This window comes from Scyliorhinus torazame, chromosome 12 (genome assembly GCF_047496885.1).
Source record: "Scyliorhinus torazame isolate Kashiwa2021f chromosome 12, sScyTor2.1, whole genome shotgun sequence".
NCBI classification, from domain to species: domain Eukaryota; kingdom Metazoa; phylum Chordata; class Chondrichthyes; order Carcharhiniformes; family Scyliorhinidae; genus Scyliorhinus; species Scyliorhinus torazame.
The window spans coordinates 125,136,024-125,280,202 of NC_092718.1; positions in this window are offsets into that span (position 1 = coordinate 125,136,024).

Sequence of the window (144,179 nt, forward strand, 5' to 3'; positions counted from 1 at the left end):
GTGGATAATACGCGTCGAGAGGTGGTCACACCGCAGGATTATACTCCACAGACAAGAAGGGACTGGATAATCATCAGGGAGAGCAAGGGCATTAGTAAGTCAGTGCAGGAGACTCCTGTGGCTTTTCACCTGGAAAACAGAAATACTGTTTCAATACTGTTGAGAGGAATTGCCTCTCGGGGGATGACATCAGCAGGCAAATTAGTAGCTCCACAATTGTTTCTGCCGCACATGGGAAAAGCAAAAGGCGCATAAATGCGATCGTCTTTGGGGATTCAATTCTCTGGGAAATTGATGGACTTTAATAACAGCGGAAAGGAGATGCCAGGTCTTTACGTTTCCTCACTGGTAGGATAAAGGATAACAAAGAACAATATTGCACAGCAACAGGACCGTTGGCCCTCCCTGCCTCAGCCGACCATGGAATCTGCCTGAGGTAAAACCGTATGCACTTACGGAGGCCGTATCCTTCCATCCCCACTCCATTCATATTTTTGTCTACATGTCCCCTTAATGCCACTATCGGTACTGCTACCACCACCTTCCAAGGCAGCGCCTTCCATATATTTACCTCCCTCTGTGTAAAAACCTTGTCTCACACATCTGTGCTAAACTTTACCCCGTGCACATTCAACCTATGTCCCGTAGTACTTGACTCTCCTACCCGCTGAAACAGCATTGTACTTTCCACTCTGTACACGCCACTCACAATCTTGTGGACCTCCATCAGGTCGCCTCTCAACTTCAGACTTTCCACTGAGAACAGGCCGAGGGTAACTCATCTCTCCTCATAGCTAAAGCCCTCCATACCAGGCAACATCCTTGTAAACAGCGGTTTTGCCTTTCCAAAGCATTCACATCCTTCTTGTAAAATGGCGACCAGAAGTGAACACAATATTCTAAATGAAGCCTAACTAAGGCCCTGCACAGCAGCAACATGATTGCCAATTTTTATGTTCAATACACCGACCGATATAGGCCAGCATGTCCTATGCCTTCTTGACCAACTTATCAACAAGTGTTGCCAGGTTCAGTGATCGGTGGACATGCATGCCCAGATCTCTCTGCCGGTGTTACTCGCAAGTGTTCTACCATTTACTGGATAATTCCTGCATGCATTGGATCTTCCAAGGTCCATTACCTCACACCTGTCCGGATTAAACTCCATCTGCCATTTCTCTGTCCAAGACACCTACCAGTTTATATCTTGCTGTATCCTCTGACGATCCTTTTCATTATCCACAACTCGTTCAATTTGTATGTGGTCTGCGAACTTACTAATCAGACTAGCTCCATTTTCTTCCAAATACTTTATACACACTACGAACAACAAAGGCCCCAGAATTGATTCCTGTTGAACACCGCTATTTGCAGCCTTCCATTCAGCAAAGAACCCTTCTACTCCTACCGCCTGTCCTCTTTGCAAAATGCAGCTCAGTATCCAACTTGCAATCTCTTCTCTGATCCCATGTGATTTCGCCGTTTGTACCAGTTTATCATGAGGTACCTTTTCAAATGTGGTTAAAGTTGTATCAGAGCGGTTGCAAAACATTCTGAAGGAGGGGAATGAACAGCCAGTAACGAGGGAAACAATGGAAAAAAACGACATAGGTTAATAAAATTGATAAGGTCCGAAAAGCAGAATATAGACAGCTTTCAGAACGCTAGAAAGTATTTCGCAAAGACAGTTATCTCAGGATTACTACCAGAGTTACGTACGGAGTAGAAAGAGCAGGATATACTGTGAAAGAGCGCGAGAAGAGCGGCAGGGACACAGGATAAAAGAGCGCGAGGAGACCGACGGAGACACAGGATAAAATAGCGCGAGGGGAGCGGTGGGGCACAGTGAAATAGCGCGAGGGGAACGGCAGGGACACAGAGGAAAAGAGCGCGAGGAGAGGGAGGAATATAGGCTAAAAGAACAGGAGGAGAGCAGCGGGTGCACAGTGAATGAGCGAGAGGAGAGCGGCGCTGACACTGGATAAAAGAGCACGAGGAGAGTAGCGGGGACACAGTGAAAGAACTCGAGGAAAGCGACGTCCATTCAGGATAAAAGAGGGCGAGTGTCGCTCGGGAACCTGCCTTTACAGAAACCCCAGGAGCAAGCGGGAATCGCGGAAGAAGTGTCCGGAGGGCTCAGCCTAGTTTTCAGTTCACAGGGTAGTATCTCAGCTACATTCTATTCAGGTGAGAAATTATATTTAGGTCTTAACGGGTGTTTGATCTTATTTTATTTCCTTTTAAATCTTTTTGGGAATTTAGCTGAGACGGGATGAAGTTAAGGCCCTTGTATGCTCCTCCTGTAGGATGTGGGAGGTAATTGCATAGTGTCCCCACTGACTAAACCTGTGGGAAGTGCACCCAAACCCAGCTCCTCGGAGACAGCCTTAGGGAACTGGAGCTGAAGCAACGTCGGATCAACTAGGGGGCAGAGGGGCTGACAGAGAGGAGTTGCAGGGAGGCAGCCAGACCCAAGGTTCAGAACAAGGATAGCTGGGTTAAAGTCAGGAAAAGGAAAGGGGACAAGCAGACACTGCAGGGATTCCCCATGGCCGTTCCTCTTCAATACAAGTATACTGCTTTGGTTGCTGCTGGGAGGGGGTGCTACAAGGGAATGGCTATAGTGGCCAGGTGCCTGGTGCTGAGCCTCGTTCTGTAGCTCAGAAGGGAAAGAGAGAACACAAAAGCGATAGCGTTATGAGACTCAATGTTGAGAAGAACGAATAGGAGATTCTGTGGTCGCGAGCGAGACTCCCGGAAGGTATGTTGCCTCCCGGGTGCCAGGGTCAGTGATGTCTCGGATCGAGTTTACAGGATTCTTAAGGGGGGTGGGGTCATCCAGAAATCGTGCCGCACATTCGCACCAATTGCAATCGCTAACAAAATGGGTGAGGATCTAAAAAGTGATTTTAGGGAGTTAGGTTGGAAGCTAAAGAGCAGGACGAGCAGAGTAGTAATCTCAGGATTGCTACCGGTGCCACGTGCTACTGAGGTAAGGGACAGAGAGCGAGTGCAGATGAACACGTGATTACAGGGTTGGTGCAGGAGGGAAGGCTTCAGATATGTAGATCATTGGGATGCCTTCTGGGGAAGGTGGGACCTGTATATGAGGGACAAGTTGCATCTAAACTAGAAGGGCACCAATATCCTGGGCGGGAGGTTTGCTATAGCTCCTCTGAGAGTTTATACTCGTTTGACAGGTGGATGGGAACCAGAGCTACTGATCACAGGATAGCGTAGCTGTTGAACGGGCAGGTATAGTATGCAGCGAGACTGTACGGAAGGATAGACAGTTGACAGTCGATAGGGCAACCTTGCACTCAGTGGGATGGGTTAAACTGTGTCTTTTGCAATGCAAGAAGTATCAGGAATAAGAGAGATTAACTTACAGCATGGAACTTATTTGGAACCACGATGTTGTGGTCATTACGAAGAGATGGCTTTCACAGGAGAAGAAATGGTTGTTAGATGTTCCAGCGTTTAAATGTTTTCGAAAGACTTGGGAGGGAGGTGCAAGAGGATGGGCTGTGGCACTGTTAATTAGAGAGTGCATCACAGCTGCACAAAAGAAGGCAGTCCAGGATGGGTTATCTGCTTGGTCAGTATGGGTGGTAGTCGAGTGATGGTCATGAGGCGCATCACCTCCATACGCCCAGAATGCACTGCAATTCGCATACTGCCACAACCGGTCCACTGCAGTGGCCATCTCCCTGGCCCTACGCTCATTCCTAGGGGATCTCGACAACAAGGTCTCCGACATCAGAGTCAGACTATTTATTGACTACAGCTCCGCCTTCAACACCAGAGTCCCAGCCAAGCTCTTATCAAAGCTCCAAAATCTAGGACTTTGCCCCTCACTCTGCAACTGGATCCTCGACTTTCTGACCCACAGATCACAATCAGTAAGAATAAACAAAAACGCCTCCTCCACAATAGTCCTCAAGACCGGGGGCCCGGAAAGCTGCGTACTTAGCGCCCTATTATATTCCCTGTACACACACGACTGCGTCGCGAAATTTGGTTCCAACTCCATCTACAAGTTTGCTGATGATCGACTATCGTGGGCCGGATCTCGAATAACGACGAGTCAGAATACAGGAGGGAGATAGAGAAACTAGTAGAGTGGTGCAGCGACAACAATCTATCCCTCAATGCCAGCAAAACTAAAGAGCTGGTCATTGACTTCAGGAAGCAAATTGCTGTACACACTCCAGTCGACATCAACGGGGCCGAGTTTGAAATAGTTAGAGGATTCAAATTCCTAGGTGTATACATCTCCCAAAATCGGTCCTGCTCCACCCGCGATGGCGTAACCACCAAGAAAGCATAGCATCGCCTATACCTCCTGAGCGAACGGAGGAAATTTGGCATGTACACATCAATTCTTACCAGCTTTTACAAATGCACCATAGAAAACATCCTAGCTAGATGCATCACAGCCTTATATGGCAACTGTTCGACCCAAGACCAGAAGAAATTCCAGAGAGTCATGAACACAGCCCAGTCCATCACACAAACCTGTCTCCCGTCCATTCATTCCATGCGTACCTTCCGCTGCCTGGAGAAAGCGGGCAACATAATCAATGACACCCTCCCACCCAGCTTACTCATTCTTCCAACTCCTTCCATCGAGTAGGAGATGCAAAAGTCTGATTACACGCACAAACAGACTCAAAAACACCTTCATCCCGCAGCTACCAGACTCCAAGTGACCCTCTTATGGACTGACTACATTAACACTCCACCCCTGTATGCTTCGCCCGATGCCGGTGTTATGTAGGTGCATTGAGTCCCTTGTGTTGCCGATTATATATCTTCTTTTATTTCCTTTTCTTTTCATGCCCTTAATGATTCTGTTGAGCTGCCCTCAGAAAAAATAGATTCCACTGTACCTGGGTAGACATGAAAATAAACAAAATAAAATCCAGAGGGAAAAAGGAGCAGTCACTTTATTGGGAGTTTTCTATAGACCGCCCAATAGCAGCAGAGAGATGGAGGAACAGATTGGACGGCAGATCTTGGAAAGGTGCAGAGTAACAGAGTTGTCATGGGTGACATCAACTTCCATAATATGGATTGGAACATCCTTAGTGCAAATGGTTTAGGTGGAGCAGATTTTGTCAGGTGTGTCCAGGAAGGATTCCAACTCAATATGTAGATAGACCGACGAGGGGGGAGGCCATATATGATTTTGTGCTTGGCAAGATGTCAAATGTCTCGGTGGGACAGCATTTCGGTGACAGTGCCCACACCTCCTTGACCTTTACTCCAGGCATACAGAGGGATAGGAACAGACGATATGGGAAGGTATTTAATTGCAGACGGGAAAATTGTACTGCTATTAGACAGGCACTAGGGAGCATAAATTGGGAACAGACGTTCTCAGGGAAATGTAAAACTGTAATGAGGGGGTCGTTAAAGGAGTACTTGCTACGAGAACTGGATAGTTTTGTCCCACTGAGACAAGGAAGGACTCGGAAGGCGTTAGAGTCTTGGATGACAAGAGAAGTGGAACTTCGAGTCAAGAAAAAGAAGGAAGCTTATGTAAGGTTGAGGAAGCAACGACCTGGCACGACTCTTGAGGATTACAAGACAGCCAGGAAGAAAATCAAAAATGCATTTAGGAGAGAACATAGAACATAGAACATAGAACAATACAGCGCAGTACAGGCCCTTCGGCCCACGATGTTGCACCGAAACAAAAGCCATCTAACCTACACTATGCCATTATCATCCATATGTATAGAACATAGAGAGCTAGAAGGGTGCATGAAAAAAGCCCTGACGGGAATGATTAGGGATAACCTCAAGGCGTTCTACACATATGTGAGAAATAAGAGGATGATAAGAGTGAGAAGTGGGCCGATCAGGAATAGTGGAGGGAAATTGTGCCTAGAGTTTGAGGACGGAGGGGACACCCTAATGAATAATTTGCTTCAGTCTTGACTAGAGAGAGGGACCTTGTTGCAGGACATAACAGCGCAAACCAGGTTAATATGCTCGAACATTTTGATATTAAGCAGGAGGATGTGCTGGGCATTTTGAAAAGCATCAGGATAGATAAGTCCCTTGGACAAGTCAGGAAAGAAACAATGTTTCTACGTTTAGCCAGAGAGGAGATTGATGCGCCATTGGCGATGATCTTTGCGTCCTTACTCTTCACTGGAGTAGTACTGGATAATTGCAGGGAAGTGAAAGTTGTACGCTTGTTCAAGAAAGGGAATAGAGAAATCCCTGGGACCACTGACCAGTCAGCCTTACGCTTGTGTTGAGCAAAATACGGGAAATGATTCTGAGAGTTAGAATTGACGATTATTTAGATTAACATAGTTGGATGAAAGGTAGTCAGCATGGCTTTGAGGGGAGGAAGTCATTGCTCACAAGTCTCCTTGAAATCTTGGAGGATGTGACGGGACACATTGATGAAGGTCGGGCAGTGGATGTGGTGTATATGTATTTCAGTAAGGCATTTGATAATGTTCTCCATGGAAGTCTCATTCAGAAAGTAAGCGGGAATGGAATACAGAGACATTTGTCTGTCTGGTTACAGAATTGACTGGCCAAAAAATGACAGCGAGTGGTAGTGGATGGAAAGTATTTCGGCTGGCGCTCGATGACCAGTGGTTTCCGCAGGGGTCTGTTCTGGGACCTCGTCTCTTTGAGGTTTATATAAATGACTTGAATGAGGAAGTGGAACGGTGGGCTAGTAAGTTTGCCGATCACACGAAGGTTGGTGAAGTTGTAGATAGTGTCGAGTGTTGTTGTAGGTTACAACAGGCTATTGACTGGGTGTAGAGGTGCGCTGAGAAGTGGCAGATGGAATTCATCTGAGATAAATATCAAGTGATTCATTTTCAACGGTCGAATTTGAATGCTGAGTACAGCGTGAAAGGCAGAATTATTGGAAGTGTGGAGGAACAGACGGACCTTGGGGGTCACGTACATATATCCCTCAAAGTTTCCATCCAGGTTGATGGGGTTGTGAGGAAGTGGCATGCTGTGTCGGCGTGTATTAAAGGGGATTGAGTTTTAGGACCGCGATGTTTGCTGCTGCTTTATAAACCCTAGTTAGACCATACTTGGAATATTGTGTCCAGTTTTGGTCGCCTCATTACAGGAAGGATGTTAATGCTTTGGAAAGGGTGCAGAGGAGATTTACCAGGATGCTGCCTGGGCTCGAGGGCACGTTTTGCAAAGAAATATTGAGGGAGCTAGAGGTTTTCTCACCGGAGCGAAGAAGGAAGAGTGGTGACTTGATAGAGGTGTACAACGCGATGAGCGGCTTGGATAGAGAGGATAGACAGACATTTTTCCCCAGGGTGGAATTGGCTGTCACGAGCGGACATAATATTAAGGTGACTGGAGGAAGGTACAGGGGCGATGTCTGAGGTTGATTCTTTACATCGGGAGAGTTACCTGCTTGGAATGCACTGCCAGCGGAGGCAGTGTAGTGAGTCGTTATAGACATCAAAGCGACTCTTTGACAGGCACATGCCGGCAGTAAATTGAAGGTACGCATGTGTCTGTATATACGAGAGCAGAATTGACAAATTATGCATTATTGTAGAATATCGTGAAGGCACCAGAAACACTGATGCATTCAAATATGGGATAAATGCCAGAGCAGAGCACTTACGTATAGATGTGCAGAAAGGGTCATGTCTCGAATGATCGCTTTAGAATTACCTGTTAAATCTGAGTAGTCCATGCAGCTATAAATGTAGCACAACGTGTAAGAAAGATAGGGGGCCACTTACACAAAACACGGATTTTTCCCTCACTTGTGTATCGTGTCAATTACTGAGGGTTTTAAGAAAAGGTTGACATGTTAGAGATGGTCCTTAAACAAAACGCGCTGAGAAGTATTCAGGGATCAGTTATTCATGATCTCGATTGCATTGTTGAAGTGGAACTCTTCTCTCGAGCTTGTACAGCTGATGTTTTTATTATTGTTTGTAGAATCACTGCACTGCAGAACAAAGACAGTCACCACATCATTTCTGCACTGACACTCCGAAAGAGCACGACACTGCGCTATCCCTGCAACCCAACCTAACTTTTCGTCATTATATATTTTTTAATTTAGCAAGGCTAATCCATCGAAACTGCATATCCTTGGACTGTGGTAGGAAACCGAAGCCACCGTTGGTAACTTTGGCGTCACCGTTGAAAGTGGTTCATCCTGCTACCTCCCAGAGCGAGGGATACGGGTTCAATTCCAGCCGTGGGTGATTGACTGTGTGGACTTTTTACGTTTCTCCCATTTCTGCGTGGGTACCCTACGGGCGCGCTTGTGTCCACCACAATGCAAAGAAATGCAGCTTCCGTGGATTGACCATGCTAGGTTGCCTCTCAGTCGATTGTGGGATGTGCAGATTATGTTCTGGGAATAGCGCGGGAGATTGTACATAGGGAGGGTACTCTTTCAGAGGGTCCGCGAAGACATGGTGGGCTCAATTGCTTCCTTTTGCACTTTTGGAATTCTATGGTCCAATGTTATGGTTCCTGGTAACTTCTGCAGACAGGGGGGAATGTGCAAACGCCACGCAGTCACTAACCCAGGGTGCAAATAGAACACTGGTTCCTGGTGTTGCGAGTCAGTATTGCTAACTTGTACATCACCGTGTTACCTGTGTGATATATGTTCAATTGTCTAATTGATTTTTATTTATATCAATTAATTTTTGTATTCTGACCTTTCAGGAAGATATTTTTAGACGCTTGTAATATAAACAGACGTTAACAGCAATACATTTGTAAGGACAAAACATTGAAACCTGTAAACATTTAACTTTACATTTAACTTTATCAGCTGAATAGTGACATAAAGGTACCTCAACATATAAAAATTATTGCAACAAGACATATTTTCCGAATTAAACACAACAGTTCCGTTAGGGGGAGGGGAGGCGGTACGGGAGAGAGGGAAGAGGTAGGCAAGTGGGAAGATGCGACAGAGGGGAACGAGGCAACGGGAGGGACGGAAGAGAGGGGGGGCAGAGGAAAGCGGAGGCTTTTTACAATTGTTAATTGAGAAGCTCAACGTCGGAAAGTAGCAGCTGCTAAAGCAGTGTCCTCGCACACACCTCCCGTGACATCATTTTGGGATGCCCTTTGGCAGTGCACTCTAATGGTGGGTGATTGATTGGCTGTTATACCTGTGAGATGGATAATTCACATTCAAGTACCAGAGGCTTGAAAATATGAAGTAAGGCAATGAAGTTCGTTAACCCATTTGAAGTAATCAGTGAGGCTTTCAAGAATTAATGTTACATCAAAATGCACTTTGGCTCTGAATCAGCTTGGAGGGCAGTCGTGCTAACATTAGTGTTCTTGATTGAGTCATAGTGCCCGTTTTGACGTCACGGTCATCCGGCAGAAATCCACTGCCCACCCATATTCTGAGGATGTCACAGCCCCGCTGCCAAACCAATTCATCTTCACCGAGCTCCAGGAAGGTTCCTGGACAAGAGGAGAACAAATAAATATCTTCAAAGACATCTTGACAGTTCGCCTAAATGAATCGACCATAAACATCAATGCATGGGAGACGTGAGCCAGAAGGGAGCTCCTTGGAGGAACCTCCTGACAGAAGGATCACAATTCTTCACGAACACTCGGAGCAAGAAGAGGCCTGGTGAAAAAGCCTGGGAAAACGATAGCAGCCACGTAGCCTCCAAGGACCGATGCCATCTTTTCGAAAGCCCTGCCAACTAAGTGAATGAAGAATCGGCGTTAGGATCAGTCTAATCAGCCACGCATCAAAATGATATCAGTTGGCAACTGATCATCGAATTCTATCCATTATTGTTACTTGAATGGCATTAACCGCCACATGAAACACGAGAGAAAAATAAAACATTTATCTTGTTTCAATTCAGTTGCATTGCATTTCAAACATTTTCTTAAACGCTAAGCACTACTACTATAAGACATTCTCGTCCCAAAAAAGATGTCTCCTGCTTCTGCCAGACGGAAAAATGTCCGTGTAAATTAAAAAGTGTAAAAACTCACGAAATATTGAGGTAAATGGCCCAAGTCAGATCTGTGTCTGGAGGTTTTATGCATCAGATAGGGCACTGTCGTGTTCACGCAGTCACAAAATAGGGGTAGTTTAAACGGCCTGCGCTTCCAGTGCGCATATCTGAACGTCCGCACTTCCGGGTTGTCTGTCCGCGCATCTGCAGCACACGAGCGAATCTTTCAGCAAGTATGGGGTTGTGCCGAACAGTGCCTCAAGTTGGCAGGATACATAGAGCGACAGGAAATGATCTGTTAATCTCGACATGAAACCAATCCTCCGTTACCCATTGTCTTGTTGAAATCCACGTCTATATTTGGACAATTGAAATAGCCCTTTAGAAAGAATAAAGAACAAAGAAAAGTACAGCACAGGAACAGGCCCTTCGGCCCTCCAAGCATGCGCCGATCATGCTGCCCGTCTAAAGTAAAATCTTCAACACTTCCGGGGTCCGTATCTCTCTTTTCCCATCCTATTCACGTATTTGTCAAGATTCCCCTTAAACGTCAATATCGTCCCTACTTCCACCACCTCCTCCGGCAGAGAGTTCCAGTCAACTACGACCCTCTGTGTATGAAACATACCTGGCATATATCTTCTCTAAATCTTGTCCCTCGCACCTTAAACCTATGCACCCGAGTAATTGACCCCTCTGACTTAAAAAAGGTCTCTGACTATCACTCTGTCTATGCCCTCATAATTTTGTAGACCTCTACTAGGTCGCCCCTCAACCTCCTTCGTTCCAGTGAGAACGGACCAAGTTTATTCAACCTCTCCTCATAACTAATGCATTCTATACCAGGCAGCATCCTGGTAAATCTCTTCTGCACCCTCTCTGAAACCTTCACATTCTCTGGTAGTGTGGCGACCAGAATTGAACACCATACTCAAAGTGTGGCCTAACTAAGGTTCTATAAATCTGCAACATGCCATGCCAATTTTTATACTCAATGCCCGGGCCAATGAAGGCAAGCGTGCCTTCTTGACTACCTTCGCCACCTGTGTTGCCCCTTTCACCTGTGGACCTGTACACCAAGATCGCTCTGACTGCCAATACTCTTGAGGGTTCCACCATTCACTGTATATTCCCTAATTGTATTAGACTTTCCAAAATGCATTACCTCGCATTTGTCTGGATTAAACTCCACCTGTCATCTCACCACCCAAGTATACAAACTGTCTAAATCATGCTGTATCCTTTGACAGTCCTCATCACTATCTGCAATTCCGCAAACCTTTGTGTCGTCCGCAAACTTACTAATCAGACCAGTTACATTTTCCTCCAAATCATTTATATATACTACGAACCGCAAAGGTCCCAGCACTGATCCTTGTGGAACACAACTAGTCACAGCCCTCCAATCAGAAAAGAACAATTCCATTGTTACTCACTGCCTTCTATGACCTAGCCAGTTCTGCATCTATCTTGCCAGCTCACCTCTGATCCCTTGTGACTTCACCTTTTGTACCAGTCTGCCTGAAGGGACCTTGTCAAATGCCTTACTGAAGTCCATATAGACAACATGCACTGTCCTACCTGCATCAATCATCTTTGTGGCCTACTAAAAAAACTCGATAAAGTTCGTGAGGCACGACCTCCCGTTCACAAAACCGTGCTGCCTCTCGTTAATACTACCACTTGCTTCCAACTGGGAGTAGACCCTGTCTCGAAAAATTATCTCCAGCAATTTCCCGACCACTGCCGTAAGACTCCACGGCCTTATTTTGTTATCCAGGTTTTTACCAAGTTTATATAATTAACTTAAACATCCATGCACTTCTGCGATACGTACTTACTTTTTGTTCACTTTCCTGCCACCAATTTGTAGTCCTTTTACAACATGTAGTTATATGAGAGGTTAGCAAACGTTTTCTCACAATCCATATGCATCAAGCTTTCCGAGCGCTGCTCCTTCATCAGGCGCAGCCCTCGGAAAGCATGTATATTCAAATAAACTTGGTGGACCTGAAGCTGATATTGTGCGACTACTTACTATTCCCATCCCACAGCAGCGCTGGCATCTTCATATCTTGCTTTGTTTTTCATATCTTGCTTCGTTGTAATCATTCGTTATTTTCGCCAAAGCTTGAATTATACGCAGACGTGTTCTTCACTATTGTCATGAAGTCAAATCTCAACCTTCCAAATTTTTCCCAAGTCTGGAGTTACATGTAGACCATACAAGGTAAGGACGGAAAGTATCCTTCCCTGTGAAACTCATCGAAGGTCAAACTAACTTGCACACCTTCAATTTACTGTTGTCACTGTGCCTGCCCAAGAGTTGCGTAAATGTCCATAAGGACTCTGACTCCACCACCTCTTCTGGCAGTGCATTCCAAACAGCCACAACTCTCTGTGTAAAGAATCTACCCCTGACGTCTCCCCTATACCTTACTTCAATCACCTTAAAATGATGTTCCCTCGTGGCAGCCAGTTCCTCCCTGGGGAATAGTCTCTGGATATCTACTCTATCTATGCTCTCATCACATTGTGCACCTCTATCAAGTCACATTTCTGCCTTATTCGCTCCAGTGAGAAAAGCCCTAGCTCCCTCAACCTTTCTTCATAAGACATACCCTCCAGTCCAGGCAGCATTCTGGTAAATCGCCTCTGTACCCTCTCAGAAACATCCACTTCCTTCCTATAATGAGGTTACATAGAACATAGAACAGTACAGCACAGAACAGGCCCTTCGGCCCTTGATGTTGTGCCGAGCATTGTCCGAAACCAAGATCAAGCTATCCCACTCCGTCTCATTCTGGTGTGCTCCATGTGCCTATCCAATAACTGCTGGAAAGTTCCTAAAGTGTCCGACTCCACTATCACAGCAGGCAGTCCATTCCACATCCTAACCACTCTCTGAGTAAATAACCTGCCTCTCACATCCCTCCTATATCCCCCACACTGAACCATATAGTTATGCCACCTTGTAACAGAAACATCCACCCGAGGAAATAGTCTCTGAACGTCCACTCTATCTATCCCCCTCATTTTCTTATAAACCTCTATTAAATCACCTCTCATCCTCCTTCGCTCCAAAGAGAAAAGCCCTACCTCCCTCAACCTTTCCTCATAAGATCTATCCTGCAAACCAGGCAGCATCCTGGTAAATCTCGTTTGCACCCTTTCCAATGCTTCTACATCCTTCCTATGGTAAGGTGACCAGAACTGCACACAATACTCCAAATGTGGTCTCACCAGGGTCATGTACAGTTGAAGCATAACCCCGCGGCTCTTAAACTCAAGCCCCCTGTTAATAAATGCTAACACACTATAGGCCTTCTCCACGGCTCTATTCACTTGAGTGGCAGCCTTCAGAGATCTGTGAACATGAACCCCAAGATCTCTGTTTTTCTCCACATTCCTCAGAACCCTGCCGTTGATCTTGTAATCCGCATTCAAATTTCTTCTACCAAAATGAATCACCTCGCATTTATCAGTGTTAAACTCCATCTGACATTTTTCGGCCCAGCTCTGCATCCGATCAATGTCTCTTTGCAGCCTAGAACAGCCCTTCACCTCATCCACTACTCCACCAATCTTGGTGTCATCAGAACATTTACTGGCCACACTTCAGCCCCTTCCTCCAAGTCATTGATAATAATCACAAATAGCAGAGGGCACAGCACTGATCCCTGCGGTACACCGCTGGTAACTGGTCTCCAGTCTGAACAATTTTCATCCACCACCACTCTCTGTCTTCTATGTGATAGCCAGTTACTTATGTAAGTGGCCAAATTTCCATCTATCCCACACCTCCTTACTTTCTTCATAAGCCGTTCATGGAAAGTCTTCATTCACTTGCAACTTAACATCTCTTTCTATATTTTTAGTCTTGTTATTTTGTAGCAAATATTTTTCATGATTTCTCACCATGCTTCACGGTGCTTGCAGAACCTCTAAGTGAATGAGGAGTGCAAGTAATTGTTTTCCGGTAAAAAGACAGAGAAATCGAACGAACGCAGTTTCAATTCCTATTTTAATTAGCGCATTACGTGGAACACAGTTGAACTTTAGGAGACTCGGCGTGCTCCCTGCAGCCGTGGGATTAAATATAATCAGAATCTGCAGCACAGTGGCGAGGCATTGCGCCACCTTCTCATTAGCATGAATCAGGAGAAGCAACAGAGAACTACTGATGAGTGCAGGAGGCTTCTGCATTACAGCAGAACCATAGGCAATGCCGCAATAATGAATTGTTAGTTGTGTCAGGCAAGCACACATAACTACTATGAGCATTGCAGCGTTGTTGCTGCATTATTGATGGACACAACAAGTATTGGCACATCTGAATATCAGAATTCAGATCTGCTGTTCTGCCATATCTGTTAGTGAATGTCCTCACGCCATCTAAGTAAAACATGTGCGAGTAGGCTCTGCAGTGCTGAGTATGGAAGGTGGCTACGGTCGTGCATTGAGGCATGATGGTAAAAGCGGACAATGCCCACAATTGTGCCGTGTGGTATGATATAAAAGAGGGCAAAAGACGGGTATGTGTGAAGCCTGCAGCTCTTTACAGAATAAATTTCGGCGAAACCATTACTTCAAACTGAACACTCTAAACACTTAGTTCTATAAGAGAGGAAGCAGGGGTCTCTGAGGAATGCTGACTATGTGCTTGCTCAATGATTGCCAAACTGAATGAAGTATAAACTAATAACGAAAACGAAAACTTATATAAAAACCAAGGAATTCCAGATTAAGCAGCAATAACCCTGGGATCAACATCCACCGGACAAGGCCGTGAGTTTGGAAACTCACAGCGCACACATACCACAGCAAGCCTCACAAAGTACCCTCCGTCGGGAAGTAATTTTAATTCATTTTCTCAGTAGTGAAATTTGTGTAACTGTCTAAATGAGCTCAGTGAGTTAATTGAAGGCTGCATGATTAGAAACCGTGTTACTGTGACTGATTTGTCGGTTTTGCCAGCTGCCGCCAGTACAGGGCAGCTAACCAGTGATCCAGATCTACAGTGATGGGTATCCAACACAGGATTGTAAAATGCAACATTGTAAGATGCTCCATGCCGGCCTCCTACTGAGTTCCTGAGCATCCTTGGCGCCAAATATCTGCCGATTTCTTTTGCTAAACGCGATGACTAGAAAGGGCGACAAACGTTGTATATTAGAAAGGATTGCATTTCGGCAACAGTACAGAACTATGCTATAAAATTAGCTAGACGCAGAGCAAGGCCGCATGTATTTACATGTACCCGGGAATGTAGAATATTGCACACGTATGGACTGTCCTCAGAAAGCACGATATTTAACTCGGCCCATAAGCACTGCCGCAGTCCACTCAAGGTTATCGGTCAAGTGATGAAAAAAAAGATTGCAGTGAACAAAAATTATTACCAACCAAAGGAGGGTTGCTCACTGTCCCTCGCGTCCTGCTCATCTAGGCCGAATAAAGCATCTGTCATCATAGTCACTTTTGTTACAACATGTATAAAAGTGTTAAACTGAAGAACCGAGGTGATAGTGATTGCCATTGTGACCAATTGAACTTTCGCAGAGTGTGACATCAAGGAACACAGTCAAATTAAGCGCAATGGGAATGAAGCAACACTGCCTCTGCATGGCAGAATCAAACGTGGTATAAATGGGTCGAAAGGTGGACAATTTTCTGTGTTTGAATACAAATATTAATGCACCGTGGTAATGCTGCAACAGCTCCTCTGTGTCGTGTGTTGCGGTGAAAATGATTCCATTAATTTATCAGTTACTTTCAGACTATCATAAGATCAAACAACGATAATGCTCTCTTAAGATTGAACATGGTTGCGCACCATTCGTGACTCCTCAGACAATGAAGATGTTCAATGGCATGAGCATTACTGAATCGACCTGTATGGATTTGTCTGGTGGTTATTGCTCACAAAAAACGAAATTAATTGTCATCTGCGATATCAAAACTATCGCTCCAAAGGTATGCCTGTTGCCGGAGTTTGTCTGCTAGTACCTCGCTGCCCGAATTCCCACAACCTATACACGTCTAGTAAGTCTGAACTCCAATGGGAACTTGTCTCGATGTCTGCAGCTTCAAAAAAATTTAGAATTGATACACAAACTAGGAAGGGAATCTCGTTTAATTCGCCGTTCACCAACATAAAAGTGTATTGCTTCCAGAGCAAGACAATGTAACCACGCAGTGAACTGTACACGGCTGCAATGAAGGAATTCGCGAAGACTGGTTACGCAGCACTTTGAAAACAAGGGACTGCTACCAAGTGACCGTATAACAGCAGCACATCTATGAATGAACGATATCCGGTAAGATCACATCTGACACAACATACCTTTGGAGCTTTATGTCTACTTATTCAGTGTTGCTTTGAGAATGCCCTGGTAATCACGTCCATTACAGCATTGTGTCTCCACATGCACAACATTGTCAGCAGTGTTTCAAAATAAAGACTGACCGCAACACATTCAAGTTTAATTAAAACGAGCAAACGGCGTTGACCTTATCCTATGAGGTTATAATTAATCAATTTTCTTCCGAGGAACATTTTGGAACAAAACTGGACAACATGCACCATAAGACATATTGGAAGAGGCCAATAAATACTTGCATGGAAATGTAGGACTTCAAGAACATTGCAACATAGATGAAAACTATTCGACGGAATTGACGTTTAGCTGTAAATTGTCAGAGTTCTGGGCGTATGGAAGAAGGCGCAGATGACCAAAGGCAGATTTAAATAACTGGTTGATTAGAAAATGCCCTTGATCATACAACGTAGATTTGTTGCCGGATGGTAAGGCTCTAGATTTTGAGAAGTAATAATGGGCGAGGGAACACGGTTAATGCGATGCAGGCATGAAAATGTGTAATGTAGTATGAACGGAAAATACAAGGAATGCCATTCTAGCTGTTGTGCATTTCTACCTGACCTGCCCATTGATTATATAGAGATCCACTTACGTTTCTTCAGTTCCGCTGTGAAAGAAATCAAGAAAGATTAATAATATCAATGTTTTTAAGCTCTCCAGCTCAAAGGTTATCATTCATCTACATGCTAATTTGCATTTGACAAAGCTACAGAACAAAAAAAAAATATTTGAGGTAGAAGGTAGCAAACATTATGCAGGATGTGAAACAAGATATATGACAACTCGTTCATTACTTTCATACCTTGGCAATATTTTGCAAATGAAACTAAATAGAATGTTAATTTATTTTTCATTTTTATCTCACAATGTCTGCATTAACCAACCGAACACATAATCATGAAAAAGAGAGGCCGCATGAGTGAACTTTGAAGAAGTATCGCCCGCACATGAGCAATTTAGATGAAATGCTGCATGTGTGTCTTCGACTGCCCACATTGTTTTCCAGTAGAGTGCTGGAGTTGTTATATTATTGTACTTTGAATCCAGTGAAAACACATTTCAGTAAAGTGTTGCCTCTGTGATATATTTGGGGCCAGTCTCACATGGCATGGTAAAAGCCCAATAATATCAATTATGGATTATTGTGTGAAAACAACCATAACCAGAGTAGATGAAAGTGAAATGTCTACATAAGCATTCAATTGTTTTTGTTGCAACGATTAAAACTGAATATAGATTTAAGGTACTTTCAGTTGGATGACTGGCTGCAACTTTTCATGTTAGTGGCATAATTGTTGGCAGTGCTGCCTCACAGCGCCTTGGAATCGAGTTCGATTCCGGCCTTCGCAGACGATGTGGCGTTTGCACTTTTGCCACGTGTCTGCATGGGCTTCCTCCGGGTGCCACTGTTTCCTCCCTCAGTCCAAGGATTTGCGCGTTAGGTGGATTTGCCATTCTTAATTATCCCCCATTGCCTAAATATATGCAGCTTATATGGGGCTACAGGGATCGACAGGAGTAGTAGAACGAGTGAGGGTGCAATTTCAGATGGTCGGTACACACGCGGTGCATGTAGCAGCATCCTTCTGCACAGTAGCAAATCAAAATTCTCCTTGTTCTGGTACCTCCGTCTTTTGAGCAACGTTCTCTATTCATCAAAATTAATAATTTATCGAAAGACTTGTGAAATATTGCTTGGAGTGCGCGCAGCTGTTTAACATCTTCACAAATGGAACAAATATCCAGTTACTTGAGAGGTCAGCACTACTCGTAATTAATAGTATTCTGTTGTTTCCCCTCTGTGGTTCGTAACAATGCTTGGAAAACGTTTGTTCATTGAATATAAAATAAATGCTGGTAATTTATGCACATGTCTTAAAGCTTTATTCACCAATCTCTTTTAGAGCATATTTGCAGTCGCTGAGCTCTGCAATGGAGAAAGTAACAATTTCAATGTTTGCGTTTCAACATATATTTTTTTTCAAACCAGGACTCTCAATTTATTAACAGCGTTTAGTTTTACCTTTGGACGAAGTCGTTTCTATCACAGTATTCGCTTCAGTGAAATAACTTCTTCAGAATCTTGACGCAATCAGTTGCTCCTCGTATCTAGCTCAGTGCGTAATATTTTAATATGAAAGGTACACAAAGTAAAAGCAAAACTAGTGTACTTATTTTTAACGTTAACTATGACATGTGGGTGGCACACTCATCAGCACTGCTGCTCACAGTTCCAGAAACCCGGATGAATTACAACCTTGGGTTGTACACAGTCTTTTGATCCACAGTCTTTGTGGACAGTGCCCTTTCTCCCCATGTCCACGTGCATTTCTTCTCTGGGTGATCCGGTTTCCTTCCACAGTCCAAAGATGTCCGGCTTAAATAGATTGGTCATGCTGAATTGCTCTTTAGTTTCCAGACGGTCAGGTCGGCCTACCGGGTTTATAGGGCCAGGGTAGAGGTGCGCGGTTACGCAGGGTGCTTTTTCAGGATGCCTGTGCATCCTTCTGCACTGTAAATTATAAGGACGTTCTGAGAAACATGTGGATGAAGCGTCATATCTTAGAAATGTGCTTTCTGTGGCCTGTTGTTATAGTGTTTATGGAGGAAGGACAAGTACAACATTGTACGGTAGCACAGTGGTTAGCACTGTTGCTTCAGTGCGCCAGGGGCCCAATTTCCTTTCCGGGTACTGTTCTCTCTGTGCAGAGTTTGTACATTATCCGCGTGTCTGTGAATGTTTACTCCGGGTGCTCCAGTTTCCTCCCACATGTCCCCCAGAGATGATTTTGTTAGGTGAATTGCACATTCCAACTTCTCCCTCAGTGTACCGGAACAGTCGCTAGATTGTGGCGATGGGAGTATTTTCACAGTAACTTCATGGCAGTACTAATGTAAGCCTACTTGTAAATACTCTAATAAAGCTTATTATTATTAGTTTACGGTAGATAATAGCGGCAACCAGGCTGCCGCTCTCCTTCGTGCACTCATAATTGGGTGGGAGATTGAACAGGATACACTTTTATTGACGGGGGGGGGGGGAGGCGGTGGATTTTTATAAATGTGCTTTTTGAGTTCTCCATCCACAGTATGACACAAATAGCTGAAAAACAACTCGTTGGTGCAATTTCGTTATTTTATGTACTATATTATTGCTCTGTTTACTTCCCACTTACGTGGTTTCATTACGAAATATGCACTTGCTTACCATTCTTTGTGTTTTCTGTTAATCCGTCAAGAAATAAAACAGTGTGCATCAGATGTATGTCGTCGAGTACAACACGAACTGCCAATATGGTATGAGACATTTTATGAAAGGTTTCCACTGTGTTGTCATTTCACCATTTGCTATTGCCCAGTGCTCTCCATTTAATACCTATCTCACTGTAAAAATGCTCAGAAGATACCATTATCTAGAGGCTGTATAATCTGAATGGTGTGTAAAGCCATCTTTCTGGGAATACATCTGGTTCTCTGCACGTGTACATATATTGGCTTTGGGGCTTATGCATACGTTATGCGAATTTGTCAGGAGGGTGGATGCGAGAACATCAGAAATGAACTGAAGCAATATGTGCATTAGTTGACAATTTGGTCCGATAGGGCAGTCTACTATTCAAAATATCATGCCTGATCTGCTTGTGATTTCACGAAATCACAAAATTTCATTCCCCTGAAGGTCAAACGTTTTCGTATTTTACCCTCATTTTGTGCCATTGGTTATCCTCAATGATTAACCTCAAACGACAGTGAAATGAGCAAAACAAAACGAATCATTAAGAACCGGAATTCAGCCTGAACAACACTTAATTGAAATTTGGCTCCCGGTTCCAAACTTTATCATCAGTGGAAAGTACATACTTTTCAGAATATATCCTGTACTCAGTGAAGAACAATCAGATCAATTCTGCCGCAATAAGGCCACAAATCATTCGCTTAAACATCAAGACATGTATTTGGATCCACTAAACTGCAGCACAATTGACGAACTCAGGGGGATTCTCTGTTCCTGAGTCTAAATGTTGACGCTATTCACTATTCGTGCCGTTCCGCGACAGCAGAACTACTGCCGCACAGAGGGTTGGATTCTTCGGTTGCCAACGACAAAATTGCTTCGGGGAACGGCGAGGGAAATCACATTTCCCGACCGATCCGGGCGTGGCGCCGCTTTCGCGATGCTGTGCCACTCCAAAGAGGAGTACGGCCGGCTACGTATGGACGGCCTCAGGCCATTGCCTGAAACACGTCTCCCAATGCTCCGCCCCCCAACCGTCCAAGTTGCCGACTGCATGGGGCACGTGTGGTCTCACTCGTCAGGAACTCGGTGTCGCAGCTGCGGACTCAGTGCAGCGCCACCAGAGTAGGGGGAGGGCCGATCCCTGGGAAGCGGTGGACATTGTTAGGGACTGGTGGCACTGTTGTGGGGCGGTCCGGGGTGTGCAAGGCGGCCGAAAAATGGGACTAATTTTCCGGCCGTGCCCGCACGCTGCGTCCACCATGAACCATGGCACGGCCGCTGCAGGCCGCCGCCATGCCCATGTGCGGTCACGGATTGGTCATTCACCCGGGAGTATCGGCAGCGAAATTCGGCTGCTGTACGCTACCGTCCTGCCAGCCAAAGCAAAACAGGAAATCGGTGGCCATTTTGCACCATGGGGGCTGCATTCTCCTATTTGGAGGCTGTGTCCCTACACAGAATTTAAAACGGTGATGTATTACTCCAGGAAAACTGGCGCAAAAGGGTCAATGACTCCACGTCTTGCTGGGTGCGACTCGTTACACGGCCCGCAAAATAGTCCCCCCCCCCCCACTTCGGACGGTTTGCGTACCTCGGAACGCTACGCTACATTGCCCCCGCCCCCCCCCCCCCCCCCCAGGCACTAATATGTCTCGCCAGTGGATCCGCCCTGGCCAGGCGAGGCAGTGCTGGACTAAGACCGCAGCTGACATGATGAGTTCCCGTCGGGTGAGTCCACAGGTGTCCCACGATGTCGGGAACTCGACCAGTCAGCGATGGTGCATCACGGGGTGGGACTCCGCCAACGTACCGAGGCCCTGGATAGTAAGGAGAGTACGCCACAGCCAGGGCGTATCATCCCACAGGAGACTGCTGCTCACAACCCGGGTGTCAGAGAACACTGGAGTGGGACCGTCGGTCCCCTGGCCCCTCACCGTGGCAGAGCAGACACCCCTGGACATAGCCGGTGGCCCGCAGGGAAGGGCGAACGCCACGGTAGAGGCCGGAGGCAGGCAAGGAATTGAGACGCTGCTGAGTTGCATTCCCAACGACACGTGTATCAGGCCATCCCCAACACCACCACGAACCTCGCCCTTACCCTCATCCTTACCTGCAGACACAGACAACCCTCACCCTCAGTTTCACCATCATCCTCACTCCACACTCACCACCACCACCCCCCAAACACACACCCTTAATCTCACGCAGACACCCACACAATCCGCACCCGCACACCGCCCCCCCCCCCCCCTCACTCTCCCCTGGACCGTAGTCTAATCCTGCGTCTTGCCTTATGTCTTGCAGGACTTGATCGTGATGGTCAGGTCCATCCACTGCCCACGCCCCCACCCAATGCAAAATCGGAAGAGCCCACCATTCCCCATGAGCCGATAGTGACGAGCAGAGCAGGTCGGCGGTTACCCGTCGATTCGAGACTCAGGCACCCCGGACCTCGAGTCCAATGTTGACACAGATTTCCCGATACAGCTGTCTACAACACCCATTCCAGAGACAATCACCTCGGTTAGGCACTTTAGTAAAGAGGCTCCTGAGACACTCTGGTGTGCACAACACACCTACGCGAGTACATCAGGTAGATAACGGAAGTCTTGAGGGGGCAGATAGTCGGAGGGCTGGCCGACCCGTGGAACTAGCTGCTGTCGAGATGGGTTTCAAACTTCTTGAACGGAAAGTCCCATCGATTGTGCAACTGCACTTGAAGAGCCAGTAATTTCATGACGGGATGTTAGCGAACGTCCAGCACCTGCAGGTGCAGCTGGAGGAGTCCAACAGCGTGCAGGAGCAGGACGTGGCGCCGGCATGCGTGCAACCCAGACCAAAACAGCTCGGGTCGTATCCAGTGTGGAGCTATTGGGGGCACGAGTTTTCGCTATGGATCAGCGTGTCAAACACCTGGGGCATTCTGTGCAGGCTCTGTCCGAGGCCCTGGACACGTCGCCCCTCTGCTGTGCATTGTTGTGGAGGACACAGCAGGCCGCAACGACAGCATGCCCCCCCCCCCATGAGAAGCCCCCCCCCCGCCGACCCACAGCCAAGGGGGTATCTCAAACATGTCAGGAATCATTGAGTGTCTTAGGATGAAACTGTTGTGCATTGTTCCCTGGTTCCAGGCACATCTGGTAGTCAAAATTCAGCTGCACGTTTATTGAGTGGAACTCCTTTCAGTTTGTGAATAACAGCTGTCACCTGCACGTACTCACAGTGGAACATGTATTCCATCCATCAACTCCTGGAACCGTGATATGTTGGCGATGGCAGCGAACCCCACTTTCAAGCATATTGTGGGCTCAGTCGACGTTGCAGTGGATGTATTGTGCCGACTGTTATGGTTCCGGCTTTAACAACCCCAAAGTATATTCTGGAGTTCACCTGACCTATAACTGTTCATTGATTTTGTTTACAATCAGTACACGAGCCTGTCTTTCAGGTGATGTTCAATAGAGTTCTTAGGCGCTTTCTGTAAACAAAACAGCTTTATTGTACGAATTTAGTTAACATTTGTATAAAAACACACAGTAAGCATTGTTATCAACTACAAACACAGCGAAAGTAATCAATGTATAACCCTTAATGAATTCGCTCTTTAACTGTTCCAATTCGAATAGCAAAATCCAAGTAAAACCAGAAACCCTTTTTCAAATCTGTGGCCCATCATTTGGCATTCTGACGGTTATCAGACTTGTTATTGATACTCTTGTTCCCCTTTCCAACAGCAGGTTTGAATTCTTTTCAGAAAATAATTATCTCTTTTAAGTTATCAAATAGTCTGGAAACAGCTTTTAAAATAAAGATAGAGAAACACTTCTTTCAACCTGTGCAGTTCAAGAGCAGTCCAAACTCAAAGCGAATGTAAAACCCACAGAGTCACAGACCTAGTCAAAACTCAAAACGAAAGCAAACACTCACAGAGCCACAGCCCAGCTCCATCCACAAAAAGGCATCTCTGAAGCCATGTGATCAGACAAAACATTTCTTAAAGGGACACTTCCATGACACCTCCCCCAAGAAAAACAACATCAGCCTCAAAGATGTTTTCATTTTTCACCTTTATAATTGCACATTAATATCAAGTGATAATAAATATACATTTTTTAAACAAAAACAAAACAGTCAAGCGTTGATAATAATACAGTCTATTGTGTTTCTTCTTCCACCAACCGAATCTGCTACTCTCACAGATTCGTGACGAAGCATCCACTATCACATACTCTCATCCTGCCACATGTATAATCTTTAAATGGAATGACTGTGGTAATAAACTCCATCAAAACAGCCTTGCATTTTAATTCCTGAATCGCTCCAAAAACGTCATTGGAGTATTGTCAGTATATATAATTGTTTCAGACGAATTGCCTGGAACGTGAATGTTAAAATGTTGCAAAGCCAGTACCGAGCTCAAAACCTCTTTTTCAATTGTTGAATACTTCCTCTGGTGATCATTTAGTTTCTTGGGAAAATATTTAAATGGCCCCTCTTTCCTTCGTCGTCTTCTTGCAAGAGAACAGCACCTATGCCCACTGCCACTTTGAATGGTTTTGTGTAATTTGGGATGGACAACACAGCAGTAGTGGTTACCACACCTTCAAGCCATCAAATGCCTGCTGACAATCCTCTGCCCATTGAAATTTGCTATGCATGTTCAGCAAGTCCATCAGTGGACCAACCACGCTGCTAAAATTCGGCATATATTTACGGTAAAAAAAAACACTCATGCCAAGAAACCGAATTATTTCCCTTCGTGTCGGGGATATTGGAAACTCCCCCATAACTTTTGTTTTCACAGCCATTGGGGCCATTGTCCTTGTCCCAATTGTATTGCCACGCAACGTGTCTTGGGCTTTTCCAAACTCTCATTTGGCTAGGTTTACCACCAAACCCGCCTCCTGATGTCGATCGAATAACTCCACAAGATGCTTCAAATGTTCATTCCATGTCTGACTAAAAAATACCAGGTCGTCGATGAAACCGCACAATTGGGTAATCCAGAAAAACCTGTAAGTTCACCGTTCATATGTCTCTGGGGCGTTTTCATGCCAAATGACTTTGAATTGTTTTTTTTAACCATCTGGAGTCGCAAAAGCTCAAATCTCCTTCGTCCTTTCGGATAAAGTTACCTGCCAGTAACTTTTAAGTAAATTCCGTTTGGAGATAAAAGCTGATTGTGGCACCTTCTCAATGCATCCTCCAAGCGTGGATAGGAAAGGAGTCTGTTCTTGTAACTGCATTAACCTTTCTATAGTCCCCGTACAATCGTTGCGTACCGTCCGGGTTCGGTACCATCACTATTGGTGAGTTCCCTTGGCTGAACCTGTGCCAATTTTGAAAGGTTATGTCAATATGGATGTTGTTTAAACATCGTTTCTCACATCTACATCATGTATAGCCATGTTAGTACTTCGCAACTTATCTCCACAAACCTGCCCATGTGGTATTAATAGCTCTTTCAGGTCAGTTCGTCCTTCCTCTGGAAAGTAACACAATAAATTATCCCAATTTTTAAGAACATCCTCGTTATCCAATTTAATTGAGAAATGTCATATCCAGAGTCTTCTGGGTCCGGTTCTTCACTTTTGAGTTAAATTCACTAAAACCTGCTCCTTTTGCTCTCTTTCCCTTTCAAAGTACCTTTCAAGCATTTTCACATGACACACTCGGTGAGATTTTCTTCTATCTGGCGTTCTTGCCAAGTAATTCACCTCACTCAATTTCCTTTCAATCTGATGAGTTCCACAAAACAAAGGTTTTAAAGATTCACCTACAGCATGCTCTACTTAATTGTTCCCTAAAATTCGATACGTAATCTAATAATATAATTTCCGACTGCTCACTCACTAATTTCTCCTTTATCTATTTAAGTGGTTCTCCTACCTCATGACCAACAATCAGTTTAAAAGGACTGAATTTGGTGCATCCTAATTGCAAACCGTCCGAATAGAATTCGTTTTATCCCAATCCTCTGGATAATATTGACAATAAGCCCTCAATATTGTCTTTAATGTCTGATGCCACCGTTATGACGTTGCCTGAGATTCTGGGTTGTACGCAGTTGATTTTATTTGTTTTACTCCTGAGGAATCCATAACCTGCTTGAATATCCTCGAGGTATAATTCGGTCCTTCGTCCGATTGTGCTTCTGTGGGTTGTAATATTGCGTCTTGGAATGGCTTCTGGAAACCTAGTAGACACACCCATTCTAGACGAAATATATTGATTCCTACTTTTCGTTTTAGGAAGCGGTCCTACGCAATCAATGAATACCCTTTTAAACGGTTCCTCAAATGCCGTAATGGTTGTTGAGGGCACTGGTTTTAACACCGCTTTAGGTTTCCCGATCACTTGGTATGTGTGACATGCCGACAAAATGTAACTACATTTTGTTTTGTCCAGGGCCATAAATTTTTTTTTTTATTTTAGCTTGAACTTTCCTTATTCCCAAATGACGTCCTATTGGTACCTTATGTGCTATTCACAACACCTCCCTTCCCTGCCCTACCCGCAATGTCACTTGATGAATTCATGCCCACTTTTCAACCGCCTATACATGTCAAGGTCTGCATTCTATTATTAAGACACCATTTTTAAGTTAATAACATTCTGGTTTCCACTCACATTATTTTTCCGTGTCTGCTTTCCGATACATCCGTTTCATATCTGGATCTTTATTTTTAACTCCGCCAACATCCCTGAATAAAAAAAATCCGCCGAATCCTCCACCTGTTCTTGTGCTTTTCCAACCATCTGATCAACAATCGTTTCTGATTATTCAACTTCAACTGCATCTTCACTCTTTGATTTCTTCTCTTGCCTCAACCTGTGACTTTGCGACTTTGTCACTACAATTAGGAAAAATCCCAGGATATTGTTCCTTTAACAATTAAGTTGTTTGATTTTCCACTGGCTTATCATCCACAGTATGCATCACTTCCACCGGGGATGCAGTTAAATAATTCCCCAAACAAACTGTATTCCTGGACGCGATAGGTTATCTCATACTCCGACTACCACTTCATCAATCTTCACTGAACTTTCCGACCTCAACTTATATAATAGAACACTTCCCCTTCTCATCTTGAATTCCACATATTAGCACCTTCTCTAGCTGTATTTCTCCAAAACTACATCCTCCTCATCCTTTACATCAAAGGTATGACTACCCCCCGTATCTCAAAAGATACTGACTGCGTTACCTACTCGTCCTGGTATACATGAATAAATTCTCCCAACTCAAGTAAATTCTTTAAAGAGATCTTGCACCTTCTGAGCAATCACCTCTTGATAGGGCAGCACGGTGGTCGAGCGGTTAGGACAGCTGCCTCACGGCGCTGAGGTCCCAGGTTCGATCCCGGCTCTGGGTCACTTTCTGTGTGGAGTTTGCAAATTCTCCCCGTGTCTGCGTGGGTTTCGCCCAAACAGCCGAAACATGTACAGAGTAGGTGGTTTGACCACACTAAATTGCTCCTTAACTGTAAAAAATAATTTGGTAATCTAAATTTAAAACAAGTAAATACATTTTAAAAATCGCCTCTTGAACAGGCTGCACATTATTTTGCACCTTATCCGCTTCAATGACGTATTTCCTTTACCGCTTTAACAAAACCCACTGGCGTATCCTGTTTTACCACATCAGACTTCTCAGTGCTTTTGTTCAACCCCTAACGCTGCGTCTTTACATGACCGAGTTTATTTCAGTAAACACATTTGAAAATGTCAATTTCTCTTCCGCCATCCTGGATTTCCTTTTTAATCTGAGGTACAGAATCCTTATTGTCTCCCATCAGATCCCCGTTACCTTTACCTCCTGAGTAGTTCTCCTTTCCCCAGTTGCTGTCTCGCAATGGCTGATACTGATGTCGGAAGCCAAACTTTGATTTATGTGATAAGTCCTAATCATCTGCCAGTTCTGCTGCTAATCTCGCAGTTTTCAACCTCTGCTCTTCCATATTCATAGATTGATAGAATTTACAGTGCAGAAGGAGGCCATTCGGCCCATCGAGTCTGCACCGGCTCTTGGAAAGAGCACCCTACCCAAGGTCAACACCTCCAACCTATCCCCATAACCCAGTAACCCCACCCAACACTAAGGGCAATTTTGGACACTATGGGCAATTTATCATGGCCAACCCACCTAACCTGCACATCTTTGGACTGTGGGAGGAAACCGGAGCACCCGGAGGAAACCCACGCACACACGGGGAGGATGTGCAGACTCCGCACAGACAGTGACCCAAGCCGGAATCGAACCTGGGACCCTGGAGCTGTGAAGCAATTGTGCTATCCACAATGCTACCGTGCTGCCATGTGAGTTCTCATTACATCAGAAATTGAAAATTTAAGCTCCTTCAAAATTATAATTTCTCTTAGAGCTTGATACGTTTGGTCCATTTTCAAAGCCCTTATCCACCTATCAAAATTACTCTGCTTGATCCTTTCAAACTCTACATATGTTTGACCAGCTTATTTCCTTAAATTTCTGAACCTGTATCTCTAGGCTTCAGGCACTAGTTCATATGCAGCTAAGATGGACTTTTTCACCTCCTCATCCCTCCCAGATACCTCCTCTGATAGTGATGCAAACACGTCAAAATCTCTACCTACCAACTTTGTTTGAATCAGTAATACCCACATAGTATGTTGCCATTCCATTTGTTTAGCTAATTTCTGAAATGAAATGAAAACGGCTTCTACATCCTTCTCACCAATCATTGGCAATGCTTGGACATATTGAAACACATCCCCGCCAAGCCTTCGACTGTGATGCTCTTTCCCACTGTCCTCATCACTATCCTCAGTGACATTGCTAGTGACATTGAAACAAACCTGTTGGACTTTAACCTGGTGTTGTAAGACTTTGTACTGTGCTCACCCCAGTCCAACGCCGGCATCTCCACATCATATCCTCAGATTGTACGTTTCTCTTTATCTCCGCCAACTTTAACTGACTTTTACGTTTCATGGCCACTTTCTGAAGTTCAAAGTCTCTTTACTGTTATTTTTTCCTGAACTCTACCTTCCTTTCTCTCTCTTTGTGTTCTGCTGTTCTGCCAGGGCTACTATTTCTCTTTCCCTTTCTTCTTTCTCCTTTTCTTTTCCCTCATTTCGTATTCAAGCTGCTTTAATTCATTTTCATATACGCGTTTCTTGATCTGTAATTGAATTCGTGCCATTTCCAATGATTATGATTGTGTCTCAAGTAATCTTATGTGCTCAGCTACCGCCGCAATTACCTTTTCGTATTTTTTTCCAGGAAATGTTAACTGCAATGTTTCTGCCAAATTTAAATCCATTTTTTGGCCTCTGTTTGGAAGTTATAGAGTACGGCCTTCCCAAACCCCCCAAAACTCTGAGGCTCTGAAAGAGCCATTGTCCATCACACACTCCGTAATTCAATGTGAATTCACCACCTGAAAAGCAAACACCAATATGCTCACCCCTCACTATATTTAAGTATCCTAAGCGAACTCAATCACGAAAGATAGACTTTGATCCCACGAACTCCCAATTTGTTATGGGCCAGAGTTTAACAACTCCAAAGAATACTATGGAATTCACCTGGCCTATAACTGTTTATTGATATTGTTACGATGAGTACCAGAGCGTGCCTTCAGATGTTATTTAACAGAGTTCTTAGGAGCTCTTAATCAAACAAAAGCTTTATTCTCCGAATCTAGTTAACATTTGTATAAGTACACAGAATAAGCACTTTTATCAACTAAAAAAATAAAGACCCGACACAGCTACAGTAATCTATGTAAAGCGCTTCATCTATTCCCCCTTTAAATGTTTCACTTCAACAACACAATCCAAGTAAAACCGAAAACCGATTTTCAAAGGTGTGGCCCAGAATTTGTCTTCCTTACTGGTATCAGACTTGTTATTGATACCTTGTCCCTCTTTCCAACAGCAGGTTTGAATTCCTTCTAGAAAGCAAGTGCCCCTTGGCGTAAAGGTTCAGGGTGACCGTCACCTTGGCGGCCACGAGGAGCGGAGGCTCTCCCCAATACCCGCACTGCTGCAGGTGTGCCATGATAAGACAGATATGTTGCGCTGTCTCCCTGCCCAGTCAATTCTCCGAATGCATGTAGATCCGGCTGGCTCTTGAATGACATGTGCTGCCGGTACACTTCATTTGCATCTTCACCTCCTCCATGGCCCATTGGGCAACCTGCTCTCCATCCTGGGCGACTGCCTCCTCTTACACAGTCTGCTACTTCACGATTTGCTGCTGCACGCTCCTCTGCTGCATGGTCCGGTGCTGTAGTTCCCTCTTTCTCGAGCAGCGGCAGCTGCTGCAGACCCAGGGCATCCCAAAGGGCTCCTGCAACCAGCAGGAAGTCCACGATTGCCGTTTGAATTCCAATATCCATTGTCTGTGAGCCGGGTAACGCTGACATATTCACATGGTATGTACTGCCATGCAACCAGGTCCAACAGGCTATTTGGTGCCCCATGTCAGCACTTCAGGGTCTGCCCCCGCGACTCCTCCCCTATCGGCGCACCTCTGACCCCGTCGGTTCTCGGCTCCATGTAGTCTCTGGTCCTAGAGACTGAACCTGATGCCAGGGGTACCGTCGGGTGGAACTGTCATTACCTGTGGTACACTCTGTGGCACCCTCGCGGCGAATTGTAGGGTCTACCTTGGGTGTTCCACTTGAGAACGTGATGCCCCGCCGGTGGGTGATGGTGGGGTGGGGAGGTATAGCACATTGTAGTGTGCGGGGTGGTGGGGATTCGGGCACACATACGGCCAGAGTGAATGTGCAGGACCAGTGGTCAAAGAGGGTCGTCAATGGCGTTCGCAACATGTTGGCTGACTTGTAGGCCGCGAAAGGTGTTCAGTGACAGGATATCACTCCAGTACAGTGCGGTATCACCCCAGCCGCTCGGCTGGTTGCCTCACACCCTCATGCCCCCAGTTCCAGGTAGGTACCCGCCACCCCAGCCAGCCTGACCTGTGTCCGTCACGGCAGCCCACAGTCACACTTCTCTGTGTCCTACCTCCTGTCTCTCCCTCATCAGCCACGACGCCGGATTCACGATTTCTCAAAGCACAAATGAATTCGGTCCATTGGACGCAGAGAATGGCGGAAGCCCCGGAGAATAACGGGTCGGGGCCCCAAATGGCATGCCCACTGTCTTTCCTGTACGTGCATTCCGGAACCCGTCGTTGGAACGCGTGTTGAAGTGACGGAGACCTGCAATTTCTCGTCAAATGCGTGCCAACCAGAATTTCGGTGTCGGATACGATTGTCCGCCCAATCGCCTTTCCCGATTTCGGCATCCGGAAAAGGATGATCCCGCTATTAATTCTCATTGATGCAGCCAGTGAATCACCTGTGAAAAGGCCAAAGGGAGTTTATTTGTTGATACTTCCCTCACTTACAGTGCACTGAAGATTAGTTAATAAATCTCGGCAACTGTTTCTATTTTATTTCACGAACACCACTTTGTTACTATTAATCCAGTTCACACACTATTGCGGTTGCAGAGTTTTATTCAATCACAATCGCAATCACATGGCAGAACATATACGCTACCCTACATATTACCATCAGGTCAGAAGTTCAACCCTAGCTCAGGGTCTATTGCGGGACGCCATACCAGTAGCAACACCAAGTATAATTAGAAATCAGGGCTCAACTTGAGGAAACGAGAACAAGGAAAACTGGCAGCATGAGTAGCACATAATAGGCAGCGCTCATAAATGCTCCAACCAAAGGACCAGGTGCATGCTTTGCAATCCAGATGAACGCTCCGCTCTCGTGGCACATCCAGCCAGGAATGGTGGTGGGCAATTAAACAAAACACTGGACGAGAATACCGCAGACGTGTTCCCTGCTTCAGCGAAGGAGTAGCCCAGGCTACTATTTTAATATATAAGGTTGAATCATTCGTAATCACTTCAGGTCCACAGCATCACGGAGATAAGTCGACATAATTTCTCTTAATTCCATTTTATATCATGGAAGCACTATTGGCATTCGATGCTGCAAATGCAATGGGACCTGTCAATATGTATCGAAAATGCCCTTTTAACCACCCGGTGTCCATGTCCAACGGCGTTCAGGGACCAGTGCAGATGCACTACAATTTCCTTCTGGCCCTCGGATAGTCCAGGATTCATTATGAATTCCATGCCTCTCGTTCTCCCAGACTTCATCATCACGTAACTTTCAGGGCTAAATTCCCGTTCCACTCTTCTGCTCATCTGTCCTGTCTGTTAAGTTCGCCACGTAAACTTCGGCATACTTCCTTACTATTAACCACACGAGAGATATGTGTGTCATCTGTAACCTCACTAAATATGCCCCCACATTACCATGAGATTATTAATGTACAATACAAACAGCACGGGACGCAGCATCGGTCCCTTCGGTACTCTGCTTTACGTAGGCCTGAAGTCGCAAAGAGAATATTCGAACGTCACTCTAAGCATTCTTCAATTTTCGATCTTTTTTTTCAAACTGCCCTCGATTCCATGGAATGCGATTTTTTCAACAGTTTCCCATGCGTGACCTTACCAAAAGCCTTTCTGAAGTCCACATAAACGACATCAGCTGTAGTACCCTCATGTAAACCTTCGTTTCCCATTCATCCCTATGAGACAGGTCAGCATTATAGTCACAACACGGAATAATTTCTCCCGCGTTTCTGGTTCATATCATATTGGCAATCCTCCATCAACTCGTGCAAACTGTTTGGAACTGTGCCAACATATCTGCCGCCTTTCCTTTGGACATGAAAATACTTTGTATCTGCATAAAATTCTCAAAAAAGCTTTCGAGGGGGCATGTGGTGTGAAGTCTGTTCTGTCGTAATTTGCCAAGTACTTATTTCACTAATCATGTAATTAAACATTTCTGGAATACATGTGTTAGGCTGTTTGACCTTTAATCTCCTGCGTGCTGTCTGGTTTCGTTCTTTAAAAAAGCTGTGTCATTGTATTTGTACCACACACAGAAGTCATGTGCCCCAGAATTTCCCGGCCCCAGGCTAAGCTGGTACAGTAAACCTACAACATTGGCATGAAAGAAAAATGAGGGATATTGCACAGGTATGCCATCTGCATACCAAATTGCAAACTGGACAAATATATTTTAACGTAGTTCCAATAATCACAAAGAAGATAGAAAATGTAATTAATAACGCGTTCTAGCTGTTGTTGATCAGCAATAACCGGGTCAGTGTCATGGGAGTGTACGTTTTAGAGATGTTTTTATTTTATCACATGACTACAGTGTGACCATTGTTTGGGTTGATCTGGGATGTGGCTCTGTGTGTTTTTATTTCTGTTTTTGATTTGCGAGATGGCTGTGGCACTGAGTTTTATTTTCGCGTCGAGTTTACACTGGTTCTGTACTGCACAGGTTGAAAAGAAGTGTCTTTCTATCTTCAGTTTAAAATCTGTTTCCAAACTACGTGATAACTTAAAACAGCTAACTCCTTTCCCAACGTACTGTTTTGGAAAGGAAACACGAGTATCAATACCAAGTCTTAAAGTCAGGAAGAATTCCTTGTGCTGGGCCACACCATTGAAAAGGGGTTCTAATCGTTACTTGGACCTTGTCATTAAACATGAACACGAAAGGGGTATTCATTAAGAGTCATACATACATTACTGTAGTTGTGTGAGGTATTTATGTATGTAGTTGATAAAAATGCTTACTGTGTCTGTTTATAAATTGTGAACTAAATTAATAGATTTAATAAATTAATAATAAATTAATAAATTAATAGAATTGTTGATTAAAAGAGCATAAGACCTCTATTGAATAACTGCTGAAAGGCAGGCGAATGTGCTCATCGTAACCAAAATCAATAAACAGTTGTAGGTAAGGTGAACTACATGGTATACCTTGGAGTTTTCTAAATCCTGCCCAATAACATCAGTGAAGGTCAATTTGTTGTCCGCCTGTGTCTGTCGGTTCCTGATTTTATTACTGCCCTATTTGAAAGATCGACATAAATAAATCCGGAGGTGACGTGAGAGTGACTGCCCCTGATAGCGGAGCAGCATGGCATCAACGAACATACGGAAAGGAAGACTTTTTTTGTGGTGCTCGGTCAATCATCTCAGCTCCAGACATCTCTGCAGGGATTCCTCAGGATAGTGTCCGTGTCCAAAGAATTTTCAGCGGCTTCAGCAATGATCTTTATACAATTAAGTTAGAATTGAGCATTATTGCCGATGACTTCATAATGTTGCGTCCATTCAAATTCATTAGACATTAAATGCCTACAAATTCAAATTTAGAAAACCTGGACAATATCCATGCGTGGGTTTATAAGTGACACATAATATTCACACCATACAATTTCCCGGCAATGGACATTTTCAAGAAGAAAAAATCTATCCAACGTCAGGATACCTCACTATCAATGTCCTGGGGCACAACTTTAACTAGAATCTGAACTGGATGATCCTTACAGATATGGCGGCTGTAAAGAGAGGTAGAAATCAAGACGATTTCCACCACTGGCGAGGCATAAAAAGGACGACAAGAGATCCTTCCGTCTAACGTGCTGCCCCAGCCACCAATTATCGACTTCTTCCGACCCAATTTTCCAATGCAGATGCACCTCAAGTTCCCTCTGGCCCTCCCAATGGTCCAGCATTCATTATGTATACCATTTTCTTGCTCGTTCTCTCAGACTACATCATCACATAACTTTCATGGTTAAATTCCTTTTCCAATCTTCTGCCGACCTGATTTGCGTGTTACGATCGCCACGTAATCTTAGGCATATTTCCTTACTATTAACCACACGACATACCCGTGTGTCATCTGTGAACTCACTAAATATAGCCACACATTACCGTTAGATTATTAGTGTACAATACAAATAGCAAAGGACCCAGCATCGGTCCCTACGATACTCTGATTTACGCAGGCGTGAAGTCGCAAAGGCAATATTCGACTGTTACTCAAAGCATTCTCCCACCAGTTCAATTTTGGATCTTTTTTTCCAAACTGCCCTGGATCCCATGGACTACTGCCTTTTCTAACAGTTTCCCATGCGTGAACTTACCAAAAGCCTTTCTGAAGTCCATGTGGACTACATCAGCTGCAGTGGCCTAATGTAAACGTGCCCCATTGATGCCTGAGAGAGAGGTCACCCTTATAATCATAACATGGAATAATTTCTCCCGACTTTCTAGTTCATATCATATTATCAATCCTCCAGAACCTCGTGCATACTGTTTCCAATTGTGGCAACATATCTGCTGCCTTTCTTTTGGACATGAAAATACTTTACACCTGCATAAAATTCTCTAAAAGCTTTTGAGAGGGCATGTCGTTTTAAATCTCTTCTGTCGTAATTTGCAAAGTATTTATTTTACTAAACATGTAATTGAACATTTCTGGAATACGTGTGTTAGGCTATTTGTTCTTTAATTCCCTGTTTGCTCTCTCGTTTCGTTCTTAAAAAAGAGCTGTGGGATTGCATTTTGCTTTCAATTTTGAATTATTTTAATGAGATTACGATCTGTTAGATTACAGTTTAATTTAAAACATATATGTCAAATGACCGTAAGTAATCCAATGGAATTTTTAGCCACCTTCTGCCGCAATAAACGTCTTCATCAATACAAATTTCCCGATTCAAGTCATCATTAAAATTACTCGTAATTCCCGTTCCCGCGACCTGACAAGGTACTCAAAAGTTTATTTGAACGCACAGTTTTAAAACATATAGAACGTATAAATATGAAGTAAAAGCTTTTTTCACCAAATTCCTTTCGGAGTTCCTGACAGCCTCTTAGCTCTGCAATGTCAACAGGAAAATGACATCGCTTAAATTTCTATCCAAGGGCGTTCGTTTACCATATTTCTGCATAACGTAAACACTGTGTAGACTGTTTAGACTAGTTCGTCTGTCGTTTTCCACAGATGTCGTGTTACTCAGTAAACCCATCAACATTTCAGAAGCGATTGCACTGGCTCAAAATCACATTTCTTTCAAGTATGTCCCTCTGCGAATGTGACGCCACTTTTCAAAAAAGGAGATAGACAAAAGGCGGGTAACAGTAGATCGTTTAGCTTAACTTTTGCAGTGGATAACATTTTTGAATCTATCATCAAGGAAGAAAATGTGGTACATATGGCTAAAATGTCCCATATGGCAGACGCAGCATGGATTCGTGAATGCCAGGTCATGATTAATTAGTTTGCGGGAATGTTTTGATGACATTACAAGCGTAGTGAACAATGGGAATAGATACCTGGATTTCCAGAAAGTAGTTGACAAGGTGCCACACAAAAGGTTTCTGCGTAAGGTAATGGTGCACAGCGTTATGTGTAATGTATTGGCATGGATAGATGATTCTTTGGCGAACAGAAATCAAAGAGAAGGGATAAATTGATGTTTCTGTTGGGCGATCAGTGGCTATAGGTGTGCCTCAGGGCTTAGTTTTGGGACTGCAAGTGTTTACAATTTACAAACCTGTTTTGGAGTTGGGGACCAGGTGTAATGTGTCAAAGTTCGCAGATGACACTGCAGTGAATGAAAGAGCAAAGTGTGCAGAGGAAATTGAACGTATGCAGCCGAAGATAGTTTAAGTGAATGAGTAAATGTCTGACAGATGGAGTACAAAGTTAGTAAATGTGAGTTCATCCATTTTGAGAGGAATGACACAAACATGGGCTATTATAATCACTGATAATAAAGAAAATGAGCATGCTGCTGTGCAGAGGGCCTGGGGTGTTTTTGGTCACCAATCCCAATGCGTTGATTTGCAGGTGCAGCATGTAATTACGAAGACAAATACATTGCCATCCTTCATTGCGAGAGGGATGACGTTTTTAAACAGGGCGGTAATGCTACAGCTGTGCAGGGTGCTGGTTAGGCAACACCTGGAGCTCTGTGTACAGTTGTGTTAACTTTACACGGGGAAGGATCTGCTGGCACAGGAGAGGGTCCAGAGGAGATCTGCCAGGTTGACCCCGGAGTTGAGTAGATTTACCTATGAGGAGAGAGTGAGTAGATTTGGTCTATACTCATTGGAATTTAGAATAATGAGGGCCAATCTTATAGAAAAGTATCAATTTATGAAGGGAATAGATAAGGTAGTGGCAGGGCGGTTGGGTCCACTGGCGGGAGAAAATAAAACTTGCATGAAAATAAATGGGAGTAGATTTGGGACTGAGTAGAGGAGGAACTTCTTCACATACAAGGTTGGGAATCTGTGGAATTGCCTGCCCACTGAAACGCTTGAGGCTCCCTCGTTGAATGTTTTTAAGACAAAGATCCATAGATTTTTCAACAGTAAACTAATTAATAGCAGGCGGTAAATGGAGCTGAGTCCAGAAAAAAATCAGCCATGATCTTATTAAATGGCGGAGCAGGCCCAAGGGGCCAGATGGCCCACTCCTGCTCCTACTTCTTACGTTCATACGTAATCAACTTGATTATAGAAAGTTGAGATGCATCTGTTTTCATGATTACAATTAGCACAGCGCAAAATGTCCGAATATCCTATTCCTCTGCAGCAAATACCACGTGGCACTTAAAGATATGGAGATATAATCAAAGACGTGGAAGACATTAACTTACTACAGCGCATTGCAGCGGATGAATATGCTAAATACTTATGAGGCGAAAATGACATATGCTTGGTGGCACTGCAAGATCGTGATTGCCTCATTCGCCAATTAATCATATCGACATCAGTGTATTCGGTATCCTTGTTTTTTTCAAATTTAGAATCCCCAAATTATAAGACATTATAAAATGATGATTACTTTGTTTAAACTGCAGCTTGCTTAGTATAAAGCAAGTGCTGTCCAACGATCTAACACATTCACCTCATGTGTAAACTGCGTTTCATTTAAAGTAATGGAAGACAATTGCTGACCAGCGGAAATGGGTCTTTCCATTTTCCCAAGATTACCTCACTGCATATCATGGCATAAATTAAGAACTGAACTGAATTGAAAAAAAAAATCCTTACCATTTGATCGACCTTCCCATCTTGATATTCATGTTCGAAAGTGACGCCGAGCACATGCGCCCCCAATCTCCGCACCTCCGAAAAATATTTGGCCAGCCAGTTAACTTCTACATGCATTCACCTGTCATTTAATTGACTAAACGCTCCAGAAATGTTCCTTTATTCTATTCGGCACACAAAATTCGATGTCTTGACGTTCTTCACATTCTCGCCGAGGTCCCTATTCAGTAGTACTCGTTGGATGTTTAGTAACTACGTTATCTCTCTATTTTTGAAGCTACATATTTCGTTTCTATCATCCATGAAATTTGATTTGTACCTCAAATAAAGAAAAGTAAAGAAAATAGGCGTTTTATACAAATCCCTTAGCATTATAGACATTTATTTCGCAAATCAGCTTTTAATCCATCTTACAAATGGATTTAACAAACGTCGGCTCCATCATCATTTGTTCACCTTTCTCTTTGGCTTTATTTTTTTCAACTGTTGACGTGCAAATAGACAAACGACAATAACAATTAAAGGGAAGTAGGCTGCGCGTGTTTAAACTCTGATGCTGTGACATTCTATTTTAACTATTAGTTTCAAAATTATGTCATTTGATGTCAAAATGATTCAAACCATTTTAAAGCGGCCCGCAAAATTAAAACTCTACTGAAAGTGTGCAGCAACATTTGTGCTTGCAATTTCAAAGATAATTATACAGGAAAAGGGCAGTGACGTACGTTTCCGCACCTAGATCGTTTAGAGTTGAGTGGCAGACACTCAGTTCTGCAACGAAAGGGAAGTCATTTCGTTCGTGAAATGAACAGGACAATTAATGAACCATCTGATGGCCCTCAATGCACACGTCTCCAAATTCACACTGTAAAAGCAATGCAATGCACTTGGGGTACTGATACGTAGATGGGTATGCATGTGGTAAGTAGCTTGGTAGGGAGGGAGACATCTGGCTGTAAAGGCAGGTAGGTAGACAGATAGGTTGGTAGTTAGGTAGGTAGGTTGACAGGCATGTAGATTAGGATATAAGCCGCTAACTCAATAATACGACATAAATAGCTATATTACTAAACAATCCATTCTCAGCAGCCTTCAAAGATAACTGGACACGATGCTTCAAAACGCCATATTGGAACAGGTGAGTACTGCTGTTGGAAAAATAGCGTTTCCAAACCATATCAGAACAGGGAACGTTGGAGGGAATGAACGATTTGGAGGATACCTTCAAGAGCTTCCGGGCTGAGAGAAGATAACACGGCCACCAAGATAAGTTCAATTATCCCTTGAATCTCAAAAAGGCGAGAGTTGCTTTATTTCAGAGTTTAATGACGTATTGCAAGGCTGCAGATGTAGCAGAAAAAACACTGGCGATGCCATAGAGGTAGTCCAAAGCAAGGGCTAATTTTGGAATATGTTTTCCCGTGTTTTGTTTTATATGTTCATGGCAATGTGATTGCATGTGAAATTAGATTTAAATTTAACATCGAATTGATCAATTTTGTGAAAATGTTTTTGGACACTTACGTTGCTTTAGTTCTTCTGTGATAGGAAACATATAAATAGAAAATACGTTTTGTTCGCAAGATGTACTCGCAAGATGTACTCGCGCAACTGAACATTTAAATACTTTTCATTGAATTAATATTTCTGAATAAGTATCAATCTGCAAAAGTGTAGAACACTGAGAAAAACCTGAAACCTTTCATGGGGACGTCTTACCACAGGCGTATTGAATCCGGTCATCTTTCAAACATATAAACATAGAATATTGGAGCAGGAGGAGACAATTATGCCCCACGGGCCTGCTCCGCCATTCATTTTGATCTTGGTTGAAATGCCAATAAAATAGGCTAATTCCACATTCCAACAGTATCCTTTGATTCCCTGAGGCCGAACTGCTATTTCTCACTACTTCTGGAAAACGGGCTCTGTTTTGGCCTCAGATACTTCCTGTGGTAACGATTTCCTCAAGCCGGTCAATGTCTGGGTGATGAAAGTTCTCCTCCTCTCTATTCTTAATGGTCTATCCCCTATCCTTACGCTGTGACTCCTGGTTCTGGACACACACACCGTCGGGAAATTCTTCCCGCATCTACCCTGTCTCGTCCTGTTAGAATTTTATAGGTTTCCCCTAATTTTTCGAACTCCAGAAAATACAATACGAATCCATTCATTCACTCCCCATAGGTCAGCTCCGCCTTCCCTGGAATCAGTCTGGTAAACCTCTGCTGCACTCCCTCTAGAGCAAGAATATCCTTCCACAGATAAGATCACCAAAACTGCATCCAATATTGCAGTTGTGGCCTCAACTAGGCCCTATATATCTGTAGCAAGCCATCGCTGCTCCTGTACTCGATTCCTCTCGCTATCAAGACAGCATACTGTGGCCCTTCTTCACAACTTGCTTTACACGCATCGTTACATTTCTTCCTACTTTGGCGATCAATTACTAACAATAATCAATGTCCACCTAACAAATTCAGTGCCACTAGTCATATGTACTGAGGGCCCTTGCCTGGCTGATGATTTACTGCTGGGACCGTTGCTGTTCGTAGTAAATTTAATAGATTTGGAGAAACATGTAACTGGTTTGATTAGTAAATTCGCAGACGACACAAACGTTGGTGGAATTGCGGATGGCGATGAGGTCTGTCAGCGGATACAAGATGATATAGAACGTTTGGAGAGTGGGGAGGAGAGATGGCAGATGGAGTTTATTCTGGACAAATGTAAGGTAATGCATTTTGGAAGGTCTAATGCAGGTAGGGAATATATAGTGAAGGTAGAACCCTCAACAATATTGACAGCCAGGGAGATCTAGGTGTATAGGTCCACAGGTCACTGAAAGGGGCAACACGGGTGGAGAAGGTAGTCAAGACGGCATACGTCATGCTTGCCTTTATTAGCCGGGGCATTGAGTATAAAAATTGGGAAGACATTTCGCAACTGTATAGAACCTGAGTTAGGCCAAATTTGGAGAATAGTGTTCAATTCTCTTCGCCATATTACCAGAAGGATGTGGAGGCTTTAGAGAGGGTGCAGAAGAGATTTGCCAGGATGTTGCCTGGTATGGAGGGCATTAGCTATGAGGAGAGGTTGAATAAACTTGTTTTGTTCTCACTGGATTACGAGGGGCATAGACAGAGTGGATAGTCAGAGGCTTTTTCCAAGGTTAGAGGGATCAATTACAAGGCGGCATAGGTTTAAGGTGCGAGGGGCAAGGTTAAGAGGAGATGTACGCGGCAAGTTTTTTACACAGAGGGCAAGGGTCACTGGAACTCGCAGCCGGAGGAGGTGGTGGAAGCAGCGACGATAGTGGTGTTTATGTGGCATCTTGACAAATACATGAATAGGATGGGAATAGAAGGATACGGACCACGGAAGTGCAGAACATTTTAGTTTAGACCGGCAGCATGGTCGGCACAGGCTTGGAGGACAGAAGGTCCTGTTCCTATGCTGTACTTTTCTTTGTTCTTTGTTCTTTAAATCCGACCCTAGGGCCGCATCGCTGGCCGTGCGCATGGTACGTCTGTCCCTGAGGAGACAGTCATTGGGCTCGAACTCGTTCGTTTTCCGCAGCTCCTCTTGCCGTCCTGTGTTCTCGAGGAATTCACCGTTAATTCAGGAATTTCATCCAAGTAGGTTTTCTCTGAGGAAGGGATACCCAGGCTATGATGCTTTTTATTCCGCACCAGTTCGATGTATGTTTTAATCACCACTTGTTCACCACCTGCTCTGGAGCCTTCATTGAGATGGGCGCTAATGATTGTTTCGGCAGTCCGGCCTCTAGCTGAGTAAGCAATTGAACAGCCTTACATACCTGATTTCGGATTATCATGGCCTCGATGCTCGTGCTCTTGGCTCCTTCAAGTTGTATGATGTTAATACGCCTGTGAAATAATCCTATGCACCGAATCAGTCTCTTATAGTGTATATTATACGTCTTCAGAACTTTGACGTGGCGCCTTGATGTAACCCAGGTTTCTGAGCGTTATGAAGAGTTGGATGGACTGGTGTCTTGTTCACGAGGAAATTGGTATCTGCACAGATGTCGCGGTGGTAGAATACTTTCGTTCTCAGGCTCTAGCTACAAACACACTTTAGTGCTTCCATAAGAAGTACATAGATCACAAGGTGCCAGAATATTCTGTAGACTCTCGAAACATAATGTATGTTCTATCTTTCCGTTATCCAGGACAACGTTTACTGCAAAACATACACTGCAATGAATTCACTGCGGAAATCCCCTTGTCGCCGCACTCCGGCGCCTGTTCGGGTCCACTGAGCGAGAATTCAGAGTGCCCAATTCCACTAACAGGACGTCTTTCGGGACTTGTTGTGGAGAAACCGGAGCAACCGGAGGAAGCACTTGCAGGCATGGGGAGAACGTGCAAACTCCGCACATGCAGTGACCCAAGATTGGAAACGGTGGAACCTTGGACCGCGACGCTGTGCATCAGCAGAGCTACCGTGCGGCACATAGAACATCAGCTTTAAACAAACGATAACAGGACAACCATCCACTGAATGCCGCGTCAATGTAATGATTTCTTTAAAATAAATTTAGAGTATAAAATTCATTTTTCCAATTAAGGGGCTATTTAGTCTGGCCAATCTACCTACCCTGAACACATTTGGGTTTTGGGGGCGAAACCCATGCAAACACGGGGAGAATGTGCAAACTCCACGCGGAATTGAACCTGGGACCTCGACGCCGTGAGGCAGCAGTGCTACCCACTGCGCCACCGTGCTGTTATACATCAATATATTCTGGCGAAAATGTTGGAAACAAATGGATCTTTATGCAGATAACAGATTTCTGAAACAAGACCGGCAATTATGGGGTACAGGGAATCACATCATTTATAATTTCCTACAGACACAAATGAAGCCGTCCAAATAAATGATAACAGAATAGGTCAGGCTTCAGGATGTTCGATTTAGAATTTTCTCCCACACCAAAACACGAAGAAGGAACATGAGTAGGTCATCAGATTCTCACGCCTGATTCGTCATTTAACAAAATGATGGCCGATGGAATAATGACCTCAGATGTGCACCTCGTCTACTCCGTAACACACCATGCTCTTTCGAAAAAAGAATCCACCCACCTGTGCCTTAGAAATATTCAAATAGTCTTCTTCCAACGTTTTGGAAGGAAGAGTTACAATTGCATTCGATGGTCTCAAAGGTCAATGCTGTATCAAGTACTTGGGATGGAATATTATGAGTTGTCGGTGTAACTGAAGCATGGCCTCCTAATTTGTCTTCAGATCCACTCGCAATTCAATACTATCAATTTGCCTAATTACATGATATACCTACATGCTATCCATTTACGCCTCAGCCTCGAGGACATCCAGCTTTATGTACATATCATAGAATTTTTTCATAGAATTTACAGTGCAGAAGGAGGCCATTCAGCCCATCAAATCTGCACCGGCTCTTGGAAAGAGCACCCTACCCAAGTCCACACCTCCACTCTATCCCCATAACCCAGTAACCCTACCCAACACTAAGGGCAATTTTGGACACTCAGGGCAATTTAGCATGGCCAATCGACCTAACCTGCACATCTTTGACCTGTGGGAGGAAAACGGAGCACCCGGAGAAAACCCACGCAAACACGGGGAGGATGTGCAGACTCCGATCAGAGTTCTCTGATCCCTCGCCATTTAGATAATGCACTTCGTCTTTTATTTTTCCTTCTAAACTGGACAATTTCACATTTTCCACATTATATTCAACTTGATAGATACGTTCCCACTCCTTACCTTCTTACCGGCAATGTGATACAGTGGGTATCACTCCAGCCTCAAAGCTCTAGGGAACGATTTTCAATTAGAGCCTTGGCTGATTGCCTGAGTGGAGTTTCGACTTTATCCCCGTTTGCGTGGGTTACCTCCGATTGCTTCATCTGCCCCCACAGTCCAAACATTGCAGCTTAGGTAAATAGACCATGATAAAATTACCGTTTTGTTCAGGAATGTGGAGGTTTGGTGGAGCTACGGGGAGTGGGCCGCGTTATGGAGCCCATTCAGAGGATCGGTGCAAACTCAATGGGTCGACATATATCATTAAGCTCTGTAGCTGTTCTCTGTTAATACCCTGAAATGTTTGTTACAATTTTATTTTCTTCCTCTGCGTCGTTTGCAAAAGTTACAACCATTTCATCCACCTATTCATCACTGTCATTTATATATTCATTTTATCATTGATGTCGCAATAAGACAACAACTATTTCATCTTGCAACTTGAAACAGTAACATCTATTCCTCAGCACTGTCAAACCTTCAGTCGGGCATGAGATTATTGAGTTGCCCAGCAACTCATTTTAATAATATGTTTCACCATTTTCCAGGTGATATATTTAATCGAACTGGCATGTTTTTTTTCTTGTTCTGTCTCACTACTTTTCTAAATAATTGGGAAACATTTTCTACATTCCAATATAATTTGATATGCAGGAATCTAGGATGTTTCTGAAAATTCTGATTTCAGTAGGTTATTTTTGCACGTTTGATTCTTCCAGAAGAAATTACATACACCTCCTCTTAAATGCGTCCATTATTTTATGCATTAACGTTCCATGTAGGGTGACCTGTGTTTGCCTTTGGTGACAGGTACAACATGTTTTTAAGTGTCATCTTATTATTCAAGTGTCATATTACTTTTTCAATTTCCTATCTCTACACAAACTATTTCCACATCCTGTTTTCCAATACTTAATCTGTGCTCAAACCATTGTTGAAAAATTGAGCCACATTTCATATTATACTCGCTTCCGGTCTTGCCTGAATATCAGCTCCATATAAATGTGTTACTGAGGGTATCAAGGAACGGTGTAGGCACTGGGTCCTGCAAAGACTGTGGTTCTGACAATATTCCGGAAATAGTACTGACGGCTCGAGCTCCAGAACAGTCCCCACACCTAACCAAGCTGTACAATACTGGCATCTAGCTGGAAAAGTATAACATTGGCTAGGTGTGTCCTGTACACAATGGACAGATAAATGCAACCCAAACAATCGCGCCCTATCAGTGTACTCTCCATTATCAACAAAGTGATGGGAGTCTTCATTATCAGTGCAATCAGGCTGCACGGAGTCAGCAAAACAACCTGCTCACGGACCACGTGTTTGTGTTCCGCAAGTGTCGCTCAGCTGCTGACCTCATTGCAGCATTAGTTAAAACATGAACAAAAGAGCTGAATGCCAGACAGAGTTGTGAATGTCTGCCCTTGACAATAGGGCATCATTTAACAGAGTACGGCATCAGGGAGCACCAGCATAAAATGGAGTCAATAGAAATCAAGGCAACAAAACAACTGTTCAAGGGTGAGAGTGATAACTTGCACAAAGGAAGATTGTTGTGGTGGATGGAGGTCAATCACCTCGGCTCGAAAACATCATTGCAGTAATTCCTCAGGGAAGTGTCCTTGGGCGAAACATATTTAACTGCTTCATCAATGACCACCTTTCCATCATAAGGTCATAATTGGGGATGTTTGTTTATGGCTGCACTATGATGAACACCATTCCTGACTTCTCTACTAATGAAACAGTCCTTGTACAAGTGCAGCAAAACAAGGATAATACCCAGGCGTGGGCTGACAAATGGAAAGTTAAACTGGCGCCACACAGGTGGCAGGCAATGACATTCTGCTACAAGAGAGAATCAAACCATCGGCCAATGACGTCCACTGGCATTTACATTGCTGAATCCCCCATAATCAACATCTTGGAGGTTACCATCGACCAGAAACTGAATCGGACCAGCCAGAATGATACTGCGGCTAGCAGGGTAAGTCAACGGCGAGCAATCTAACGGCGAGTAACTCATGACCTGACCTCCAATGCTTGCCCATCATCTACAGGAGTGCAATGCAATATTATCACTTTTTTTATTTTTTTAAATTTAGAGTACTCAATTCATTTTTTCCAATTAAGGGGCAACTTAGGGCGGCCCTGCGCGTCTTTGGGTTGTGAGGGCGAAACCTACGCAAAAAGGGGTAGAGAAAGTGCAAACTCTACACGGACAGTGACCCAGAGCCGGCATCGAACCTGGGATCTCGGCGCCGCGAAGCAGCTGTGCTACTGTACTGCTTCCCACTTGTCTGGCTGTGTGCCGCTCCAACAGCACTCAAAAAGGACACCGCCCGGAGTCAAAACATCCGCCTTGATTTCTGCCCCTTCCACAATCATTCAAACCCTTCACAACCGATGAACAGTGGCAACCGCATGTACAATCTAAACGATGCCCTGCAGTAACTCGCTAATTTGCCTCAGACAGCATCTTCCAAACCCGCGAACATTACCATTTAGAAGGCCATGAGCATCAGATACGTGGGAACTCCACCAGCTGGCGGTCACCACCCTGAGTGGGAAATCTATCGCCGTTCTTTCACGGTCTCTAGGGCAAAATCCTGGAATGCCCTGTCTAGCAGCAGAGTAGATGTATTTTCACCTCCAAGACAGCCCCGGTTCAAGAAAGCAACTCACCACCATCTTCTGAAGGGCAGATATGGATGGATAATAAATGCTGGCCTTACGAACGACTCTCACATTTCTTAAACTAATTTTAAAAGAACAGCGACAACAGTCTACTCAGTACAATTTATCTGGTGTTGCATTTGCAATTCCCTGATACAGAACATGTCCTGAGTTTACTTGCATTCTTCATTGAGAATTCAAATGCAAAAAACGTGTTCAATTGGTCAGTCATTTTATATTATCACTTCTCCACACTCACCTTCCATGGTGCAAAGGCTCTCGTTGTTAATTGGTTGTTTTAACATTCGCACAATCTCTTTCTATCTGGTTAAATACATCAGGCCAGCTTTCTAAGTACACGTATACAGTATAATTTGATGATGGATTCCACCATTTTGCTTAACAAGAGACTAACGTTGCCTTAACTTTTTTTTTTTGTTCCAGTGTTTCAATTGTGAACATTACCTTATTTATGTTCCAGTGTATATCCACTGTTCTAACCATTAGCATATTTCGCCAAATCCATTTCGGAAGCCCGGCTTCCATGCCTTCAAAGTAAGCAAATATTTATCTTTGAACCACAGTATCGGTACTAGACGTCTCACTCTGAAACTAAATAAGAAATGCAATCGTGTTATGCGCGTTGCTGCCTCGGGGAGCGTTCACCGTGTGAATCGCACGTCTTGAAATAGTACACGTTCATTATTGCACGATATCTGGTCGGCTGCAGAACATGCTGTTCTCAGAAATAATCGAGAAAATATTCTTTGAACTCAGTCGGTTATTTTTGCCCATTTGACTCTTCCAGGCGAAATTAGATTATGTACACCCAAGATTTGGACTTGCTTCTCTGTCAACCCCCATGCTTTTATGCATCCCCGTTCTAGGTGGGGTGACTTGTGTTTGCTTTTGGTGATGTGTACATCATTCTATCAAGTGTGATCTTGAATTTGCAATTTCCCCTCTCAACACAAACTATTTCCACATTCTGTTTTCCGGAGCCAACCCTCTTCTGTGCTCAAACCATTGTTAAAATATTGAGCCACGCTTCATATGTTACTCGCTTCCAGTCTTGTCTGAATACCTGCCTCATTTAAAAGTCAAACACAATTCCAACTCGCGCTGCCATCATCTAATTCTCATAGATACCAACTCGTTCTCATATATCAACTCTCAGTTCGTGGATTTTGTTTCAAAGACTTTTTTTAAACCAGGTACTGTGCGTTTACTTACTTTCATTGTCTTACTATTTTCATAACTTTTATCTCAACTGTTCAGTTATTGTTAGATTTGCATACCCTCTCCCTTCATATCGTGGGTTTATTTGTATTTACAATGATTCTCATCATTCAGTTGACATATTTGTACTCTTTTATATAGAACTTAATACCAAATGTATCTCTTACCAGTACTACGATTTACATACTCCCTTGTGATGTTCCTCGCAATAACACCAATGCCAACACGATACATATGTGGAATGCCACAACAGAACATACCCCACTTACCCCTGGATTGGTGCCACTGCCTTAAAAAACAGAATGCCCCTGTGCCATATAAATATTTGAACCATGCATTCATCCCTCACATCTGATTATCCATGTGACAATTTGCAAGTGGCTCCTTTTATTAATCAAGAGATTATATATTTTGAGGTTCTTCAACTTTATTTTGTGTCAATATCTTCGCACTGACTGATCTATATTATTCGTATTACCACCCATTAGTAGAAAATGTGCTTACTCTTATGTCTACGCACTCTAAATTTAGAATTGCAAATTGACATTAGACTTCCAAAATCATCCATGCTTCTTAAGTGATTTTCGACTACAATATTTCGAATATCTTTTGACAGACTTACAACAGAGGGCAGAAAGATAATTTGGTTTACCTAAATCTTGTAGAGATTCTTGGCAGGTGCTTAGATCTGCAGTGCAGAAAAAAAAATCAATTAAGCTGTCAATGATAGTGCACAATGATGCAATGCAGCAGATTCATTGGACGCTATATTGAACGGTCAAGCAATGCTAAACCAAATGCTGTTTTCAATGTTAAAACGATTATATGAATCGATGAACGTCTTAGGCTACCTTTAACCTCCTGCCCAATCTGTGGAGACAGGGGCGCAAATGTATAGTCAATAGTTTAATAATGAGAGCATCCAGGTTGATTGTTTGGCTGCCTGAGCATTACGGCACCAGGGCAGAGGGTAAATCCATATTTAAGAAAATAAAATGCTGCCAACAATTATTCTGAAAAAAGGTGTTCTTCAGGAAAGGCAATCTGACTGTCCGGGTGCCGCTATGCAGAGCTAGGTCGCATGTTCGGTAGCTCCCGCTTGGAACGGACGTTTGGACTTTTTACAGGGCCCCCACGGCATTTGTTCGACATTTCCCGGTGTGGGAAGAAGACTGCAAAATTCCCCCGACTGTCCCCCAGGAATGGTATGTCTCTTGGTTACCAGACCCGGCAGGAACAGTAAAATATTTGGCTCTAACTGCAGGATAAACGAAGCCTCTTCCAGCATGCAGGCGGGGGAAGGGCAAGCTTAAGGCTTCAAGCTGCCGTGAGGGCCTTTATTAAAGGTGAATTCTAGCAGCAGAGGGAACAACCGTGAAAAGATCTACCAAGGCCATTGAAGAAGCGGGGACCAGGCTTCCGATGGCGGCCATGGAGGAGTAGGTCGCGCATTCGGCAGCTCCCATCTGGAACGGAGTCTCAGTCATTTTACAGGCGTTTCCACAGACTATTGGGGGCTGATTTGTGAAGCGAACACTGCCAAAAGGATTCCCTCTCGAGACCTCCGGTTGCGGCTATGCGGAGCTAAGTCGCACATTCGGCGGCTCCCGCAAAAACGGACTTTTGGGCTCTTTTCAGGGCCCCCAAGGACACTTTTTCGACGTTTCCCGGTGTGGGAAAGAGTTCAAAAGAGCTCCCCGTCAGTATATGGCTTTCACTAGGAGCGGGGCGACAGAAAAGGTGGTGGTGGACCTGAAGAAGGGAGGGAAGAAGGTCAGAATGGCAGCGGGCGGAGACCAGGCAGCGTGGAGGCAGTGGGCGGAGGAGCAACAGGAGGGTTGCCTCAGATAGATTAAAACGGACCTGCTAGAGCCGATGAAGGCTTCTATTGATAAGCTGTTGGAGACACAGACGGCCCACGGGGTGGCGATCCGAGTGGCTCGACAAAAGATCTCTGACAATGAGGACGAAATCTTAGGCCTGGCGGAAAAGGTGGAGGCACACGAGGCTCTCCACAGGAAATGGCAGGAGCGGTTCGAGGAGATGGAGAATCGGTCGAAGCGGAATAATCTGCGAATTCTGGGCCTCCAGGAGGGGCTAGAGTTGCCGGATGTGGGGGCCTATGTGGTCACCATGTTGAACTCGCTGATGGGAGCAGGGTCCTTCCAGGGTCCCCTGGAGCTGGAAGGGGCCCATAGAGTGTTGGCGAGGAGGCCAAAGGCTAACGAGCCTCCGCAGGCGGTGCTGGTGCGGTTCCATTGGTTCATCGATCGGGAGTGTGTGCTCAGGTGGGCCAAGAAGTAGAGGAGCAGCAGGTGGGAGAACGCGGAGGTTCAGATATACCAGGACTGGAGTGCGGTGGTGGAGAAGAGGAGGGCCGGGTACAATCGAGCAAAAGCGGTGCTGCACAGGAAGGGGGTGAAGTATGGCATGTTGCAGCCGGCGCGACTGTGGGTTACCTACAAAAACCAGCACCATTATTTTGACTCTCCGGTGGAGGCGTGGGCCAATGTTCAGGCCGAGTAGCTGGACACAGACTGAGGGTCGGGATGGGCGATTGGGGACTGCGGTGGATATGTTATGCCTATTTTTGGTTCGGGGGGGGGGGGGGGGGCTTTGCATTGTTTTGAGTTTCTTTTTCTCTGTGTTTTTCTCTTTCGGGTTGGGGAGGGTGGATGGGGCGGGTTGGGCACTGTTTTGGTTGGTGGCGGGGCCTGGTAGGTGGAGAGCGCAGGCTTTTTTCCCGCGACGAAGATTGGGGGGGGGGGGGCGGGCCAGGGTAGGGGAAGCAAGGATTGTTGCCGCGCTTAGAACGGAGAGGGAGCGGGAGAGCCTGTGGATTGGGAGCGGGAGAGGAGGGTGTGCCACACAATGGGAGGAGTCAAAGGGGAGACGGGTGTGGCCGGGGTCAGCAGGAGTCAGCTGACTTGTGGAAGTGCAATGGGGGAGTAAACTAGCTAGGATGGGTCCTCGCCGGGGGTGGGCGGGGGGGGGGGGGGTCGAATTGCTGCTGCTGAGGTCAAGGAGGAGCTGGAGCGAGTGGGGGGGTGTCGAGACGGGTGTATGCCGCTGTGGGGAACGGGCCAGATGTGGGGTGCCGGCGCGTGGCTGGCCGAGGAGGGGGTCGTGGCTAGTCGGCGGGGAGGGGTGCGGGTAGCCCCCCGATCCGGCTGATAATCGGGAATGTAAGGGGACTGAATGGGCCGGTTAAGCGGGCCTGCATGTTTGCACACCTGAAGTAGCTCAAGGCGGAGGTGGTTCTGCTCCAGGAGACATACCTGAAGGTGACAGACCAGGTAAGACTGAGGAAAGGGTGGGTAGGTCAGGTGTTTCACTCGGGGCTAGATGTCAAAAATCGAGGGATGGCGATCTTGGTGGGAAAGAAGGTGTCATTCGAGGCGTCGAGCATTGTGGCAGATAATGGCGGTAGGTACATAATGGTAAGTGGTAAGTTGCAGGGAGAGAGGGTGGTACTGTTCAATGTGTATGCTCTGAACTGGGATGATGCGGGTTTTATGCGGCGTATGTTGGGTCGGATCCCAGACATGGAAGTGGGGGGCCTGATAATGGGGGGAGGCTTTAACACGGTGTTGGATTCGGCACTGGATCGCTCCAGGTCTAGGACGGGTAGTAAGCCAGCGGCAGCCAGAGTGTTGAGGGGATTTATGGACAAATGGGAGGGGTGGCCCCTTGGAGGTTTGAAAGGCCGGGGGCTAGGGAATTTTCATTCTTCTCACATGTCCATGAGGCTTATTCTCGAATCAACATTTTCATTTTGAGTAGGGCGCTGATAGCGAGAGTAGAGGATACCGAGTATTTGGCAATAGCCATTTCGGACCACGCCCCGCATTGGGTGGACTTGGAGATGGGGAGGAGAGGGTCCAGCGCCCGCTGTGGCACTTGGAGGTGGGGTTGTTGGCGGACGAGGAGGTGAGCGACCGGGTCCGAGGAAGTATAGAGAGGTACTTGGAGACCAACGACAACTGGGAGGTCCGAGTGGGGATGGTATGGGAGGCACTGAAGGCGGTGGTGAGGAGAGAGCTGATCTCAATTAGGACCCACAAGGAGCGGAGGGAGCCGGGGGGGGGGGGAGAGGCTGGTGGCGGAGATGGTGAGGGTTGACAGGGGGTATGCAGAAGAGCCTGAGGAAGGATTGTTGAGGAAGAGGAGCAGCCTCCAGGCCGAATTCGACCTGGTCACTACCAAGAAGGCGGAGGTGCAGTGGAGGAAGGCCCAGGGGGCAGTCTACGAGTATGGGGAAAAGGCAACCCGGATGCTGGCACATCAGCTTCGGAAGCGGGCCGCAGCTAGGGAGATCAGGGGAGTTAAGGACAGGGCAGGGAGCGGAGTGGGGTTGGCATCAATGGGGTCTTCAGGGACTTCTACGAGGAATTGTACTGATCCGAGCCTCCACGTGAGGAGGGAGGTATGGGCCGTTTCCTGCACCAATTGAGATTTCCAAAGGTGGAAGAGGGACTGGTGACGGGACTGGGGGCCCCGATTGGGCTAGAGGAGCTGATCAAAGGGATAGGAAGCATGCAGGCAGGGAAGGCACTGGGGCCGGACGGTTTCCCGGTCGAGTTCCATAAAAAAATATATGGACCTGTGGGGACCGCTGTTAGTTCGGATCTTTAATGAGGCAATGGAGGCGGGTGGGGGGGGGGGGGGGGGGGGTGGTGCTTTACCCCCGACGATGTCCCGGGCACTGATCTCCATGATCCTGAAGCAGAACAAGGATCCCCTGCAATGTGGGTCTTACAGACCGATTTCCTTGCTAAATGTATATGCCAAGGTGCTGGCGAAGGTCTTAGCCATGAGGATAGAGGATTGTGTGCCACAGATTATCCATGAAGACCAGACCGGGTTTGTGAAGGTGAGACAGTTGAACGCGAATGTGTGGAGGCTTTTGAACGTTATCATGATGCTGGCGCGGGAGGGGGAGGCGGAGCTCGTGGTGGCGATGGACGCTGAGAAAGCCTTCGTTAGGGTAGAGTGTGGGTACTTGTGGGAGGTGCTGATGACGTTCGGGTTTGGGTAGGGGTTTTTCAGGTGTGTTAGGCTGTTATATGAGGTCCAGATGGCGAATGTGACCACAAATAGGAGGAGGTCCGAGTACTTTTGGTTGCACCGAGGGACGAGACATGGGTGTGCCCTGTCCCCGCTGCTCGTCGCACTGGCGATTGAACCCCTGGCTGTGCCACTGAGAGAGTCGAGGAACTGGAGGGGGTTGGTGCGGGGTGGGAGGATCATAGGGTGTCGCTTTATGTGGACGACCTTCTACTGTATGTGGCGGACACGGTGGGAGGAATGCAAGAGGTAATGAGGATCCTTAGGGAATTCGGGGACTTTTCGGGGTACAAGCTCACTATGGGGAAGAGCGAGCTGTTCGTAGTTCAGCTAGGGGACCAGGAGAGGGGGATTGCCGAGCTCCCACTAAAAAAGGGCGGAGAAGAGCTTGAGATGTTTGGAGGTCCAGGTGGCCAGGAGCTATGGGCCCTGCATAGGCTTATCTTTACAAGGCTGTTGGAGCAAATGGAGGAGGAGTTCAAGAGGTGGGACGCGTTGCCACTGTCCTTGGCGGATAGGGTGCAGTCAATCAAAATGACGCTGCTCATAAGGTTTTTGTTCCTGTTCCATTGCTTCCCCGTGTTTATCCCGAAGGGTTTTTTCAGGCGGGTAAACAGGAGTATAATGCGGTTTGTGTGGGCCCGAGGAACTCCGAGGGTGAGAAGTTGTTTTCCTGGAGCGGAGTAGAGGTGGGGGGGGGGGGGGCTAGCGCTGCCCAGCCTCTATGGGTACTACTGGGCCGCCAATGCGACGATTGTGCGCAAGTGGGTGATGGAGGGGGAGGGGGCTGCATGGAAGAGGCTGGAGACTGCATCCTGTGTGGGTACGAATCTGGGAGTGCTGGCAACGGCGCCGCTGTCGCTCCCTCCAAGGAGGTATACCATGAGCCCGTTGGTCGTGGCGGGCCTCAAAATTTGGGATAGGGGGAAGTTGGGACCTCGGCGTGGACCCCATTACGGGGGAACCACCGGTTCGCCCCAGGAAGAACAAGTGGAGGGTTCTCGGTGTGGCACAGGGCAGGGATACGAAAGTTGGGGAACCTGTTTGTTGATGGGAAGTTCGCGAGCTTGGGTGAGCTGGAGGAGAAGTACGGGATCCCCCGGGGAACACCTTCAGGTCCTTACAGGTAAGGGCGTTTGCCGGACGGCAGGTGGTGGAATTCCCGCAGCTACTGCCACACACAGTACATGACAGGGTGCTCTCGGGGGGCGGGATGGGGAGTGGGGAAAATCTCGGAAAATTACCAGGTGATGCAGGAGGAGAAGGAGGCCTCGGTGGTGGAGTTGAAAGGTAAGTGGGAGGAGGAGTTGGGAGAGGAGATCGAAGAGGAGAAGTGGGCAGATGCCCTAGGGAGGGTGAATTCTTCCTCTTCGTGCGCGAGACTCAGCCTCATACAGTTTAAGGTGCTGCACAGGGCACACATGACCGGGACAACGATGAGCGGTTTTTTTGGGTGTGAGGACAGGTGTTTTAGGTGCTCAGGGTGCCCAGCAAATCACGCCCATATGTTCTGGGCATGCCCAGCGCTGGAAGAATTTTGGAAGGGCGTAGCGAGGCCTGTGTCGAGGGTGGTAGGATCCAGGGTCAGACCGGGCTGGGCGCTCGCAATATTTGGGATGGCAGAGGAGCCGGGAGTGCAGGAGGCGAAGGAGGCCGGCATTCTGGCCTTTGCGTCCCTGGTAGCCCGGCAAAGGATTCACCTTCAGTGGAAAGATGCGAGGCCCCCAAGCGTGGAATCCTGGATCAGCGATATGGCAGAGTTCATTAAATTGGAGTGGGTGAAATTCGCCTTGAGACGGTCGGTACAAGGGTTCTTTGGGTGGTGGCAACCGTCCTTAGACTTTCTGGCAGAACCATAGACATTGGTCAATGGCAGCAGCAGTTCGAGGGGGGGGGGTTACTTTATTTCTGTTTATGTTATTTACACTGGAGGGTCTGAGGGGGTGTATATACCTGCTTTGTTAAGTCGGGGTGTTAATGTTAATTTATTATTGATATAGAGAGGGGAGGGGTTTGGGGGGGGGGGGGGGTTGCTTTTTTAGATTGTGTTTTGTACTTAACCCTGTTGGGTTCTTTTTTCTTTCTCATTTTGTTATTGATATTTTATGAAAACGTTTAATGAAAAATATTTTATTTAAAAAAGGAAACGCAATCTGAACTCCATGGTAAGTTTGGCCTACAGCTGGCAAACCACCTGGTTGGTTTTGAAATGTCAATCAGTTGAAGGTCAAGTCTGGCTGGGGAGTAAAAGTTGACCAAGTGGGCGATGCCCAGACTCCACGAAATAATTTTTTTAAACTATTGACTGCCTGTAAATATGCTGTCCTTAACATACCCATCACAGGTGACAATCAAGGATCTGTTCCTGGAATTGTATTGTGGGTTCGACTGCAACGGAACTAATACACCTTTCAAGGTTACAGCTTAGCAATAAAAGTTCTGATCGGAATTCCTCTCTGTTTTTCCAGTGAGATTCAGTCTGGAAGATAGTTATATTTCCATTTGGTAATGTATATGTGCCTGTTTTACGTTTCATTTTTTTTAGTTATCTACCTGTTGGGCAGGTATCCTTTACATATTCGCTACCGATGTGAATATGGGACTTTGCTTGATCCGTTTCTTTCGAATTACTGTTGAATGGACAGCACAGATGTCAGGGAGTCGAGACCCTCAGACATCAATCGAGTGGCTTGTAAACTGACACCCTGCAGAGAGTGGTTAAAATGCACTCCGTCGCGATACAATTAGGTCATCGTGGTAAAGAATACTAAGGTCCTGATCAAGCGTGATGTCTTCAAATGTGCCAATCAGAAAATAATCAACATATTCGCACAAGCGATCAGAAGTTTATTCAAACATTTGTTGACAGAGGGAAAAATCTCAGGAGCCTATTCCATAAATTTGACCGGGACAGTTCAGCCAAAGTCGATTAATGTGGGTTGATTTCCATAGAGACGCAAAATGGGCTAATTTGGAGGAATTCAGTTCTGGCTGAGAATTTATGTATGGACGTGTATACAAAAACACTGTATTCCAGAGATTCTCAATCTGAGTTTCTAGCAGCAGAATTCTCCTGCTGATTCTTTTCTTTCTTTCCCCGCCGGAAGCGCAGACAGCCCAAGAGATTCCCAGCGACATGGTGTGGCTTCAGTTGGAAATACTATTGACAAGGGCAACGAATAGAGATTACCGCCCCGAGTGAACGGCACGCCATTGCGTACACGCGGCTGGCGGACCGACGAATGCAGCCCAGTATCTTATAATTCGTATCGGTATTCTGCACAGCATGTAACATTTTAGATCATAATATGTGATCATTGTGTGACATTTCTTTTTTGAGGGGTTGGCTTGCCTTTATTTCATTCCTTTATCTGGCATTGAGTTCCCCTTAGAATCGCCTTTCACACATCATTTTGACGTAATGTATTGTAATGCTCTGTTGCCAGTGGTTGCGCGATCTCGGCCCATAGGTTTCCCGGCGGCGTGGGATGGCACCAACGGGAAATAACTTTGACAATCGGGAGGTAGAGAGTGTCCTACATCACACCAACGACGCACCGACGAGAAACTGCGGCTGTTGGTCGAGAGGATTCTTCCCAATATATGTTTTTCATTTATGATCTTCGACAATACCTTGTGCTGTTCCATCATGCGAAATTAGTTGTTGCTTTTTCCCTGCCCGCCATTTGTATCGTTTGCCTTCATGATCCACACTGCCCACAACCCGTCACTTCCCCCGGCTTAAACAAAAACTCTGATTTTCACCTTACTTTACTTACGATTGCTGTTCACCCGACCGGAAATGTAAGCTCGGCTTTTCCAGCCGAATGCAGGATGCGATCTTGATGATTGTTAGCACTGATAGTGCAATCGTCATGATTGTCTTACTTTCAGATTAACGGCATCAGCAGAAACGTGATTTTATATTAATTTGAACCTTACAATAGGGCTAATAATCTAATTAGTGGTACAATAATACATCAGGTAAAGATGATCGTTCGTGAAAGAAAGCATGCGCGTGAGAATTGTTCCAATCGATTGTAGTAAAATCATGCTAGCTGTTCAACATTAAATCGGCAAGCTAATCGGTCCATCATTATTGTGCTCCACCACGACTTTTAAGTATCGGTGTCCATATCGCGCTGGCAGATAGAGCACTGATGAAGAAATGGGGAACCAGTGACTAGGAATACATTGGTTGGTAATAATATTACGTAAAAGCTATTGCCAAGTTTGTTTTTCCATGTATTATGGTGACTAACGAACAGAACAGGGTGTTTCAAATGTTTCATTGCAGACAGAAAATAAATGAGGACCATAAAGGATGCATTTTACCTGCGGTTTTTTGTTCGAGGTCTGCGTCTGCAGGTGAAGGAAACAATGTTAAACACGAGACGCATACCATAGATGACAAAGGGAAGGTTGTTGTAAAGCTGTATCTTCTGATATTTCAAATCTCTCTTCAATCGTCTGCCGGATAAGAGTCTCGCGTAAAAGGCATGTGCATAGTGAGCATACAATACCGCAAGGGACAGTCTGATTGTCAGGAGGCGTACCTCCTATTCCAAGCTATTATTTTGCATTGGACATTCAGTGTCAACGAGGAACGAAACTGGGTGGAGAAACGCTCTGACAATGGCTTCAGTTGAGGATAAGAATGTCGAAATCAATAAAACTATGGTCCATTGTATCATACTGCTTTCAGAGGGCAAATATGCAGACGTGGTGTGTACTGGTCTGTGCGTGATCGGTCGTAGTTGATTGTTGTAGTGCGAGTGGCAAGTAGGGATATTACCTGATCGGTAGAAAGTGAAGTCTTTTCGTGCGTAACGAAGTGTGTGTCGTGTGGTAAGTTGGGGGCCAGAGATCAGATGAACGTCCGGTTTTGTGGGGAAATTACTGCGGTTTCTGCCTTTTTTTTTAAGGGAAAACCTCTCAGGCGGTCAATGCCTAATTAGCAGGCATTGCGGGGCGAGCTGCATATCGGAAGGTCATTCTAGGATTCCAGTTTTGACTGTGACGTGGAATTCCCAAGAGTTTGCCGTCAGTGGAGTGCGGTCATTGGGACCTTGGACTTCCTGTCAGTGCTGAATACAAGGGAGTTCCGTGGGTGGTTGGTGTCGCTGGAGAGTCGGGTCAATATCCTCAGGTTTGCCAACCGCGTGTCTCTCGGCGGCGTGTCACTATCTGGCGGCCGACCTCACTCGAATAGGATTTCCATTAAAACATCCCCACGCCGCCGAAAACCCGCGGGCAGAGGTGTACAGCAACAAGAAAATCGAATCCTTATGGCCGCCGAATTCAAGCCAATTTTTCTCACGTGACATGGTGATGTCGTTTGGGTAGTCTGTGAGAGGGATACACAATGGGGGTTGGAGTCTGGAGGTCAGTTGGAAAAAAATGTCTTTATTAGTGGTGTTTTTGTCCTGTAATCAGCAGGTAGACAGCTGGGCTCTGTTCCGCAGCCCCCACTCCATTCGCTATCAGCAAGGTTCTAACATCTCGCCGAATATCAATGAGATTTCCCATTGAAACCATGGTACGCCACATAGAACATCGAACATTACAGCGCAGTACAGGCCCTTCAGCCCTCGATGTTGCTCCGATCTGTGAAACCACTCTAAATCCTATTTACACTATTCCCTTATCGTCCATATGTCTATCCAATGACCATTTGAATATCCTTAGTGTTGGCGAGTCCATTGCTGTTGCAGGCAGGGCATTCCACACCCTTACTGCTCTCTGAGAAAATAACCTACCTCTGACGTCTGTCTTATATCTATCTCCCCTCAATTTAAAGCTATGTCCCCTCGTGCTAGACATCACCATAAGAGGAAAAAGGCTCTCACTGTCCATCCTATCCAATCCTCTGATCATCTTGTATGCCTCAATTAAGTCACCTCTTAACCTTCTTCCCTCTAACGAAAACAGCCTCAAGTCCCTGAGCCTTTCCTCATAAGATCTTCCCTCCATACCAGGCAACATTCTGGTAAATCTCCTCTGCACCCTTTCCAATTCTTCCACATCCTTCCTATAATGCGGTGACCAGAATTGCACGCAATACTCTAAATGCGGCAGCACCAGAGTTTTGTACAGCTGCAACATGACCTCATGGCTCCGAAACTCAATCCCTCTGCCATAAAAGCTAACACACCGTACGCCTTCTTAACAGCCCGCTCAAACTGATTCGCAACTTTCAGGGATCTGTGTACATGGACACCGAGATCTCTCTGCTCATCCATACTGCAAAGAATCTTACCATTAGCCCAGTACTCTGTCTTCATGTTATTCCTTCCAAAATGAATCACCTCACACTTTTCTACATTAAACTCCATTTGCCAGCTCTCAGCCCAGCGCTGCAGCTTATCTATGTCCCTCTGTAACTTGTAACATCCTTCCGCACTGTCCACAACTCCACCGACTTTAGTGTCATCTGCAAATGTACTCACCCATCCTTCTACGCCCTCCTCCAGGTCATTTATAAAAATGACAAACAGCAGTGGCCCCAAAATAGATCCTTGTGGTACACCACTAGTAGCTGGACTCCAGTCTGAACACTTCCCATCAACCACCACACTTTGTCATCTTCCAGCAAGCCAATTTCTGATCCAAACTGCTAAATCTCCCTGAATCCCATGCTTCCGTATTTTCTGCAATGTACTACCGTGGGGAACCTTATCAAACGCTTTAATAAAATCCATATACACCAGATCAACTGCTTTACCCTAATCCATCTGTTTGGTCACCTTCTCAAAGAACTCAATAAGGTTGGTGAGGCACGACCTACCGTTCACGAAACCGTGTTGACTATGTCTAATCAAATTATTCCTTTCCAGATGATTATACACCCTATCTCTTGTAAATCTTTCCAAGATTTTGCACACAACAGGAGTAAGGCTCACTGGTCTATAGTTAACGGGGTTGTCTCTATTCCCCTTCTTGAACAAGGGGACAACATTTGCTATCCTCCAGTCTTCTGGCACTATTCCTGTTGACAAAGATGACTTAAAGATCAAAGCCAAAAGGCTAAGCAATCTCCTCCCTAGCTTCCCAAAGAATCCTAGGGTAAATCCTATCCGGTCCAGGGGACTTATCTGTTTTCACCCTTTCCAGAATTATTAACACCTCCTCGTTATGAACCTCAAGCCCTTCTAGTCTAGAGGCCTGAATCTCAGTACTCTCCTCGACAACATTGTCTTTTTCTTGTGTGAATACTGACGAAAAATATTCATTTAGCACCTCTCCTATCTCCTTGGACTCCAAACACAACTTCCCACTACTGTCCTTGACAGGCCCTACTCTTACCCTAGTCATTCTTTTATTCCTGACAGATCTATAGAAAGTTTTAGGGTTATCCTTGACCCTACCTGCCAAAGACGTCTCATGTCCCCTCCTGGCTCTTCTTAGCTCTCTCTTTAGGTCCTTCCTAGCTAACTTGTAACTTTCGAGCTCCCTTACATGCCTCATCTTTACATAAGCCTCCTTCTTCCTCTTGACAAGTGTTTTGACTGCCTTAGTAAACCACGGTTCCCTTGCTCGACCACTTCCTCCCTCCCTGACAGGCACATACCGATCAAGGACACGCAGTAGCTGTTCCTTGAACAAGCTCCACATTTCCATTGTGCCCATCCCCTTCAGTTTTCTCTCCATCCGATGCATCGTAAGTCTTGCCTAATCTCATCATAATTGCCTTTCCCCCAGATATCTGGGGCAGTTTTGCGCTGCCAGAGGGAATAGAGATACCAAGCGAGTGTTTTCAGTGGGGTAGGTATAGTATAGGGAGTACCGGCAGGTCTGTTGGATGCTCACGTCTTCAGGGTGCACGAACTGGAACTGCAAATTACGTTTAAGAAACTGGTCGCCTATTTAGGGCATAGATTTTCAGAATATGTTCTCCGAGTGCCGCGAAATTTTGAACCGTATGCCTCAAAATGCGGTGGAAGCAGCAAGTTTGAAAATGTACCTAAAGGCCGTTCAGCAAACATTCTACACCACGATGGTTAACGCCCACCAAATAAATAAACATTACTTGAGATGCCTCTTGATAGTAGCATCGGTGGAACGCATGTCCTGTCAATTTGAGAACATTTGAGAGAACGTTGGAGTGTTGCAATGTTGTCAGTTTGGCTATTGACAAGACAGCCAACGATACTGGAAAGAATAAGTAACCTTGTCCCCTTACGATGAAACAACTGAAGGCAATTGGCACCAGGACATTTACTGAAAATCAACAATGCCTGGGACATGAAGTGTCAAATATTTACTGCTCCGTAAAATCCGAGAGCCCACTGCATCTAACGTTTGTACGTGTGAATGGTCCAGTGAATGGTTCGCGTTGGGATGCAACTCCAGTGCAGCGTTTTTCGGTGTGAGGATTTTAGCACTAACACAGGATGGAAAAGTCACTCTCAGGTCAACTGGAGACATTTTTCTAACATCCTGCATTTTTCCTTAAGGTCTTCAAAACCTGACGAAAAACAAAAGTGCAAATTCAAAATTTCAAAGCAAGGACAAGGTCGATGTTTTTCGTGTTCAGAAACGAAATATAGAGTGGTCAGCAGATTTGGCTAGAAGAGATTTAACTGTAGAAATTATTGGCAATCATATCTACAGAACTATTACTGCTATAGGTGATGTGAAATAGTTTTATGTAGATCTCTGATATAATGCAACGTCCGAGCACACCTTCCGTTTGTTTAATAGCCAATGTTTACATTGGAATTACCATTCCTCACTGGAATTACCGAGTGGCCGTGCTGGTGAACCTTTGTGATATCATCAGCTGTTGAAATGGTGTTTCCAGTTTTATCTGAGGTGAACATTTCAAATACACTTTCTTTTCCATTTCAATCTTGAATGGACAGTTTGGCGTAAATAAAAAATGCATTGGTGTTGTGACGAAAATAGATTCCGCATCTCCTTTTGCTGTTGCCTTCGGGGCACTTATTCGGGCTGGAACACGTTTGTCGTGGTGTTCCCCAGGGGTGATTAATGGGATCAATGCGTTTCCTGTCAACTTTCAACGGTTGATATCTTAGTTAGCACTATACCAGTGCTACTTTTGCCGACGTTATGCGTCTCGGAAAAATCTCAAACTTGGGGGAAGGTAGCATAGAACTTCAGAAAAACAAGAATGATTGTTGGAATGCACAGATTGGAGCCAGCCGACGTTCAGTGCAGTGAAGTGTGAGATAATGCATTTTATCAGTGAAAACATGGACATATTATATAAAATATAAGCTAAATGCGTAATAGGCTGCAGGACCAGAGGAGCCTGGTTGTACAGTTCCGTAAACCATTAAACACGACTGCATGGTGACAGTGGCTAGCACTGATGCCTGACGACGCCGATGACCGATGTTGGATCATGGTCACAGGTCACTGTCCAAGTGCAATCTGCCCATTCTCCCGATGTTTGCGCGGGTCTCATCTCCACAACCCAAAGATATGTCGGCTAGGTGGATTGACCAGGGCAAATTGCAGTTTAGTTCAAAAGAAATCAATTAATGTGACAGGACCGCTGAAGAGAGTAGTTCGTAACGCATGCTGTACTGAATCCCGGGCTTTATTAATGGCGGCATTAAGTCTAAAAATGGCAGGCCATGCAGATCATATGAAAACACGATTTACCATCACATGCGTCGGTGTCAGACTATAAGGTGGATGTGAAGACACCTACATTGCGCAGACGATGTTTACAAGAATTATTTCAGGAATGAGAAACTTTAGTTAGGAGTATAGATTGGAGACATGTAATTTGTTCTCCTCGGAATGCGATCTCTATAAGGATATAAATATGGTCACCGCCATGAAACTGAACGCGGGGAAATGTTGATAGGGTGCTGTCGTGTAGACGGTAAACTGCACCACCGACCGTCATAAACGTCTGAGAATGCAATGGCGCATCTTGCAATTGAATGCCAAAAGGGGTAAATGTGAAGTGAAATGAAACTTTTTTTTCACACAGCTGCTGTTCCATCTCCTAAATAGGCTGCCTAAAACTGCCGCGGAAAGATATCCAATCGACTGCTTGAAGGTGGCATCATATTATCATATTAGCTGGTCAGTAAAGCTGGTGTCAATGTCTTCCTATCCATCGTAATCCTGTGATTCGGCTTACTAATGACACTGTTCTTTTTCGTTTATGTGCTCTGTGATTATTACACAAAGCCGCCAATGCATAACAGAGTTAAGCTGTTTCGCTAACATCAGACTGGCTGACATAACTTCGGCTGTGTCGCACAAGAAAATCATGCGCTCAGATCATAACAATATATTGTCTCGACAACAAGGTGGTAATAGTTTAGGAACAAAAATGGGCATGTTTAATCCACCATGGGAAAAAAAAATCACCCCCTCAATGTACGACTCACAGGAGCAGTACAGTTTACTATATGCAACTTGTACTGCAGCAACAGGCCAAGCTTGCTTCGCTGGCAACTTTAAAACCAGGGGCCTCAACACCATGGACATTAAAGGTAAACAATCGTTTGGGAACAGTGACATCAGCAGGTTCCATTGAAATACACAAACATTCCTGTCTCAGAATTATGGCAACAGATCAAAGTCTCGAAATTTCCTTCAAAACATCCGTATATTTGTATCCCGGCATCTACTATAATGCACTGATTCGATTCTGCTGTTCATTCAAATCTGAATTTAGTACTGCGCAACGCCATTTTCTTCAACGTCTTCAACCAACGATATAACTAATACCGTGTAAACACATCGGGTTGGATTCTCCGTCCGCCTGCCACCCACCCACACCCAGTCGATGTGGCGCGCCATTCGCTTGCGGCGCAATTCTGTGTTCCAGGCGTCTGTCAATTGGATTTCGCACTGAAGCCACACCCCGCCGCTGGGAAATATGCGGCGGGACTGCACAGCGAGTGGTAAAACAGATTCCAAACGGCGAGAGAATTATTTTTTAAAAATAAATGTAGGGTCCCCAATTCATATTTTTGGATTAAGGGGCAATTTATCTTGCCCAATCCACACATCTTTAGACTGTTGTGCCGAAACCCATGCAAACACTGGGAGAATGTGCAAACTCCATTCGGACACACCAACAGAGTGGAAAGAAGGAAGGGAGGAGTGAAGGAAAGAAGAAAGAAGGACGGTAGCAAGCATAAAACAAAGGAAAGAAGGAAGGAAGGAAGGAAGGAAGAAAGAAGGAAAGAAAGAACGAAAGAAAGAAAGGAAGAGAGAGGAGGAAGGAAGGAAGAAATGAAAGAAGCACGATGGCGCAGCGGTTAGATGTGTTGCCTCACGGCGCCGAGATCCCGGCACTGGGTCACTGTCTGTGTGGAGTTTGCTCAGTCTCCCCGTGTTTGCTTGGGGTTCGCCCCCACAGCCCAAAGATGTGCGGGCTCGGTGGATTGCCCACGCTAAATTGCCTCTTATTGGAAAAAATGAATTGGGTACATTAAACGTATTGAAGAAAATAAATAGGGAAGGAAGCAAGGAAGAGAGGGAGGGGCGGAAGGAAGGAAGAGAGTGAGGGCGGGAGGAAGGAGGGAAGGAAAGATGGAAGGAAGGAAGGAGGGAAGGAGGAAAAGAAGAAAGGGAGTGAGGGCGGGAGTGAGGGCGGGAGGAAAGAAAGATGGAAGGAGGGAAGGAAGGAAGGCAGAGAGTGAGTGCTGTAGGAAGGAAGGAAGGAAGGACGGAGGGAGAGAAGGAAGGAGACAAGAGAGGGAGGGAGGGTGGATGAAAGATGTAAGGAAGGAAATTAAGAAGGAAGAAAAGAAGGAGGGGGAGAAGGAAGGGAGGAAGAGAGTGAGGGTGGGATGAAGGAGGGAAGGAAGGATAGAAAGAGGAACTGAAGGAAGGACGAAAGAATGAAAGAATGGAAGGTAAGTAGGTAGGAATGCAGGAAGATAAAAAGAAAGAAAGAATGAAAGAATGACACGAAGAAATAACTAAATCAAAAAGAGAGAGGAGTAAGGAATAAAGGCAGGATGGAGGAAAGGAAGGAAGGAAAGATTTCATGTGAGATTACCATGAAAGAAATAGGGGGTTACTGATCAGCTGTACTGGGTGTACCTTTAAGAAATGTTTGTCTGCTCATGTTACTGCAGTGATGTCAGTGTGTGGGTGGAGCCGAGCTTCGGTTCTGCATTTAGTTTCACTTTGAGAAAAGCTTGTGTGTGCCTGTGTTTTTTTGGTTTCGTTTCAGTGAAATCCAGCAGATGGGCATGGATCACTCTACAAACTAAAGAGAGTTCATTTGGCTTATTTGAAAAGGGATAACTTTTCTCAGTCGTAAATTTAAACCTGGTGTGCTTCTGCTAAGGTTTTCTTTTAAGTCTTCTGGATGTTTGGGAATGTATTAAGGTTTAATTAGTGGTGTATTCTTTTGGGGGTTGTATTTGAATTAATGGTTGCGAAGATGTTCACTATATAATTTAAAAAGGTTAACTTGAGTTCATAAAATAAACATTGTTTTGCTTTAAAAAATACTTTTCAATTTCTGCTGTACCGCAACTGTAGAGTGGACCGTGTCCTCCCCATACCACAACCAAGTAAAAGTTGTGGGTCAGGTAAAGTCCACGATACACGTTGGGGTTCTGTAAAGCATGGTCCATACTTCATTGGGAGCTCGAGGGGGATAAAAGTCTATCTATTGGATTCGCTTAGTGAACTTAAAGTCAGTGAGGGGCGAGCTAATTGTGGTTGCTTTTCAGGTGTCGTATTGCAGTTTTAGTGGGAAGTGTGTTGTGGACAATGGCTCTTTCAGAGGCTCTGATGTTTTTTGGGTGGAGACGGACACAAGCTGTACCTTACGGACAGAGACTAAAAGCAGACTGTTAGATTCGGCAGAAATATTTCAGTTAACATTACCTGACAACATGCGAAAAGATGAGGTAATTATGGCGGTGGCTATGCATTTAAGGTTGCCTGACATACAGTTTGATTCATTAGAAATAGCAAAATTTCAGTTACAAATTAAACAAATGTAACATGAGAAAGAATTAAAGCAGTTTGAATACGATAGAGATAGAGAGGAAAAAGAAAGAGAGAGAGAGGAAAAAGAACGAAATGGAGTTTCATTTGGAGTGTAAATTCTGATTTCTCACTCGAATGGAGCAGATGGAGTTTAATCCGGACAAATGTGAGGTAATGCATTTTGGAAGGGCTAATGCAGGTAGGGAATATACAGTGAATGGTAGAACCCTCAAGAGTATTGAAAGTCAACGAGATCTAGGAGTACAGGTCCACAGGTCATTGAAAGGGGCAACACAGGTGGAGAAGGTAGTCAAGAAGGCATACGGCATGCTTGCCTTCATTGGCCGGGGCATTGAGTATAAGAATTGGCAAGTCATGTTGCAGCTGTATAGAACCTTAGTTAGGCCACACTTGGAGTATAGTGTTCAATTCTGGTCGCCACACTACCGGAAGGATGTGGAGGCTTTAGGGAGGGTGCAGAAGAGATTTACCAGAATGTTGCCTGGTATGGAGGGCATAAGCTATGAGGAGCGATTGAATAAACTCGGTTTGTTCTCTCTGGAACGAAGGAGGTTGAGGGGCGACCTGATAGAGGTATACAAAATTATGAGGGGCATAGACAGAGTGGATAGTCAGAGGCTTTTCCCCAGGGTAGAGGGGTCAATTACTAGGGGGCATAGGTTTAAGGTGAGAGGGGCAAGGTTTAGAGTAGATGTACGAGGCAAGTTTTTTACGCAGAGGGTAGTGGGTGCCTGGAACTCACTACCGGAGGAGGTAGTGGAAGCAGGGACGATAGGGACATTTAAGGGGCATCTTGACAAATATATGAATAGGATGGGAATAGAAGGATACGGACCCAGGAAGTGTCGAAGATTGTAGTTTAGTCGGGCAGTATGGTCGGCACGGGCTTGGAGGGCCGAAGGGCCTGTTCCTGTGCTGTACATTTCTTTGTTCTTTGTTCTTTGAAAGAGAGCGTTTGAACTTCAAAAGATGGTCATGAAACATGACAGTCAGTTAGAATTGGCGGATTTAAAGCGAAATGTACAGTTTGAGGATAGTGATGAGGATAGTCAGAAAGAGCGTCAAAGGCGAAGGCTTGCTGGAGATCTATTTAAATATATCCAAGCATTGCCAAAAATTGACGAGAAGAAGGAACCTTTTTCATCTCATTAGAGAAGGTGGCTAAACAAATGAAATGGCCACAGGGCATGTGGGAATTTCTGATTCAAACAAAGTTGGTAGGTAGGGCTCGTGAAGTGTTTGCATCACTACTGGAGGAGGTATCTGGGACGTATGAGGAGATAGAAAAAACCATCTTAGGTGCACATGAACTAGTGTATGAAGCTTACAGACAAAGGTTTATAAATGTACGGCAAGAAGTTGGCCAAACATACATGGAGTTTGAGAGGATCAAACAGAGTAATTTTGACAGGTGGATAAGGGCTTTGAAAATAGACCAAACGTTTGAAGATCTCAGAGAAATTATACTTTTGGAGGAGTTTAAAAATTCAATTTCTGCTGCAGTGAGAAATCATGTGGAAGAGCAGACGGTTAAATCTGCGAGATTAGCAGCATAAATGGCAGTTTATTATGAATAAGTTCATAAATAAAACATTGTTTCCGTCATCAGTTTCAGCCTGTGAGGGATAGAAACTGAGGGCATAAGACATATTCAAGTGGTAAAGGTAAAGGTGATCGGATGGGAGATAATAAGTGGAGTGTACCTCAGATTTAAAAAGAAATCCAGGAGGGGAGAAGAGAAATGAAAATTTTCAAATGATTTCACTGTAATAAATTAGGCCATCTAAAGTCACAGTGTTGGTGGTGGAAGAAAATCATTGGGAAGTCTGATGTGGTAAAACAGGATAATACAGTGGGGTTTGTTAAAGTGGTAAAGGAAAGCCCAAGTGAAGCGAAGGAGGTGCAAAAGATTGTGCAGCCCGATCAAGAGGTGATGGATAAGAAGGTACCAGATGTCTTTAAAGGCATTACCTGTGTGGGTAAAGTTTACTCAGGTGTATCAGGATGAGCAGGTAAAGAAGTCACAATTTTAAGAGATACGGGAGCTACTCTATCTTTAATTGGAAGAGATAAGGATTTATGTAGTTTGGGAAGAATGTTTCCAGAAAATGTGGTAATATGTGGAATTCAGGGTGAGAGGAGTAGTGTTCCATTATATAAGGTAAGGTTGGAAAATCCAGTGAAGAGTGGTGAAGTGGTAGTCGGAATAATAGAGAACCTATCTTGTCCAGGAATACAGTTTATCTTGGGTAATGATATAGCTGGATCGCAGGTGGGAGTGATGCCCACTGTGGTTGATAAGCCAGTGGAAAATCAGACAACTGATGATTTGAAGGACGAATATCCTGGAATTTTCCGGATTGTTTTGTAACAAGGTCGCAAAGTCACTGGTTGGGACAAGGGGAGGAATCAAAGAGTGTAGATGATTATCAGAAACGATTTTGAATCAGATGGATGAAAAAGAACAAGAACGGTTGGTAGGTGAGGATGATATTTTTAATTCAGGAAAATTGGCGGAGTTGCTAAAGAAAGATGCAGAAATAAATCGGATGTATCAGAAAGCATACACGGAAGAGCAATTTAAGTGTATACCAGAGTGTTATTACCGTAAAAGTGATGTCTTGATGAGAAAATGAGACATTTGCATATGCAGGCTGATGAATAGTGGGCAGAAGTTCATCAAGTAGTATTGCAAGGACGGTTATAGAAAGGAGGTTTTGCGAGTTGCACATGAGGCACAGTGGTAGGTCATTTGGGAGTAAGGAAAACTCAAGATAAAATACAAAAGCATTTTTATTGGCCTGGACTACATAAAGATGTAGTCAAGTGTTGTCAATCATATCACACATGTCATGTGATAGGGAAACCTCAATCAGTGATAAAACCACCACCCTTCATATCCATTTCAAGATTTGAGAAACCTTTTACAAGTGTCCTGTTTGATTGTGCCGGGCCGCTCCCGAAAACGAAAAGTGGGTATTAATATATTTTGGTGATAATGGATGTTTCTTCTAGATTTCCAGATATTGTGATTTAGAAATTGCTAAAAGATTGTGGAGGAGTTACTTTCATTCTTTACTGGATATCGACCACCCACAGAAAGACAATCGGATCAAGGGTCGAATTTTACCTGTAGGTTTCAATAAAGTTATGGATAGCTCAGTAATAAAACCATTTACGTCAACTCCGTACCATCCAGAATCGGTGGGAGCGACAGAAAGGTGGCATCAGATATTAAAGACAAAGTTGAGGGCGTATTGTCACGTCTATCCAGAGGATTGGGATAAAGGAATTCCATTCATCCTGTTTACAATTAGGAATGCACCTAATGAGTCAACCAAATTCAGTCCTTTTGAACTAATTTTTCGTCATGATGTAAAGGGACCACTTAAATTGATGAAGGAAAAATTGGTGAGTGAGAAATCAGAATTTACATTATTGGATTACATGTCAAATTTTAGGGAACGATTAAATAGAGCAGGTGAATTGGCTAGACAGCATTTAAAAGTTGCACAAAATGTGATGAGGCGGGTAGCGGACAAGACATCCAAAGTTCGTAGTTTTGCCAGTGGAGCTAGAATTTTAGTATTGTTACACGTGGTAGATAAAGCTTTAAAAGTAAGGTTTTGTGGACCTTATCAGATTGAAAGGAAATTAAGTGAGGTGAATTAGGGGATTAAAACGCCAGACAGAAGGAAAACTCGCCGAGTGTGTCAATTGAATATGCTTAAAATGTACTTTGGAAGGGAAGGAGAGAAAAAGAAGCAGGTTTTAATGATTGTAACCCAAAGTGACGAAACAAATCCAGGTCACTGTGAATCGGACTCACCTCAAATTACATTGGAAAACGACGATGTTAAAAATTGGAATAAATTGTCCCGGAATACAGTTTATCTTGGGTAATGATATAGTTGGATCGCAAGTGGGATGATGCCCACTGTGGTTGATAAACTAGTGGAAAATCAGACAACTGAAGATTTGAAGGACGAATATCCTGGGATTTTTCCGGATTGTTTTGTAACAAGGTCGCAAAGTCACAGGTTAGGACAAGAGGAGAAATCAAAGAATGAAGATGAAATTGAAGTGCCATTACCAGAAACTATATTATTGTACCTTTTTGCTTGTGTTAATTATTTAAACAAAAAGGATATTTACTGTGTACATTTCTCAAAGGATAGTGAAAAGTGAAAAATGTAACCATCTTGAAGTTGATGCTTTATTTATTTGCTTGGGAGGAGGGGTCATGTGAGAGTACCCTTTAAGAAATTGGGGTGTATTGATCAGCTGTACTGGATGTACCTTTCAGAAATGTTATGTCTGCTCATATTAGTACAGTGATGTCAGAGTGTGGTTAGAGGTAAGCTCTGGCGCTGCTTTTAAGTTTCACTTTGAGAAAACCTTGGGTGTGTCTGCGTTTTGTTATTTTAGTTTCAGTGTTGGAGCTGCAATGAAAGCCAGCAGATTTACATGGATCTCCCTACAAGCTAAAGAGTATTAATTTGGGTGATTTCAAAAGGAATAACTGTTCTCAGTAGTAAATTTGAACCTGATGTGCTACTGTTAAGGTTTTTTTTAAAAGTCTTCTGTATGCTTGGGAATTTATTGAGGATTAATTAGTGGTGTATTCTTTGGGGGTTGTATGTGAATTAATGGTTGCTAAGATGATTACTGTACGTTTTAAAAAGGTGAACTTGAGGTCATAGAATAAACATTGTTTTGGTTTAACAAATAATGTTAGATGTCTGCTGCACCACACCTGTAGAGTGGGCCGTGTGCTCGCCATAGCATAATCTATTAAAAGTTATGGGTCAGGTGAACTCCATGATACACTTTGGGGTTCTCTAAACCAAGGTCCAGAACATAGAAAAAAGGAAGGAAGGAAGGAGTAAAGAACAGAAGCATGGAAGAAAGCAACGAAGCGAGGGAGGGAGTCACGAAGGAAGGAAGAAATGAAAGAATGAAGCGAGGAAAGAATTATGAATGAAAGAAAGGAAGAAAGGAATAATGAAATGAAGAAAGAACGAAAGCATGACAGAAAAAAAGAAAAAAGAGAGAGTATATAGGAAGGAAGGAAGGATTGGGACGGTGCAAAGGACGGAGGTAATTCGGAAATAATGAAGGAAGGACGGACGCAAACAGCAATGGAAGGAAGGAAGGAAGAAAGGAAGAAAGAATGAAAGAAAGAAAGAACGAAAGAAAGATAGAGAGGAGGAAGGTAGGAATAAAGGGAGGAAGCACGTAAGGCAGGATGGAGGAAAGGAAGGAAATAGGAAAGGAAGGCAGGAAGGAAGATCAGAACGAGGGAAGAAAGAAACGAAGCGAGGAAGGGAGGTACGAAGGAAGGAAAAAATTAAGCAAGGGAGGAATGCAGAATGAAATAAAGGAAGGAAGGTAGGAAGGAAGGAAGGAATAAAGAAAGAAAGAAAGAAAGAAAGGTGCAATGACAGAAAGACAGAATGGAAAAAAATAGAGAATGTCTGGGAAGGAAGGAAGAAAGGAAGGAAGGAAGGAAGGAAAGAAAGAGGGAGAGAAGGAAGGAAGAGAGGGAAGGAGGGAGAATGGCAGAATTAAAGGAAGGACAGGAGGTAGGAAGGCAGGAAGATTGAAAGAAAGATAAAAAGAAAGGAAGAAGGAAAGTAAGAAAGGAAGGAAGAAAGAAAGAAGGAATGACAGGAAAAAAGAATGAAATTAAAAAAGTGAGAGAAGGTAAGAAGAAAAGAAGAAAGGAAGGAAAGAAGGAAGGGCTTTTCACAGTAACTGCATTGAAGCCTACTTGTGACAAAAAGCGATTCTTATTATTAATATTGTTATAATAGAAGGTAGTCAGGAGGGAGGGAAGTATGGAATGAAGAGAGGGAGGGAGGCAAGGAAGGAAGGAAGAGAGAATGGGCGGGAGGAATGAGGCAAGGAAGGAAGGAAGGAAGAAAGGAAGGAAGAAAGGAGTGAAGGAGGGAAGGAAGGAAGGAATAAAGAAAGAAAGAAAGGTGCAATGACAGAAAGACAGAATGGAAAAAAATAGAGAATGTCTGGGAAGGAAGGAAGAAAGGAAGGAAGGAAGGAAGGAAAGAAAGAGGGAGAGAAGGAAGGAAGAGAGGGAAGGAGGGAGAATGGCAGAATTAAAGGAAGGACAGGAGGTAGGAAGGCAGGAAGATTGAAAGAAAGATAAAAAGAAAGGAAGAAGGAAAGTAAGAAAGGAAGGAAGAAAGAAAGAAGGAATGACAGGAAAAAAGAATGAAATTAAAAAAGTGAGAGAAGGTAAGAAGAAAAGAAGAAAGGAAGGAAAGAAGGAAGGGCTTTTCACAGTAACTGCATTGAAGCCTACTTGTGACAAAAAGCGATTCTTATTATTAATATTGTTATAATAGAAGGTAGTCAGGAGGGAGGGAAGTATGGAATGAAGAGAGGGAGGGAGGCAAGGAAGGAAGGAAGAGAGAATGGGCGGGAGGAATGAGGTAAGGAAGGAAGGAAGGAAGAAAGGAAGGAAGAAAGGAGTGAAGGAGGGAAGGAAGGAAGATAATGAGGGCGGAAGAAAGGAGGGAAGGAAGGAAGGAAGACAGGGAAGAAGGAGGGAAGGACGCAAGGAGGTAATGAAGGAAGGTCGGAAGAATGAAAGCATGGAAGTATAGACGGTAGGTAGATAGGAAGGCAGGAACATAAAAAGAAAGACAGAGATAAAGATAGAAAGAATGACAGGAAGAATGAAAGAAATATAATGAGATGAGAAAGGAAGAACGGAAAGAAGGAAGGATGGAATTGAAGGAAGGAAATAAGGAGGGAAGAAAGGAACGAAGCGAGGGAGGGAGGTACGAAGAAAGGAAGCAACGAAGGGATTAATTAAGGAAGTAAGGAATGAATAATGAAATAATGAAAGAAAGAATGACAGAAAGAGAAAAAGAACGAAGAAAGGAGAGAGACTGAAGGAAGGAAGAAAGGAAGGAAGGAAGAAAGGAATGGGAAAGGAGCGAAGCAAGGAACGGAGGTAATTCGGAAGGAAGGAAGTATACAATAATGGACGGAAGGGAGGAAGAAGAAATGAAAGAAAGTGCAAGGAAGAAAGCAAGCAAGTAATGCAGGATGGAGCAAAGGAAGGGAAGAAGGAAGGAAGGAATCAAGAAAGAAAGAAGGAATGAGAAAAACAAAGAAAGAAAAAAGAGAGTATACAGGAAAGAAGAAACGAAAGATGGAACGAAGGAAGGACGGGTGACTGAATAGAAGGAAGGCAGGAAGGTTAAAAGAAAGAAAAAAGAAAGGAAGAAAGAGTGACAGCAAGAAAGGAAGACAGAAAGAAAGATAGCAAGAAAGAAGGAAAGATAGAATGACAGGAAGAAAGAAAGAAAGTAAATGAGAGAGAGGAGGTAAGAAGGAAAGAAGAATGGAAGGAAGGAAGGAGGGAATGTGGGAAGGTATGAACGAAGGAAGGAAGGAATCAATAAATAGATAAATAGATCATTAAAGAAAGAAAGACAGAGAGAAATAAAGAAAAAAAGAGAGAGCATATCGGAAGAAAGGAAGAAAGAAAGGAAGGAAGGAATAAAGGACCGGGGGGGGGAGAACAATGCGAAGGAGAGAGTTACTTAGGAAGGATGAAAGGGAGAATAAACAATGGATGAATGGAAGGAAGGAAGAAAGGAAGAAAGGAAGGAATTAAGGAAGGAAAGAATGAACGAAGAAAGGAAGGACTGCAGCAAAGAAGGGAGGAATAAGCGAAGGAAGGATAAAACACAGGGAGGAAGGAAGAATGAAAGAAAGAAAGAATGAAAGGAAAGAACAACGGTAAGAAAGACGGAAAGAAAGAAAGAATGAAAGAAATCAAGAAAGAACGAAAGAAAGAAGGCGAGAATATGAAGGAAGGAAGAAAGCAAGGATGAAAGGGTGGAAGGGAGGATGAAAGAATGAATGAAAGAAATGAAGAAAGAAAGAAAGTGAGAGGAGGAATGAAGAAAGGAAGGAAGTTAATAAGTAAGTAAGGAAGGAAGGACGGACGGAGGAACGGAAGGAAGGACGAGAGGGAGGGAGGATGAGGGAAGGAAGGAAAGAACGGAGGAAGGAAATAGGAAAGAAGGAAGGAATGACAGAGGGAAGGAGTGAATTAAGGAAGGAACGAAGGTAGGAACGATGAAATCAAGGATGAAACAAAGGAAGGAAGCAAGGAAGAAAGAAAGTACGAAAGAATGAAAGAAAGACAGAAATAAAGAAAAAATGAAAGAATGAAAGAAAGAGAGCAAAAATGAAAGAAAGAATGACAGGAAGAAAGAAAAAAAGAAAAAAGAGAGGAGGAAGGAAGGATAGAGGAAAGGAATGAAGGACCCGAAGGAGGGTATAAAGGAATGAAGCGAGGCAGGGATGTACGAAGGTAGGACGAAAGGAAGGAAGGAATGAAACAAGGAAAGGACGAAGAAGGAACGAAAGACAGGATGGAAGGTAGTGAGGGAGGAAGGAATGAAGGAATAAAGAATGAATAAAGAAAGAAAGAAATGAAGAAATAAAGAAAGAAAAATGAACGAGAGAAAGAAAGTAAAAAGAGAAAGTATATCGGCAGGAAGGAAGAAAGAAATGACTGAAGAGAGGAAGGGGAAAGGAGCGAAACGAGGGTAGAAAGCACTTAGGAAGGAAGGATGGAAGGATGAAAACAATGGAAGGAAGGAAGGAGAGAGAGATGGAAGGAAGAGGGAGAGGTGAAGGAAAGCAGGGAGGAAGAAGGGAAGTTAGGAAGGAAGGAGGGACTGAAGGCACTACGGGGAATGGAAGTAAGGGAAGTAGATAGGACGGGAGGAAGATTAGAAAAAAGAAAGAAACAGAGACAGAAAGGAAGGAAGAAAGAAAGAAGGAAATTACGACAACAAGAAAGAAAGTAAAAAAGAGAGGGGAGGAAAGAAGGATAGAAGAAATAACGTAAGGGAGGAATGAAGGAGGAAAGAAAGGACCGAAGCATTGGAGAGAGATACGAATGATGGAAGGAAGTAATGACGGTAGGAAGCAAGGGACGAATAAAGAAATAAAGAAAGAACGATAGAAAGAAAGAAAGCATACAGTCACAGAATGACAGAAAGAAAATAAAGAGAGAAAAGATAGGAAGGAACGGGGGACGAAAGGAATGAAGCGAAAGAGGGAATTACTAAGAAAGGTATAAAGAAAGGAAGGAAGGAATTAATGAAGGAAGAATGGAATGAAGGATTAAAGGAATGATGCAACGAAGCGATTGAGGGAGGTAGGTAGGAATGACGGAAAGAAGGAATAAAGGAAGGAAGGAATGATAAAATAATGAAAAGAAGAGTGGAAGGACGGAAGAAAGGAACGATGTGAGCGAGGGAGGTACGAAGGGAGGAATAGAGGAAGGATTGCAGGATTGAAGGAATGAACAATGAAAGAAAGGAAGGAAGGATAGAAGGTAGGCTGCAAGGAAGGATAGAAGGAAGGGAGGAAGGAAGGGACGAAGCGAGGTAGTAAGAAAGAAAGAAAAAAGAAAGCAAGAATGAATGACAGGAAGAACGAAAGAAAGAAAGAAAAAAAGAAAAAATGAGAGGAGGAAGGAAGGAAAGAGGAAAGGAAGGAAAGAATGAAGGAAGAAAGTCGGGAGGGACGAAATGAACGAAGTGAGGGAGGGAGGTACGACGAAAGGAAGGAATAAAGCAAGACTGGACGAATAATGAAACAACGGAAGGAACGGAGATAGGAAGGAAGGGAGGAAAAAAGAAAGGAAAGAATGAAGGAATGAAGAAAGGAAGGAAGGTAGGAAGGATAGAAGAAGGGAGAGCAGGAAGGAAGAGAGGGCGGGAGGATGACGGAAAGAAAGAAAGAAGGAGGTAAGGAAAGAATGAAGGGAGGAAGGTGGGAATGAAGTGAGGAAGTAATAAAGGAAGGACGGAAGAATGAAAGAATGGAAGGAAGGAAAGTAAGTAGGGTGGCAGGAAGATAAACAGAATGAAAGAGAGTAAGAGAGAAAGAAAGAAAAAAAAGAAAGAAAGAATGACAGACAAAGAAAAAAAGACAGAGCAGATAGGAATGAAGGAAGAAAGGGAGAAATGATGGAAGGAAGGTGGAAGGATGGAACGAAGCGAAGGAGGGAGTTACTTAGGACGGAGGGAAGGAAGGGCGAATGCAAGGAAGGAATAAAATAAGGAAGGTAGGAATTAAGGAAGGAAAGACGAAATGAAATGAGGAATGAAGAAATAAAGAAAATCATAAATAAATAAAGAAGGATCAGGGGTGAGCTGGCAAGGTGGATACAGAACTGGCTAGGTCATAGAAGGCAGAGAGTAGCAATGGAAGGATGCTTTTCTAATTGGAGGGCTGTGACCAGTGGTGTTCCATAGGGATCAGTGCTGGGACCTTTGCTCTTTGTAGTATATACAAATGATTTGGAGGAAAATGTAACTGGTCTGATTACTAAGTTTGCAGACGACACAAAGGTTGCTGGAATTGCGGATAGCGATAAGGACTGTCAGAGGATACAGCAGGATTTAGATTGTTTGTAGACTTGGGCGGAGAGATGGCAGATGGAGTTTAATCCGGACAAATGTGAGGTAATGCATTTTGGAAGGTCTAATGGAGGTAGGGAATATACAGTGAATGGTAGAACCCCCAAGACTATTAAAAGTCAAAGAGATATAGGAGTACAGGTCCACAGGACATTGAAAGGGGCAACACAGGTGGAGAAGGTAGTCAAGACGGCATACGGCATGCTTGCCTTCATTGGCCGGGGCATTGAGTATAAGAATTGGCAAGTCATGTTGCAGCTGTATAGACCCTGAGTTAGGCCACACTTGGAGTATAGAGTTCAATTCTGGTCGCCACACTACCAGAAGTATGTGGAGGTTTTCGAGAGGGTGCAGAAGAGATTTACCAGAATGTTGCCTGGTATGGAGGGCATTAGCTACGAGGAGCGGTTGAATAAACTCGGTTTGTTCTCACTGGAACGAAAGAGGTTGAGGGGAGACCTGATAGAGGTCTACAAAATTATGAGGGCCATAGACAGAGTGGATAGTCAGAGGCTTTTCCCCACGGTAGAGGGGTCAATTACTAGGGGGCATAGGTTTAAGGTGAGAGGGGCAAGGTTTAGAATAGATGTACGAGGCAAGTTTTTTATGCAGAGTGTAGTGGGTGCCTGGAACCCGCTACCGGAGGAGGTGGTGGAAGCAGGGACGATAGTGACATTTAAGGGGCATCTTGACAAATACATGAATAGGACGGGAATAGAGGGATACGGACCCAGGAAGTGTAAAAGATTGTAGTTTAGTCGGGCAGCATGGTCGGCACGGGCCTGGAGGGCTAAAGGACCTGTTCCTGTGCTGTACATTTCTTTGTTCTTTGTTTGTTCTTTGAAAGAATGGCAGAAGAAATAAGAAAGGGACGAAGCGAGCGAGGGAGGTACGAAGGAAGGGAGGATGGAATGAAGGAAGGAAGGAAGGAACAATCACAGAAAAGGAGGAAGGAACGATGGAAGGTAGGAAGGTAAAGCATGAAGGGGGAAGGAAGGTAGTAAGCGAGGTAGGGGGTACTTTGAAAGGAAGGAAGGAATGAAGGCAGGAAGAATGGATGGAAGGAAGGATAAACCAATGGAAAGAATGAATGGAGAGAGGAAGGAGGGAAGAAAGTAACGAAGCGAGCGAGGGAGGTACGAAGGACGGGAGGAAGGAATGAAGGAAGGAAGGATTCAACAATGAAAGAAAAGAAGGAAGGAAGGATGGAAGGTAGAAAGGAAGGAAGGCATGAAGGGGAGAAGGACGGAATGAAGCGAGTAGGGAGGTTCTTTGTACGGAAAAAAGAAAGGAAGGAAGTAAGTAAGTAAAGAAGAAATGAATGAATGAGGTAGGTAAGGAAGGAAGGACGGGGGGATGAAAGGCAGTAAAGAAGGGAATAGGAAATAAGGAAGGAAGGAGGGAGGGAAGAAATTAAGAAAGGAAGGAAAGAAGCAATGAAGGAACTAAGTAAGGATAAAACAAAGGAAGGCAGGAAGAAACAAATAGAGAAAGAAAGAAAATAACAAAGAAAGAATGAATGAAAGAAATAAAGAAAAAGGAGTGAGGAGGAAAGAAGGAAGGAAGGAAAGAAGGATGGCACGAAGGCTGTCAGAAAGGAGGGAGGAAAGGAAGGATGGAAGAAAGAAAGGAAGCGAGTGTGGGAGGTACGAAGGAAGGGAAGAAGGAATGAAGGAAGGAATGAACAATGAAAGAAAAGAAGGAAGGATGGAAGGTAGGAAGGAAGGAAGTCTTGAAGAGTGGAAGGAAGGAACGAAGCGAGGTACTTTGGAAGGCAGGAAGAAATGAAGAAAGGATAAACGAATGGAAAGAAGGATTGGAGAAAGAAAGGACGGAAGGAAGGAGGGAAGAAAGAAACTAAGCAAGCGAGGGAGGTACGAATGAAGGGAGGAATGAACGAAGGAAGGGAAGAATGAACAATGAAAGAAAAGAAGGAAGGGAGGATGTAAGGTAGGAAGGAAGGAAGGCAGAAAGGAAGGATGGATCAATCAATAGAAAGAAGGAATGGAGAAAGGAAGGAAGGAAGAAACGAAGCGAGCGGGGCAGGTAGGAAGGGATAAAGGAAGGGAGGAAGCAATGAAAGAAGCAATAAACAATGAAAGAAGTGAAGGGAGGAAGGATGGAAGTTACGAAGGAAGGTTGGAAGGAAGGGGAAAGACAGCAACGGAGCTAGATAGAGAGGTAGATAGATAGATAGAATTCATAGTGCAGAAGGAGGCCATTCGGCCCATCGAGTCTGCACCGGCTCTTGGAAAGAGCACCCTACCCAAAGTCCACACCTCCACGCAATCCCCATAACCCAGCAACCCCACCCAACACTAAGGACAATTTTGGACACTATGGGCAATTTAGTATGGCCAATCTACCTAACCCGCACATCTTTGGACTGTGGGAGGAAACCGGAGCACCCGGTGGAGACGCACCCACACACGGGGAGGATGTTCAGGCTCCGCACAGACAGTGGCCCAAGTCAGGAATCGAACCTGGGACCCTGGAGCTGTGAAGCAAAGAAGAAAACAATGAAAAGAATGAAGAATGATTGGAAGGAAGGACGGACCGAAGCAGGGATAAAACAAAGGAAGAAAGGAAGGAAGAAACAAAGAAACAAAGAAAGAAAGAGAGAGGCGTAAGGAAGGAAGAAAGGAAGGAAGAAAGTACGTAAGTATGGAAGAAAGGAAGGAAGGGGGAAGGAAGGAAGGACGGAGGGATGGAAGGAAGGATAAAGGGAAGATGAAAGAAGGAAGGAAGGAGGGAAAGAAGCAATTATAAAACAAAGGAAGGAAGGAAGAAACAAACAGAGAAAGAAACAAACAAACAAAGAATGAATGAAAGAAAGAAAGAAGGAGTGAGGAGGAAGGAAGGAAGGAAAGAAGGAAGGAACGAAGGCGATCAGGAAGAAGGGACAGAAGAAAGGATGGAAGAAAGAAAAAAGTAAGGAAGGAAGGAATCAAGGAGGGAGGGAAGGGGGAAGAAGAAAGGAAGGAAGCAGTGAAGGAACGAACGAACAACGGAACGAATGAAGTATAAAACGAAGGAAGGAATGAAGGAAGAAAGATATAAAGAAAGATATAATGAAAGAAAGAAATAAAGCAAGAAAGAAAGAATGACATGAGGCACAAAGGAAAGTAAAAAAGAGAGGAGGAAGGATGGAAATAAGAAACGAAGGTAGGACGGAAGGAAGGAAGGAGCAAAGGCAGGAGCAATGCGAGAGAGGGAGGCACGAAGGAAGGAAGGAAGAATGAAAGAAAGTAAAGAAGCAAGGAAGAAAGGAAGATTTTTAAAAAGGGGGAAGGAAGGAACAAAACGAAGGAGTGAGGTACTTCCGAAGGAAGGAAGGAAGGAAGGATAAATCAATGTAAAGAAGGACGGAAGAAAGAATTAAATACATCAAGGCAGGAAGGGAAGAACGACGGTAGGAAGGAAGTGGGGGGAAGAAGGTAGGAAGAAAAAATTAAATTAAGGTAGTATGAGAGAAAGAATGAATGAAAAAAAAAGAATCGATAGGAGCGAAGGGAGAACGGCAGACATGAAGGAAGGAAGGGGGATGGATGGATCAAAGGGAGGGAGGGAAGTACAAAGGGAGTAATGAAGGAATGAATGAGGAATAAAACAATGGAAGGACGGATGGAAGATAGGAAGGAATTAAGTAAGTAAGGAAGGATGGAAGATATAAAGAAAGAAAGAAAGAACGAAAAAAGAGGGAGAGATGAGGGAGGAAGGAAGGTAGGAAGGAAGGAAGGATAGAAGGAAAGGGGATGGGAAGGAAAGAAAGAAAGAAAGAAAGAATGAAATAAAGAAAGACAGAAACAAGGAGTGAGGAGGAAGGAAGGAAGGAAAGAAGGATGGAAGGAATGAAGGCGGTCCGGAAGAAGGGAGGGAAGGAAAGATGTAAGAAAGAAAAAAAGTACGGAAGGAAGGAAGGTATCAAGGAGCGACGGAAGGGAAAAGTGAAGGAAGGAAGCACGGAAGGAAGGAACGAAGCAAGTATAAAACGAAGGAAGGACGATAGAAAGTAAGGACGATAGAAAGTAAGAACGATATAAAGAAACAAAGAAAAAATATAGAAAGAAAGAAAGCAAGAAAGAAATAAAGCAAGCAAGAAAGAATGACAGGAGGCAAAAACATAAGGAATAAAAGAGAGGAGGAAGGAAGGAAAGAAGAAAGGAAGGTAGGACGGACGGAAGGACGGAAAGAAGTAATGAAGAATGGAAGAAAGGAAGGGAAGAGGCAAGGAAGAAGGAAGAAAGGAAGATTCGAAGGAAGGAAGGGGGGAGAATGGAACGAAATGAAGGAGGGGGTACTTACGAAGGAAGGAAGGATAAATCAATGGAAAGAAGGACGGAAGAAAGAATGAAGGCAGGAAAGAAGGTAGGGAGGAAGGAGGGAAGGAAGGAATGAAGGTAGGAATAAATAAATAAATGAAGATAGTACGACAGAAAGAAAGAATGACAAAACGAGAGAGTAGATAGGAGGGAAGGTGAACGGAAGAAATTAAGGAAGGAAGGATGGAAGGAAGGAGGGTGGGAAGGAAAAAAAGAAAGAAAGAATGAACGAAACAAAGAACGAAGGGGAGAGGAGGGAGGAAGGAAGGAAGAAAGGAAGTACGGGTGAAAGAAATCAAGAAATAAAGGTACAAACAAACAAAGAACGGAAGAAAGAAACAAAGCAAGAAGGAGAGAGGAGGAAGGAAGGAAGACAGGAAGGAAGGCAGTATGGAAGGAAGGAGGGTGAGAAGGAAAGAAAGAACGAACGAAAGAAAGAACGAACGAGAGAGGAGGAAGGGAGGAAGGTAGAAAGGAAGGACGGAAGAGAGAAAGAAAGAAAGAAGAAAAGAAAGAAAAAACGAAAGTAAGAAAGTAACAACGAAAGAAGGAACGAAAGGGAAAGAATGTAACAACGAAAGGAGAAGGAAAGTAAAAACGAAAGAAAGAACGAAGGACAGAGGTGGAAGATGGGAATAAAGGAAGGTAGGAAGAAGAAAGGGAGGAAGTAAGGAGGGTGGGAAGGAAAGAAGAGATGGAGGCAGGATGCTGGAAGGAATGAAGTGAGGTGGAAGGGAGGATGAGAGAAAAAATGAAACAAAGGAAGAAAGAAAATCAGTGAAAGAAAGAAAGAAAGAAGAAGAGTGAGAGGAGGAAGGAAAGAAGAAAGGAAGGAAATAAGCAGGTAAGGAAGAAAGGAAGGAAGGAAGGATGGAAGAAAGGAAGAATGGAAGGAAGTAAAGAGCGAAGACAGGAAGGGAGGACGAAAGAATGAATAAAAGAGAGCGACAGGACGAAGAAAAGAAGGAAGGAGGGAAGGAAGGAAAGCACGAAGGATGGAATGGAAGGGGAAGGAAGAAGGAAGTGTGAAGGAAGGAACGCAGCGAGGGAGAGGGGTACTGAGCAAGGAAGGTAGAAAGGAAAAAGAATAAAGGAAAGGTAAGACGGAACGAAGAAAGGATGAAAGGAAGAAAGAAAGAGAGGAGGAAGGAAGAATGAAAGGAAGGTAGGAAGTAAGGACGGAGGGAAGAAATGAAGAAAGGAAGGTTGGAAATAAGGAATGGAAGATAAAAGAAGGAAGGAAGGGGGATGGATGGAATTCAGGAATGAACGAAGGAACGAAGCAAAGATAAAACAATGAAATGTGTAAGGAACGAAGGAAGGAAGAAAGAAAGACAAGAAGAAAGATAGAAAGGAAGAGAGAAAGAAATTTTAAAAAGTAAGTAGGAACGAAAGAACGGAAGAGGAGGAAGGAAAGGAGAAAGAAAGGAACGAAGGACGGACGGAAGGAAGGAAGGAAGAGAGGGAAGGGAGGAAATGAGAAAGAAAGAATGAGAGAAAGGAAGAACGAAAGAAAGTAAGAAAGAATGAACGAAAGAAAGAACGAAGGAGAGAGGAGAAGGAAGGAAGAAAGGAAGGACGGAAGAAAGAAAGAAAAAAAGAAAGAAGGACATAAAGAAACAAAGAAGGAAAGAGGAGGAAGGATGGAAGAAAGTAAGGAAGTATAGAAGGAAGGGGGTGGGAATGAAATAAAGAAAGAATGAACGATAGAAAGAACGAAGGAAAGAGGAGGAAGGGATGAACGTAGGAAGGACGGGTGGAGGAAAGAAAGAAAGAACGAAGGAGAACGGAGGAAGGAAAGAAGAAAGGAGGTAGGGAAGGAAGGAAGAGAGGGGACGGAGGAAAGGAGGAAGAAAGAATGAAAGAAAGGAAGAACGATAGAAAGAAAGAAAGAAAAAAAGAAAGAACGACAAATGAAAGAAAGTGAGAAAGAATTAACGAAAGATATAACGAAGGAGAGAGGAGGAAGGGCTGAAGAAAGGAAGGATGGAAGAAAGAAAGATGGAACGAAAGAAAGAAAGAAAAAAAGAAAGAAAAAAAAGAAGGAAAAAAAGAAAGAAAGGAGGAATAAGAGTGAGAGGAGGGAGGAAAGAAGAAAGGATGTAAGGAAGGAAGCAAGGATGGAAGTGTGGATGGAGGAGCGTGGGAAGGATAGAAAGGAAGAATGAACGAAAGAAAGAACGAAAGAGAGAGGCGGAAGGGAGGCAGGTAGAAAGGAAGGACGGAAGTAAGAAAGAAAGATACAAACAAACAAAGAAAAAAGGAAAGATGGAAAGAACGAAAGAAATAAAGTAACAACGAAAGAAAGAACGAAGGAGAACGAAAGTAACAATCAAAGAAAGAACGAAGGAGAAAGAACGAAAGAAATAACGAAGGAGCGAGGTGGAAGTAAGGAATAAAGGAAGGAAGAAAAAATAAGGAAGTAGGGAGGAAAAGAAGACAGGAAGGGAGGGAGGATTCTGGACGGAATGAAGGGAGGATGAAGGCAGGAAGAAATAAAGAGAGAAAGAACAAAAGAAAGAAAGCGAGAAAGAAAGAGAGAAAGAAAGAAAGAATGAATAAGATGAGAGGAGGAAGGAAAGAAGAAAGGAAGTATGTAAGTAAGGAAGGAAGAATGGAAGGAAGGAATGAAGGAAGCAAGGAAGGAAGGATGGAAGAAAGGAAGCATGGAAGGCAGGAAAGAACTAAGGAAGGCAGGAAGAAAGAAAGAATGAAAGAGAGTGAGTTGAGGAAGAAAGAGCGGAAGTAAGTAAGGAAGGAAGAAAGGATGGATGGAAGGAAGGTTGGAAAGAAGGAATGAAAGTAAAAAGAAGGAAGGAAGGAGGGACAGAAGGAATTAAGGAATGGACGAAGGAACGAAGCAAGGATAAAACTATCGAATGTGTGAGGAACGAAGGAAGGAAGAAAGAAAGACAGAGAGAAAGAAAGAAAGAGAGAAAGAGAGTGAAAGAAAAAAGAATGTCAGTAACAACGAAATAAAGGAAGAGGGAGAGAGTGGGATGGAAAGAAGAAAGGAAGGAAGGAAGAGAGGGAAGGGAGGAAAGTAGGAAGAACGAATGAAAGGAAGAACGAAAGAAAGAATGAAATAAAGTATGGCAGGAGGAAGGTAGGAATAAACGAAGCAACGAACAAAAAGTGGAAGGAAGGAACAGGAAGTAGAAGAAAGGAAGGAAAGGAGAAAGAAAGAAAGACAGCATGAAAGAAAAAAAGAAAGAAAGACAGAAGGAAGTAAAGAAAAAAAGAAAGAGAGTGAGAGGGGGAAGGTGGGAAGAAAGGAAGGAAGTACGAGAGCAAGAACAGAAGGACGGACGGAAGGAAAGAAGGAAGGAAGGAGGGGGAGAACGGATGGAAGTGAAGGGGGGAGTGAGGATGACGGAAACAAGGGTGGAAGGAAGGATGGAATGAGGAAGGAAGGAATGAACAAACGAACGAGGGAAAAACGGCCGGAGGAAAGGAAGTAATTGAGGAAGCAAGGAAGAAATGAGCGAACGAACGAAGCAAGGATGAAATAAATGAAGGAAAGAAGGAAGGAAAGAACGAAGGAAGGAGGGAGGAAAGGAAGGAAGAGAGGGAGGGAGGATGAATAAAAGATGGACGTAAGGATCAAACAAAGGAAAGAAGGAAGGTAAGAAGGAAGGCAGGAAGGAAGGAAGGAATTAAGGCAGGAAGCAAGGAAGGAGGGAAGGAATAAAGAAAAATCGAAAAATTACATAAATAAACAACGAAAGAAAGAATGAGAGAAAGAAAGAAAAAAGAGAGTATATAGGAATGAGGGAAGAAAGGAAGGCTGGAAGGAAGTGGGAAGGAGCAACGCGAGTAACGAAGGTAATTTGGAAAGAAGGGAGAAAGGAAAGATGGAAGCATTAAACAAAGGAAAGAAGGAAGGAAGGAAATAAAGAGGGAGAAAAGGAAGGAAGGAAGAGATGGAGGGAGGGAGGATGAAGGAATGGAAGGAAGGAAAAGAGGTAGGAAGGCAGGAAGATTGAAGGAAAGAAAAAAGTAAGAAAGAAAGAAAAAAAGAAAGAAAGGGGGAATGACAGGAAGAAAGAAATACATTTAAAAAGAGAGAGGAGGTAAGAAGGAAAGAAGAAAGGTAGGAAAGAAGGAAGGAAGGGCTTTTCTCAGTAACTTCGCTGAATCCTACATGTGACAATAAGCGATCATTATAATTAATATTATTATTAATAAGGAAGGAAGTGAGGAGGGTGAGAAGGGTGGAAGGAAGAGAGTGAGGGCGGGACGAAGGAGGGAAGGGCCGAAGGAAGGAAAGAATGAAGGAAGGAAGGAATGAAGGAGGGAATGAAGGAAGGGCGGAAGAATGAAAGACTGGAAGAACGGAAGGAGGAAGGGAGGGACGGAATGGAGGAAGATAGTGAGGGCGGGAGGAAAGATGGAAGGGGGGAAGGAAGGAAGGAGGGAAGGAAGGAATGAAGGAAGGAGGAAAGGACGGAAGGAGGGTATGAAGGAAGGACCAGAAGAATGAAAGAATGGAAGGAATGTAGGTAGGAAGGCAGGAACATAAAACGAAAGCAAGAAAGAAAGAGTTAAAGACAGACAGGATGACAGGAAGAAAGAACGAAAGAAAAAATAGAGAGAGGGAACGAAGAACGGAACGAAGGAAGGACGATTGGAAGGAAGGAAGGAAGAGAGGGAACGGAGGAAAGGAGGAAGGAAGAATGAAAGAAAGGAAGGACGATAGAAAGAAAAAAGAAGGAAGTAGGGTGGAAAAGAAGAAAGGAAGAGAGGGAGGGTGGATGCTGGACGGAATGAAGGGAGGAGGAAGGCAGGGAGAAAGAAAGAGAGAAAGAAAGAGACAAAGAAAGACAGAAAGAACGAAAGAATGAATAAGATGAGAGGAGGAAGGAAAGAAGAAAGGAAGTATGTAAGTAAGGAAGGAAGAATGGAAGGAAGGAACGAAGGAAGCAAGGAAGGAAGGATGGAAGAAAGAAATAATGAAAGAGAGTGAGTTGAGGAAGAAAGAAAGGAAGGAAGGAAGAAAGGATGGAAGGAAGGTTGGAAAGAAGGAATGAAAGAAAAGAAGGAAGGAGGGACAGAAGGAATTAAGGAATGGACGAAGGAACGAAGCAGGGATAAAACTATGGAATGTGTAAGGAACGATGGAAGGAAGAAAGAAAGACAGAGACAAAGAAAGAAAGAGAGAGAAAGTAAGAAAAAAGTCAGTAACAACGAAAGAAAGGAAGAGGGAGAGAGCAGGAAGGAAATAAGAAAGGAAGGAAAGAGGGAAGGAAGAGAGGGAAGGGAGAAAAGTAGGAAGAACGAATGAAAGGAAGAACGAAAGAAAGAAAGAATGAAATAAAAGTATGGCAGGAGGAAGGTAGGAAGGAAGGAAGCAATGAAGGAAGAAACGAAGCAACGAACAAAAAGTGGAAGGAAGGAACGGAAAGTAGAAGAAAGCAAGGAAAGGAGAAAGAAAGAAAGACAGCAGGAAAGAAAAAAAGAAAGACAGAAGGAACTAAAGATAAAAAGAAAGAGAGTGAGAGGGGGAAGGTGGGAAGAAAGGAAAGAAGTACGAGAGCAAGTAAAGAAGGACGGAAGGAAGGAAAGAAGGATGGAAGGAGGGGGAGAATGGACGGAAGTGAAGGTGGGAGTGAGGATGACGGAAGGAAGGGTGGAAGGAAGGATGGAATGAAGAAGGAAAGAATGAATAAACGAACTAGGGGAAAACGGCCGGAGGGAAGGAGGGAATTAAGGAAGCAAGGAAGGAAGAAATGAGCGAACGAACGAAGCAAAAATGAATTAAAATCAAGGAAAGAAGGAAGGAAAGAACGAAGTAAGGAAGGAGGGAGGAAAGGAAGGAGGAGAGAGAGGGAGGATGAAGAAAAGAAGGAAGTAAAGATAAAATAAAGGAAAGAAGGAAGGTAAGAAGGAAGGAATGAAGGAGGGAATGAAGGAAGGACGGAAGAATGAAAGACTGAAAGAACGGAAGGAGGGGGGGGACGGAAGGGAGGAAGATAGTGAGGGCGGGTGGAAAGATGGAAGGGAGGAAGGTTGGATGGAGGGAAGGAAGGAATGAAGGAAGGAGGAAAGGACGGAAGAAGGGAATGAAGGAAGGACCGGAAGAATGAAAGAATGTAAGGGATGTAGGTATGAAGGCAGGAACATAAAACGAAAGCAAGAAAGAAAGAAAGAGTTAAAGACAGAAAGAATGACAGGAAGAAAGAATGAAAAATATAGATGGGGAACGTTAACGGAACGAAGGAAGGACGATTGGAAGGAAGGAAGAGAGGGAATGGAGGAAAGGAGGAAGAAAGAATGAAAGAAAGGAAGGACGATAGAAAGAAAGAAAAAAGAAAGAAAGAAGAAAGAAAGAAAGTGAGAAAGAAAGAAAGTGAGAAAGAATGAACGAAAGATATAACGAAGGGGAGAGGAGGAAGGGCGGAAGAAAAGAAGGACGGAAGAAAGAAAGAAGGAACGAAAGAAAGAAAGAAAAAAAGAAAGAAAAAAAGAAAGAAGGACTAAGAGTGAGAGGAGGGAGGAAAGAAGAAAGAAGAAAGGATGTAAGGAAGGAAGGAAGAAAGGAAGGAACGAACGAAGTAAGCAAGGAAGGAAGTGTGGATGGAGGAGGGTGGGAAGGATTGAAAGAAAGAATGGTCGAAAGAAAGAACGAAGGAGAGAGGCGCAAGGGAGGCAGGTAGAAAGGAAGGACGGAAGTAAGAAAGAAAGAAACAAAGAAAGAAAAACAACCGGAAATAAAGAAGGAAAGATGGAAAGAACGAAAGAAATAAAGTTACAACGAAAGAAAGAGCGAAGGAGAAAGAAAGTAACAATCAAAGCAAGAACGAAGGAGAAAGAAAGTATGAACGAAAGAAACAACGAAGGAGAGAGGTGGAAGGAATAAAGGAAGGAAGGAAGAAAAAATAAGGAAGTAGGGTGGAAAAGAAGAAAGGAAGAGAGGGGGGAGGATGCTGGACGGAATGAAGGGAGGAGGAATGCAGGAGGAAAGAAAGTGAGAAAGAACGAAAGAAAGAAAGAGAGAAAGAAAGACAGAAAGAAAGAATGAATAAGAGTGAGAGGAGGAAGGAAAAAAGAATGGAAGTAAGTAAGGAAGGAGGAATGGAAGGAAGGAACGAAGGAAGCAAGGAAGGATGGAAGAAAGGAAGCATGGACGGGAGGAAAGAACGAAGGAAGGCAGGAAGAAAGGAAGAATGAAAGAGAGTGAGTGGAGGAAGAAAGAAAGGAAGGAAGGAAGAAAGGATGGATGGATGGAAGGAAGTTTGGAAATAAGGAATGAAAGAGGAAGGAATGAATGAAGAAGGAAAGAAAAATAGGAAGGAAGCATGGAAGGAAGGAAGGCATGAGGGGGGAAAGGATTGAACGGCGCGATGTAGAGGGGGGATTTGGAAGGACGGAAGGAAGAAAGGAAGGAAGCATAGACCTATGGACAGCAGGAATGGAGAAAGGAAGGACGGAAGGAAGGAGGGATGAAAGAAACGAAGCGAGCAAGGGAGGTAAGAAGGAATAAAGGTGGGGAAGGAATGAAGTAAGGAAGGAATGAACAATGCTAGAAGGGAAGGGAGGAGGGGTGGAAAGTACGAAGGAAGGATGGAAGGAAGGGGGAAGGAAGCAACGAAGTGAGGCAGGGAGGTACTTAGGAAGGAAGGAAGCAAGGAAAAAGAAAACAATGGAAAGAATAAAGGAAGATTCGAAGGAAGGAGCGAAGCAAGGATAAAAGAAAGGAAGAAACAAAGAAAGGAAGAAAGAAAGAGATATAGAGGAGTAAGGAAGGAAGAACGGATGGACGGAAGTAAGGAAGGAAGAATAGAAGGAAGGATAAAACAATGGAAAGAAGAAATGAAGAAATGAAGAAAGGGGGAAGGAACGAACGAAACGAGGGAGAGGGGTAGTTAGGAAGGAATGATGGAAGGAAGGAAGACCGGAAGGAAGTAAGAATGAAAGAAAGAACGATAGAACAAATGAAAGAAACAAAAATGGTAGGACGGAAGGAAAGGAAAAAGAAAGGAAAAAAGAATGAAAGAAAGAAAGGCAGAAAGAAAGAATAAGTGTGAGACGAGGAAGTAAGGAAGAAAGGAAGCAAGGATGGAAGGACGAAGCAAGTAACACAAATAGTAGGACGGAAGGAAAGGAAAAAGAAAGGAAGAAAGATAAAAAAGAAAGAGGTAAGTAAGAATGAAAGAAAGAATGAAAGAAAGAAGGAAAGAAAGAAAGCAAAAAAAGGGAGTAAAGAAGGAAAGATGGAAAGAACGAAAGAGTAAAGTAACAATGAAAGAAAGAACGAAGGAGAAAGAAAGTAAGAACGAAAGAAAAAACGAAGGAGAGAGGTGGAAGGAAGGAAGAAGAAAGAAGGAAGTAGGGTGGAAAAGAAGAAAGGAAGAGAGGGAGGGAGGATGCTGGACGGAATGAAGCGAGGAGGAAGGCAGGAAGAACGAAAGAGAGAAAGAACGAAAGAAAGAGAGAAAGAAAGACAGAAAGAACGAAAGAATGAATAAGAGTGAGAGGAGGAAGGAAAGAAGAAAGGAAGTAAGGAAGGTAGGAAGAATGGAAGGAAGGAACGAAGGAAGCAAGGAAGGATGGAAGAAAGGAAGCATGGAAGGGAGGAAAGAACGAAGGAAGGCAGGAAGAATGAAAGAGAGTGAGTGGAGGAAGGAAGAAAGGAAGGAAGTAAGGAAGGAAGAAAGGATGGATGGAAGGAAGTTTGGAAAGAAGGAATGAAGGAGGAAGGAATGAATGAAGAACGAAAGAAAAATAGGAAGGAAGCATGGAAGGAAGGAAGGCATGAAGGGGGAAGGATTGAACGGCGCGATATAGAGGGGGGATTTGGAAGGACGGAAGGAAGAAAGGAAGGAAGCATAGACCTATGGACAGCAGGAATGGAGAAAGGAAGGACGGAAGGAAGGAGGGATGAAAGAAACGAAGCGAGCAAGGGAGGTAAGAAGGAATAAAGGTGGGGAAGGAATGAAGTAAGGAAGGAATGAACAATGCAAGAAGGGAAGGGAGGAGGGATGGAAAGTACGAAGGAAGGATGGAAGGAAGGGGGAAGGAAGCAACGAAGTGAGGCAGGGAGGTACTTAGGAAGGAAGGAAGCAAGGAAGAAGAAAACAATGGAAAGAATAAAGGAAGATTCGAAGGAAGGAGCGAAGCAAGGATAAAACAAAGGAAAAAACAAAGAAAGGAAGAAAGAAAGAGATATAGAGGGGTAAGGAAGGAAGAACGGAAGGGCGAAAGTAAGGAAGGAAGAATGGAAGGAAGGATAAAACAATGGAAAGAAGGAATGAAGAAATGAAGAAAGGGGGACGGAACGAACGAAACGAGGGAGAGGGGTACTTAGGAAGGAATGATGGAAGGAAGGAAGACCGGAAGGAAGAAAGAATGAAAGAAAGAACAATAGAACAAATGAAAGAAACAAAAATGGTAGGACGGAAGGAAAGGAAAAAGAAAGGAAGAAAGAATGAAAGAAAGAAAGGCAGAAAAAAAGAATAAGTGTGAGACGAGGAAGGAAGAAAGAAAGGAAGCAAGGATGGAAGGACGAAGCAAGTAACAAAAATAGTAGGACGGAAGGAAAGGAAAAAGAAAGGAAGAAAGATAAAAAAGAAAGAAGTAAGTAAGAATGAAAGAAAGAATGAAACAAAGAAGGAAAGAAAGAAAGAAAGCAAAAAAAGGAAATAAAGAAGGAAAGATGGAAATAACGAAAGAGTAAAGTAACAATGAAAGAAAGAACGAAGGAGAAAGAAAGTAAGAACGAAAGAAAAAACGAAGGAGAGAGGTGGAAGGAGGGAAGAAAAAGGAAGGAAGTAGGGTGGAAAAGAAGAAAGGAAGAGAGGGAGGGAGGATGCTGGACGGAATGAAGCGAGGAGGAAGGCAGGAAGATCGAAAGAGAGAATGAACGAAAGAAAGAGAGAAAGAAAGACAGAAAGAACGAAAGAATGAATAAGAGTGAGAGGAGGAAGGAAAGAAGAAAGGAAGTAAGGAAGGAAGGAAGAATGGAAGGACGGAAGGAGGAATGGAAGGAAGGAACGAAGGAAGCAAGGAAGGATGGAAGCAAGGAAGCATGGAAGGGAGGTAAGAACGAAGGAAGGCAGGAAGAAAGGAAGAATGAAAGAGAGTGAGTGGAGGAAGAAACACAGGAAGGAAGTAAGGAAGGAAGAAAGGATGGATGGAAGGAAGTTTGGAAAGAAGGAATGAAAGAGGAAGGAATGAATGAAGAACGAAAGAAAAATAGGAAGGAAGCATGGAAGGAAGGAAGGCATGAAGGGGGGAAGGATTGAACGGCGTGAGGTAGAGGGGGATTTGGAAGGACGGAAGGAAGAAAGGAAGGAAGCATAGATCTATGGACAGCAGGAATGGAGAAAGGAAGGACGAACGGAAGGAGGGATTAAGGAAACGATGCGAGCAAGGGAGGTAAGAAGAAATGAAGTAGGGGAAGGAATGAAGTAAGGAAGGAATGAACAATGCAAGAAGGGAAGGGAGGAGGGATGGAAAGTACGAAGGAAGGATGGAAGGAAGGGGGAAGGAAGCAACGAAGTGAGGCAGGGAGGTACTGAGGAAGGAAGCAAGCAAGGAAGAAGAAAACAATGGAAAGAATAAAGGAAGATTCGAAGGAATGAGCGAAGCAAGGATAAAACGATGGAAGGAAGAAACAAAGAAAGAAAGAAAGAAAGAGAGATAGAGGAGTCAGGAAGGAAGAACGGAAGGAAGAAAGTAAGTACGGAAGGAAGAATGAAAGGAAGGATGAAACAATGGAAAGAAGGAATAAAGAAATGAAGAAACGAGGGAGAGGGATTCTTAGAATGGAATGATGGAAGGAAGAAAGAATGAATGAAAGAAAGAACGATAGAACGAATGAAAGAACCAAATATGGTAGGACGTAGGGAAAGGAAAAAGAAAGGAAGAAAGAATGAAAGAAAGAAAGGCAGAAAGAAAGAATAAGTGTGAGACGAGGAAGCAAGAAAGGAAGGAAGCAAGGATGGAAGGACGAAACAGGAAACAAAAATAGTAAGACGAAAGGAAAGGAAAAAGAAAGGAAGAAAGATAAAAAAGAAAGAAGTAAGTAAGAACGAAAGAAAGATGGAAAGAAAGAAAGAATTAACGAAAGAAAGAACGAAGGAGAGAGGAGGAAATAAGCAAGGAAGAAGGGAAGGACGGAAGAGAGAAAGGAAGAAAGAACGAAAGAAAGAAAGAAAGTAACAGGGAAGGAAGGAAGGAGGGGAAGGGAGGAAGTATGGAAGTGGTAAGGAAGGAACGATGCGCGGCAGGGAGGTACTTAAGAAGGAGAGAAAGGCGGAAGAAGGTAAGGAAGGAACGACAAAACAATGGAAAGAAGGAAGGAAGAAATGAAGGAAAGAGGAAGGAAGGAATGATAGAAGGAAGGAAGGAGAAAAAGAAGGAAGAAAGAATGAAAGAAAAAACGATAGAATGAAAGAAAGAAAGCAAGCGAGGCAGAAGGAATAAAGAAAGGAAGGAAGAAATTAAAGACTGAAGGAAGGAACGTTGGAAAGAAGAAATGAAAGAGGAAAGAAGGAAGGAAGGAAGGAGGGACGGAAGGAATGAAAGAATGAACGAAGGAAGGAAGCAGAGATAATGCAATGGAATGAGTAAAGAACGCAGGAAGGAAGAAAGAACAAAGGAAGAAAGAAAGAAAGAAAACCAGAAGAAAGAAAAAGAGTGAGGGGAGGAAGGAAGGAAGGATGAAGCAAGGAACAAAAATGTTAGGAAGGAAGAAAAGAATAAAGAAAGGAAGAAAGAAAGAAGGAAAGATAGAACGAAAGAAAGAACGAAAGAGAGAGGTGGAAATAAGGAAGGAAGGACGGACGGAAGAAAGAACGAAAGAAAGAAAAAAGAAAGCACGAATTAAAGAAAAAAGAAAGATGGGTGAGAGGAGGAAGGTAGGAAGGAAGTAAGACACGAAGAATGGAAGGCTGAAATGAAGGGAAGAAGGAAGGAAGGAGGAACGGAGGGTGGGATCGACGCAAGTGAAGGACGGAGGGAGGATGACGGAAGGAAGGAACGAATGGAGGAAGGATGGAAGGCATGAAGGAAGGAAGGAATGACGAAACGAACGAAGGAGGGAAAGGGTAATGAAGGACGGAAGAAGGAAGGAATTAAGGAAGAAAGGAAGGAACGATCGAACGAAAGAAGCAAGCATAAAACAAAGGAAGGAAGGAAAGAACGAAGGAAGGAGGAAAGGAAGGAAGAGAGGGAGGGAGGATGAAGAAAGGAAGGTATTAAGCAAGAATAAAACAAAGGCAAGAAGGAAGGAAGAAAGGAATGAAGGAAGGAATAAAGAAAAATATCTCAAGAAATAAAGAATGAAATAATGAAATAAATAAAGAAATACAGAAATGAAGAAATCAAGAAATTAGAAACCAAGAAATCTAGAATTCAAGAAATCAATAAATCGAGAAACCAATAATTAAAGAAATAAAGAATGACAGAATGTAAGAAATAAAAAAGAGAGCAGATACGAAGGAAGGAGGAAAGGCAGGAAGAAAGGAACGAAGGAAGAAAGAACGAAAGAAATAAAGAGACAGAGACGACGAAGAAGGAAGAAAGGTAGGACTGAAGGAAGGGTGGAATGCAGGAAAGAGGAAAGGAAGGAGGGAAGGAAGGAATGAACGATGGAGGGAAGGAAGGATCAAAAGGGAAAAGAACGAAGGAGGGAGGGAAGGAAGGGATTAAGGAAGGAAGCAAGCAAGGAAGGAAGGAAGGAAGAAAGCACGGAAGGAAGAAATGAAGGAAGGAAGGAAGGATCGAAAGGGGAAAGAACGAAGGAAGGAGGGAAGGAAGGAATTAAGGAAGGAAGGATGAAACAAATGGAAGAAGGAAGGAAGTAATCATGAACGAAAGAAAGAATGAAAGAAGAGAGAGCAGGGAGGAAAGGAACGAAGGAAGTAAGTAAGGATGGGAGGAAGGAAGTACCTGAGGGAGCAAAGAAGGAAGGGAGTAAGTAAGGAAGAAAGGAAGAAATGAAGAAACGAAGGAAGGAATGAAGGAAGTAATGAAGGAAGGAAGGAAAGAGGGAGGTAAGGAAGGACGGAAGAGAGGGGGAGGTAAAATGACGGAAGGAAGGAAAGATCGAAGGAAGGGAAGAAGAAAAGCAGTAAGGAAGGAAAGAAGATAGGTAAGTGGAAAGAGGAAAGAAAGGAGGGAAAGAAGGAATTAAAGAAGGAAGGAAGGAGGGAAGAAAGCAAGGAAGGAGGGAAGAAAGGAAGGAATTATAAATCAATGAAAAGAAGAAAGAATGAAATACAGAAAGGAAGGAATGAAACTATGTAGGAAGAAATAAAGAAGGAACGAAAGAATGACAGAAAGAAGGAATGAAAAAAGAGAGAATAGATAGGAGGGAAGGAAGAACGGAAGAAATGAAGGAAGGAAGGTGGGAAGGAAGGAACGAAACGAGGGAGGGAGGTACTTTGGAAGGAAAGAAGGAAGGATAAATCAATGGAAATAATAAAGGAAGAAAGAATGAAAGAAAGAAAGGAAAAAAGAAAGAGGGTAGGAAGAAATAAACAAAGAAAGAAAAAATGACAGAAATAAAGAATGAAAAAAAAGGGAGCGTAGATAGGAGGGAAGAAGGAACGGAAGAAATGTAGAAAGGAAGGGCGGAAAGAAAGAACAAAGCGACGGTGGGACGTACATAGGAAGGAAGGAATAAAGGAAGGAGGGAAGGAAGGAATAAAGGAAGGAGGGAAGGAAGGAATGAACTAAGGAACGAAGGAATGAAGGAAGGAAGCAAGGAAGGATGGAAGAAAGAAACAAAGAAAGAAAGTAAGAAAGAAAGGAAGAAAGAAAGAACGAAAGAAAGAACGAAGGAAAGAGGAGGAAGGAAGGATGAAAGGAACGAACGAACGGGAACAAAATAAAGAGCAAAGAAAAGTACAGCACAGGAACAGGCTTTTCGGGTCTCCAAGCCTGTGCCGACCATGCTGGCCGTCGATACTAAAATCGTCTACACTTCCCAGGTCCGTATCCCTCTGTTCCCATCCTAGTTATGTATTTGTCAAGATGCACGGCATATGTCATTTCCGTCCCTGCTTCCACCACCTCCTCCGGCAGCGAGTTCCAGGCACCCACTACCCTCTGTGTAAAAAAATGGCGTCGTACATCTCCTCTAAACCTTGCCCCTCGCACCTTAAACCTATGCCCTCTAGTAATTGATCCATCTACTCTGGGAAAAAGCTTCTAACTATCCACTCTGCTATGCCCTTCATAATTGTGTAGACCTCTATCAGGTCGCTCCTCAACCTCCGTCGTTCCAGTGAAAATAAACGGAGTTTATTCAACCTCTCCTCATCACTAACGCCCTCCAACATCCTGGTAAATCTCTTCTGCAAACTCTCTAAATCCTCCACAATCTTCTGGTCGTGTGGCGAGCACAATTAAACACTATACTCCAAGTGTGGCATAACCAAGGTTCCATACAGCTGCAACATGACTTGACAATTTTTATACTCAATGCCCCGTCCAATGAAGGCAAGCATGCCGTATGCCTTATTGACTACCTTGTCCTCGTGTGTTGCCCCTTTTAGTGACCTGTGGACCTGTACACCTAGATCTCTAACTGTCAATACTCTTGAGCGTTCTACCATTCACTGTATATTCCCGACCTGCATTCGACCTTCCAAAATGCATCACCTCACATTTGTTCGGACTAAACTCCATCTGCCATCTCTCCACCCAAGTCTGCAAATAATCTGTTTCCTGGTGTTTCCTCTGACAGTCCTCATCGCTATGCGAATTGCACCAACCTTTGTGTAATCTGCAAATTTACTAATCAGACCAATTACAATTTCCTCCAAATCATTTATATATACTGCGAACAGCAAATGTCCCAGCGCTGATACTTGCGGAACACCACTCATCACAGCCCTCCAATCAGAAAACAACAACCTTTCATTGCTACTATTACCTTGCCAGTTCTGTATCCATCTTGCTAGCTACCCCTGATCCCGTGTAACTTCACCTTCTGTACCAGCCTGCCACGTGGGACCTTGTCAAATGCCTTACTAAAGTCCATATAGACATTATCCACTGCCCTACCTGCATCTTTGTGACCTCCTCGAAAAATTCTATCAAGTTAGTGAGAAACTATATCTATCAAGTTAATCACCTCACCTTCACAAAACCGTACTGCCTCTCGCTAATACGTCCATTTGCTTCTAAATGGGAGTAGATCCTGTCTGGAAGAATTCACTCCAATAATTTCCCGACCACTGACGTAAGGCTCACCGGCCTGTAGTTCCCTGGATTGTCCTTGCTACCCTTCTTAACCAAAGGAACAGCATTGACTAGTCTCCAGTCCTCCGGGACATCACCTGAAGACAGTGAGGATCCAAGTATTTCTGTCAAGGCCTCAGCAATATCTTCTCTAGCCTCCTTCAGTATACTGGGGTATATCCGATCAGGCCCTGGGGACTTATCTACATTAATATTTTTCAAGACGCCCAACAACTCGTCCTTTTGGATCTCAATGTGATCGAGGCTATCTGCACACCCGTCTCCACACTGAGCATCCACTAATTCCTTCTCTTTGGTGAATACTGATGCAAAATATTCATTTAGTACCTCACGCATTTCCTCTGGTTCCACACATAGATTCCCGTGCCTGTCCATCATTAAGCCAACCCTTTCCCTGGCTACCCTCTTGCTTTTTATGTACGTATTAAAAGCCTTGGGATTTTCCTTAACACTATTTGCCAATAACCTTTCGTGACCCCTTTTAGCCCTCTCGACTCCTTGCGTAAGTTCCTTCCTACTTCCCTTATATTCCCCCCAGGCTTCGTCTGTTCCCAGCCTTCTAGCCCTGACAAGCGCCTCCTTTTTCTTTATGACGAGGCCTACAATATCTCTCGTTATCCACGGTTACCGAAATTTGCCGTATTTATCCTGCTTCCGCACAGGAACATGCCAGTCCTGAATTCCTTTCACCTGAAATTTGAAAGTCTCCCACATGTCAGATGTTAATTAATGCTCAAACATCCGCCCCCAATCTATGTTCTTCATTTCCCGCCTTATATTGCGATAAAGTTTTTTAATTTTTGTTTTATAAATTTATAATTCCCAATTAAGTCTCCCAATTATTTTTTCCAATTAATGGGCTATTTAGCATGGTCAATGCACCTACCCTTCACATCTTTGGGGTGTGGGGGCGCAACCCACGCAAACACGGCGAGAATGTGCAAATTCCACAGGGAAAGTGACCCAGAGCGGCGATCGAACCTGGGACCTCGGCGCCGTGAGTCAACAGGACTACTCCACTGCGCCACCGTGTTGTCCATATTGCTATAAATAGCCTTCCCCCAATTTAGCACAGTCACCCTAGGACCACTCTTTTCCTTGTTCACCAGCACTTTAAAATTTACTGAATTATGGTCACTGTTCCAGAAATGCTCCCCTACTGAAACTTCTACCACCTGTCCGGGCTCATTCCCCAATACCAGGTTCAGTACAGTCCCTTCCCTCGTTGGACTATCTACGTATTGTTTTATGAAGCCCTCCTTGATGCCCCTTACAATCTATGCCCAGTCCACGCCCCTAGCACTATGTGTGTCCCAGTCAATATTGGGGAAGTTAAAGTCTCCCATCACAACAACTCTGTTGCTTTTACTCCTTTCCAAAATCTGTCTACCTATCTGCTTCTCTATCCCCAGCTGGCTGTTGGGTGGTCTGTAGTAAACCCCCAATATTGTGACTGCGCCCTTCTTATTCCTGATCTCGACCCATATAGCCTCGCTGCCCTCTGAGGTGTCCTCCCGCAGTACAGCTGTAATATGCTCCCTAACCCGTAGCGCAACTCCTCCACCCCTTTTGCATCACCCTCTATCCCGCCTGGAATATCCAAATACTGGAACGGTTAGCTGTCAATCCTGTCCTTCCCTCAACCAGGTCTCTGTAATGGCAACATCATGGAAGTAAGAAAGGAACAATAGAAGGATGGAAAGAACGAAAGAAGGAAGGAAGGAGGGAGGGAAGAAGGAAGGACATAAGTAAAGGAGGGAGGAAGGATGACGGAGGGAAGGACGGAAATAAGGAAGAATCGAAGGAAGGAAAGAGGAAGAAGGACGGAGGGAAGGAAGGAATTAAGAAAGCAACGAAGGAAGTAAGGAAGGAAGGAACGAACAATCGAACAAACGAAGAAAGGATAAAACAAAGGAATGAAGGAAGGAAGGAAATAACGATGGAAGGAGGGAGGCAAGGAAGGAAGGAATAGTGGAAGGAAGGAAGGTAGGAAGGAAGGCAGGAAGGAATGAAGAAAGGAACGGAGGAAAGAAGGAAGAAAGATCGAAAGAAAGAGTCAGAGATGAAGAATGAAGGAAGGAATGAAGGAAGGAAGACAGGAAGCAAGGCGGGAAGGAAGAAGGAAGGAACGATGGAGGGAAGGTAGGAAGATTCAAAAGGGGAAAGTACGAAGGAAGGAGGGAAGGAAGGGATTAAGGAAGAAAGGAAGGAAGCAAGGGAGCAAGGAAGGAAGGAAGAAATGAAGGAAGGAAGAAACGAAGACAGGAAGAAACGAAGAAAGGAAGGGAGAAATGAAGGAAGAAATGAAAGAAGGAATGAAGGAGGGATGTAAGGAGGTAGACTGACGGAATGAGGGAGGGAGGGGGGATGATAAGAACAAAATAGAGAAAGACCGAAAGCAAAAAGAAAGAAAGAAAGACAGAAAGAACGAAAGGAAAAAAGAAAGAAAGAGGAGGAAGAAAGCAAGGAAGGAAGGAAAGAAAGAAGGAAAGGATGGAACAGGAGGAAATAAGGAAGGGAGGAAGGATGGGAGGGAGGAAGGAAGGAAGGAAGGATGGAAGGAGGGAAGGAAGCGAGGGAGGGAGGAGCGAGGCAATCAGGAAGGAAGGATAGAATGATAGAAGGAAGGAAAAATAAAATGAAGGCAGGAAGTATGTGAAGGAGGTAGGGATGGAGGGAGGGATTGAGTTTGGGAGAGAGTGAGTTTGGGATTGAAGGAGGATAACAAGAATGTTCCCTGGAATGAACAGTTTGTCGTTTGAAAAACGGTTGATGACTCTGGGTATATACTCGTTGGAATTTATAAGTATGAAGGGGTGGGTGGGGGGGGGGGGTCTTATTGAAGGATACAGCGAGCGCCGCATAGAGTGGACGCGGAGAGTATCTTTCCAGTTGAAGGAAAAACTGGAACCAGACGACACAATCTCAGACTAAAGGGACTATCCTTTAAAACAGTGGTGAGGAGGAATTTATTCAAGCAGAGGTTGGTGATCCTGTGGAACTGTTTTCCGCAGAAGCTATGGATACATAGAACATGGAAAATACAGCACAGTCCAGGCCCTTCGGCCCACGATGTTGTGCCGAAATGTTGCCCTAGATTAAGAACAAATAAATCTACATCCCAGCGTTCTGCCGTAATCTATGTACCTATCCAATAGCCGCCTGAATGTTCCTAATGTTTCCGACTCAACAATTCCACAGGCAGTGCATTCAATGCCCCCCATACTCTCTGGGTAAATAACCTATCTCTGACATCCCCCCTATATCTTCCAACATTCACCTTAAATGTATGTTCCCTTGGAATGGTTTCTTCCACCCGAGGAAAAAGTCTCTAACTGTCTACTCTATCTATTCCACTGATCATCTTACAAACCTCTATCAAGTCGCCCCACATCCTTCTCCGTTCTAATGCGAAAAGGCCTAGCACCCTCAAGCGTTCCTCGTAAGACCTACTCTCCATTCCAGGCAACATCCTGGTAAATCTCTTCCACATCCTTCCTAAAATGAGGCCTTGCCAAGGGTTTGTACAGTTGCATCATCACCTCACGGTTCTTACATTCAATCCCTCTGCTAACGAACGCTAGAACGCCATAGGCCTTCTACACAGCTCTATCCACTTGAGTGGCAACTTTCAAAGGTCTATGAACATAGACCCCAAGATCTCTCTGCTCCTCCACATTGCCAATAACCCTACCGTTAACCCTGTATTCCGAAGTCATATTTGTCCTTGCAAAATGGACAACTTCACACATTTCAGGGTTAAACTCCATCTGCCATTCCTAAGCCCAGCTCTGCGTCCTATCTATATCTCTTTGCAGCCGACAACAGCCCTCCTCACTATCCACAACTCTACCAATCTTCGTATCGTCTGCAACTTTACTGACCCACCCTTCAACTCCCTCATCCAAGTCATTAATGAAAATCACAAACAGCAGAGTACCCAGAACAGAGCCCTGCGGTACCCCACTGGTAACTGGGCTCCAGGCTAAATATTTGCCATCCACCACCACTCTCTGACTTCTATCGGTAAGCCAGTTCGTTATTAAAGTGGCCAAATTCCCCACTATCCCATACCTCCTTACTTTCTGCATAAGCCTACCATGGGGAACCTTATCAAATTCCTTACTAAAATTCATGAACACTACAGCTACTGATCTACCTTCATCCACGTGCTTGGTCGCCTCCTCAAAGAATTACGAAGTCACTGAGTGTCTTTCTGACAGAGGCAGATAGGTTCTTGATGAATAAGTGGATCAGGGGATATGGGGAGATGGCACGAGAATGGGGATGCTAAAAATATGTTCCATGATTGAATGGTGGAGTAGACTCGATGGAACTAGTGACCAAATTCTGCCCTTATGTCTTATGATTTTCTTGTGCAAGTATGGGAGGAAGGAAGGAATGGAGGGAGCAAAGGAGGAAGGGAGGAAAGAAGGAAGACAGTAAGAAAGGGAGAGTGGTCGGGAGGTAGTTAGGGAAGCAGGGAGGCTGGGAGGGAGGAATGAATAGAGGCAGTAAGAAAACAAAAATGCTGCAAGTGCTACAAATAAACAAAATAATTGCTATGATGAAATAACTCGGAGCACATTTCCTTTATTAGCCCCAATATTGGACATTCTTATGCTCGAACACCTTGAAGAACTCAGGAATCCTTCGAATCGCAGAATGCTACGCCAACATCTACGCCAGATGGGTGAAATAAAAGACAACATCGAATATTGCGATTTTGGTTTCCATTCGTCAATGATTTCACTACAGAGGAGATAGAGAATAAAGCCGAGCATGTTACCATACTCGGGTGTTTTCAATGAAACTAATCGTTGGAGGGTGGGATGGGGGGCACTTTGGAACAGAGACATGATTGAACAGCACAAAGAAATATGAGCGGTTCAAATAGTTTAGAATGGAAGCTCATTGATCACTTTACTGGCACCATATTTTAAACACAGAGCTAGACCGATTATTAAACATGACAGAGATCAACTTCGTCACTCATACTTCTCTGCAAAATAGGAGTTAAGTATCTGAAATGTTGATTCGATCAGTATTAAGACCAACTCATTCAATTCTACATGAGGGTGCTTTTGACGTGTCATTGCCACGAAGGCAACTGGTCAAGTGCAAGAAAGGGGATAGAGCTGAATGGCTCATGCTGGGTTGGAGCGTAAACATCGGGCTCCAAGCAATGACTCTGCAACTTAAAATAATTTGAGAGAATATTTCACTTTTTTCATGGGGCATTTTAGATTGGGAGCGTATAATAAACATTTTGCCTAATTCGGATACACTATTCAGAAACTGGTAAGATTCGCTAAAGTATGCTGCAAACATATAATTTCGATAGCTATTTTACAGTTCATTATCATTATCGACATCAAACGAATCAGATCTGTTATGAGCTTTCATCACGTGCTGAAATAATATATATTCTTTTCCAATAACCGTATCAAGAAACAAGTTCTTCCCTCACCCAATTCTCTCAATGAATTCTTGCAATTCTCTAAAGCTGGTTCAGTAAATTGAAAATATTTAAGTTGCATGTCTATACCGGCATCAGTTCCAACAGGAGTATATGAAATTTTAAAATACTGAGCAACCAGAGAGCTTAAAATAAGTTTCCAAAACCCACACGTGCTCCACATTAGAAAATATCTAACAGCATATCAACGTTCCATCATGGCTCTTTTTATCATATTGTTACCTCGCTCCTGATTATGTTATTTCCTGCAATTGGATTAAGCAGTGTCCATACGTACTTCATGAAGGCCCGCCTTGCCCCTTGCCTGAGGTCTGGTCATCCCGAGGTGAGACGGCCACCACCATTCAGCTCGCCCCCTCGAATGAGAACGCAACCGATGGTCGTCCGGGGTCATGTCGTACTTACCTTACGTATATGAATCCATGTCATTGGTTTGAGCAGTCCCAGTGCCAACACGTTTCACACACGATCCATCTGGTGTTGCAATGTGTGTGGAAACTAATGCAAATAAGCAATTCACCCAAACAGATGCCCTCAGGCAAAAGAAACATTTTTGTAACATGGTGTTTTATTTTTTAACGTTCAGGTCAAAGTCGCCATAAAGTAAACATGTATCAACAGAGAATGGGCATGCTATTAAATTTATAGATCCAACTTTGCATTGCAGTTTAAGTAGAGAAAGAATTCACGGAACAACGAAGTATATTCAACATATCTCTCAGAACATTCAGCTACGAATGCCTTCTTAACTCCAAAGTTCCTGAGAACGCAATCGGACTTCTCAGCTTCAATGAATTCTCTACCAGTGTTGAGCAGAAAATCGTTGGACATTATCAGACTATCTTGATTGAACTTTTATCTAATAGACAGATATTTCCAAATCCGTGTCAGCTTGATCCTTGGGCCAGTCTTCTGGCATTTGTATTTCTTGCGTCCCGTAATTCACCACATGAACTCGTGAAACAGATATTTTTTTCCCACTCGTACTCAGCAGGACCCCGACGTGAGAACTTGGTTCATTTTAAGTTTTCCAATGTACCAGCACTGGAGGTTGGAACTTCCTTCCCTTGTCAAGTTAGTAAAGAGAAACACACGGTTCTAAATGTTCACTCAAAGAACAAAGAACAAAGAAAAGTACAGCACAGGAACATCATTCAGCCCTCCAAGCCTGCGCCGACAATGCTGCCCGTCTAAACTAAAATCTTCTACACTTCCGAGGTCTGTTTCCCTCTATTGCCATCCTGTTCAAGTATTTGTCAAGATGCCCCTTAAACGTCACTATGGTCCCTGCTTCCACCACCTCCTCCGCCAGCGAGTTCCAGGCACTCACTACCTTCTGTGCAAAAAACTACCTCGTAACCTATGCCCCCTCGTAATTGACCCCTCTACCCTGGGAAAAAGTCTCTGACTATCCACTCTTTCTATGCCCCTCATTATTGTGTGGACCTCTATAAGGTCGCCCCTCAACCACCTTCGTTCCAGTGAGAACATACCAAGTTTATTCAACCTCTCTTTATAGCTAATGCCCTCCATACTAGGCAGCTCCTGGTAAATCTCTTCTGCACCCTCTCTAACGCCTCCACATCCTTCTGGTAGTGTGGCGACCAGCATTGAACACTGTACTCCAAGTGTGGCCTAACTAAGGTTCTATACACCAGCAACATGACAAGCCATTCTCTATACTCAATGCCCCGGCCAATGAAGGCAAACATGCTGTGTGCCTTCTTGACTACCTTCTGCACCACTATTACCCCATTCAGTGACCTGTGGACCTTTACACCAAGATCTCTCTGACTGTCAATACTCATGACGTTTCTACCATTCAATGTATGTTCCCTACCTGTATTAGAAGTTCAAAAATGCATTACCTCACATTTGTCCTGATTAAATGCCATCTGCCGTCTCGCCACCCAAGTCTCCAAATGGTCTGAATCCTGATGTATCTTCTGACAGTCCTCATCGCTATCCGCACTGCCACCAAAATTTGTGTTGCCCGCAAACTTACTAATCAAACCAGTTACATTTTCCTCCAACTCATTTATATATATTATGAACAGCAAAGGTCCCAGCACTGATCCCTGCGGAACACCACTAGTCACAGCCCTCCACTCGGAAAAGCACTCTTTCATTGCTACTCTCTGCCTTCTATGGCCTAGCCAGTTCTGAATCCATCTTGTCAGCTCACCTCAGATTCCGTGTGACTTCCCCTTTTGTACCAGTCTGCCGTGAGGGACCTTGTAAAAAGACCTTACTGAAGTCCAGAGAGACAACATCCCCTGCCCTACCTGCATCAATAATCTTTGCGATCTCCTCGAAAAACTCTATCAAGTTGGTGAGACACGATCTCCCCTTCACAAAACAGGGCTGGCTCTCGCCAATTCGCCCACTTGTTTCTCTCCAGTAATTTCCAGACCACTGAAGTAAGGCTCACCGACCTGTAGTTCCCTCGATTATTCTTGCTACCCTTCTTAAACAGAGGAACAACATTGGTTGTCCCCCAGCCCTCCTGGGACATCACCTGAAGACAGTAATGATCGAATGAATTATGTCAAGGCCTCAGCAATTTCCTCTCTTGCCTGCTTCAGTATTCTGGATAGATCCCATCAGGCCCCTGGGACTTATCCAGCTTAATATTTTTCAAGACGCCCAACACCACATCTTTCTGGATTTCAATGTGACCCAGGATATGTACACAACCTCCTCGAGACTCAACATCCACCGATGCCTTCTCTTTGGTGAATACTGAAGCAAAGTATTCATTTAGTACCTTACCCATTTCCTCTGGCTCCACACAATGATTCCCACCCCTGCCCTACAGTGGGCCAACCCTTTCCCTGGCTACCCTCTTCCTTTATATGCCCGTGTAAAAAGCCTTGGGATTTTCCTTAACCCGATTAGCCAATGACTTTTCGTGACCCCCTTTTACCCTCGTGACTTCTTGCGTAAGTTCCTTCCTACTTTCCTTATATCCCACACAGGCTTCGTCTGTTCCCAGCCTTCTAGCCCTGACAAAAGCCTCCTTTTTCTTTTTAACGAGGCCTACAATATTTCTCATTATCCAAGGATCGCGAAATTTGTCATATTTATCCTCCTTCCTCACAGGAACATGCCGGTACTGTATTCCTTTCAACTGATATTTGAAAGCATACCACATATCAGATGTTGATTTACCCTCAAACATCCGGCACCAATCTATGTTCTTCAGTTCGCACCTAATATTGTTATAATTAGCCTCCCCCCAATTTAGCACATTCACCCTATTCACTCTTATCCTTTTCCACCAGCACTTTAAAACTTACTGAATTGTGGTCACTGGTCCCGAACTGGTTCCCTACTAAAACGTCTACTACCTGGCCGGGCTTATTCCCCAATACGAGGTCCAGTACAGCCGCTTCCCTAGTCGGACTATCTCCAAATTATTTTAAGAAGCCTTCCTGGATGCTCGTTACAAACTTTAGCCCGTCCAAGCCTCTACCAGGAAGTGAGTCCCAGTCAATATTGGGAAAGTAAAAGTCTCCCATCACAACAACCCAGTTACTTTAACTCCTTTCCAAATCTTGTCTACCTGTCTGCTCCTCTTTCTCCCGCTGGCTTCTGGGAGGCCTGTAGAAAACACCCAACATTGCGACTGCACCCGTGTTATTCCTGATCTCTAACCATATAGCTTTGTTGCCGTCTGAGGTGTCCACCCGCAGTACAGCTGTGATGTTCTCCCTAACCAGTTGCGTAACTCCTCCACCCGTTTTACATCCCCCTCTAACACGCCTGAAACATCTAAGCCCTGGAATGTTTAGCTGTCACTCCTGCCCTTCCCTCAACCAAGGTATCTGTAATGGCCAACACATCATAGTTCCAGGTACTAATCCAAGCTCTAGGTTCATCTGCCTTATCTGTCATACCTCTTGCATTAAAACATATGAAATTGAGGCCACCAGTCCCGCTGTGTTCAGCAACATTTCCCTGTCTGCTCTTCCCCAGAGCCATAGTGGCCCTATTTCCTAGTTCTCCCTCAATTTTTTCACTTTCTGACATTTTGCTCCGGTACCCACCCCCCTGCCATACTGGTTTAAATCCTCCCGTGTGAAACCAGCAAACCTCCAGCTTAGATACAACCAGTCCGTCTTATACAGGTTACCACTGCCCCGCATGAACTCCCAGTGGCCCAGATAACTGAAACCCTCCCTTCTACACCAGCTGCTTAGCCGCGGGTTTAGCTGCCCTGTCTTCCTTTTCTTGCCTCACTGGCACGTGGTACAGGCAGTAATCCCGAGATTACAACCCTTGAGGTCCTGTCTTTTAGCGTTCTGCCTAGCTCAGTGAACTCCTGCTGCTGGACCTGAGCCCCCTTCCTGCCTATGTCGTTAGTACCAATCTGTATCACGACCTCTGCCTGTTTGTCCTCCCCTTTCAGGATGCCCGCTACGCGTTCTGAGACATCCTGGAACCTGGCACCAGGGAGGGAACATATCACGCTGGAATCTCGTTCACGTGCACAGAAGCGCCTAACTGTGCCCCTGACTATAGAGTCCCCTACGACTATTGCTCTTCTGCGCTTTGACCCACCCTGCTGAACATCAGAGCCAGCCGTGTTGCCACTGTTCTGGCTGCTGCTCTTTTCCCTTGAGAGGCAATTCGCCCCGACAGTATCCAAAGGTGTATACATGTTCGAGAGGGGGACAACCACAAAGGATTCTTGCACTGAATGCCTGCCCCTTCTGGTGGTCACCGATCTCTCTGCCTGCACCTTGGGTGTGACCACATTTATATATCCGCTTTAATGACGCTTTCCGCCATCTGCATGCTCCTAAGTGCACCAAACTGCTCCTCCAAGCGAACCATGCGGTCTGTAGGTTCCCAGGTTGGGTGCACTTTGGCAGATGAAGCCATCCGGGACGCTGGAAGCCTCCCAGTCCTGCCACATCTCACAGACAGAGCATTGCAGCCATCTAATTGACATTGCGTGAATTAATTAGTAAAGCTAATTAAAAAGAAAATTTTAATAAAAAGTTATTGTTAACTATGTTTCCTAACGCCAGATTTCTACTTTAAATGTAAATACTAAATACTGTACTCTCCGGTCTATGGCTTAGATACCCCTCTAAATTATGATTAAGTAATTGATTAATTATGTTTTTGTTTTTTTCTATAGATTTAGAATACCTAATTCATTTTTTCCAATTAAGAGGCAATTTAGTGTGGCCAATCCACCTAGCCTGCACATCTTTGGTTTGTGGGCGCGAAACCCACGCAAACACGGGGAAAATGTGCAAACTCCACACAGACAGTGGCCCAGAGCCAGGAGCGAACCTGGGATCTCAGCGCCGTGAGGCTGCAGGGTTAACCCGCTGCGCCACCGTGTTGCCCGTTTAATTAATTATGTTTAAATAGTAAAACAATGTTTAATTTTGAAATTTGGTGCAGATTCCCTACCAGCCAATCAGGTCACAGCTTTCCTGTGACGTCACTTTTCAGTCCTCCCCCCCCCCCGGATCACTCAGAATAGCAGAACATCTATCACTTACTTGTTCCCAAGCTGCTCCCCGCTCTCTCTATCTCTCTCTCTCGCTCCCGAAAATGAAGGCCGCTAAAACTTGGAGGTAATATTTTTATCACCTATCTTCCCAGGGTGCTAGCTGGCTTTCTCCCTGCTTCCCGAATGCACTATGGATCTCTATCTGCTTATTCCCAATTATAAAGCCAGACGAAGGAAACAGAACAAAAAGGGAACCAACACCGCCTCCCACTCCGCGCCGAATGACCACACTGCCCAAATTACAAAGTTCCAATTCCCACTCTGGCTGCGCCTCAGTCACTCAGTATGTGTCTCCTTCATCTACGCAAAGATTAATGTGTGCACTTTCTGTCAGTTTTTTATACAAAACTCAGCTCAACAAGATGAGTCACACTATTTAAGCTTCAAACAGAAGATTACAATGTACACCGTTGTGCCTCTCAGCAATTAGGGTGCGGGAAGCTGCTGCCAATCAGACACTGAGATAGACACGGACCTTTTAACTGAAAATCTGAACAAACAGTTTTGAATGTATGAATTCACCACTTACCTCTTACCTCTTTAATGACGCACTGTCCAAATTACCAAGCACCGCCTCCCACTCCGTGCAGAATGACCAGACTGCCCAAATTAACAAAGTTCCAATTCCCACTCTCGCTGTGTCTCACTCACTTAGGATGTGTCTCCTTCACCTGCGCAAAGCCAAGTGCCATATCATTGCAGGATGTCCGCTGAATCCTGCTCAGCCTGACAGGAAAATGCCGATGGATCTCGACTACGAGGCAATAATTCAAATATTAGGGTAATAACATAGCACACCACAAAACAATGACTAAACACGTTTCACATGTATTGAAAAAATATCAATTCAATATGGAAGACTTTCATTCGCACAGTTCAGGAAACCTATTCACAAATGTGAGTTCCCCACGTTTTATTTAGTTTCCCTGTTTCTACCGTTCTTCCTGTTGGTGGTGTACACTTTTGCTGAGCACTGTGAAAAATCACTTGGAATGTTCTCCACTGTTACTCAACTGTTCCACCATAAAGTCTTTGCTCCCTGTTTACTTTAGCCATCTCTTCTCTCATTCCATTGTAATCAACTTTTTTAAAGCACCGAACTTTAATCTTTAATTTTACCTTCACACCCTCTATCTGTATTTTTATTCCGCCATATTGTGATAATTCCTTGCGAGAGGATCCATATTTATGAGATCAATAATCGATACTGTCTAGGATCGCTTGTTCCCTCGTAGGTTCCATTACATAGTGTTCTAGGAAACCACCGCGGATACATTCTATGAACTCATCCACAAGTCTGCCTTGACTGACCTGGTTGAACCAATCGACATGTACATTCAAATTCCCCCATGATAACTGCTGTTCCATTTCCACATTCATCAGTTATTTATTTGTTTATCGTGTGGCCCACAGTAATGTTACTATTTAGTGGCCAAGAGACTACTTTAACAGTGACATTTTCGCTTTACCGTCCTGATTTCATCCCAAATGGATACAAACATATCCTCCATCGCACCAATGCCATCCCTCACTACTCCCGGAAGTATTCCTTAAATATTAGAGATACTCCACCTCCCTTACCAGCCATTCTGTCATTCCGAATAGTTTGATACCCTTGGATATTTAACTCCCAGCCGTGACCATCCTTTAAAACTATGTTTCAGTAATTGCCACTAAATCATAGTCATTCACGATGATTTGCGTCATGAACTCATTTACCTTATTGAGAATACTACGAGCATTCAGGTAAAGTTCATTGGCCTGAGACATCCTATGGATACCTAATTTACCTCTTTCAACGAACAGCATATGGATTTCCTGTGAGATACAGGGGCGTTACTATCAACCATGAATTCCTGATTCTGTGGCAAACATGTCAAGAACTGAGTCAAGGTGAACCAAGTTGATATCATCATAACGAATTATGTTTAGCTCTTCGGTAATAGAAAGTGGAAAGATAACAAGAAACGTAAAGCTTTGAAAGAACTGATTCGTTGGAATTGGCTTGAAGATAAAAACGAATGGACGAAGCACTAGGCATTTAAGTCAAATTTTAATGATCTTTCTGTCTTTTCGAATAAAAATGCAAGGCAATTGTGTTCTACTGATATCGAAATCATGACACTATTTGTAAACCATCCGGTGCCTTCCAAATTTCCAAGGATAACATTCAGTTTCGGTGTTGATTAGAAGTAAGACCCATGTACAATACGGCAGTCTTTGAATTTATATTTGTCATCAAACGCTTGGCATTGAGAAGTATGTCTATTCTTTCGACAACAGCGCAGTCCTAAACGTATTCATCGATTGTGGCGGAGGGCTGTGACATACCGTTTGTTCGAACACACGAAAAATCTAATGACCTTGTCGTGTATTAAACTTCGTTTTCACAAGACCCTCAAATGGTAATATTACCCCTAGATATTTGATATACAAACATAATGAAACATATTGGAGGGAAAAATACACAATTAGTAATTTCACCACAGCCAAGTTTTATATGGGCGTAAATCAGACGGTAAATCAAAATTTGCAGAATCTATGAGGAAAATCGAGACCGCTGCGGTTATCTGAGGTACGTTTTAGGCTGTCAACTCAACGTGTAGAGTACCAGCAACTCCTGTGGTCCAAACATTATAATTGGCGAACTTCCAAGACAGCGGGCTGTTGTGTGCCACACACACAGATTCCACAAAAGAAGCACAGCTACTAAATCTCCACACGTTTGTAGTAATTAAAATGTATCTTACCGTTAACACGTCTGGGTTAAATGGCTGAGCAGACATTTTTCAAAGAGAAACTAGATTGAGCTGGTCAATTGTTGCCTTAGATGTAAATCCGCCAATACCTCTTATTCTTCACAGGAACCTGCCCTGCATCTTCGTCGGTGTTTCTGTGCCTTTAACAGTGTTTCGCGAACTGCCGTGCACGCAATATGTTAAATGTGGTCAGGCCAAATTGCGTTTCACTGTGTGTTAACTTCGGCCGTTTTGAATTCATCCACGCTACTGATCCCTGTCAAACTCTGCGATATGACGTTGGATACAATCAATAACTGCCATTTACTTTTCTCACGACGGCTGCCTTGAAGGGATTTCGGAATGAGAAGGTCACTCGTCTCCTCATTCTCAAATTACGATACGAAGTCTTACAACACCAGGTTAAAATCCAACAAGTTTGTTTCGATGTCACTAGCTTTCGGAACGCTGCTCCTTCCTCAGGTGAATGAAGAGGTATGTTCCAGAAACACATATATAGACAAATTCAAAGATGCCAAACAATGCTTGGAATGCGACCATTAGCAGGTGATTAAATATTTACAGATCCAGAGATGGGGTAACCCCAGGTTAAAGAGGTGTGAATTGTATCAAGCCAGGATCCTGGTCCAGGTCCTGGCTTGATACAATTCACACCTCTTTAACCTGGGGTTACCCCATCTCTGGATCTGTAAAGATACAATCACCTGCTAATGGTCGCATTCCAAGCATTGTTTGGCATCTTTGGATTTGTCTATATATGTGTTTCTGCAACATACCTCTTCATTCACCTGAGGAAGGAGCAGCGCTGCGAAAGCTAGTGACATCAAAACAAACCTGTTGGACTTTAACCTGGTGTTGGAAGACTTCGTACTGTGCTCACCCCAGTCCAACGCAGGCAGCTCCATATCAAATTACGATGGAATTGTTGGCCAAATCTATTTTGATCGGATCAATCACATTAGTCGCCGCTTTAGAATGGTTGGCAATTGGTTCTTCTCAGGGAAAATGCCTACATTTCAGAAATTATGGCATGAGATATTTTGGTCATACGTGGAGGTATTTGACAGACCACTTATTTTATCTGTCAACAGTTATTGGACAACTCGGAGAGTATACCTCTTCCTCAGAAGTTCACTTAATTTGTGGTGGTGGTTTTTCTAATGATATTTTTGAATTGGTTGTTAATCTAATATTTCCTAACATGGACCGTTCTACGCTTCCACCACATGCGATTTATGAGCATCTCTGTCAAGATTTCATTAAAATTCAGATACAAAGAACAAAGAATAATACAGCACAGGGGCAGGCTCTGAGGCCCTCAAAGCCTGCACCGACCATGGAACCTGTCTGAACCAAAACTGTCCGCACTTACGGAGTATTTTTACTATCATTCCCACCTTATTCATGTATTTGTCCAGATATCCCTTAAATTCCGCGATCGTGCCTGCTCCCACCACGTCCCCTGGCAGCGTGTTCCATATATTTAGCACCCTCTGTGTAAAACACTTGCCTCGCACATGTGTTCTAAACCTTTCCCCGCGCACTTTAAACCTATGTCCCCGAGTACCTGGCTCCTATCCTTGGAATTAGCATCTGACTATCCACTCTGTCCATGTCACTCATATTCTTGTAGACCTCTATCAGGCCGACTCTCAACCTCCGTCATTCCAGTGAGAACAGACCGAGTTTGTAGAACCTCTCCTCCTAGCGGGTGCCCTCCATACCAAGCAACATCCTGGTAAACCGCTTCTGTACCCTCTCCACAGCATCCACATCCTTCTGGTAGTGTGGCGACCAAAATTGTACACACTATTCCAAATAAGGTCTAACTAAGGTACTGTTCATCTGCAACATGACTTGGCAATTTTTATATTCAATGCTCGACGGATGAAGGCCAGCATACCATATGCCTTCTCGACCACGTTATCCACATGCGTTGCCACTTTCAGCGATCGGTGGACATGTACGTCAAGATATCTCTGCCTGTCAGGACTCGCAAGAGTCCTAACATAATTTCGATTTGCATTGGACCTTCTAAAGTACATTACCTCACACTTGTCCGGAGTCAACTCCATCTGCCATTTCTCCGACCAACACTCCAAATACGTAGACCCTGCTGTATCCTCTGACACTCCTCTTCACTATTCGTAACTCCACCAATTTTTGTGTCATCTGCGAACTTACTAATCAGACCAGCTACATGTTCTTCCAAATATGCGCCATGAAGAACAAAGGCCCAGAATTAATCCCTGTGGAATGCGGCGAGTCACAGAGTTCCATTCAAGAAAACACACTTCCACTGCACCCACTGTCTTCTGTGCCAACCTAGTTCTTTATCCAATATGCCACCTCTCTTCTCATCCCTTATACTTCACCTTTTGTACCAGCAAGCCATGAGGTACCTTGTCAAAGGCTTTACTGAAGTCCATGTATACAACATCTACTGTCTTTCCCTCATCTATCATCTTTGCAAATGACCTCCCCTTCACCAATCCTTGCCGCCCGTCACTAAAAAGTTCATTTGAGTCCAAATGTGTGTAAATCCTATCTCTCAGAATCTCTTCCAATACATTCCCTATCTTCTTCTGTTCTTTTCATTTGTTCCTCTGCTCAGAAGACGAATGCAACTGCGTGTTTATAAACTGAACAATGATAAACTGTACGAATGAGACACGAAAAACATATAAGATGAAGTGCATTTCCAAATCTATCTTGTTTTGCTGAATTTAAAACATACATATACATGTTTCAGCTGTGCTATGTATCATCATTAAAAGTAATGGATACCTGCGGCGGCACCGTAGCGCAGTGTCTCACGGCGCCGAGGACCCAGGTTCGATCCCGGCCCTGGGCCGCTGTCCATGTGTTGTTTGCACATTCGCCCCGTGACTGTATGGGTCCCGCCAAACATGTGCATTGTCGGTGGATTGGCCACGCTAAAATGCCCCTTAATTTGAAAAAAAGAATTGGCTTCTCGAAACGTAAAAACAAAAGTAATGGAAACTGATAATGAATTACTCGCGCATAAGTGGAATTCGCGAGGTTAAAAAAAGCTTATGTTGCGGATGTTGACTCCGTGGTTGTCCATTACATGCTGCAGCCGATTTCCGCTTCCGTTCTTGCCGGGCAGCAGGAAAATCTGAAGTGAAGTCCATTAATAGTTTAAATGTCTGGATAAGAGGCAATTTTGATTGGTACCGAGTCGAATGTGTACTTTGGAAAATAGAAAGGAAGACGATTAGGCGTTTGCACTTGCCGAAAATGTCGGATATGTATCTTGTGAATACAAGTAATCTTTTAGGCCGTTTTGTCCTTTTCTGTCATTTCATAAGTTCACTTTAGATTTGAGAGCGGCCTTAAGTGTAAAGAAACGACTTCGCTATGGTTTTTGATGTCATGAACGGGTTTCATAGTCTGTAAACACTGCATAAATATCTCAGGAAATACATATATATTCATAGATTTGTGCAGTGATTAAAGCCTATCAAACGCATTCATTTATTAAAGGTCGCCTCCTTCGTTCTGACTACTCATAAAGAAAGCAGCGTGCGTCAATCAACTCCACTCTGTCTGGAAACATGTTCGTAAGTGTATAAACGCCACTGGCAAAATAACCACATTTTGTGGGACGGTAAATTTCCATGGTATACTTTAAAATATTTACCCTGCAAGTGTAAATTAGTGTTCTTGCTTCCTCACAATTGATAACTCAGACGATTTGGCTCAAAACAGCCAGATACATCTTGTTGGAGTGCACGAAGATAAGCGAGTACAAATCACTGTAAATGATGTGAATTGAGACGGTGCGAGTTTAGAAAGGCAAGACGCACTGTCGGACCTGAATGCTTCAAACGTTCTTTGCAGATATCATAATCTGTAATGAAGAGCGTTAAATATTTCCTTCAAGCCCTCCATTATCAATGAATGGAGAATCAGTCATTCAAGCCTGTCGAGTTATGGATAGCTGATTAAAAGGCTGCAACGCATATATGACGAAAATATAATTGCTCTGAAAGGGGAAACTTCTAAAGATACTTGGGTAAAGCTGTAAAATTGTCACCCTTACAGCCAACATGCTTTAGATTGAGACGAATTGATACTGTACATCGATATTACAACAATCCATGGATAAAGAAAACCTACTAGTTGTAATGACCTGTTGACATTATTGCAGGCTTTCAAATATGGACTGGCAATTGAGAAAACTGATAAACCAAATGCATTGTATTTCCAGATCCACTGAAATCTGAGGCGGTGGCATGATGTAACGTTGTGCGATATGTTACACATATCCTACCGAGCAAGACAGATCTAACCAGTAAATGTGTCGAACAAGAACAGTCCAATGTGGTAGAATTATTTTTAAAAATGAACACGTCAAATGTAACGCATATCATGGCGAACAATGCACGAGCATTTTCATACAGCACAAAATATGGAAGTAATTAAAACTTTGAGGTCAACTGGGTTCTGCAAATAGAAGATAGTGTATTTTTAAATGTTTTTATCACTGATGTTTTATTTCCATAAAAGCAAGGTCATCATTAACGTATGTGAAACTCAATGTCTAAGGTAGTGGGGATGAGAATGGAGCTTTGCCAGAGGCTGGGGTATCATAACAGCAGATTCCTTTTTTGGGGAAGAGCGCCAACGCTCTTGCACTTGCCTCCCTAATTGCCCGCCCGAGAATCCAGCTAGACTGGTGATCTGCCGCACCACCCAAAGATGTAGACTGGCTGTCCGATCGGTCGCAATTTCTCCACGTTGACAAACTGATATTCGCAATCCGGAGATGGAATAAGGCTTCCCTAAAACGTGGGAGCCATTCACCCAGTTGTTACCAGACCTTTTTGCAGCATCAGCCAATAAACAAGAGAGATTTGAAAGCAAATAAACACTAACGAATTGAAATGAAAGGGAGATGGAGGATACTTCCGGTGGCGGCCATGGGGTGAGTGCTCGCTTATTTGGTGGCTGCCGCTCGTGGTGTACCATTAGGAGATTTATCCCCGACCTATGTGGTCTTTCATCGACAGAGCAGGAGATTGGTGAGGTAGAGGCGAAGTATTCCGCAATAGTGCATGGATCCGTGGACCAGAAGTTGTCTACAAAAGGAGAGTGTGTTGGTCGAAGCAGGGAGTGGAATCTGCAGCACAGACAGATATGGCGCAGGCCCTGGAACAAGAATTGCGCAGTGGTCAAGGGAACAGCTGGTAGACTTGCTCCAGGAGAGCTTTGCTTAGGAATAAAAGATCCGAATATGACCAGGATTGACCGAGTGGAGCAGAGATTGGAAGCCCAGGACCAGGCGATTCAGAAGGTGAAAGAGACGGTTGCTGAGCACGATGACCAGCTAACCGCGATAGCTGCGGCGGTGGGGCTGATGAAGAACCACCAGAAAATACTGCAAGAGAAAGTGGGGGATCTGGAGAACAGATCATGCAATCAGAACCTGAGGCTTGTTGGCCTTCTGGAGGGCAGCGAGGGATCAGACGAAGGGGCATATGTGGTGCGTATGCTGGGGGAAGGTGTGTATACTCTGCCCTTGGAGGTGGACAGGGCTGACAGAGCGCTTATGAGGAAGCCACTGAAGAATGAACCGGTGAGGGCAATGGTGGTACGAATACGCCAGTTCCTGGACAAAGCAAATATCTTGTGGTGGGCCAGGCAGACGTGGAGCTGCAAATGGGAGGATAACGAGCTGCGTATTTATCAGGAATTGGGTGCGGAACTGGCCAAAAGAAGAGCGAGAGTGAATGAAGTGAAATCGGCCCTCTTTAAGAAGGGGGTGAAGTTCGGCATGCTGAGCCCAGTTCGTTTGTGGGTCAGTTACGAGGGCCAAGACATAGACATAGACCATACAGTGCAGAATGAGGCCATTCGGACAAGCGAGACATCACCGACACACTTCAGCCCTCACTTCCACCCTATGCCCGAAACACAATAACCCCTCCTATTTATTTCATAGACCTTTTAGACCTTTATTTCGGACCGCCGGATGAGGCAATGAAATTTGTTCAGGCAAGAAATGTGCTGCTAAATTTCATTTAATTTGGGTTCTGTATGTATTGTTTTGCACAACGTTTTGGGCCGTTGCTCAGTTTTGTTTGCGGATTAACTTTGTCCTTAATGAGTGATGGTGGGTGGGCGTTTCCTCTTTCCGTTTGTTGGGGATTGTTATGTTCTACTTATGTATTTTCGAACGGGGGGGGGAGGGAAATCAGTGTTGGGGGGGGGGGGGTGGTAGGATGCTTGGCGCCATGGGTGGACGGGCTAGCTCACGAAAGCGCAGTGTGGGGCGAGCAGGTGATCGATTTGTTGAGGGGGGTTGGGATTGCTATTTTGTTATGGGTGTCAGGGAGGGGGGTATTTCTTCTGCTGACAGGGGAGGGACTGGCGCTTGGAGACAAATTGGAGGGCGATTACAGCGATTACGGTGGCCACCCGAGGGACGACTGGAGGCTGGGCTAAGAAGGGTGATGATTGATCGGCAGGCGCGTGGATGCGGGGGCTGCCCCCCGACCATGCCGACCTCATGGAACGTGAGAGGGCTGAATGGGCCGGTCAAGAGGGCTCGTGTGTTCGTGCATTTCGTTTGAACGCGGACGTCTCAGTGCAACCAGAGACACACCTGAGGGCATTGGATCAGACTAGGCCGTGGGAAGGGTGTGTGCGGCTGGTATTAATGTCAGATCTGGAGTCTGAAACTAGTGCTTTAGCGATCTTGATCAATAAGCGGGTGACATTTGAAGTAGGTAGCATAGTGGCGGACTCGGGGGTAGGTACGTTATCGTGAGTGCGGAGATGGAGGGAATGCCGGTGACATTACTGAACATCGATGCACCAAACTGGGACGACGCGGAGTTTATGAGGCAGGTGTTGGGGAAGAATCCGGACCTGGACTCACGCAGATTGATCATGGAGGGGGACTTTAACACTGTTATAGAGCCGAGGTGGGATCGGTCGTGTTCGAGGATAGGGCTGGTGTCAGCGGCTCCGAAGGAACTAAAGTGGTTTATGAAACAGAGAGAAAGGGGGGGGGGGCAGATCCTTGGACGTTCGGACGCCAAAGGGCGAAGGGATTTTCTTTTTCTCACATGTACACAAAGCGGACTCCCGGATTGATTTTTCCGTTTTGAACAGCGCTTTTCTAGCGGGGATTGTGGATTCTGGGTTTTCAGCGATTGTTGTGTGGTACTATGTTCTACTGGGTTTACGGGAGTGCAAGGAGGTTGGGGTGTCAGCGTCCGCAATGGAGATTGGATGTAGGACTGTCAGCGGATGAGGACGTGTGCAGGCAGGGGACGGTGGCCATCCAGAATTATTTGGAGATAAATGATACAGGGGGGGGGGGGGGGGGGTTCGGCAGCAACGGCATGGGAGGCGCTGAAGGCCGTAGTTAGGCGGGAGATGATTTCGGTTCGGGTTCGTAGGGAGAATGTAGAGAGGGAAGAGATGGATAGGCTTGTTCGGGAGATACTCCAAGTGGAGAGAAGATATTTGGAAGCCCCGGAGGCGGGGCTGTTGAAGGAGCGGCAAAAGCTGCAGCCGAAGATTGGTATATGACTCTGGGGAGAAGCCCAGTAGGATGCTAGCAGACCATGTCAGGAAACGGGAGGCGGTCAGGGAGGTAGGAAGAGTGAAGGACAGAGGAGGGAACATGGTCTTGGACCCAGTGTGACTGAATGGGGTGTTCATTGAGTTTTACAGTCCGTAGTATGAATCGGAGCTCCTAGCAGGGGTGAAGGGGGCGAGGCAGTACTTGGAGCGTTTGGAGTTTCCGACGGTGGAGGAAGGATGCGTGGAGGGATTGGGAGCGCTGATCGGGATTGTACAAGTAGTAGAGGGATTGGACAAGATGCAGTCAGGCAAGGCCCCGGGAACGAACGGCTACCCAATGGAATTGTAGAAGAGGTTTTCTGGGATGCTGGGTCCGCTGCTGGTGAGGGCATTTACTGAGGCAAGGGAGTGGAGTGTTCCTCCTCCAAGAATATCACAGGCTTCGATCTCAATGACCCTGATGTGGAAGAAGGACCCAGAACAATGCTCGTCATACAGACCAATCTCCCTCCTACATGTTGACGCCACATTAGTGGCCAAGATTTAAGCCTCGAGAGTAGTGCATTTCTCCCGGGAGTGATAGGGGAGGTCCAAACGGGATTTGTCAAAGGCAGACATTAAACGGTCAATTTTAGAAGGCTCTTGAATATAGTCATGAGGCCCTGCGAAGGGAGGGAGGTGGAGGTGGTGGCCGCTAAGGACGCAGAGAAGTACTTCGTCCCGGTGGAGTAGAATTATTTGTTGGAGGTGCTGGGATTATTTGGGTTTGCACAGAGCTTTGTTGACTCGGTCCGATTGCTGTACCAGGCACCGGTGGCGAGTGTGCGGAGGAACAGGGTGAGTTTGGATTACTTCAGACTGCATCGTGGGACAAGGCAGTCATGTCCACTCTCCCCACTGTTGTTTGCCTTGGTTTTAGATCAATTGGCGATGGCGCCATGAGCGTCAAAAGACTGGAAGGGGCTAGTCCGGGGGAACTGGGTGGAGCACAGCGCCTAGCTGTCCGCGGACAAACTATTCCTGAGTATTTCTGACCCGTTAGGGGTGATGGGACAGATTATGCGGATCTCAGGGGAATTTGGCCGGTTTTAGGGTTACAAATTGAACATGGGTAAAACGTTCTTGTGATCCAGGCGAGAGTGTAGGAGAGGAGACTGGGGGAGTTGCCGTTTAAAGTGGTGGGAGGGAGTTTTCGACACTTGGAAATCCAGGTGGCATGGCAATGGGAGAACTTTCATAAATTAAAGGTGGCCCGGTTAGTTGAGCAAATAAAGGAGGATGTTCGGAGATGCGACATGTCCTGTTGTAGCTGGCGGGGAGGGCACCGACCGTAAAGATGACTGTTGTCCCGAGAGTTTTATTTGTGTTCCAGTGTCTCCCTATTTTTATACCAAAGACATTTTTAAAGCTGGTTGATAAGGTGATCTCGGGACATCCGGTTACGGCTATGCCTGGGTAGGTCGCAAGTTCTGCTGCTCCCGCCATGAACGGACCTTTGGGCCCTTTTAAGGCGCACCAGCGGCACTTGGACGGCGATTCCCGGTGAGGGAAGGCAGCAGGGAGGTTCCCCCAGCACTCGATGGAGTGGGCCAGCCGAGGAGTGGTCAAGAAAGCGGCACTGGAAAAGAGAGGAGAGCGAGGGCGGAAAAGCAAGGTGGCGGCGGGTGGAGACCAGGCAGCGTGTGTCAGTGGTCTCGGGAGCAGCATGAATTTTTGAAAAGCTGCTTTAAGGAGTTGAAGGCGGAGATGTTGGCCCCTATGAAGGCGTCGATATAGAGGCTGGTGGAGACCCAAAGGGCGCAGGGGACGGCGATTAAAGAGTTGCAGCAGGAAGCCTCTGATAACGAGGATGAGAACCTGGGCCTCGTGGTGTAAGTGGTGGTGCACAAAAAGTGGCAGGAGATGTTCGAGGACCTGGAGAACAGGTCGAGGAGGAAGACTCTGCGGATTCTGGGTCTCCCTGAAGGCGTGGAGGTGTCGGATGTCGGGGCGTATGTAGCCAGGATGCTGGGCACGCTAATGGGTGCGGGAGCCTTCCCGAGGCCCCTGGACCTGGATGGGGCGCACAGAGTCCTGGCAAGAAGGCCGAGGGCGAATGAGCCGCCGAGGGCTGTGGTGGTGCGAGTGTGTCCTGTGGTGGGCGAAGAAGGAGCGGAGCAGCAGGTGGGAGAACACTGAAATCGCATCTGCCAGGACTGGAGTGCAGAGCTGGCCAAGAAGAGGTCAGGACTCAACCTGGCCATGGCGGTTCTCCATCGAAAGGGGGAGAAATTTCGGCTGTTGCAGCCAGCGCGGCTGTGGGTCACTTTTTAGGACCGACACCGTTATTTTGCTACGCTGGACGAGACGTGGACCTTCATCTAAAATGAAAAGCTGGACTCGAATTAATGGTTAGCTGCTGGTTGTGGGGATGCTGGGGAGTGGGAAGGGGCGATTTGATTTGATGTGTATACTTTGTGGGCATGTGTATCGGTTTCGAGGGGCTTTTTTCGCTTGAAGGGGAGGGGGGGGCCTGGGCCGTTGGGAATTGGGAAGAGGCTGCAGGAGAAAGGATCTGCGCTTCAAGGGGCGGCGCCGGCCCAGGCAGAAAGCGCGGGCACTTCCCCCTGGAAAAAGGGGGCTTGGCTCGGATGGGAGCCCGCACTGGCTCCTAGAGGTTGGGGGTTGGGGGGGGGGACTTCGATGGGAATTCAATCGGGGGATCGTCGGCCGTGGCGGGAGCGGTCGTGGTCAGCAGGAGTCAGCTGACTTACGGGAGAGCAATGGGGGGAAGCAAGGGGGCTAGGCAACTTCCTGGCCGGGGGAGGGGTGGTGGGGGAACTGCGATGCTGCTGTACTGAATGAGGGAGGGCTGGAGGTAAGAGGGAGAGTCGGGGCGGGGAGCCCCCTCATGGGGTGTTGGCGAATGCGTGAGGCGTGGGCACATGGCTGGCCTAAGAAAGGAGATGGCTTGTTCGCAGGGGGCGGGCGTGTGGTCCCCCCATCCGGCAGACCACGTGAAACGTAAGAGCTTGAATGGGCCGGTTATGAAGGCCCAAGTGTTCGCGCACTTAAAGGGACGGAAGGCAGACGTCCCTATGTTGCAAGAGACGCACCTGAAGGTGGCGGATCAGATCAGGCTAGGAAGGGATGGGTGGGGCAGGTCTTTCACTCTGGGCTGGATGCAAAGAATAGGGGGGTTGCAATCCTGGTGAGCAAACGTGTGACGTTCGAGGCGATGAGTATTGTGGCGGTTAATGGAGGCCGATATGTGATGGTGAGTGGTAGACGGCAAGGGGCCCATGTGGTGCTGGTGAATGTATATGCCCCGTACTGGGACGATGCAGTGTTCATAAAGTGCATGCTGAGCCAGATCCCGGATCTAGAGGCGGGGAATCTGCGAATGGGGGTGGGGTGGGGGGGGGGGGGGCGGGGGGGGGGGGCACTTTAATACGGTACTGGACCTGGCACTGGATAAATCTAGGTCGAGGTCGTGCAAGAGGCCAGCTGCCGCCAAGGTTCTGAGGGAGTTTATGGATCAGATGGGGGAGTGGGTCCGTGGAGGTTTGCCAGGCGAGTGGCTAGAGAGTTCTCCTTCTTTTCCCATGTGCACAAGGCCTATTCGCGGATAGCCTTCTTTGTGGTGAGTAGGGCGTTGATCCCAAGAGTGCACAGGACGGAATACTCGGCCATAGCGATTTTGGACCACACACGGCACTGGGTGGAGCTGGAGTTGGGGGAGCTGGCGCTGTGGCGCAGGGATGTGGGCTGCTGGCGGATGAGGAGGTCCGTGGGCGGGTCCGGGGGTGCATTCAAAGGTACATAGAGGCCAATGATAATGGGGAGGTACCAGTTAGTGTGGTTTGCGAGGTGCTGAAGGCGGTGGTCAGGGGATAGCTAATCTCAATCAGCGCTCACAGGAAGAAGAGGGAGAGGATGGAGAGGGAGAGATTGGTGGGAGAGATACTGAGGGTGGATAACAGTTACGAGGATTCCCCTGAAGAGGGGCTGCAGAAGGAGCGCCAGAATCCCCAAACAGAGTTTGATTTGCTGACTACGGGGAAAGCCGAGGCCAAGTGGATGAAGGTGCAGGGGACAGCGTACAAGTATCGGGAGAAGGCGAGCCGGATGCTGGCACATCAGCTACATAGGAGGGAGGCGGTGAGGGAAATTGGAGGAATCAGGGATAGAGGGGAGGGCACGGTGTGAAGTCTCGCCAAAATAAATGAAGTCTTCAGGGATTTCTATGGTAACCTGTACAAGTCAGAACCCCCGGAGGGGGAGGGGGAGGGGATGCGGCTGTTCCTCGACCAATTGAGGTTCCCGAGGGCGGAGGAGGGACAGGTTGAAGGTTTGGGGGCCCGATAGGGATGAAGGACCTGGCTGGTTAAGAGGTTGGAGAGTATGCAGGCGGGCAAGGCCCCGGGGCCGGATGGGTTCCCGGTCGATTTATTTGGAAGTATTTGGAACTGTTGGGCCTGTTGTTGGTGAGAACCTTCAACGAGGCGAAGGAGGAAGGTATTCTTTCCCCGACGATGTCTCGGGCGCTGATCTCGCTTATCCTCAAGCGGGACAAGGACCCTCTGCAGTGTGGCTCGTCTGGGCCGATTTTGCTCCTTAATGTGGGTGCCAAGATGTTGGCGAAGGTCCTGGCCACTAGGGTTGCGGATTGTGACCCGGGAGTGATACATGAGGATCAGACGGGCTTTGTGAAGGGCAGGCAATTGAATGCAAACGTGCGGAGGCTCTTGAATGTGATCATGATGCCCTCGGAGCGGGGGGGGGGGGAGGCGGAAGTGGCGGCGGCCATGGACTCGAAGAAGGCCTCTGATCGGGTGGAGTGGGAGTACCTGTGGGAAGTACTGGGCAGGTTTGGGTTCAAGGAGTCGTTCATAGGATGGATCAAATTGTTATACCAGGCCCCAGTGGTGACCGTATCGACGAATCGGCTGAGGTCAGAGTAATTCAGGTTGTACCGTGGGCCGAGGAAGGGATGCCGCCTGCCCCCCATGTTGTTTGCCCAGGCAATTGAGCCCCTGGCTATGGCACTTAGGGAGTCTATAAACTGGAGGAGGTTGGTCCAGGGAGGGGAGGAGCATCGGTTCTCGTTATATGCAGTTGACCTGCTTCTGTATATTGCAGATCCAGTCGAGGGGATGGCAGAGGTCATGCAAACCTTTAGGGAGTTTGGAGACCTCTCAGGATACAACGTCAATGCTGGGAAGAGTGAGCTCTTTGTGGTGCATGCGAGGGGTCAGGAGAGGAGGCTGGAGGAGCTGCCGCTCAAGAGGGTGGAGAGGTTTCCGGTATTTGGGTCTCCATGTGGCCAGGATTTGGGGGTCCTGCACAAACTCAAATTAGCGTGGTTGGAAGACCAGATGGAGGAGGACGTTACGAGGTGGGATGTGTTGCCACTCTCCCTGGCGGGTAGGGTGCAGTCCTTTAAGATGACAGTCCTCCCTAGGTTCTTGTTCCTCTTCCAGTGCCTGCCTATTCTCATCCCTAAGGGCTTTTTCAAGCGAGTGAACAAGAGCGTTCTGGGGTTCGTATGGGCAAGTAAGACCCCGAGGGTGAACAGATTGTTCTTGGAGGACAGTCGGGAGTGGCTGACGCTGCTGAATCGGTGTAGCTACTACTGGGCAGCTAATGTGGCAATGATTCGGAAATGGGTAATGGAGGGAGAGGGGGTGGCTTGGAAAAGACTGGAAGCGGTGTCATGTGTGGATACTAGCCTGGGGGACTGGTGACAGCACCGTTGCCATTACTGCCGACGCGATATACCACGAGCCCGGCGATGGCGGCGACACTGAGGATCTGGGGACAGTAGAGAAGGCACAGGGACTGTTCGTTTCCCGATAGGGAACAACCATAGGTTTGCACCGGGCAGGATGGATGGCGGATTTCTAAGTTGGCATCGGACGGGAATTAAAAGGTTGGGGGACCTATTCATTGGCGAGCATTTTGCCAGTCTGAGGGCGCTGGAGGAGAAATTTGGGTTACCCCCGGGAAATGCCTTCAGGAATATGCAGGTCAGGGCGTTTGTGAGGAGCCACATAGGGGAATTTCCGCTTCTGCCTTCCCGGAGGATACAGAACAGGGTGATTTCGGGTGTGTGGGTCGGAGAGGGTAAGGTCTAGGCGACTCACCTGGAGCTGCAGGAGGGGGAGGAATTCCCGGTGGATGAGCTGAAGAGCAAGTGGGAGGAGGAGCTGGGTCAGGAGCTGGATCAGAGCCTGTGGGCTGACGCCCTGGGTAGGGTTAATTCCTCCTCGTCGTGTGCCAGGCTCAGCCTGATCCAGTTTAAAGTGGTGCACAGGGCGCATATGACAGGGGCGAGAGTGTGTACGTTTTTTTGGGTAGAGGACAGGTGTGTGAAGTTTGCAGGGAGCCCAGCGAATCACCCCCACATGATCTGGGCGTTTCCGCCGCTTGAGGGGTTTTGGAGGTTGGAGAGGATCACGTTTGCCTTGAGAGGCTCTGTGCAGGGGTTCTCCAGGCGGTGGCATCCGTTCCTAGACTTTCTCGGGGAACGTTAGGTGGAGTTCAATGGCAGTAGCAACCGGGGGTAGGGGGTTCTTGTTTGGGTTTACATAAGGGACGTTTGCCCCATTGTTGCTTTTAGTTTGTTAGATAGTTTAATGGTTGAGGATTAAGTTGTTTTGTGTGTTGACGTAATGCCTTTTTTATTTTATTTCCTTTCTGGAATGTTTTGTACATATTTATTGGGAAAGTTTTGAATGAACATATTTTTTAAAAAAAATAATAAGGTGATATCGATGTTTGTGTGGGCAGGTGAAAACCCGCGAGTCAGGAAACTGCTGCTGGAGCAGAGCCTAGGGCAATGGTGCGTTGGCCCTGCCGCACTTTAGGAACTAGTGCTGGACAGCAAATGTAGCCATGAACAGGAAATGGTGGTGAGGGAGGGTTCAGTGTAGGAGCGCGTAGAGGCGGCATCATGCAGGGTACACGTTAAGGAGCACTGGTAAAGGCACCTATGCCATTCTCGCCGGCCTGGAACTCTACAAGCCCGATGGCAGTGGCCGCTCTGAGAGTTTGGGTGCAGTTGAAGAAGCTCATGAGAGTGGAGTGAGCGTCGGAGTGGCCTCCAGTTTGTGGTAATCACAGGTAGTCCCGGGGAGGTTAATTTCGCGTTTCGGATGTGGCAGAGAGCAGGTATTTAGAGACTGGGAGATGTATTTATTGATAGGAGCTTTCCTTGTTTGGAGGATCTGGAGGAGGAATTTGAAATGCCGTGAGGGAATGGGTTTCGTTATCTGCAGGTGCGGGATTTTGTGCAAAGGCAGGTTTCGACCTTTCCGCTTCTACCACAACAGGTGATACAGGGCAAGATAGTTTTTAGAACGAGGGTGGAGGAGGGGCAGGTATCGGAAAACTATAAAGAAGTTATGGATTGTGAGAGAACCCACGTAGGGTAGTTAAAGCGGAAACGGGAAGATGAACTGGAAATGGACTTAGAGGCGGATATCTGGGTGGATGCCCTGAGCAGTGTGCCAGGCTCACCCAGTTACAATTCAAAGTCGTTGACCGGGCACACATGACGGTGACCCGGATGAGCTGTTTTTGGGGGACAGAGCACAGGTGTGTGAAGCGTGCAGGAGAGACAACAAATCATGTTCTCATCTTTTGGGCATTTCCGAAGCTTTGGGGATTCTCGCAGGAATTTGCGGATTTATGTCCACGGTGCTAATAATGAGGGCGGTACCGAGTCCTGAGATGGCATTTTTTGGAGTGTCGGAAGACCCGAGAGTACAGGGGGCGAGAAAGGCTGACGTTTTGGCCTTTGCCTCCTTGGTAGCCCACATATGGATTTTATTGGCGCGGAGGGACACGGAGCCCCCGAAATCTGGGATCTGTGTTAGTGACATGGCTGGGTTTCTCAGGCTTTAGAAAATCAAGTTCGCCCTAACGGGATCAGTGAAAGGGTTCGTTCGGTTGTGTCAGCCATGAATCGATTTTTTCGGGGAAAACTGAACTATTATCAGGTACAACACGGGGGAGGGGAGCGAATAACGGTGGCGGGGAACTTAGTTTAGTTTAGTTTAATTTAGGTGGCAATAGCGAGAAGAGATGGAGCGAACTCTGGAGATGTGTATAGGCCATGTTGGCGGGGTATGGTTGTTGTTGTTGGGGGGGGGGGCGGAACTGAATTATGTTTACATGTGTATTTGTATCTGTTGTTGTTGTAAAAATATAAATACCTTCATAAAATGTTTGTTAAAATAAAAGAAACGGGGAAGGAGATAGGAAGGAACAAAGCGGCAAGGAACCCAACATGCACACCAAAAAACATAATAAAATGTACGCCAATCTGACAGATGATTAGTCAGGAAGAGATAATGAAATGATTCATTTTCGCACGAAGAAGGCGGGGATACAATATTCAGTTATTTGGCTAACTGACTGAAGGAACAGAGCGTTGCTGCCGAATGTACGCACAAATTATGGAAGCAGGGAAGAGGAGTTATCAGTCAACGTTTAAAACAATTGTGCCTGCAGTGATACTTTGAACCGTGTGATTGTACACCCCGAATTGTCTTCCTGTGTAGTTCATAGAGTCATTGCCTACTGTGAACATGGTTCCTAATCTGAGAGTCGGAAAATGCACAATCCGACGGGGAAACAACACAGGTGTGGAATTCCTTGATAGTTATTTCATAGGGCTGGCATGCAATATTGAAAGCTGGATGAATTATGATTACGTGGTGGCAATTGTCCGACATTCAAGAATAATCTTTATTGTCATAACTAGGCTTACATGAAGTGAAATGAAAATCGATTATTGTCACAAGTAGACTTCAAATGAAGTTACTTTGAAAAGCCCCAGTCGCCACATTCCAGCGGCTGTTCGGGGAGGCTGGTACGGGAATTGAATCGTGCTGCCGGCCTGCCTTGATCTGCTTTCAAAGCCATCGATTTAGCCCTGTGCTAAACCGGCCCCTTGTGCTAAACCAGCCCCTTAACACTTCAATTACGTTCCTGTGAAAAGCATCCTATATAGCATTTTCCCGTGAGTTGTGTTTGCGCAAAGATAATTGACTGCTCCAGAATCAACTATTTCGAACAAACGGTTAACCAGAATCTGAACTGGCACTCCCACGTCAACACTGAAACGACAAGGGCAGTCGATGTTCTGGGAGTTCAGAGTTATCGGACTCATACGTAAACGTGACCAAGATCCACAAAGCCTTTGTCAGGAATGTGTTTATATAATGTTCATGTGTACGTATGCTTGCAGCGGCAACATCAGACAGAGGCCTCGAAGTCATCCAGAACAGAAAATATCCCTGAACCCACAACTAGTCCAATTCCTAGTATGTCCGTCATCTCCCGTACCAACGTAAAAATACATTTGTGTGTACATCATATTGTACAACATGTACTGGCATAACTCTTGAGACAGCAGGTTCCAAAATATTAAGCTCCATTACGCACCATTACAAGATGAGGAAATGAATAGGATGACAGTCATCTGCATTTCTCTCCGCCAAGCGCACACAATAATGATTGTGATACTTTGGCTCTTTCGAGCACATAAACACTGGTGCAGACCGTCAGGTGATTCCAGCAGCAACAAACGGTATGCATAATTTCAGTGAGACGGCTTACCATCACCCCCACATTAGACTTTAGGAATGCATTACAAATGATGGATTTTTCACTTTCAGGTGCAGTAGCAGATAAAATAACACAATGTGGGGAGGTTCTAACATCGCCAAGCAATACTATATCAGAAAAAAGCACCGCCAAGTAGAATACATAGTTCATGGGAAGAAACGTTGCAATCGCACGAGGGGCGCGCGTCAATCAAATACCGAACATCATGCATACAGGGCAATTTACGGAATAATACGAAGATGAAATGGCAAGATGAGATAAATGACAGGTGGTTCATGCAATTTGGGAAACGACAGAATATAAAATGATCCGAGGAAAAGTTCACTGGTGGTTCGATATGAGCACGACTACTAACATAATATTGTATCAGCGAATGAGCTACATGCATTGTAGCGGTAAATCAGTACAGCAAACAGGAAGAGTGGTGCCTTTTAGAGATCGGTAAATTGATGTACCTATCAAGATATATTAGAAATAACTGATTGACTAAATGAGAACATCTATATTCCAGAATGTTCCATCAGTTGAAACAATGAATGAACCAAACATCGAAAAGGGATCAGGTTATCAGACTGTATTTTAACATAACCCGCCGCCAAAAACGCCATCATATATATTGAATCGGGCGGCGGGAATTAAAGACGATTCGTTTCGATGAGCTCTTGATGTTGTTTAATCTTCCTGAGATATACTGGAGGGACAGGATTGGAGGATATTTACAAATTCTGCTCATGCATTTTTTCGACCAAAAAGATCGTGAGTTAGTTACTCCCACGGAGACAAATCTGGATTAAGTCAGGAGCGGCTTAAGGTTAATTAAGTTCAGCTGACATCTTTTCCTCTATTTGTTTGGCAACATAACACAAATTTCTTTAAAAATGCTCTTGACTTGATATGAACTCAGCTAGAATTTTCCAAACTGACACGAGTCGAGTGAAATATTGGAGGCCGTGGATTAAAATTCATAATGACAGCATGTAACGGACGGTGGAGAACGACATGTAACATCGTGATGATGGGGAACTATTTATGGACGAGAGGAGTTTACATTGTAGTGTTTACCGAACGTAGGTGCGTGCAGCATAATTTCAAATGCACGCATCAAATTGGTAGCCGAACCCTTTAAAAAAAGGAACCAATCGAATGTGTACGAGATTTTTGGGGGGAGCAGCTTGTGGCAGAGCCCACTAAGAAACAACCAATTTTGGATCTGGTAATGTATACTGAAGGGGACATGATGAGGGAACTTAAGCCGAAGGTATCTTTCGCGAGAAGTGAGCACAATATTGTAGAATTTACCCTGTAGTTTGAGAGAGAGAAGCTGGGAAATGATTGAACTGCATTACAATTGACTGAATTACGGAAGAGGCCAGAGTTCATTTGAACTGGGACCTAGCAGGCAGGACTGTGGAACAGTAATGCCTGGAGTTTCGGAGGTTTATTCGGGAGGCACAACAGTATTTAATCTGGAGGAGGAAAGAAGCTAAGGGGTGGTGGAGGCAACCGTGACTGACATGGGGAGTGAGGGAAATCACAAAAACAAATTGAAAACATATAATATGGCGGGAGTATAGGGAAGGCAGATATGTGGGAAATATTTTAATTCAAGCAAAGGAAAGCAGGGGACAAGACAAAATATGAGTGAACACTAATTAGTTAAACAAAGGAACTTGCAAGAGTGAGTTTTGATACGTAAAATGTAACCATGTAAAAAGAGAGCCAATCATTGTTAATGGTCCGTTGGAAAATTAGGCTGGAAAAGTAATAAAGCGCAAAAAGAAATGGTGGAGGAACTGAATCGGTCTTCATGACGGAAGATACCAGTGGCGTTTCAGAACACGATAGTCCGAGGACAAATGAGGCTCTGGTGGAAATTGCGAAGGAGAATGTGCAGGGAAAGTTGAAAGGTCTGACCGTGGATAAATCACGCAGACCGTTTTTTTATTTGATTTCATTTATTATTGTCACATGCATTATTATACAGTGAAAAGTCTTTTTTCTTGCATGCTGTACAAACAATGCATACCGTACATGTGGAAGGAAGGAGAGTCTGCAGCGTATAATGTTCCAGTTATAGCAAGGTGTAGAGAAAGGATCAACTTAATACTCCACGGCATTGAAGGAATCAGCTGAGGAGATTGTGGAGGCATTGCTGATGACCATTCAGAATCACTGACCTCGGGGTAGCACGGTGACGCAGTGGTTAGCATTGCTGCCTCACGGCGCTTACGCCCCCGGTGACAGCCAACATGGCTGAGCTAAGGTGAGATCATGCACCACATATCTATCACATTTTTTTCAGAAAGTAACGCGGAAATTAGACTAAGGTGTTCTTGTTAATGTGATATATTTCCATTTCAAGAAAGCCTTTGGCAAGGTGCCGAACCATGAGGCTACTGAAAAGGTAAGCGACCATGGTGTTAGGGGGAATATATTGGCGTGGACAGAGCATTGGTTGACTGTCAGAGGGCAGCGAATGCTTTTGAAAGGCAGCTGTCTGAATGGCAGAGGATGGCATTCTGTGTTCGGGGGTGTGGGAGGGGGGGGGGGGGTCAGTGAGGGGACCACAGCTATACATGAAATGCATTACCAATCTGGAATAAGGAATTGCGGGCATTGTTACAAGTTTTGCAGATTATATAAAGATATGTCGAGACACATGTTGCGTTGAGGCTGCAGAATGACATGAACATGCGAGGAGCGCGGGACGAAGCGGTAGGTTGAATATACGATGGCAAAGTGTGAGGTTATGCACTGAGGTAGGACGAATAGAGGCATATACTATTCTCTAAATGAAAAAGTGGTTCAGAAATCTGAATCAGAAAGGGACAAGGGAGTCCTGGCTCAGGATTCTCTTCAGGTTACATGCGGCAAATGTAATGTTCGCATTAAATTCGAGTGGGTGACAATACTACAATGGATTTACTGCTTTGGTTTTACAATAATCTCATCTGATTCCACTTGTAACCTTCTGAGCAGTTTTGGACCTTATGTGTAAGAAATGATGCACTGGAGTTGGGCGGTATCCAGAGGAGGTTTACAAGAATGATCACGGGAATGAAGGGCTTCTCGTATGGGGAGTGTTTGAGGACACTTCCTCTGTCCTCAACTGAATTTAGAAATATGCGGAGGGACAGCACTGAAGTTTGCAGAGTACAAAGAAGCCGAGATGTAATCGACGTGTCGAAGATGTTTCCACTAATAGGACATGCTGAAGAACGATCCTTTCAAACTGAGATGAGGAGGAATTTCTTCAGCATGAAGGTGGTGAATCTCTGGAACCCATTTTTGGCAGGTAGGATCAAGGAGAACCCTAAAGCTTTCAATATATATGTCACGAATAAAAGAATGACTAGGGTAAGAGTAGGGCCAGTAAAGGACAGTCGTGGGAAGTTGTGCTTGGAGTCCGAGGAGATAGGAGAGGAGCTAAATGAATATTTTTCGTCGGTATTCACACAGGAAAACGACAATGTTGTCGAGGAGAATACTGAGATTCAGACTACTAGACGAGAAGGGCGTGAGGCTCATCAGGAGGAGGTGTTAACAATTCTGAAAAGTGTGAAAATAGATAAGTACCCTGGGCCGGATGGGAAGCTAGGGAGGAGATTGCTGAGCCTTTGGCTTTGATCTTTAAGTCATCATTGTCTACAGGAATAATGCCAGAAGACTGGAGGATAGCAAATGTTGTCCCCTTGTTCAAGAAGGGGAGTAGAGACAACCCCGGTAACTATTGACCAGTGAGCCTTACTTCTGTTGTGGGCATAAGCTTGGAAAGGTTTATAAGAGATAGGGTGTATAATCATCTGGAAAGGAATAATTTGGTTAGAGATAGTCAACACGGATTTGTGAAGGGTAGGTCGTGCCTCACAAACCTTATTGAGTTCTTTGAGAAGGTGAGCAAACAGGTCGATGTGGATAAAGCAGTGGATGTGATATATATTGATTTCAGTAAAGCGTTTGATAATGTTCCCCACGGTAGGCTAATGCAGAACATACGGAAGCATGGGATTCGGGGTGATTTAGCAGTTTGGAACAGAAATTGGCTAGCTGGAAGAAGACAAAGGGTGGTGGTTGAGGGGAAGTGTTCAGACTGGAGTCCAGTTACTAGTGGTGTACCACAAGGATCTGTTTTGGGGCCACTGCTGTTTGTCATTTTTATACATGACCTGGAGGAGGGCGTAGAAGGATGGGTGAGTACATTTGCAGATGACACTAATTGCGTGCAATTCTGGCCGCCGCATTATAGGAAGGACGTGGAAGCATTGGAAAGGGTGCAGAGAAGATTTACCAGAATGTTGCCTCGTATGGAGTGAAGATCTTATGAGGAAAGGCTGTGTGACTTGAGGCTGTTTCGTTAGAGAGGAGAAGGTTAAGAGGTGACTTAATTAAGGCATACAAGATGATCAGAGGATTGGATAGGGTGGACAGTGAGAGCTTTTTTCTTCGGATGGTGATGTCTAGCACAAGGGGACATAGCTTTAAATTGAGGGGAGATAGATATAAGACAGATTTCAGAGGTAGGCTATTTACTCAGAGAGTAGTAAGGGCGTGGAATGCCCTGGCTGCAACAGTAGCGGGCACGCCAACACTAAGGTGATTAAAATGGTCTTTGGATAGACATATGGACGGTAAGGGAATAGTGTAGATGGGCTTTAGAGTGGTTTCACAGGTCGGCGCAACATCGAGGGCCGAAGGGCCTGTACTGCTCTGTAATGTTCTATGTTCTATGTTCATTGCCACAAAACACTCTGGAAGCCAAGTCACTGAGTTTCTTTAAGACAGAGATTGATATTTTCGTGATTATTAAGTGGACCAGTGTCTATCATGATAAGGCATGAGAATTGGGATGAGAATCATATCAGTCATGATCAAACGGCGGAGGAGACCAAAGTCGCCGAACGGTATTATTTTGCATCATATCTTTCGACTTACGGATGCTGCAGAATGATTAGTCATATGGCGATGAAGGTGATTGCAGTTATCGTCAATCAGATAATGAACAGTTGTGAAAATGCCTTAAGTGACACCGGTTAAATGTAATTTATATGCTTGAAAAATTATTATTTTAAATTTAATTTATATACTTGGAAAATTATTATTTTAGGGCGGGAGGCGGACAAACGGGACATGTTGTCGACGATGGATACATTTCTAAAAGGGATGTACCTACAGAGATTCCGAATCATGGAATATAGAAGGCCAGGTTGAATAAACAGTCTGGGTCTGTAAACTCGATAAACACAGGCATTGGATATATTTACACCTTTTAAACTTCTGTTTTGACCTTAATCTGGTGTTTATGACACAGACTGGGCACCGAATCATAAAACTAACGTGCAGGTAAAGGAGCAGGTACACTAAAAGAATCATGAGAATCGTTCTGGTGAATGAGGGGCATAGACAGAGTGGATAGTCAGAGGCTTTTCCCCAGGGTAGAGGGGTCAATTACTCGGGGGGGCATAGGTTTAACGTGAGAGGCGCAAGGTTTAGAGTAGATGTACGAGGCAAGTTTTTTTACGCAGAGGGTAGTGGGTGCCTGGAACTCACTACCGGAGGAGGAAGTGGAAGCAGGGACGATAGGGACATTTAAGGGGCATCTTGACAAATATATGAATAGGATGGGAATAGAAGGATACGGACCCAGGAAGTGTAGAAGATTGTAGTTTAGTCGGGCAGTATGGTCGGCACGGGCTTGGAGGGCCGAAGGGCCTGTTCCTGTGCTGTACATTTCTTTGTTTTGTTCTTTGAGAACAATTCAATGCTATGGCAAAAGTACAAAAAATTGACCTTATCGCTTTGGCAAAGAAAAGTCTTCGGTGACTTAGCGCAGCTGGGCATAATCATGAATCGTTTCGAGTAATTAGCTGAGCAGAAACTGCTCCGAACTCTGGTATAATTGATTCTTAGTGTACATACATACAAGATAATGGGCAAGTGTTTGACGATAGTGAAATTTAAGGGGCATCTTGACAAATACATGAGTAGGATGGGAATAGAGGGATACGGACCCAGGAAGTGTAGAAGATTGTAGTTTACTCGGGCAGCATGGTCGGCACGGGCTTGGAGGGCCGAAGGGCCTGTTCCTGTGCTGTACATTTCTTTGTTATTTGCTGATTTTTAAACGGGCAACCAGACATATAACGTGGACTGCATTGGTTCCATCTGTGGCGTTAACACGCGTAATTGTGTTCTTAGAAAGAGGAAGTGACCATTATCTTACGGCAACTCGTATGGAAAGTTAACAGTGGGAAAACGCAGTCGAATGGGACAAGTTGAAAAAGTACTGGCCGTGTACAAAAATGAGTTCATCGACCCATGTTGAGAGTTGAATACCACTTGGGTTTTTCGTAGCAAACGAAATCGCTTTTCAAGTCTCGGGTGAACGAAGCTACATCTGGAGGAGATACGTAAAAACTGGTCCGATCTCCAGATACTAACCTTGATTTGCAACGAAGCAAGTTGGTTCCTAGAGGATGCTTGGCGCAAATTTGGACTGGTAATATTGGCAACACATGCAATTCGCAATCAGCTCTTTCACCAGAGATACGTTCAACTAGTCTTGCCAATGGTTATTTCAGACAAACTATGGATATTTATACCGAACTCTCACTGTTTCATAACTGAACATTGCTAAAAGGCTTACCTTTATTAGACTTGGTATTTTCGTCTTCAGCTAAACGACAAAGTAATTCAAGTGAAGAATGAAAAGGAACACGTTTGGCGGAATTTAGAATTAAGCAACAAATTGTGCACACAATATAGAAGCCTGTGGTGGATATGACGTGAGAGCAGGATTCGAAAGACAAAAAGTAGGAGAAGCCGATCAGGTCGAACGACTTAATAAATAATGTAAAAATTAATATCACGTTTTTATAGTGAAAAGTAATTCGTTGTTCAGTTACTGAGCTGTTGGTATTTTGTGACTCTCGGAGCTGAAACATTCAATCAATATTCTGATTATTTCATTTACATTTTTCCAACGCATGGATTAAATAGCAAACTGGCCAATGGGAGCCAGTACAACGCAAGAACTCGTTGACTGAGCATTGTTATGCGTAATTTTCTGAGTAATCTAATTTGGATGATTTTGGGAGGCCGCACACTTACACTTCAACACCATAATTGCAAACGGATCAAGACAAATGCTGCTACATTTAATATGGAGGAATGTAAATGGTAGGAAGTGGTGTAGCTATTTGAGATAATATTTCATTACGTTAACCAAATTATATGCTATTGAGAAAGAAATTCTTGAAAAGAAATGCATGCGCCAACTGTGTACATATTATCACGTACGTGATGGGAACAATGCAAACAAAAAATAAAAACACTTGAGACCATAATGATCGGCCAGAAGATGGGGGACGTTTTAGTAAAGCAGCAAGGGGAGAATCAAGCAGAATAACGGGAAATAAATTAGCATATTAGGATAACTTTGGAAATACAATTAAAATAGACCAGAAATGTTCTTTGGTGCCTAAGGCAGTTACTGAAGTAAGCACGTATCCCTTGGAGAATGAGACAGGGTATTATAGCTAATGAGAAAACAGGAAATTGCCTTCTATCTGGTTCCTCAGCGGAAGATACAGAAAATATACCAAGAACTGTTCACAAATAAAATAAAGGAAGGTTAATCTTGAAAATATCAACATTACTGGAGAAACGTGCAAGGAACGCTAACGAGCCAAAATAATCGCTGAACCCAATTTACTACACATGCTGGGCTCTACGCAAATGCTTACGGAGGTAGTGGACATATTTATGTAAATTTACATATGCCCTGCGATTGTAAAAACGTCCCACAAAATTGAAAAGTCACAAAGCTTAGATATCTACTGAACTGTGGGTAGCCGACGAACAGGTGCGAATGAGCGGTTGAACCCGAAAAACTACATGCCTGTTTCCGTCCCTCTTCTTAAAAGGCGCTGTGGGGTGTATAAGCAAGGTAAGAAAATAATGCTTATCTATTCATTTGGCGTACAAGCGCAGGGATGACAGTTGGTCAGTGATATGCTCCTCATGACAGATGTGGGAGATCAGGGAGTTTTCTATCGTAACTGGCGACTATGTATGCGGGAATTTTAACCAGCTGCATCTCCTCCCATATTACGGTGTTCGGTTCAAGTAGCATCTGGACACATTGGGGAGAACACAGGGGGAAGAGAGTGTGATTGACACTAACATATGGGAAGTGTTTACATCACATGTTCAGACAGGTGGATGCGTAAACGCCAGAAGAGACAAAGGCAGGTAAGGCAGGATCCTTCTGTGATTTTAACCACCCGGCTCATATCCCGTTTTGGATACTGTTGGAGGAGGGAGGCATAGATACAGCAGCAGCCATATCTGTGGCACCACAACTTGTTCTGCTGTACAGTGGGGTCGAAAGATGCCCAAGCGAATGTTAGTAGTAAGAGACTTGATAATCAGGGCACAGATAGGTGGTTCTGGGGCCGCAAATAAGTCTGTAAGATGGTGTGTTGCCTCCCTGGTGCCAGGGTCCCGAATGTCTCTGAACGGCTACCGGGAATCATAAAACAGGAGGGTAAACGGACAGATGTCTTTCTGCACAGCGGTCCAAATTACGTAGGCAGGAAGGGGGGCGAGGTCACCCAATTCAGGGAGCTATGTCGGGAGCTCTAAAACATGGCACCCAGGGTAGTGATCTCAGGATTGCCCCCGTGCCACATTTTAATTAATCTTGGGACAGGGAAACAGTACGGTTGAACACGTTGCTAAAGAGCTGGTGTGGGAGGAAGGACTTTAGATATATGGATGACTGGGATGTTTTCAACGGAAAGTGGGAACTGCAAAAGAAGGATGGTTGCACCTGAGCTGGAGGGGCGGCAATACGCCTGGTCAGAACTTTGCTAATACTGTTCTGGAGGGTTTAAACGTGCATGGCGGGGGAGTGCAAATCAGAACAGAAGGCCTGCAAGTTTAGACACTGGGACAAAAAATGAGCTTGAGTTAAACACAGCCAGAGTACGAAAAGGCAAGGGGAAACTGCAGGATTCAGCAGGACTTTAGGTCTGCAGTGCGGTTGCTTCAATACAAGGCCTGAAATATGAACTAAGAGTCTGAATTACTGTATGACCAATCAGTCTAACATCGGTAGTGGGAAACATTTTTGAATCCATCATCGTGGATTTTATAGCGGAACATTTACAAAGCAGTGGTAGGATCAGTCAGAGTCAGCATGCATTTATGAAGGGGAAATCATGCTTATCAAATCTATTGGAATTCTTTGAAGATGTAACCAATACACTCGATAAGGGGGAGCCAGTCGATGTGGTATACTTGGACTTTCCGAAAGTGTTTGACAAAGTCCGCATTAGAGATTATTGTACAAGATTAAAGCGCATGGAATTGGGGAAGTGTATTGAGATGGATAAAAAAACTGGTTGGCAGCGAGGAAATAAAAAGTAGTAATTAATGGGTTATTTTCAAATTGTCAAGCAATAACTAGTGGGGTGCCACAGGGATCTGAGCTCTGACCGCAGCAAGTCACGATATATATTAATAGTTTGGATGCGGGAATAAAATTTTACATCTCAAAGTTTGCAGATGATATCAAATTGGGTTCGAAAGTGAACTGAGGAATATGCAGAGATCCTACAGCATGATGTGGACAAGTTGTGCGACTTGGCAAATCAATGGCAAATGCAGTATCATTTGGATAAGTGTCAGGTTATTCACTTTGGAAACAAAAAGATGATGACAGATTACTACCTGAATGGTTGTAAATTTGGAGAGGGGAGTGTGCATTGGTGTCCTTGTGCACTAGGTGCTGAAGGTAAGTATGCAGGTGCACCTGGCGGTAAAGAAGGCTAATGGTGTGTTGGCCTTCATTGCGAGAGGTTTCGATTGCAGAAGCAGGGATGTGTTGCTGCAGTAATAAGAGCTTTGGTGAGGCCACAACTAGAATTTTGTGTGCAATTTTGGTCTGTTTTTCTGAGGAAGGATATTTTTGCTCTCTAATGCAGCGCATCGATGGATGGCGAGACTGTCAAATGAGGGGAGATTGACCAGGTTAGGATTGTTCTCGGTGGATTTCAGAAGGATGAGGGGGGATCGCATAGAGTGTTGTGAAATTCTAACAGGTCTAGGCAGGGTAGGTGCAGGGAAGATGTTCCCAATGTTGGGTGTCTCCAGAACAAGGGATCACAGTCTGAAGATTCAAGGTAAACCATTTCGGACAGAGATGAGGAGACATATCCTCAATCAAAGAGTGGTGAGCCTGTGGAAGTCTTCACCACAGGGAGTAGTTGATGCTGAAACATCACAGCTGCAGAAAAGGAAGTAGTCGAGGAGGTTTTGTCGACTGAGTCATTGTGGGTGTAAGTCAGAAACAAGAAAGGAGCAGACACGTTATTGGGAATTTACTGTAGACCCCCGAATCGCAGCAGAGAGATGGAGTAACAGATTGGGCGGCAGATCATGGAAATGTGCAGAGTAACAGAGTTGTTGTCTTCGGTCAATACAACTTCCCTATATGTGACTGGAACCTCCTGAGTGCAAATGGTTTGGATGGAGCAGATTTTTTCAGGTGTGTACAGGAAGGATTTCTGTGTCAATATGTAGGTAGGACAACTAGGGGGGGGAGGCCACATTGGATTTGGTGCTTGGTGACGAACCAGGCCAAGTGTCAGATGTATCGGTTGGAGAGTATTTCGGTGACTGTGATACAATTCATTGATCTTTACCATCGTCATGGAGTGGGATAGGAACACATAGTCTGAGAAGGTATTTAATTGGGGGGAGGGGAAATTATACTGCTGTTAGACAGGAGTTGAGGAGCACGAATTGGGAGCAGTTGTTCTCGGGGAAATGCACACCATTAATGAGGGGGTTGCTTAAGGAGCCCTCGCTGCGAGTGTTGGATAGTTTTGTCCCACTGAGTAAAGGAATGAATGGTAAGTTGAAGGAGCCTTGGATGGTAAGAGAAGTGGAGGTTCTAGTCAAGAGGAAGAAGGAAGCTTAAGTAAGGTTGAGGAAGCAAGGATCTCGCACTGCTCTAGAGAGTTACAAGGTAGCCAGAAACGAACTCAAAAATGAACTTAGGAGAACTAGAAGGGGGCATGAAAAATCCCTGTGGGGGTGGGGGAGGATTATGCAAAACCCCAAGGCGTTCTACGCGTATGTGAGAACTTGGCAGATGATCATAGTGAGAGTGGGGCCGAGCAGGAATCGTGGAAGGAATTTGTACCGAGAGTTTGAGGCCATAGCGGAGGCCGTAAATGAATATTTTCCTTCAGTATTCACTGGAGAGATGGACTTTGTTGCTAGTGAGAACAATGCGAAGCAGGTTAATGCGCTTGAACACGTTCATCTTAAAAAAGAGGATGTGCTGGAAATTTTGAAAAGCATCAGGATAGGTAAGTCTCCGGGCCTGACAGGATATTCCCAAGGTTACTACGGGAAGGTACGAAGAAGATTGATGCACCGTTGGCGGTGATATTTGTTTTCTCACTCTCCACTGGAGTAGTATCGGGTGATTTGAGGGAGACGAATGTTGTTCCCCTGTTCAAGAAAGGGGATAGGAAAATTCCTGGGAAATACAGGCAAGTCAGTCTTACGTGTGAAGTGAGCAACATATCGGAAAGGATTCTGAGAGATAGGATTGATGATTATTTAAAAATAGCATAGTTTGATTAAAGACGGTCAGCATGGCTCTGTGAGGGACAGGTCATGCCTCACAAGCCTCAGTGGATTATTTGAGGAAGTGACGAGAGATATTGATGAAGTTCGGTCAGTGGTGTGGTGCATATGGATTTCACTAAGGCATTTGATAACTTTTCCCATGGTAGGCTCAATATGATTTTTAGGGGGGCATGGAATACAGGAAACGTTGGCTGTCTGGATAGAGAATTGGATGGCCGAAAGAAGACAACGAGTTGTAGTGGATGGAAAGTTTTCCGCCTGGAGCTCGGTAAACAGTGCTGTCCGAAGTGATCTGTTCTGGGACCTCTGCTCTTTGTGGTTTCTATAAATGACTTGGATGAGGAAGTGTAGTGGTGGGTGAGTAAGTTTGCCGATGACACGAATGTTGGTGGAGTTGTACATAGTTTCGCGGGCTGTTGGAGGTTACAACAGGTTTTGACAGAATGCACAGCTGGGCTAAGTAGTGGCAGAAGGAGTTGAACGTAGAAAAGCGCGAAGTGACGAATTTTGGAAGGCCGAATTTGAATGCTGAATGCAGGATTAAAGGCAGGATTCTTGGTCGTGTGAAAGAACAGAGGGGTCTTGTGTTCCACGTACATAGATCCCTAAAAGTTGCCACCGGGGTTGCTAGAGTTGTTAAGAAGGCGTACAGTGTGTTGGGTTTCAGTAACAGGGAGATTGAGTTTAAGAGCCACAAGGTTTTACTGCAGCTTTATAAAACCGTAATTAGATCACACTTGAAATATTATGTCCAGTTCTGGTTGCCTCATTATAGGAAACATGTGGATGCTTTGGAGAGGGTGCATAAAAGTCTCACAAGGATGCTGCTGGACTGTAGGCCATGTCTTATGAAGAAAGTTTTAGGGAACTATGTATTTTCGCACGGGAGCGAAGAAGGAAGAGAGGTAAACGATAGAGGTGATCAGTGGCATGGATAGAATGGATAGCCAGTGAATTATCCCCAGGATGCAAATGACTGTCACGAGGGGACAGAATATTTAAGTGATTGGAGGAAGGTACAAGGGAGATGGCAGAGGCCGGTACTTTAGACTCAGAGTGGTGGGTGTGTGAAATGCATTTCCAACGGAGGCGGTGGAGTCCGAGTCATTCAGGACATTTAACTGACTCTTGGACGTGCACATGAGCAGCAGTAAATTGAAGGGCTGTAGTTTAGGGTGATTGTAGATCAGCATACATTGTCGGCACACCATTGTTGGCCGGCGGGCCTGTACTGTGCTTTACTATTTTAATGTTCTATGTTCTATATTCAAGAAGAGCTAGCTATAGCACTTGGGGCGAAAGGATCAAAGGCAATGGCGAGAGAGCAAGACGAGTTTATCGAGTGGATGATCAGCCATGATGGTGAGTCATGGTAGAGGAGGCTCTGAGGGCCAAAGGGCCTCCACTTGGTCCTATCTTCAATTTATCTATGATGTAACTCAATTACGGAGACATGTGTAAAGGAGAGACAGTACTAGCAGCTTAACATTCCAGGATATAATTGTTTTAGACGGGACAGAGGGGGAAACAAAAATGGGTGGGGAAGTTGCGTTGCTGATTAGGGAGCAGATCACAGCCATGTTGAGCGAGGGCCCTTGTGGGGATCTTGTACTGGGGGATTATGGGTGGAACTCAGGAAAAGTAAAGGTGAAATTACAATGTTGAGAGTATACTATAGACCACCCTACGTACGGAGCAGACAGAGGAGCAGCTGTGTAGTCAGATACTGAAAAGCTGTGAAAAAAAGAGGGTAGCTGTGATTGGTGACTTTAACTTCTCACATATTGACTGGGATCCCCTTACAGCCAATGGCTCGGATGGAGAGTAATTTGTTCCATATGTGCAGGAGGACTTCTTGACAATCCAACCAGGGAGGAGGCCATAGCCGTCTTCGTATTGGGGAATGAGCTAGATCACGTGATCGATGTTACAGTCGGGGACCATTTTGGACTCCGCAACCATAATCCCACCAGATTGTGGGTAGTCATGGTTAAGGACAAGAGTGCCCGCGGATCAGAGTGCTTTATTATATCGAAATTAGACAGGAATTGGGGAATGTGGATTGGTAAGGCGACTTGAGGGCAAATCAGCTTGAGGGCTAAATAGCTGTCTTTTAAAGCAGACCAAGACAGGCCAGCAGCACGGTTCAATTCGCGTACCAGCCTCCCCGAAAAGGCGCCGGAATGTCGCGGCTAGGGGCTTTTCACAGTAACTTCATTTGAAGCCTACTTGTAACAATGAACGATTTTCATTTCATTTTCAAATCCACGTCTGACATGTGGGAGTTTTTTTGAACGCCAGTTGATTCAAATTCAGGGCAGGCATATCCCCGCAAAACTGAGGATAGGAATGGCAGGATTTGAGAACCATGGTTGACAAGGGAAATTGTACCCACAATGAAAAAGAACCGAGGAATCATACAATAGTCTAAGCATCTAAAAATCAATAAACACCCTTGAGGTGTACAGTGAAACGAAGAAGGAAGTGAAACCTGGCATGAGAAGGGGTAAAAGGGGGTAAAACGAAAATGTTGTGAGTGTCCTACATTGCATTAATGTAGACGGCTCTCCAGGGCGGAATGGAATCTATCCCAGGTTACTGCGGGAGGCAAGACGAAAAATTATCTTCCCATCTTTTTTGACCACAGATGAGGTTCCAAAGGACTGGAAAACAGCCAATGTTGTTCCGATGTTTAAGAAAGGAAATACGCATAATCCAGCAAATGATAGGCCGGCGAGCCTGGCATCAGTGTTGAGGAACTCGTGGAAAAGATACTGAGGGACAGGATATATGCATATTTGAAGGCAAATGGATGAGTTAGTGATCCGCAGCATTGATGTGTACGGGGTATATCATAGCTCACCAACTTGATTGTATTTTGTGTGGAGGTGAAAAAGAAAGTTGAGGCAGCAAGGGATGTGCATGTAGCTCATATGAACTTAAGTAAGGCACTTGACAAGGTCGATGGCAAAATAGTGCAAAAGCTAAAATTGAATGGGACTCGTCTTGGGATGGCTAGATGGCTTCGTTGCAGAAGACAGAGAGTAACGGTGGAAGGGTATTTTTTTTCAGAATGGAGAGCTGTGGTGTCCACAGGGATCAGTGCTTCGACATCTGTTGATTGCATATCTATAAATGATCTCAGGTGAAATGTGGATGGTCTGGTTAGTAAGGTACCTGACAACACGGAGATTGGTGGAGTCGCTGATAGTGCCGAGGATCGTCAGAGGATACAACGGTGTGTTTTCCTCGTACTGCAAGCTGTGTATATCGCTGGTAATGCCCTTGTTTTCAGGACATGGAGGGCAGCCTCGGAAGACGTATTTTATAACGCCCCCGATTCTGTTACATGAAGAACAGTCGCCGTGACGTCTGAAGATAGAAGGGGCGTTCAACGGAAACCATATAATTAATGACTCCTGTACTGGTTATTACCGTTCTGCAAATTTAAATATAAATGAGCAGGTTTTTGTTTTGCTGTCAGATCATCTGTTTGACGATTTTAATTATCGTTTGAGGATGCATAATCAGTGTGAATGAAGTTAAAATATAATGTATAATCCGTGGGAACGTAAGTAAATTATGAGATGGGGAGCGGGGCACAGGAACTTTGAGAGAATGGGCAAACATTTGGAAAATGGAGTATAATGTAGAGAAATATGAAACAGTCCGCTTTGGAAGAAATAATACAAACGAACATCATAATGCAAATGGTGAGAGATTACAGAGTTCTGAGCTGCAGAGTATTCTCGGAGTCCCAATGCGCAAGTCACAGAAGACTATTATGCACGAACAGCAAGCAGTTAGGAACGTCGATACAATATTTGCGTCAGGTGTAAGGGGAATCGATCACAGATGTAGGAAGGTTGTGCATTAGATATAAAAGACATTTATTGTAAACTAAACTGGAGGATTGTGCATCGTATTTGACTCTTTCTTTTAAGGAAATAGACTAAGGCTTCAGAACAACGTCAGATAAAGTGCATACGTCTTTTACCAGTGCAGACATGATAGCAAAACAGGACAATGAGTAACATTAAACAAGCAGCAGAGAAAACTGAAGTTCTTTGCAGAAGCTGGAACAATAACATCGCTGATAATACCTTCCTTTTCAGAACATGGAGGACAGCCGCGGCCGACGTACAGTATAAGGCCCTTGTTTATGTAACATGAAGGTCAGTCTCGGTGAAGCTGGACGGAGTGTGTAACGTAAACCTTATAAAATATCAAGTCCACCGTGATTTAATGAATGATAAGTTTGAATCACCCACTGTACATTCAGACCTGAATTTCTAGGCCCAGCAGCACAAGCCGCTCAGAGTGAATTTGGCCAAGCTCTCTCTTATGGAGTACTTTATTTTCATTCAAGCTGCGAGTGTGAAACTTATTTAACTGTTAAAACAAATACATGCCTGAGCTTTCAAATCAATAATATCAGCTTTATTTAAAGGTAAATAGAACTGGCTGTGAATATTCAATTCCATCTGCATTCGTCAGTTAATGTTCCACGCTTGGCATGAACATATTGATTCCCCAGATTGGGCCTGCCTAACTTGAGAGGTGATTGGTGATCCTGTTCTGAATAAAACTCGAAACCACCCAGACTGAGCCTGAATTAAGAGGATGGTCAGGATTAAGTGGGTGAAGGGGTCATAAAGAGCAGGGAAGCCGATTAGTTCTGAGGGCATGTTCGCACTAGAGGTTTTGCGGACAAAATTGGTAGAAATACAAGATTAGAATGTCAAACGGTGGAAAGCAGGAGCCAGCTGCAAAATTCAGTCTCAAGGAGTGTTCAACAAACATCAGGTGTATACGCGAGGACAGATTTGACGGGAAGTCAGCCACAGGGGTATCTGGAACGGAGATTAAAAGGAATAAGGGGTGACACCCTCGTCTCTTCCGTTCTGCAGAAGTCGGAGCTGGATTCCAGATGCGGTCAAAAACTGTTTGAGTAACTGAATTGAGAAACGGCTGAATGTCGACCAGAAAGAGAAAAAGCACTGAAGGAGTACCGAAACCGTAAATGACCCGGATGGACAGATACTTTTGGGATAAAGGTACCGGCTCTGCGATGCGTAGGACAGAGATAGTGGGAAGAAGCCTTCTCAGAGTTAAAAAGAAACGGGCGTCGAAATGTGAAATGCATGCGAGAATTCTGTGTTTAAATAAATTACGATATTAGATTTGAGGCATAAAAAAGGCATTGAGATAGTTTATTTAAAACAAGAGTTGCAAAATCCGCGTTACTCACAGAGGCGCAGCAGAATGAAATGAATTCTGTAAATGTGAGACATATCCAATCGCAAATTGAGAAAGCTGAGAAGAACAAAGACAAAGAAACATTACAGCACAGGAACAGGCCCTTCGCCCCCCCCCCCCCACCCCCCAAGCCTGCGACGATCCAGATCCTCTATCTAAAACTGTCGCCTATTTCCATGGATCGGTATCCCTCTGCTCCTTGCCCATTTATGTATCTTTCTAGATACATCTTAAATGATGCTATCGTGCCCGCCTCTACCACCTCCACCGGCAATGCGTTCCAGGCACCAACCATTCTTTGCATATATCGTTTAAACTTTTCCCCTCTCACATTGAACTCGTGACCCCTAGTAAATGAGCCCCCACTCTGGGGAAAAGCTTTTTGCTATCCACCCTGTCTAGAATTTCTCTTGATTTTGTCGACCTCAATGAGCCCCCCCCCCCCCCAACTTCCGTCTTTCTAATGAAAATAATCCTACTCGACTCAATTTACCTTCATCCCTACCACCCTCCATACCAGGCAACATCTTGGTGAAACTTCTCTGCACCTTCTCCAAAGCATCCACATGCTTTTGGTAATGTGGGGACCAGAACTGTACGCAGTATTCCAAATGTGGCCGAAGCACAGTCTGATACAACTGTAACGTGACCTGCCAACTCTTGTACTAAATACCCCTTCCGATGAAGGAAAGCATGCCGTATGCCTTCTTGACTACTCTATCGACCTGCGCAACCACCATCAAGGTACCATGGACCTGAACACCCAGATCTCTCTGAACATCAATTTTCCCCAGGACTTTTTCATTTACAGTATAGTTCGCTCTTGAATTGGATCTTCCAAAATGCATCACCTCGCATTTGCCCGGATTGAACTCCATCTGCCATTTCTCCGCCCAACTCTACAATCTATCTATGTTCTGCTGTGTTCTCTGACAGTCTCCTTCACTATCCGCTACTCCACCAA